The sequence below is a fragment of the Astatotilapia calliptera genome, chromosome 1 (genome assembly GCF_964374335.1).
Source record: "Astatotilapia calliptera chromosome 1, fAstCal68.1, whole genome shotgun sequence".
NCBI lineage: Eukaryota > Metazoa > Chordata > Actinopteri > Cichliformes > Cichlidae > Astatotilapia > Astatotilapia calliptera.
In genome coordinates this window covers 16,800,428-16,944,606 of record NC_137422.1, presented here as the reverse complement: position 1 = coordinate 16,944,606, position 144,179 = coordinate 16,800,428, and the positions used below count along the sequence as shown (strand labels likewise).

General features: G+C 40.1%; 1 protein-coding gene across 1 annotated transcript; it reads left to right on the top strand.

Moving 5' to 3' along the window:
• The first annotated feature begins 34,769 nt into the window (after positions 1-34,769).
• On the top strand, positions 34,770-99,556 carry pcdh17 (protocadherin 17). The gene is made up of 5 exons (XM_026165265.2): positions 34,770-35,610; positions 36,377-39,172; positions 64,220-64,278; positions 64,706-64,878; positions 97,373-99,556. Exons 2-5 carry the CDS (start codon positions 36,677-36,679, stop codon positions 98,068-98,070), a joined length of 3,426 nt encoding a protein of 1,141 aa, XP_026021050.1. The 5' UTR covers positions 34,770-35,610; positions 36,377-36,676; the 3' UTR covers positions 98,071-99,556.
• Positions 99,557-144,179: the final 44,623 nt, after the last annotated feature.

Below are 144,179 nucleotides of genomic sequence, written 5' to 3'. Positions count from 1 at the left end.
TATTTTCACAAGTTTTGGTCTAATGTGGTGACACTATTTAATTTTATTCAGGTGCTACATGGACCTGGAACTGTCCAAGCCTGGAATTGCAAATGACTTCAAGCCTTTTTATCCAGTGCATGGCTGACTGAAAGGAACAGGATTACAGGTTTATAAAAGTGTAGAGAATGTGTTCCTTCTTTTCAGTCTAAAGAGTTTCGGATGTATGCACGTGTCACCAGAAATTGTTGGTGTACAAGGTCTCTTTTCAAACATTTACACTTTTAAACTGAAAAGCAAATAATGGATCATTCAGTTTGTGGAATTTATAAACATAACTTTGGGTGCTGTCTGCTCTTGGGTTTTTCAACAATACAAACATACGAACATATAAAACCAACAATTTCACATTATTTGGTCTGGTTCTTAACTATCCAACATTTTGTTTAGTTTTCTTAAATTATATTATTATGATTATATTGGACAGCACCTTGTAGAGTCTGCAGGTTCTCCCCGTGTCTACGTGGGTTCTATGGGTACTCCACCTTCCTCCCACAGTCCAAAGACATGCAATTAGTGGGGTTAGGCCAATTAATGATTCTAAATTGCCCACAGGTGTGAACCATCTGTCCAGGGTGTCTCGCCCTATGGCATCCTGGATTGGCTCCAGCCCTCCCACAACTCTTGAATTGGGTCAGCAGAAGAGGATGGATGAATAGTATTCCAGGAACTCGTCTTTATCAAAGCGTTGAGAGTAGGGACACACTGCTGGCGCCAGTAGCAGTTTTTGATACGGGCGACACGAGCGGTTGCCCAGGGCATGAGTACAAGCAATAAAAAACACTGCTCGTACTCATGCTGCCCCGACGTCAGCCAGCGCATATTGGGAATGGCATAGGCACCGATCGGTTTTCTATCGCCCATTTGCTGGGAGTAAGGGTGCCCTCCGTTTGCGAGGTGCGCCTGCTGCTTGCAGCACAGGGAGGAGAGGGCGGGGCAGCGGGGGATTCTCTGGCAGGCTGGAGCGGCATCTAATAACCAACTCGCAAAATAAAAAAAAAATAAAAACAAATAAAAACAAACCAACAAACACGAAAACACCAGACATTATGATACAAACTTATAATCTGCACCAATGTTTTTTCGAAATTCTATACGCAAAAAGTGAGCGCCTGCTCGCTGCTTAAGTCAAAGTAAACTTTATTGTCATCTCCGCTACATACAGTCCAGTATATAGAGAGACGAGACAACGAAGCTCAAGTTACAGCAGTGCAAGTAAACAAACAATAAATATAAGAAGAGTAAGAAAATATACACTTTAGGACTAGGGGTAAAGGGATCAATAACAATTTAAAATTTATAATTTACAGTTTGATGATTTAAAGTCTCACACACAACCCGTCGACAGGGGAGGATGGCCGGCTGCTTCCAAGTAGAGCACATTTCATTTATAATGTTGTAAATCCAAGCCCATTATGTATTCATGATCAGAATCCTGGGTTGTTCGAAATCCCAGAAATAAGATAAGATAAGATAAGATAAGATAACCTTTATTAGTCCCACACGTGGGAAATTTGTTTTGTCACAGCAGGAAGTGGACAGTGCAAAAGTTATGACGCAAAAATTAGAATACAATAAGAATAAATACAGTACACAGCTGTACAGAATAGAATAAAATAATATACTATATACAGTAGAATAAAATAGAATAAAAATATACAATAAGATAAAAATAGAATACGAATGCTATATACATCTGAGTAAAAATACAACGATGCCAGAAAAGATTATTGTACTTAGTGTTATTGCACATGTGTGGATGTGTGTGTTTGTTCAGTTAAAGTCTTTGTTGTGGAGTCTGACAGCAGTGGGGAGGAAAGACCTGCGAAATCTCTCCGTCCCACACCGTGGGTGCCGCAGTCTCCCACTGAAGGAGCTGCTCAGTGCTGTCACAGTCTGCTGCATGGGGTGGGAGACGTTGTCCAACAGGGATGACAGCTTAGCCGCCATTCTCCTGTCACTCACCACCTCCACTGGGTCCAGAGGGCATCCTAGAACAGAGCTGGCCCTTCGGATCACCCTGTTCAGTCTCTTCCTGTCCCCAGCAGAGATGCTGCCGTCCCAGCAGACCACACCATAAAAGATAGCAGAAGCCACCACAGAGTCATAGAAGGTCTTCAGGAGTGGGCCCTCCACCCCAAACGACCTGAGTCTCCGCAGCAGGTACAGCCTGCTCTGCCCTTTCCTGTAGAGGGCGTCTGAGTTATGAGTCCAGTCCAGTCTGTTGTTCAGATGAACACCAAGGTACCTGTAGCTGTCCACAGCCTCAATGTCCATACCCTGGATGTTCAGTGGTTGCAGTGGAGAATGCTTGTGCCTGCGGAAGTCTACCACCAGCTCCTTGGTTTTACTGGCGTTGATCTGGAGGTAGTTCAGCTGGCACCAGTCCACAAAGTCTTGAGTCAGTCCTCTGTACTCCTTGTCGTCCCCATCAGTGATGAGGCCGACTATTACAGAGTCATCAGAGAACTTCTGCAGGAAGCACTGGGTGGAATTGTGGGAGAAGTCTGCAGTGTAGATGGTGAAGAGGAACGGAGCCAGAACCGTTCCCTGTGGGGCCCCCGTACTGCAGACGACCCTGTCCGACACGCAGCCCTGAGTCCTCACATACTGTGGTCGGTCGGTGAGGTAGTCCAAAATCCAGGTAGTGAGGTGATGGTCCACTCCAGAGTTCTCCAGCTTGTCCTTCAGAACCGAGGGAAGAATAGTGTTGAAGGCACTGGAGAAATCAAAGAACATGATTCTCACAGTGCTTCCAGCGGTCTCCAGGTGAGCGAGGGAACGATGTAGGAGGTGAATGACGGCATCATCCGCTCCAATGCCAGGCTGGTAGGCAAACTGACGTGGGTCCAGTGATGAGCTTGTTAGGCGCCGAAGCTGAGCCAGGACCAACCGCTCCAGGGTCTTCATCAGGTGGGATGTCAGAGCCACCGGCCTGTAGCTGTTGAGGTCCTTGGGGCGTGAAGTCTTTGGCACTGGTACAACACAGGAGGTTTTCCAGAGCTGTGGGACTCTTCCCAACCTCAGGCTCAGGTTGAAGAGGTGCTCCATCACCCCACACAGTTGGTCCGCGCAGGACCTGACGACCCTCGAGCTGATGCCATCTGGGCCCGCTGCCTTCTTGCCATTAATCCTCCTCAGTTCCCTCCTAACCTGGGTGGTTGAGAGAGACAGGCTGGAGCCTTGTGTTGAGTGTGTATTGGATGCTGTTGTTGGGGGTGGGGGGGAGTGAGCAGGGTGAATAGAGGAGGTGTGAAGTGTCTGAGGTGGAACAGCAGCAGTGGGGGTGGGTGAGTCTGCAGCCGATGTTGTAGACTGTCTCATGGTTGAATCAAATCTGTTGAAGAAATGATTCAGTTCATTTGCCCATCTCACATCCCTCCCAGGCAGAGAGTTCTGCTGTTTGTGGCCTGAGATGGTTCTGAGGCCTCTCCAGACTTCACCAACGTTGTTTTGCTGAAGCTGGTTCTCCATCTTCTGCCTGTAGCTGTCCTTCCCATTCCTTATCAGTCCCCTCAACTCTCTCTGCACCCTTTTCAACTCCTCTTTGTCTTTGGATTTGAAGGCCCTCCTCTTCTGCTTGAGGACAGCTTTAATTTCTGGGGTAATCCAAGGTTTGTTGTTGGAGAAACACCGTACAGTCCTGGTAGGTACGGTGTTATCCACACAGAAATTAATATAGTCAGTAATGCATGTAGTAAGGCTGTCGATGTCCTCTCCATGGTCGTCACAGATCACCTCCCACACAGTCGACTCAAAACAGTCCTTAAGAGCCTCCCCGCTCTCCTCTGACCATCTCTGCACTGTGCGGGTGGCTGGTGGCACCCTGCGCACTAAGGGCTCATACACAGGGACAAGGTGCACCAGGTTGTGGTCAGATTTGCCCAGTGGAGGGAGAGGTGATGAACTGTATGCCTCTTCAGCATTGGCATACAGTAAGTCCAGTGTTTTATTGTCTCTGGTTGAGCAGGTCACATACTGGGTGAAGGTGGGCAGTGTGGAGTCCAAAGAGGCATGATTGAAGTCCCCTGATATTATGAGAAGGGCTCTCGGAGATTGTGTTTGCAGTCTGCTGACCACTGAGTGGAGAGTGTCACAGGCTGCATCCGCGTTGGCCGAGGGGGGGACATACGCTGTTATTGCGATAACATGCGAGAATTCCCGGGGCAGATAGTACGGACGCATGCTAACGGCTAACAGCTCAATGTCTCTGCTGCAGAGTTGTTCTTTCACAGTGATGTGCCCAGGGTTACACCATCTGTCATTCACAAAAACTGCCAGTCCCCCTCCTTTCCTCTTACCGCTCTCTCTCGTCCTGTCCGCTCGCAGCATCTGAAATCCCGGTAGTGTCACGCTTGTGTCCGGAGTTAGCGGTGTTAGCCACGACTCCGTTAGCATCATGATGCTACATTGCCGGTACTCCCTCTGTGACCAGGTTAGCGACGTGAGCTCATCCATCTTATTGGGCAAAGATCTTACGTTTCCAATGATTACAGAAGGAAGAGATGGTCGATAACGTCTCCTTCTCGGGCGACGGCGCTCCTTCCCAGCACGACACCCCCGTCTTTTCCTCCTCAGCTCACTGGGAATGTCGGGTCTGTCCGCCGGCAGTACCGCTGCGGGACGCAGCGCTAACAGCTGATCCTTACTGTAAACAAAGGATCCCTGCTCTGGGTCCCCAGACACGCGTGAAAAAAGTAGAAATAAACTAAGAAAAACGACCAGAACTAGCACAAAACGGTAGAACATGGTTGCAGAGTCTAATTACTGATACGTTAGTTATAAAAAATTACGAGAAGAAAAGATAAGAAAGAAAGAAACTCAGAATGAGCAGAGCTGCTGTAACAGGCTGCCGCACACGGGGGGCGCCAGAAGTCACATTAGGTTATGTTGTGGTGATCCTCGGGGTGGGGGATGGGTGTTCATACTGAAGTGCAAAATCAAAACCAATGGAAGATGGACAAGAAAAGTTCAAAGCCATCAGGTGCTCAGTTTAGAAAAAAATAGAAAAGAAGAGGAGGAGAAACGAGCAAAAGATACAGGTAAGCAGATGTGTCATTGGGGGGGCGCCAGAGGGAGTGTTTGCCCAGGGCACCAAACAGGCTAGGACCGCCACTGGCTGGCGCTCTGACATGATGGAAAATATCTGAGATCCTCAAGACCCATTTGGACATTACAACTGAATGCACAGTGCATAAACGTTCATGCTACTGTTTGAGGTTATGATGTAATGCATAAACAATGGAAACTCCAGAAGAAAATCACTTAAGTTTGGTGTGTGTTGAAGTTGCTATGTCTTCTGCTAACTTACTAGCACACTGTTCCAATAATTTCTTCCCCTTTATTCAGTTGAATCTACAACAAAAAAGCCAACAATAAAACAGTTTGAAATAAAATAGTATTTTTGCACCAAAAAGGTGATCCGAAAAGATCTATTAGCAGAAAACCTGGCATTTTTCAGGAGATGAACAGCATCTGAAAGAAATGAAAAGTCCTTAAAAAATAGGAAAACATCCAGCAAAAACCTGACACGGGACCTGAGAGATCCAATTGGCCCTTCACTTGATCCATCTACTATTCACTAAAGCCTCATCAGAAATGAGCTCAGTGGAAGCGTGGCTGTCATTCTTAAGGAAGGGAAACAGGAAGAAAAGGCTGAGCTATGCCAACAAAAAAAGAAGAGTGGCAACAGGTGATGAATCCAAATCTGAAATTCCTCACAGAGAACCGAGCCAACATCCAAAGAAGAGCTTTGAATTTCCTCCAAGAAGGAGAACTATTGCTGATGCCTACTTAACAGAATTAGAAGAAAGCTTTAAAAACAGAGTTTAGGGTGCGTTGAAAAACAAAGGTGGTCAGACCAAATACAGCTCCTTAGAGCTGTGTTTCTTTTTAGCCTTATATAATGTATTTCTATTCATACTGTTTCAATAAACTGCCGCTCGTTGCTTTTCCTGGCAAATCTAAAGAAATATTTGGAGAGTTGGATGAAGATTTTATGCGCAGCCACTTACCTCAGATGAACTGCTTGGTAGTAAACATGTGAAAAGATGTTCATTTAAGGCAGCTCAGATAAAATTATTACACAATATAGTACAAGTGAAAAGGTGTTGCTTTATTAAAAGCCCTTCTTTCAGATCAGGCCTGCTAACTATAGTGCCAGAATATTACAACATATTAACATTCTCATTTAAGCCGTGTCCAATTTAATTACATCAGAGCAAAGAACCTGAGAAGTGAAGTCCATAAATTAGACTCAAAACTTAAAACCATTTAAAAGCATTTCTTTTCCACCAAAGCAAGAAAAAGGAGTTGGCGAGCTGATCCTGTGCCTTAAACCATTTTACAGCAGCCATGTCACAAAGCTCCCTTGGCACACGGTGATTTGTAATTTGTAATTACAAGAATTGATTAAAATGACCTCACTGGGTTACAATTTTTTTTTTTTTAAATCCAATTATTTAGACCGCTGAGGCCTTCAGTTGACAGATTGCAAATCTGCATTGCATATCTGGGAGAAGGGACACGCATACAGCCATCTCTTTGCAGGGGTCAAATGCTACAGAAATACTGTCTCCCTTGTAGCAAACTGTCTCATCTCCATGCATGTCTGAAACCAGCTTTGACTTCCTCATATTCACTCATGATACCTGCCAAATAAGGTATCGCCGTCCTTCTCCAAAGCCTCTCTTTAATATTCTATTCCTATCAAACAAAAAAGAGACCGGATAAAAAATTGATTCAGGCTGAACATAAAGGCAGAGGTGAGGGAGCTGTATCCATCACTGGCAGCCATTACATTTGTCACCAATTACTAATAGCTCTCAAAATGTCACTCTCCTTTGGTTTTAATCACATCCTGGAGTAACGCTACTCAATTTGTTTCTTAGTTTGTTGCCACAGACTCTCAGTTTGTCGACAGGCTGGCACGCTGTGAGTTATGTGACCCCATTTCAGAGCTGCGATAACTAATAGACTTGCATCAAAATTCATATCTCTTCTAAGGGCCTAAATTATTTGTGTAGCTTTTACCACGCAAATTAAATCTTACAAAGATGTGTGTTTGCTGCGTGGCTCCATCTATCTTAGTCCGCAGCAGTAATTAGATTATCACTCAGTTGATGAGCTTCTATCACACGGCCACCCATTTAGTCAACTACAGTACACACACACACACACACACACACACACACACACACACACACACACACACACACACACACACACACACACACAGTTATAAACACAAACAAAAATCCCACTCAGGCCCGTGTTTAGATGATGAATAGTGAATCATATACATGTATGTGCCCAAGTTTTGTCTCCAAAAAGAAACAATTGAGATGTTGATTTGTAGCTTATGTTCTTTAATTAATTTGATCATTACCCAAAACCTAACTCAGGAAAGCCCTGAGCTGTGCACAATGTGCGACATGCACAGTATAATATGCATGAATTGAACTGTGCCCAGCGGTCGAGAGGGAAAAGAGAAAAGCAGATTGCAAGGGCGAGAGAAAAGTAAATGACAGAAATGAAGAGGAGGTGGCATAGTTAGAGAAGTTATTGATGAATGTGGCTATTGATGAGTCACTCTGTTTCCAACCAGTCCGGCCATCCTTCAGACCGATTTTAATCACACTAAGCTTAATTGATAATCAAAACAGCAGCAAAGAGTAAGAGACCGTTTAAGTCCCGCTGTGTCATATTTTCAGGAACGCGGAATAATTGGGTAAAATTAAAGTTTAGGCAGCTCATTATAACTATTGCAATTCTTCAGCACCATGAAAAAAAAAAGAAAATCCTACTTCTGTGAATTCAAAAGCCTGTTTGGAAGGGAAATCGTGTTCGCAAATGTCAGTTTCCCTTTTATTTGATTGTATCAGAAGATTATCTAAAGCTTCCATAAGCAAAAGGAATATTCAGCAAAGACTTCACATTTGTGCCACATTAATATCTGAAAACACTCTGAAGACACAGTGTAGGTCAACACCGGGGATAATGAATAACAGAAATGTAACAAGGAAAAGAAAAAAAGATCTGCAGTTGAAAGGTTAGCGCTTGCAGATAAAACTTTAAAGTAAGATTTTATTCCGAGCAAAAGAAAGTAAAGAGCACTCAATGCCCCCCACCCCCCAAAAAACCCTCCTCTAATCTAATCTACTTGGAAGCAAAAGAAGACGAAGGCTTGGATCACATCTTTCAGACAAGCACTGGGGTCTGATCTGAGTATGTAACTTATTCACGGCGTCATCCCTGTTTCACAGCTGGCTTACAAAACAATCTATCTTCAAACACTGGACAATCTGCCTCGCCTTTTCATGCTGTTCTGTACACACGAGCGAAGAGAAATGCAGGGGTGGGGATGGAGGGGGTGGAGGGGGTGACACATTAGAGGAAGAGATTAGAATGATGTTATCTATATCTGTGCATAGCCCTATCCAAACTATTAATCAAAGATTCATTTTCCTCCTTCATCATGAGGACTGTTAAATCCTTTAGGAGATGAGAGAATTACTACATCTTTACCTCTGTAAGCTCTTCAATTCTGCAGATTTAAAACAGCATAGTGTCAAAGCTTGCAACCGACCAACAGCCTCACTTGGTTCTAAAAGCATTAGTCTCTTAATCTCTCCCTTCTTTTTGTGTGTGTGGCAACAGGAGTGTTGAAACTAAGCCACGACTACTCGCAAAGTTAAAATCGTGAATAAATCATATCCACTCAAGCAGCTTAGAGCCACTGCAAGATTGCAGCGGGCGCCATATGCGAAAGAGTCCACTTCATCTTGTTTATCAAATGTATGAAAGGATCCGGTTTTATGGATATTTTGCATAATGTTGTGAATAGCCAAAACACCTACTGATCACCAGGTTGTTAGAGTGATGGTAAAGCTTCCTATACACAAGACAAACAAGTGCTGCTGCCTTCCTGATTCCTGTGAGGCTGTTTTTATAGCAATTGTTGAACCAGTCTTAGCTGGAATAAGTCCATAAATGTAGCTGCGCTGTTTCATGCAGCAGTTTGTTAATAATGTTTGCAACAGTCTGTGTAGCCGAACCAATAATTGCCAATTGGAATATGTTGGTTGGGATCACCTTGAAAGTGATTGTTTTAGTCACAAACTGTGATATGACTCTGTTAACATGTCAGCGCTACACACAAGGACAATTATTTCTATTGGCCATGCACATATGGGGTAGTTAGTCAGCCAATTACGAGCGGGCGCCTCTGTCCTAGATCTTGAAGGATAATAGAGGCAGTAATTATGATGTGTTCATTTTAATGTGGTTTTATTGACAAGCATGGTAGCAGCGCTGCCTTCGCCCCCAATTGCAGCTGCTTGTGAAAACAGCTTTGAGTCAAATACAATGTCATATCTAATTGAGTTGCAAACAGACACAGGTGTAAAAAAAGTGCAGAGGTATGCCGAAATGCAATTCAGCTGTATCAAATAAACTGTAATGGAGATGTTAAAAAGGCGCAGTAATACGATAAACAAATCAAATATCACACGCATACATTAGAAAAACACTTTTTTTATGACCCTGGCAGACGCGAAAGAAAGAAGATGAAGGATCAAAGCTCCTTAGAACAGAATTCACCCATTTATTTTTTTAAAAGCTGGTTTTCAAACGGTGTCCGTTATTTTGCCTTTTGATTTATTCACTTGTTTAAAATATTCAGTAGAAAGGGCCTTTAAGGTCAAATGGTCATATTCTGGTCGTGTTCGTTTCAAAACAATGTAAGTAAACCAAAAAAGAAATGAAAGATGTGCTCTCAACTGTCTTTTCAGTCACCGTTTTCCCTCTCCTTCCTTATGCTTCCTATTAACATCTTTATAGACACTATGATCAGTCTGACACTCTCTTTATCACTGCACTTCACTCTGGACAGTACGCCTTTAACATCCTTTTATATCACACGTCTTCATTTCCGTCCTTTTCTTGTCCCTTAAATCTTTTTATATCCATTCCTCCAGCTTCCTGACCCCCCCTCTCCACTTCCTCCTTTTGTTTTTCCCCTCCCTTCCCCCCCCCCCCGAGACATTAAGGTCACGGTCAACCATTTATAACCATGTGCTTTAAATGCTGCTAAGTCTTATCTCTGAATGCTTTATGGACGCTTCATGACTGACGGCATAAAGCCACAGTACTCTACTGCCAGAGCTACAGCTCTTTATATCTCTCCTTCTCTGTCGTCCTTTCTGTCTGTCTGTCTGTCTGTCTGTGCGACTGTGTCTTTCATTCTCTCTCTGAATGGTACTTGTGGTACGCAGTGCATCATGCATCAACCCCACTTCTCAGCACACAGGTAGGCGCGTTACAGCCGAGGCTCTGACAAATAGAGATAGGGATGGCCGATCACATGATTCGGCCAGCCCACATCCCATGTGCTCCCTTTCGAAGGACACTGACGTCATGGGCAGAGTCAGAGCTGGTGCAATGGCTGTGTCAATGTCACCTTATGTTCTGCTTAGCTGTTAGCGTAGTGTGGTGGGAGCCGCCGTTGCTGTCGTTACTGGCCTGGCAGCCTTGAATGTAGCGCGGTGGAAGCAGCAGAGTGAGTGACAAGTCATCCTAAACTGCCACTTTAAAACCTGCTGTGGCTAATGATGTGTATCTACAAGTGATACGTGTGCGTGAGTCTGTGTGTGTGTGTCTGCACATGTTAAGTGCTTGTGCACCATTACATCTACGGGTATCACTTTTAATGTGTTTTCATTTAGTTTAGCAATAAAGACATTGTCCATTAACCTCCTAATATAAATTTAATCTATTTTAACCCTTTGGTAAAGGTCAAACCACAAGAATAATCTAAATAATGACCACATAATGTTGTTTTGCCTGCAATTCTTCTTCCATTTCATGAGGATGCCATCCATTTATAATATATATTATAGTAGAGTACATGGTCATGCTGAACAAATATGTTTTTTAGCCTCAAGGAGTGAGTGTTTAGTTACCCATAAAAACTCGATCGTCTGATTACGAACTGACAAAAGTAGTAAGAAAAAGAAATAGGTGATCTCCATCCTGTGTGTTTTGAATTACAGGTACTGTTTTTTCTTATAAAGTGTAACACTCTTTCTATATAGTATGTATTCATTCATTTTTTTGCGTGCATCTCTTGTATAGTAATGTGGAAGCATATGTGTTTTAAGAACAAAAACAAAGGGTATCGTGTGAAGCCTAATTGCATCATTATCATTAGCAGTAGTACTAGTAGTAGCAGTATTATTACTATTATTAATAATGCTATTGTCAGGGACACACTCAACATCAAAAAGAAAGCAATCGATAGACGAGTACAGCATCTCTTTATGTCTGTGTGCATACGTGCGCCATGTGTTGGTAAGATGCGAAGATATATGGGCAGCACATGCACATTCATATACGCCTGTGCATCTGTGTGGTGGGAATACTAAATAACTGTAGCGAAAAGCCCTCGAGCCACTGTCAAAATTATCTTCTGTAGCAAGTCCCTGTAGCGCTGCTTGGCTCTATCAAGGGCCTGTGGGTTGGACTCACAGTTGTGCCTCTGCTTGAAACTTGGACAATCTCACCCATAAACTTACCGCATCCATTGCAGGCAAAACAAATAAGTAGATCAACAGTCCTGAAGTCAAATTTAACAAATCAGTTATGGCAGCTTGTATGGGCCTGTTTCTCCCTGTCTCTTTCTATTTCTGCTTCGCCATACCCAGTTGCCAGGATACCACTGTGTAATGCACAGTCCTAATTGTTTTGACTGAATAACAAGCTGTTTAATAAAGGCACCTTGTACAATGTTGTGATTCACGTCATGCACAAGCTCAGTGGATTAATTTGAGGAAGGAGTGTAGGTGCTAGTTGGTGGAGTCTCTATATGTTCCTCTAAGTCAGAACAGCTATACGCAAGAGACCATCTTACGATAGGCTTACAGCAGCAGCAATGCCAATGAGCTGTCGGACCACGCTCATCATCAGGCACACACTTGTAAAGTTGTGTGACTGTGTAACCCTTTCCACACACACACACGTACACACTGCAACCTTGAACTTTTCACAATGCTACATGAGAATGCAAATGTCCAAATCAGGGGGGACATCTTATAGATTTTACCCTACGAGTTCCCTTAAACAAAGTCGGCACAATGTCAGATCATTCCCAGGTGAAAGTAGCACAGGTAACTGTCCCATGAATTTACAGTGAGCAGTGGGCATCATGTGGGCTGTCTCATGTAAACTCTTCACACACACGCAGCTCTCTTGTCTAAAGAAAGCACACTATCCTCAGTAGTGAGAATATATCTAAGGTGGAGAATCCTCTGCTGTGTGCTACGTGTGGGAAAGGGCAAATGCTGACAATGTCCTGACTTGATTCTCCTGACATTGTCCCAAGATCGTGTTTGAAGCAGTATTTTCTTTTTGCTGCTGTGTTGCTATTTTCTGTGTGTGTCCATGGACAGACAGACAGACCTATGGCCACCTGCTAAAGTAATATTTCTGGGATATCTCCTTTGTGGTTCTTCCCACAGCAGACACACTGTTTTTTCACTCACAAGGTGAAAATAATGCCAGTCTCACTGCTGTGGCTGTTAATAAAAAGGCACGTCTGTTATGTTAGTCATCTCAAACCCAACATGAGTGCAGAACACTCCTAATGTGCACACATGCACTCTCTCATCTGTTCCACTTTTTGACTCGTCCTTTGTAAAGACATTGTCTCAAGCATTGTCTTATCTCATCTTATCCTATCTTATGCAAAAACAGTCACCTCGAGGCACTTTATGTTGTAAGGTAAAGACTCTAATGATACAGAGAAACAACAATCAAACGACCAACTGGGAGGAAGCACTCGGCGACAGTGGGGAGGAAAAATTCCCTTTTAACAGGAAGAAACCTCCAGGGAATCAGACTCAGGGAGGAGCAGCTATCTGGTCCTTAAAGCATTTTCCAATTAAAAACAACATTACATTTCTAGGAAACAAAAATCTATATGTTTAGTCCATATGTTGATAGTTTACATAGGTTTACTACAAAATTTCTACATTTTTAGACATTGGACTTCATAAGTTATACCTTGCTAGTACCAGGTTAGACCCCTTTTTTCAGATGACAGTATTACCAGGCCCTAAACTAGATAAACTAGCCTAAATATTAAAGTACCACAGGTTGGAAGTAAATAAGGCCAGCCCACTTATAGCCCAGGGAGGAAAGTGGTGAGCTGTCCTATGAAGGACAGGTCCCTTCTATTATTAAGATGTCATTAGCAGATGATAGCAGACCTTGGCTGCCAGTTGAAGTTCCCCAGAGAGACCACCATAACGTCACTGGGTCCAGATCATGTTCTAGTACATGGTCATCATTATGACATATATTTAAAAATGCAAAGATGAGAAACTCTATTCTTGTTTATAATTAAAACCTGCTGTTGCTGTTGTCCTAGAAGATCATGTGTTTCTATTGTTTCTATGCAGTAATAAAAATTCTTATGATTAATTACAATTGCTTTCCTTTTTGTGGTGAATTGGGTCTCAGTGGTCTAAACATGCAAATACAACTTATGTATCATATGAAATCAAAGGGCATGAGGAAAGCCACTACTAGCCTTTCTTATTTTGTTGATGAAGAGCCAGCTAGCACAAGACAATGTGCATCCAGGTGTATTTATAAAACATTAAACGTTTTCACACAAAGGGTTACACAGGCTAATTGTTAAGTTTCTCAATTTTACCAAATTATTGTGGCAGCAGGATAAAAGCATCTATAAAAATGTTCCTTTTTTCTTCAATTTTTGTCAAAATAAATAAATAAAGCACAGATGCTGACACATTTTACTGAATCATTCATTATTTTTACTCTTTCCAATTGCTAATGGAAATAATAGTCTTTGGTGTAATTTTTAATCACTGTCTTCTTAGAGAAAAAGTTTAAACTTTTTTTTAGAAGAGCACCATAAACAATGTGCATATTTATGTCTTTAATAAATAATGTAACCTTGTATTTAGAACACCATATGATTAAATTATAAAATAAGTGTAGTTGATTCACCCACTGGCAATTAACAGTGTGAAGTGACAAGAGCAGAGGCATTAACCGTTGTCACTGCACTTATAATATGTCATCATTTTATAAAAAGCCTAATTAATTTGTCACATGAAAATTAAAACAAGTTTACATGGCAACACTGAAATGTGACATGTTTATATAAGCACATGCTATGTCACAACATTGGGTTGAGCAGGATGCTCCCTCAATAATAAGTAATAACTTAACCCTTCTAACCCTGTAACATTGTTTGTGAAAACAAAAACAATAAACAAATGTGCGACTTAACAGTAACCTAATGAATAAGTCACACTGAAATTTCAGCATAAAGCTACTGAACATAGCACTGGCATTTTGAGCAGCAGCGAGCAGCAGTGTAATCCAGAGCAACAGGATCGAAATCTGCAAACAGTTGATTACATCTACACAAAATGCACAACAATTAATAAGTTCAACAAATCTAAATGATATACCATTATAGACTCACACAGACAAAATTAAGGACATTTGCCCTACAGTAAGTCTTTATATTTCAGAGACCCTATTAAGAATTAAATGGGTGTACAGGATAACCTTACTCGTGAGAAAATACAGAACTGAGGCTGTTGAGAGAATCACCATCCATACGTCCATCCAGCCATTCATTCATTCTTTGTCTTGTGGTTCTTTGAAGTTTATTAATAGTGGCAGCAGGTTAAACAGGGAATTCCAGATGTCCTTCTACCAAGCAGCATTACAAAGTCCTCTTGGAACTTTGTAATGCTGCTTTCTGATGTGTTCCAGTTCCAAATAAGATATAAAATCTCTCCCAAGGTCTCCCCCTTGTTGGGCGTGTCCGGAAAACCTCCAAGTGGGCCTGGAGGCTTTCTGAGATCCAAACCACCTCGTGGCTCTACTCCTAGCTCCCTCTGTATGTCTGGGCACATCCTGTCTCTAAACTCAAATGAAAGGGAATCACCACTGTGATGTGTAAGAACTTTTGTCATGTTCATTCATACAGGAGGGTAGAATTTATTACCAATACCAAGGATTATGATGTCACTATTTTATATGAATCATCCCTAAAAGCACATGTCTGAATAAGCAAGGATCCAAATTTCTGGTACCAGAAATGTCCTGGTTTCTTTTTTGCATAGTTGTTACAATTGACCAATGAGAAGGAGTCATCTGACTGAAGAAAAATGGTGTATATGGAGTGCAAAAAAGGGAGCATGTTTGATAAAATGATATTGTAAAATTATCCCACTTTACTTGAGTAGTTAACCCTTAATTATACTTCATAAATGTGTTTTTATGATGTGGGATTGAGGATACTGTATGAGGCATTACCTTGCTGGGCATTTACACCAATAAAAGTACAATGCTTTAAATATTTAATGCACTACATAAAGTAGTGCATTAAACTGCACTTGCTAATGGTGCTCAGTGTAGTGTGCTACTTAAAGACAGAGCCACTGAAGAGATTGAAGTAAATCTGTATAGTGTTGCGCCAATGGAAAATTACTTCCTGTTTATATATGTCAGTAAGTTTGAGGCTGCAGATGCAAGTGTAAGTGCTGCATGCAAATGACCAGGGTGCCTCTGCCTGGGCTCCATGAGGGATGCTAATGTGAGCATCAAGCTTTCTTTAGAATGCAAGTCAGACTCAATTGACGTGCACGCAAACATGAACTTATACCTGAAGAGGGTAAAGCTGTTATTCAGATGAATCTGAACCAATCAGCATGTGACGGGATTGCAGACTTTGCCCTTGCAGAGTCAGGTGCTTCCTATGGCAGCTTTAGAAAAAACTGCAATTTTCTAACTTGTCACTTTAAATTCAGCTTCTTTGTATTTATTATATTTGCAGAAGAGCAGTTTTTGTTCATTAGAGCCGTGAGCAATAAATTCTTAAACCCTCTTACACTGGCATCAATTTGAAAGTATATACATATATATATATATATATATATAGATAGATAGATAGATAGATAGATAGATAGATAGATAGATAGATAGATAGATAGATAGATAGATAGATAGATAGATAGATAGATAGATAGATAGATAGATAGATAGATAGATAGATAGATAGATAGATAGATAGATATGAGACTCGAGAAGAATTACCAATGTGATTCTCTTGTTAAACAGACTAGAGTCTTCTTTATATATAATGCAATAGTGGCAATGTAAAGTTCATGACAGGTAGTTCTGCAGCCATAGTTAATGTAGCCTTGGTGCTTTGACAGAATGTGTTTCTATTAGATACTCCAGGGATTTTCAGTATCCTCTCTTTCTAATGAAATGTCTCGAAATGTTGAAGTCATAGTTTGTGAATCACTCCTCCACTCACAGTCGCACACTCACATTACATGGACTGTGGGACTGTACTGGAAGTAGCTACTGAGGCACTGCAGCACATTTTCTTCTTCTTTTTTTTGTCTATGCTTTGTCTTTGTCTATGTTTTTTTGTTACGATGCCATAAGGAAAGTGACTGAAATTATTTCACGTTTTGCATTTTGTTGTTGCATTCACATTCACAGCAACAATTCTAGGATCTGAAAACTTAAAACAAAAAAAAAAACACTACTTGTGGAAATTTTATGATTTTTTGCAAGAATGGGAAAAATAGATGCAAGCTTAAATATCTCTCCATCATTGTTCGGAATGCTAAAACGGACTTTCATTCTACCTCAGGTACACACAGACACAGAAACATGCACATCTGTGTAGCCACGCCAGAACTAGAGCCACTGTTTCACTGCTCTACTAAAATAGTTAAAAACTGTTTCTGTAACCTTACTGATGCAGAATTCTTTACATCTTTGGTTTATTAAATTGTAACCAATAAAGGTTTTGCTGAGTGTAATTTTCACACTGCTATATTTTTAAGATATATTTAAAAACTCAGAATATAAATTAATAATTAAATCAGGGATGCATCTGCTTTTACAATGTTAGAAATTCTGTTTTTACTAATAAAAACAATATTTATGATTTAAAGTCTGGGATCAAGGTGTGTTCTTTTGTGCTACAGTCACCAAAGTGAGAGCAGTGGTTGGGAACCAGGTCTGCATTCACTCATGATCAGGAGCTGTGTTTATAGCAACTTGCATCGTGCATCGTGACAGGGATGGAATAGCAATAAGATGGGGTCTGTCTGCCATCAATCTGCTACATTCATTAACTGTGTTTAACTGTAATAAAACTGTAAAAACTGTGAAACTGCTGCTTCACATTTAACAGAAATTCACATGAATTTAAGTCCAACTAGACTCTCATGGATTTGAAACAGAAATGTCTTCATAAAAAGCAAAAAGCTACTATTATAAGTATTTCCAGTTGGTCTGTTGGTCTGACAGCAGAAGGACTGATATGACCAAAGAACCAATTCTGATGTACATGATACATTTTTAAAATGTTTTTATGATCAAAAAGGTTTTGGGTAAGTTGTAGCCTTTTGGGTAAAGTATTGTTTTTTTTCCCTAAACAGTTTTGGCACATTTATTTACCGAGAATAACTAAATATTATCACGTATCACAGTGAATAGTGTTTATCTCAGTTGCTTTGGCATATTTATTTGAACATTTTTGAAGTTCTGAAGATACATTTCCCAAAACAGCTCATTCATGCAGCGAAACACTAGACATAAAAAATACATTTTTGCATCAGCGAATGCTTTTACTAACAAAATAACAAATTCCTTGAACGCTGTGTAAACTATAGTGGTCAAAATGTTTATGCATTCTGACAGAAAGAGTCGACTCTAGAAGTGTCCTCATCTTATTAAAATTTTCCAAATATCTTTTCCTGCATATTCTCTCTGACACTTTTTTCTTCAGCAAAACTATAATTACTGATTTTGCGTATCAAAGTGATTACTTTGAAGGGTAGAAGGTTTTAAATTCTACTTTGATTCTTGCTCATTTCTTTTGTCTTTCTCTTGCTGCACTGCCACACATCCTTACTCCTCTTCCTCTTCGTGGGCAAACGTTTGGCCACATAAAATGTTCATCTCAGCAGGCTGCTCTATGTTCCAATTTGTTAGAACTCTGTTGCACTCAAGTACTATGGCTTATACTTTTTACTTCACTTCATGAGTTTAATGATTACATGGGCTATTGATATGTTGATATTGGCATATGATAACTGATTTGCACATGATAAATATAAATTAATAAACTGAAGGCATAGAAACTAACATTTGATCAAGCTGTAGACGGTTGTTCTTAGTCATTTGCCCAAATGGAACAACATAAAGAATAAACTGAGAAAACTTTTGGGGTTTTTTAATGCAAGTTTGAGCTGTTTGGGGGAATCTGTTTAGAACATTAACCATGTTGCATCAAAGCAAGTGAAAGAAACTTGAGGCTTAATCTCTGACCTTTAAACATTTAACGGAGGAACCACTTCACATCTATATGTGCATTACACAAGAATGATGATGATGCACTGTGCATTATGCATCGCTGTGTGTAACACAGCACTTTGAAAGCAAAAATAGTCTAAGCTGAAGCGCATTCCTCTAATGTGCATATAAAAATATCTCTGCAACACTGCAGGATGGATTTAGTGGCCCATTATAGTGCAGTGGATCCACAAAAGTCAAAATATCAAAACAGTGGGGAAAAAACTCACAAAATACACATGAATCAAGTCTTAACCAAGATCAAACTCTTTTAGGGCTTCAATTCCATAACAGGAAAAAAATATATAACAACTTATTTCCTAGAGATTCTTTTTCCTAGATAACAATAGCCAAACGAGCTGATCTAAGAGCAGCAAAGCCAATATTGTCACAGTCATGGATAACCTATATTGAAGTTCTCAATAAGTCCTCTATTGATTTTTATTCTGTTCTCTGAAGATCTCAGAGTATCATGTGTCAGCCTGCACACTGAAAAGACAGCGAGACAATTTCTGTTCAGTTATTGCAGAGACGAAGGATAAAACCAAAGTTACCACAAGTACAAACAATGAATCACAACCCAACATGTACAAAATACCTGACAATGGCAGTAATTCTGTTTAAAAGCACAGGTAATCCAATAAGGGCCCAGGTGGGCTAAAAGGCATCTTTGCAGGAGTGTGCCTTTGCTTTGACAGAGAGACAAGGATTACAGCAGTCCAAACACCTGGCCTTTCAGTCCTGGAAGAGAAGCTATAAATCAAGTGAGGTCACCATTTACTCTGCTCTCTTGTTTTCATCCCTGTCATATATACCCATTCACTTTAGATTGGTGTACTGAGTTTGCACTTGTACTGAACCTGTTAAGTACGTACTGGGACTAAGGAGGGTATGCTTTTGTGATCTATCTATCTATCTATCTATCTATCTATCTATCTATCTATCTATCTATCTATCTATCTATCTATCTATCTATCTATCTATCTATCTATCTATCTATCTATCTATCTATCTATCTATCTATCTATCAGCCTTCTGCTGCTGTAACGCATCAGCTTCAGGGTTTGAAATATTATGCATCCATAGATGCTCTTAAGTTTGTTGTAACAAATGTGTTTTTGAGTTATTGCTATCTTCCTATCAAGCAGTCTGTCCATTCTATTCTCTTTGTATCAACAAAGCATTTTCACCCAGAGAACTGCTGCTCACAGGATATTTTCTCTTTTTTTGAACCATTCTCTGTAAACCCTAGTGGTGGTTGTGTGGGGAAAACCACAGCAGATCAGCAGTTTCTGAAATATTGAGACTAGTGCATCTGGCACTGACCAGCACACCACGTTCAAAGTCTCTTAAATCATCTTTCGAATTCTTGGTTTGAACTTAAACAGCTGCTTGATGACGTCTGAGATATTTGCATTAAGGAGAAATTGATCAGGTGTATCTAATTAAGTGGTTGGTGAGTGTGTTTGCTTAAATGTTTGTTTGTTTGTTTCTTCCTTTTTCTGTGGGTTGAATCTATTAAAATTTGATACAAGTCGTAATTTAGTTTACAAAGGTGAGCTATTTTTGTTTATCTCAGTCACTTTGCAAATGTACACACTATGATAACAATAATAGCCATCTGTGCAGAGTGCACCTGAATATGTGTTCAAAAGCATCTTTGGTGTCTCTCTTGTAACCAGCAGGAAACCTTTAAACAAATAATTGCATCTTATTTGCTTTTTAAAGTCATTTTTGAATAAATTATTGCTGGATTTTTATAAAGCAGATAAATTCTTCCACATAAATATTTTATGCTTTACCTTACTGTTTAGACAGTAGAAGCTGCTTTTTTAATTTTCTATTTTGTTTGGACTTGTATGTTAGAAATTAGAAATGTTCATTTTGAATAGAAGGATGATTCAAAGAGACTTTGAATCATCCTTCTATTCAATAAAATTACACAAGCTTTGCAGACAGGGATTCTGAAAGACTGACTCACTCTAATGGAAGGCGGCCTTTAATGAGAAGTACTAGTGATTGTAGGTGGTAATATAAGGAAAGACAAAGGAGGATTGAAGAGTCAAGGGTCACACGTGCTCACCTCTTTGGCTTCTATTTTTTATTAATACAGTGGTGTGCTGTGCTCTGGGAGCTATTTGCATTATGCTCCTGCATCAGAGAAGAGACTCATTTTCTGCCTCTTTTACGCAAGACCTGGGGAAACAGATGCTGAAGGGCTGCATCATGCGCATGTATTTTTGAGGACCGAGTTGGGAGTGTAAAGGATGATGCTGTCGAGGGATAATGTGTGTTTTCGGTTGCTAAGGAACTGTCTGGCAGACCGTCAGAATAAGAGAGAAAGATCAATATTTTTAAAAACAAAACATTTTTAGGATTTAAAAAGAGAAAGAAAAAATTCAGTAAAATCGATGATGATGACTCATTAGACTCCTCACAAAAGAATCTCAAATGAAAGACGGAAGTGAGACTGCGCTCTCTGCTTTTGAATTTTCTGGTTTAAATCCCTTTTCATCAGTGTTCTCGTAAAAACAATGCTATTATTTCTAGTTTGAGTAGAGCTGGAGAACTGTACACATCATACATTAGTGATTACAAATTCTACCTGTTACAGACGTCCTGTATTCTCAGTTTCTTTCTTTACACTTATTTGTTTTCTTAAGTTTTTTGTTGTTTTGATGTTGAGGCTTAGTGCTCCAGTGTCCATTTAAAACACTGGACATAATGTATGTACACTACAATAGGATATATTATTAAAGTAAGAAAGAGCTATATGAAGAAAGGGCTCTTCTACTTTAAGTGTTTTGATGACATTTTAAAAAAGCTGTCTGTAATGTAACAGACAAAAGCACATAAACATTGCTCCTACAGATTGTGACAACTGAATGAATAAATGAATGAATGAGCTTTGTTATTATTATTATACATAGATTATACATAGTACAATGAAACTTGGTTTGGCTTCTCCCAGGATAAAAAATAGTAAATAAATAAAATGAATAAATAAAGAGAATAATTAAAAATAGGTAAGTAATTAGAGGTAAAAATAAACTTAAACTTGGCAGCAAATCTAAAAGAAAGAAGAGACTTAAGCAGCAAACTTAACAAGCATCAACAACAGAGGAGAAAAACAGCATCACTGTATATGATTTGGATGATGTAAAGTGGCACATCAAAAGAAAGAAAAGAAAGGCGGCGGGAGAAGAAGGTGCAATTAAAAAATAACACTTCGTTAAATTTGCATTGGGTAAGTTTTTATTATTCTAATCCTTATTAAACAGCACTTAACTGCACAATGTAGGTGCCTATAGAATTATCGCTTAGATGGTTTACCTACAAGAATACAACGCAAACACAACCAAAACAGGAAGATGTGTTTGTTCTCCACATGTAGCTTAGACAGTGACAAGAAAAAGTCCCAGTGTCAAAAGAGGGAAAGAGGGCAAAAAGAGAAAGTGACAGAAACCTTGAGTAAAACAACAGAAAACTGTGGGGGGCATTCACCCAGTAGACAGAGCTCCAAGGTTTGAGATAGCTCAAAGTTCAGCATTATTTCCATGTGATGAATAAATAACAAAATCTGCCCACTTATTAGTCTAATATACAAAAAAAAAAAAAAACTGAAATCAAGCCAATCTTTGCAGTTGCACTGGCAAGGGTGTGCAGGTGAAGCTGTGAGTTGCCAAAATCAGCACACTAAACCATCAATATTTAGGTGGTGAAGTCCTTTTACTTTCACTGTTGTGTATCAAAATGCATATCATGCACCTTTAAGGGTAAAAAAAAAGATCATTTCCTGACAGAATGACAAATCCAGTGCATCTCAATAAGAGAAAGGGAGTTTGACACCCAGTGTTCGGTAATCACATGTAAATTATTTTTTAACAACACATCAGAAATATAACAAAACACTGCCAAAATGTCCTATAGGAGATCTGAATTGTCTCAGTGGTTCTGTTAATGAGTTTCTGTGCCATTCAACATTACTGATCATTTCCACCATCTTTTTAGCTAAATAACAAGGGTATAACTGGCTCAGTTAAGCAAATAAAATATATAAGGTTAGAGTGAATGTGCTAAAAAAAAAAAGTGGCCATGATCAAAAACAAAATCACATGGTCTCATATTTTTACAGTAATTCTGCCCATTGAATTATTCTGACCACCTTTTTATGAGCATGTGGGAGGCTCAAATAAGGAGGTCACTGGTGTCTTTAGTTTAGTTTTTTTTTTTTTTTAAACAAGAGATGTGGTTTGTCACTAAAATGTAAAAGCAGGTAGTTTAAAATGTTTGATTCCTTAGTTTTTAAAAAAGAGAGAGAAAGTTAATAGCGTCATCCTGACATAGACACAAGGACAAGACAGGAGGCGGAATACCTGAATCCTGGCAAACGGAAACCACAACAACTAACGAGGCTGTGCTGAAAACAGCAGAACTGAGAGGGGTAATTTCTGGCAGAGGGAGGCGTGAAAAGTGAACTAAAGACTCAGCAAACAGGAAACACTAACAGCCTGGCAACAAGTGAATTCAGTGATTAGACATGATAAGTTATTGGCTGGAACCTCCAGCTGACTGCAGCCTTCACGCTGGCTTGGGCAAAGGAGAAAGAGAGAGAGAGCGCACAGCAAGAGCCACCTGTGAGCAAGATCAGCACCATGGAGAGAGCTAGAGTGCAGCGTGTTGACATGAGGTCTCTGTCTAAACTGGCTATGAAACTTCAAAGCGAAGACACACAGCAGCATATCACAGTAGCTCTTAAAGTTTCAAAAATAAAAACTGATAAAGACCTATACAGTTTGGTGTTTCATGTTTTGGTGTCATTCAATTTTATGGGAAGTCTCCTTATCAAAAGCATCTGTCCTGATTCATAATATACATATAGGAAAAATAAACTACTCTGCAGTATTCAAAACCTTGTCTGTGAACAGAACCCAGCATCCCCATTAGGTTTGCCATACTTTCCTAAATTAATTTCTCGGAGTTACGGCTGTGTTTTCGACAAATAAGCTACCTAGGCCTCCAAAAATTTGCAAATTCAGTTTTTTTTCAGTCTACATGTTTCCCTGCTTTCTCTCTTTGCCTTTTATCTCCTACCCTCTCCATGTGTGTGTCCATAATAAGACCCCAAAAAATATCACGCTGTGATTTCATGCCTCCTTCTTCCTTTTGTACTAGCAGAAGACTACAATTACATGCAGTGTCCTTAAATTGCCATGTTTACTCATGCTTCTAGCGTGGCCCTCATCAGAGGTCTTAGAGGACTAGAGATGGAAAAAAAAATGGTAGACTGGAAGAGAGAAATGAAAGGGGCACAGAAAAAGTAGTCAGTTCATCCAAATACATGTTGTGAGTTTGAACCACTTATACGTGTTGCTTTCTTATTCATCTTCTATGTTTTACAACACAGTCTTTCATATAGGATCTTTTTTCCAGTTTTTGTAGCCATGTTTGCTTGTTAATAATTTTTAGTAGGAATAATTTCTAATATTATATTATATTTCTTATTCATTTAACTCAACAATATACATACTTTAAAAACTGACTGCACCAACATAGAGCAGTCAGATTCTTATATCAAGGAACTGTAATGCAAAAATCTGAAAAGTATTTGAATAAGAAGTAATTGCTGTTACTCAAATGTCAAATTATTTTTACAGTGTTGAGTTTTTAACATTTGGCAGTGAAAATGGACTTAAACGTGACAGCTATACCAAAGAGAAACGGCAGTGAGGCGCTGGTTTTACAAGATCCCAGAAAGATTCAATATTTAATCTGCTGAAGTTCAGTCTGCTGCTACCAATCCTGCGCTCAAAGAAACACAACCAAATTATAAGTCGGACCTTCCAAAAATGGAATTAGTTTTAAACAAACATCCCCATCTTCATGAGCAACACAAACCAGAAAATGTCTGCTAATCATGGAAGGAGAGTGCCGTGGCATGTGCGCAGAAAAGCTGGTTATGTGCATTGATGTCTTTGATGGTCTGGAGATGGGTTCGTGACTTTTAGAAGAAAGGCTTATTAGCAGTCTCTAAATACCCCGGCAAATGGGTTCATCTATTATATAAACATGGAGTACTGGCAATTTCTAACAGGTAAAGGGGGATTTAAAAAGGACACATTTGAAGATAAATGCCTGAACACACTGGAAGTGAATTCATAATTTACTTGACATTCAGAATTCTTTATTATCTGGCTAATTAGCTCTAGTTTTTTCTTAATCACAGCACTTATCTGCAAGGCATGACGATAGTGTACCAGAATAGACAATTTAATTCATTTTCTGAGATCCTATTTTATCTGCTGATATACATTATGGTAGCGCAGCTCATAATAACATACACTCACTGGTGACCTTGTTCGTAACAAGTGAAATGTAAAGCAAAGTACAGCAACAGTCTTTTCGTGGCAGTTTTGCTTGATGGGTGATATTAAGCCGGGAGTGCTTATGTTTTATTGAGGTCAAATTCTCTGCAGTGTGGGGTGAAATTGTTCCTAATATTTTGACCAAAGGCAAAATAGAGAATGTGGTTGTGTTATTAAAGGTCTTCTAAATAAAGTGGCTGTCAGTGAAGCAGCGCAGCACTCATGTGTATTCATGCAGCGGGACACAAGAGGCTCAGAAAGGCTCTTCGAGGCTTACCACTAGATGGTGTTAATGTGTTTGCCTTTCCGCTCCTCTCAGCAGATGGATGTTCCATCTCTAATACTTGGGCCGTTAATGTTAAAGATGCAAATGAAACAGAATTGTTTAAAATGTCTGTAGTGAATGTGATGAAGGACGGAGAGAAAAGACTTGACGGGGCTGTGTGAGCTGTGTGCATCTTCTGCATCCACAAAAGGAGGTAATGTGCGGTTGCCATAGACAACCAGATATTAAAGTAAAGGTGCAAAGTATAGAGTGCTTTGTTTTGTTTTTTTCAGCTGATGAGGACTGTGTGGATGCTGAAAACACGGGGAATGGATAATGAAAACAACATAAATTGAATCATTGTAAATAAGCTATTATTACTCAGTCCATTCATCTTAGGCGAGTGCGAGCAGCTCTGGTTCAGTAAATCACTAAGATGCTTGTGGGGAATGCACTGAATGTAAGCACCGCAGTTGATGCTAGTTTGTGTGTGAAACATCACATTTAAGTAGCACCTGTAGGCTCTTTATGAAGTCAAAAGGTTGTCTCCTGCTGTTGTTTACAGTTACTGATGATGAACACAACCCATATGCATACTTCAAGGCCTTGAGAGTGTACAAAGACTTGCAGCAGTTCAGAGGGAATCAGGTGGTGCACTTTAACTTGAGCGTGATGCACATCTAAGCGCGAGCGCCGCGCTGCTCCATCAGGGATGGGCAGCAATCTTTGTTTTGCTTTCAGGCCCTTTGATATCTCCTGGTGGGAAGGTGGAGGGGCAGGCGTTTGCAAGTAGAAGACAGAGGGGGGAAAAACACACGCACACACAAGTGAGAGATGGGAAGGGAGACAAGGCGGTGGGGGCTGGTATCACATCTTGCTTAACACAAAGCAAAAAAAAGCCTCCTGTTTTGCCTTTGCTGTCCAGGATCATAGCACAGAGCCACAGTGGAATACTCAGTACAAGTGTTAGCTTGCTGTTATTTATATACTGTGGAGAGTGAGATGATGAATGTAAAAAAGATGCAGTCTTGTAAACTCGGGTACTGTACGTATAAAACATTTGACTCTGATACCAGTGAAGCCACGTTATGAGCCTTAATGCAACTTTGCTTTTCCTCTGTTTATGGAACATTTCAACATATTTCAATCCTAAACTGCATCGAAAACACATGTAACACCACCCATGGGTTTATGTGGTTCCATACTGAAGCCATCATTCTAGGATTATGACATGTTTTGGCCCGGTGCATGGATGACTAAGTTAGCAATCAGCAAGGAGCATCCATAACCTTTACGGTTGAAGCACACTTTGACTCACAGAAACTGGAAAACAGACTCCTTGGGCATTCGATATTGTCAGATATTTGCATTAAAAATGGCATGAAAGCCACCGCTGTCACCAACACGGTCGAGAAGTCACAATCAGTGACTTGCTTTAGAAGACAGACGGCAGCTACACCTTTAATCACTACCTGTGCAGTTGTACCAGGCTGTCAGCTGTTGTTCTGCTGTAACATTGGACCTTTTAACATGGGACTCTATGGAGACTAACTCTCCACTGAAGCCTACCCCAAGTGGCCATTTCAGGAACTGTCTTATCTCTCACTTTATTTACTTTTTCAGGATAATTTTTAACAACTATGACCCTTAAGACAAAATCAAAAAATATTTAAAAATTGAAATGAATGATAACACTGCTTTGGATTTGTGGGGTATCCTATTAAGCAGATGTTTGCTAAACCAGCTGGCCTTTTGTATTTGAAATGGGAGAAAACATAAGTCTTCCTCTTTCTACTGCTGTCCCACATCACCTACAATGCTCCAGGTTATATTTGAAATCAGTAAAACTGCCTCAATGATGTATTAAAAAATCAAATCAAACCACAAAGAAAAAAAAATACCAAAAAAACTTATTTTGTAGCTTCTATTTGATAAACATAAAGCTTTACCTATTTAAATTGTAAAAATGGTGAATACCTTTTCAGAGTGACTTGAGAATTCATTCTTTCAGCTGCTGTATATGCAATGAACTCCCTCCTGATTCCTCTTGAGAGCAAGGCAGCTTGATGTGTTGAAGGAACCAAGCTGAGTCACTCTGCATTAATCTCCATACAAGTTCACTGACAATAAAAAAAAAGAGGTTCCAGAAACATTTCAAAGGTCTGCAGAGCTTATCACTGACTCCACACTGCAGTGTCACCCCATCACCTTTAATAGTTGAGGGGGAGGTTACTCTATATGGGTGTTTGTCTGTGTGTCGAGCCACTGACATGCAAGCTGACCGAAGTGACTGCGGACCAGATGGACCCTGATGTGGATGGCTTGATCAAGTGGAGCATTATCAGACCACCCACTCCGGCTGACATAAGCTGTGAGGGATAAGCGTATTAGGAGGCAGGGGGTCCACGGGGACTATGGAGACACTTCAGAGTAATAAACTCATCAGGAGAGAGACAGATACACCTGTTCACTACAGGGTGACTGAGACAGAGGTCGCAGAGAGGGAAGCAGAAGTAGGAGTGGTCGCTGTAGTGCGCAGACAGGGGGAAAAAAAGGAAGAAGCAAGAAGTAGCAGTTGAGACAGCGATAAAAAGGAAGAGACAGACATTCTTAGCTACAGAGGGTGATACTGTGAACATCCCTAGAGTCAAAATCGCCTTAGACAAGACAAATTGAGCTGGCCCAGTTGAGTCCAAGTCAAGCCAAACACCAAAGAGGAAATCTCAAATCCTGCCTGCAAATCCCCAATGTGTTAAAATCAAAATGACAGCGCTACCCAGAAGTGGTGTTGAGTAAAATAGCACAATTAAGATATCTGGGCTTAATTCTGAGATCAGTCATTTGATATCCAGCATGATTAATAGTCACTGCACCTGAAACTGCTTGGTTGACACCAAAACCGTGAGCCATTAAAATGTGCTTCTTTTTCTTAAATGAAAAGTTACGGCAGTAATGCCGCAGCTCTGCTTTGACAGGCATGGGCAGCTACACATACTGGCAGGCATGTAACAGCGAGAGAGAACAAAGATGATCAAGTCCAGATATGGTGAGATGAAACGTGAAATAGAGGGAGAGACAAATCCTCTCCCTCACGCCAATACAGTAAACCCTATTCACGACAAATATAGACACTCTACTGGGTCACCTATATAAAATTGGTTGGTAATTTTCAACAATCCTACAACACTTGTTCTGTCTGAATTTCCAGAAATAATGCAGTGACCCACATGATTCTATCTCGGCAGTAGAAAATCACTTTGACCTATTTTGATGTAAAGTAGTCCATGTTCTTATTTCTGTCCTTTACAATATAAATTAGATTAAGCGGATGAAACGGAGGAACAAGTCTGGGTATATTCTTGAACAGTATAGACATTATTCAGTGTCACTGAGAAACACGTCTCCCTGCAAGCAAGAATCTAAGGAAACAACACCATCTGAAATTAGTATTATCTTAGACTGAGATAAGATGGTAAGATTGAGCATTAAACATATAAAGCTGTGCTGGCAAGTTTTTTTTTAACACTGGCAGAAGTATCAGCATCAGTATATCAAATGATCTAGTTTATTGTTTCAGCACAGTGTATGAGTCAAGTGATAAAAAACAGTCCATTTGTGCTGTGTGTGTATATATATTCCTGAAATACTTATGGTTCTTGAATGCACTCAAAGTCAGACTGAGAAAGTATAGTAACAGTCATTTTTCAACAGTGCTTGACATGATATGTGATACTAAGCTTGAAGTTTTTAAACTTTTTTTGACTGATAGAGTCCTTTTAATGGCTCTATGGACTAAAATACAAAACTAAAACATGCATATTTTTGACTTTTTTAATGTGTTGCATTTAAGAGCAAGAAAGATAATAGGTTGAAAAAATAGTCAGGAATTTCAGATCTGTATCCAACATCAATTTGTGCCTTTAAACAGCTTTAATTATAGACTACACAGTATCACTTTCTTAAGGCCATTTTATGCATTATTTGCCAGAAGCATCATTAGTGCGAACATTCGAATTGCTATCATTTGAATATCACCATCTTTATTGTGATGTCCTTGCTGTTGTGAAACAAACATGTGCGAATGATGGTTTATTAGAGTGAGCAGTTTGAAATTGTCAGCATTCCAGAAAAGAAAAGGAAAAAAAAAAAACCTCAGTCCTGCTAATAAGTGTTGATGAAACGCTTTTGCCTGTGACTTGTTTCTCATGGGGCTACTCTATCACATCAGTAAGCCCTTTATGCCATCTAATAAACACACGATTGTTGCTTTAATTAATCTCTGCTAATATTAATAAGCAAAACCACAGCTTCCCAAGGTTGGAAGCTGTAAGTGGTTGTATCGGTTGTTTTGTTATGTATTCAACAGATTTTCTTTTCACTTTGAAGTGAATAAAAGTCATTGTGCAGGCGTGTGTATATAGGATCAAAGGTATATGCTGGGAGTAACTAGCTACATGTAGCATATACAAGCAAAATAAACTGTAATTGGTTGAAAACATATTAATTTGGGTTAGTAGTCCAAATACTCTGTTTGAAACTGTTTAATATGAGTGTAACAGGGTCATAAATCACATCTTGTTATAATTACACAAACCATTCCTTTTATTCCCGACTTTTAGGACCTCTAAGCCTGTAGTTATGTTCATTATCAGTTAGAGCCCCTCCTCATTATTTTCTTCTTCTTCTTTGGTGCAACCCTATAAATACAGTGTACCCATTTGGCTTCTCCCCTTTTCTACAATTCCCCTGTGAGAGAGGTGGGTGTCATTTCTTCCCAACACTTTAAAACACACATATAATTCATATTTAGCCACCCTGATGTTTCTGATTGCGATTTTAGTTCAATTATTGTCATTATTAAGCCTGTTTTTTTGTTAGATGTTATAAGTGTGTAGTATGTGTGTATCATAAATGTGTTTTAGGCGCCATAAATGCTAGCATGAATATATACCCCTTGCTAGCTTGGAAGTTGTGGTGGGTTGAGCTAACCCTCTTCCCCACTGCTTGTATTTGGTTGTAGGAGCTGGAGTGGGCAAATTATTTACTTGGAGGCCTTTCTTTCTGTTACCTTTTTTATCAGGTATGTCGGATTTCATGTTGTTTTTGTTTTATCTTATGTCAAATATCTTACGTGTAAATTCATACTTTATGTTTAATGTAAAAATAAATGCCAGCCCTTTTCTACAATTCCCCTGTGGGAGAGGAGCTGGAGTGGGCAAATGATTTACTTGGAGGCCTTTCTTTCTTTTACCTTTTTTAACAGACACAACGCAGAATCACACCGGTTACATGAGCATCCACCACTGTAACAGTATACATGGAGAGAGTCCGTTTGAATGTCTGTGTTGTGCAAATTTTGCCTTTGTGATCTTTAGCTTTTTTGTATGTTTGCCTCTACAGGCATGATATTTGAGCAAGAAAGGAGCTCGGCAAGGAAAACATGTTACGAGAATCATTTCTTCCACACATCTTGCTGCTAACCAGAAGCTTTCTCTGCGTCTAGACAGGCCCCATTCACTGCCGGAGATTGCATCTTTTGTTAAACTTGACTCGACTTTTCTCGGATAGTCAAATCTTTTTTCTTCTGTACAGGACTCCTACATTTCTGCCCGATTAAAGCCCGCCTGGCAAAACAGAAATGCTCAAAATTGAACTTGAGGAAACGTCAACAGGAGGAGGACATTTTGACTTTCTTACCCACATCCAAATACTTGTTAGACAAAATTAGGAAAATGAATCAAATGTACCCAGTTATTTGATGAATTCATTGAAATAGTTGCAATGAAGATTACTCATTAGAGTAACCCTGTTCAAATTCATAATAAGCACACCAAGGTCTAAAACTGTGGCCATTATTTTCATTAAGTCCTGTCCAAACAATGAGCGTTGATTTTAGGAATCTATATTTTTAAAAAATCACATGTTCTGACAAACATTATTCCAATAAAACAATGGTTATAGCTGTAAAATTACAGAGCATCCGTGTTATTTTCCTATCAGAGAAAAACTAACAAAAAACCACCTGAGAACTCGTTGTTTTTCAAGCTGCTTCACAAGTGAGAATCTCAAAACAAACAAAAAAGCTTCTTCACTGATAAGGCAGAATCATTTAAGAGCATTGATCAGGAAATATTTCTCGACCCGTACAAACACTGAACATTTGGTCGACAAACACATTAAACCAAAGAGAAAACAGGCACACAAACAGATTCAGATTGTGCTCAACCACAGTAAAAGAAGCGTTTGTTACACACGGCCCATTTACTGATGAATTAGAAATCAGTAATTAGAAATTCACTATTTTTGTCTATGATCTCGTTTGCATAAATCACTGCTTTGCTTCAGGTTTGATGATACTCCGGGTCGGGGAGCTGCTCTTGCAAGGTGAACACACAGAAACAGTGCTTCCTGTGGCCCAAGCATTACAGAAGTGAGTTAAGCCCACATTGTCCATCTTGCTGAATGGATCAATGGTATCTGACACTGCCGTCCCGCTCTGCTCATGACACGGTTGTAGAACTTGGGTTCTACAGCTTTGATATCTAAAATGAACTTCTTACATCAGGGCTGTGCTTTAAATTACATTTATTAAGACTCAGTGTCTCACTATGAATTTAAAAATGTTATCTCCTTTTCAAAATTCATGGTGTCCTTTTCTTTGACTTTTTCACCCTGCTTTTCAATACGGCCACAATTTACCTTAAAAATAACAACGTGTTTCATTTGAAGCATACACACACTTTACCTTTAGATACTAAGGTATTGAGAAAGAACTGCAAGTAAACAGAGAATAAAAAGACAAAAACAAATGAAGCTGAAAGGGTATTATTTTATGTTGCGCATTTTTTTTATAGTTTTTTTGCTGTTCAATTTGAGGATATGTTGTGCCGTTAAAGTGCAGAGAGCTACCGCTTCAACAGCCTCTTTTAGACACTCAGGGATTAACTTGTAAAATATACAGTATTTGGGGTCAAATGCAGGTTGAACTAACTTTCAGTAAAGCGGATCTCATGCAAGCGACCTGTTGGAAAGAGATTAATATTTATAGAGCAGCAAGACTGGGTGGGTGCTGTAGCTAATGTACAGTGCCGAAGGCTTATCTCTTTGAAAAACAAAGGAGACACATTTCCTTAAAAAACATCATCAGTGTGAAGCTCTAAGCTTTCATACCGTCATGTGAGTAAAAACAAAGCCTTACTGATACATCGTTCACCCAATATGGCCATACAGTGGGCTGATAGATACACAGGAAACCAGCTTTTCTCTCCTGCTGAACCCCAGCAAAGTCATGTAAACACCCCCTCTCCTTATATGTGGCAAACCAGATGAACAGCGTAAAGAAGAAAAAGAAGAAGAGAGACATAGATACAGATGGCAACATGGCAAGAATTTATGTGGGAGACAAACAACAGCCGAGTAAAAAGTAGTGGTGACAGAGGTGACAGTTTGCTGCTGGAAAAAACTCTCCATGTGTAAAAGTCAGCTCTGATTTTTTTTCTCCATTCTTCTTCTGACAGAGGTAGCAGAGAAAAAGAACAAACTCTGGCTTCGTATGGTTTAAATTTCTTTGTACTGGCAGGAATGTTAAACTTTTCATTATTGGGGGGGGGGGGGGGGGGGGGGGGAATCAGACTATAGGAAAAGGAGGAAAAGGGAATTAAAAAAAATGTGTTAAACAGTGTGGCAGGAAGAGGCCTTCTTCCTCTTATTATCACCTGAAGAAAGGCTATTGCCATTAGATTGAAATTTAATTTACAAAATAGGGTTTTAATGCAGCTGTTCACCAGCAGCCCATTCCAAATACGGTTTCTGTCAGTGCATTTCCTGAGGGCCATTTAATTGGGCTAATGAAGAAAGCTGCTAATGGCTGGGTTTATCTCTGGCAGCACTGGCGACATTTCATCAAGGCAGGTGATTTTCCAGACATTGTTCGAGCTCACTACGTAGCATTTCATAGCTGAAAAGCAAAATAAAGCAATCATTTTATTTAGGAAAATTATGAAAAACCCAACGGTGAAGACAATGCGGTCTTGAGGAAAACAACTAATTCGACTTCAGTTCAAGAGCAGGCTGAATTATGTAGAAATTATTTCAGAGAATGCTGCTAATCAATCGACTTTAAAGAAGAAGAAGAAAAAAACTGGCTTGGTACAAGTCCACCACGTCAACTCTTAATTCTGTGAACACCCACATGAGAAAGTTTAAAGAAGGCCACAGTGAGGGAGTGGAAATATGCACCACAGATCCACACAAACACACACAGCGCACAGATAGAGACAATGATGTGACATTTACCTTCATCAGTTATCAACATCTTGACATTAGTACATCAAACCTGCTGTTTAATAATGAGCTTTGGTCGCCATCTGACTGAACGTATCTGACACTTTTGTCATTCCCCCTGTCAGGGAGAAAGGTCAGCGGGAAAGTCAAAGAGGTTGAGACCCATGTATATACATGATTATATTGAGCAAAGCTGACGTGTTGAAATAGCAACACCAAATGAAAGGTTTAGTAAAGCCCTGGCGAAGCAGAAGCTCTGCTGGCGCTGAAGTGATGATGAAGCGATAGTTGAGCCAAAAGTACCACTGAAAATTCTTGACCTGTAATCTGCCGTTTTTGCAGATACACACCAGTTACTAACCGTGGGACGGATGATGACGAGCAACAGTGTGACACAGTGGGTTGATTGGAAAACTTTTTATTACTTTTTTCTAATCAGTTTTTCTGAATGCATGTCCTGACCCAGCTAAGGTGGAAGTGTCTCTGAGTTAGCTTGCAGTTAAAAGCTAATTGTATTATTAATATTGTTGAATCTGAATATTGCCTGAGTTAGTTGTCTGCGATGCTGCTAGGGAGAAAGGCTTTAAAAAATAATAATAATGCACATCACATTTTCCTAAAGTCTGAAATGCTTTATTTAAATTCCTTATTTTGTCTAGCACACATTTAAAAGCACAGATAGTCAACATACTCTTACTTATGACTGAACAGCTTAGCCCTTGTTCCACTGCTTAGGGGACATTTACTGCTAATTGTTCTCGTTTGAAACAGCCATGACAGTTCACTGTCACTATCGAATAGGCTGCCTGCTGCAGTCCTTAATTCAAAATGTATCATAAATTCCCATCATACAGTTGCCTAGACATTTAGCAGCTTTAATTACATAGGAAATGATTAACGCAATCTCTGCTGCTTCTCAGGTGGCACGGCAAATAAAGCCTCTAGCTAGAACTTTAAATAAAAACCGCGAAAGGAGACCGGTAATTGCGAAGTGTAATAAGTAGCTCCTAAAACGTGCACTTCCCAAACACTCACAATCCCTCTTAAGAAAACTAAGACAGTTGTGCACCAAAGAACTAAACTGGCGCTTTTACGTCGGGATCAGGGAGGTCTCTGCTCTCTGTACCAGAGAAATTTACTTCCACTGGATTCAAATCTGTCGTCTTGTTATTTTTTGATGCTCTAACGGACACTTCCAACCACTTCATCCTGGCCCCAGTGCATATGTCGGCGAGCCTGCCCCCCCTCCCCAACGCACCGTTTCCTTTATTGTAAACAACAATGAAGTGCGGTTTGAAAAAAAACTCATCCGCCACCGGTGAACTGCAAGCCACCAATCATTTGTAGTCAGTACCCACAGCGGCTTTTGAATCCCCTCCTTCTCTTCCCACCTCTTCAAATTCATTGGCTGCCAGAGGAGTAGCGACAATGTTTAATGCACCATGCGGTGTCCGGAGTTCAGTCAGTGAGAGGAAGCGCTCCGTGGGCTTAGGGCTGTGCTGCGTGTGCGAAATAGTAAATAACGACTGTGCGTGCGTGCTGAAGGAAATCACACATTTCCTGACAGATATAGGGGAGACTTGTGCCGGAATGCGGCGTTGTTGTTGACCACCTCAGCAGCTGTCTCTCTGTGTATCTGTGTGTATATATATAAATATATGTGTGTGTGTGTGCATGTGTGTGTGCGTGGACTTTGACGGGGACGACGGGCAAGGACAAAAATGCCACTACGGGAATCAGTAACTCTGTGCTGTCTCGAACGGCGGAAAAAACACTGACTGCCTTTCAAATATTCACTTTGGATCTACCTTACCACACATCTGGATTTTTCCCCTCCTTTCTTCGTAGAGTATTTCTCAGTTTTCCTTCCTGAAGAACGGTGACTCACTGCAGGCAGAAGGCGAGCCGCTGCATCCTAATCAGACAGCGGAGAGGACTTCAGCTCATTGACATTACAGTCATACTTTTCTGGAGCACTTTTTTTTTATTTCCACTGCGCTGCACTGTAGCCTGCGTGTGCATTGGAGGCTTGTGGCTTTCCCCCCTCTCTCCCTCTTCACAAAGAGGAGAAGGAGGATACGGGTGGCACCTACCGAAGTGGGCTAAGGAGACGAAACTCTCCCTAAACCCTGCTGGAACTGACTGTTTTTAATTTTTGTCTTTCTCCTTTTGTTGTTATTATCTTTTTTTCTTTTTTTGTACAGTTCTATCCTTGGACTATTTGCGCAGTTTCTTTTGGTAAGTTATATATTTGTAATCATTTGACATCTCTTCTCTTATTTTTCCACTGTCTGTTGCTCGTTTCCAAACCTTATCTCGCAACCATCCCCATGCATGCGGATGCAACAGCTTCTTCGTCTTCTTCCAAGGAGCGATGAATCTCTCTCACAGAAAGAGGGAGAAAGAGAGGCAGAGAGCACGAGTGGAGAGAATTACACGGCTGTGCTGAGATGTTGGCAGCTCATTTCTGAATTTTTATAAGGCTCATTTTAAATATCCGGATTATGCGGATTTGTTAATGCGTGTAAGAGGCTCATTTTATACACACTTATTCAAATAGCCACCACAATAGGCCGTGTTCAGTTGTACGCCTGCAGTGATACCACATTATTGAAGTTGTCCTATTCCAGTTTGAGTTCTCCTAATGTGTGAATGGGCCATTATCGCGCTCGGGTCAGGTAGTCCATTGTACATTAGAGATAGATTGAAAAAACATGCACTGAGGATGTGGTATTTATGGAGTAAATAAGCTACAAGGAGAATCATTATTTGCCCATATATTTTATGCTGCGTGGAGTGTCTTCCCAAGGTTAACTAATTGACAAGCTTCCTCCGTAAATGTGGAGATGAATTACACATGAGCTTTGTTTCATTTTTGGCTCAGAGGTGGATCTGATTTCTTACTGGCAGAATGGCCAGTGCGGCTCAGTGTCTTTTCATTTGAGTGGCTAATTGATTCATGTATATTATAACATCTATATCTTGTTTCTGTTTTCCTTCTTAGGTGGTTTTGAACACTTTGCAGTGACTATTCTGTTTGGAGACTGGATCCCGATTATTGCTCAGATGAGTCTGGATGCTCAGCTGAATATAAATTAGGTGCTCAGCGCCACCGATTGCTCGCAGAGGAAGAGAGCGACAGAGCAAAAACAATCCACAAAGACAAATGTCAAGGCCTCGCATGATGAACAGAACTCTTTATTTTGTCCTGGATAACAGAAATACCACATTTGAGCAAAATATCAACAGTTAAAAGGAGGGGCTAATCTCAACACAGATCATAGCAGCTTTTAACTGAGTGGAGATGTATCTTTCTATTTTCTTTTTCCTGCTCTTGTGGGCTCAAGCCCTGACATTGAAAAACTTGAATTACTCTGTCCCAGAGGAGCAGGGTCCGGGTACAGTGATTGGGAACATTGCCAAAGATGCCAGACTTGGAATTGAACAGACTGGGCAGGGAGGACAGGGTAAGAAAGCCAACTTCAGAGTGCTGGAGAACTCAGCCCCGCATCTCATCGACGTGGACCCACAAAGCGGATTGCTGTATACGAAACAGCGCATCGACAGGGAAACATTGTGTAAGAGAAACCCCAAGTGCCAGCTCTCAATGGAAGTGTTTGCCAACGACAAGGAGATATGCATGATCAAGATAGATATTCAGGACATCAATGACAACTCACCTATGTTTCCTTCGGATCAGATTGATATTGACATTTCTGAAAATGCAGTCCCAGGGACACGCTTTCCCCTGACCAGCGCACATGACCCAGATGCAGGGGAAAACGGCCTGAAAACCTATCAAATAACACGCGATGACTACAATCTCTTTTCTTTGGAGGTAAAATCCCGTGGTGACGGGACTAAATTCCCAGAATTAGTTATTCAACGACCACTGGACCGGGAAGAAAGAAGCCATCACACCCTTATATTGTCAGCCACTGATGGGGGCGAATATCCTAGGTCAGGCACCATGCAGATAAATGTTAAAGTTATTGATTCCAATGATAACAGCCCTGTGTTTGATCAGCCCTCGTATGTTGTGGAAATTCCTGAAAATTCACCTCCTGGAAAAGTCTTGATTGATCTAAATGCCACCGATCCTGATGAGGGGAACAATGGACAAGTAGTCTATTCCTTTAGTGGCTATGCTCCAGAGAGAATCCGAGAGCTTTTCTCCATAGATTCAAGAACAGGAGTCATAAAGATTCAGGGTGAAATTGACTATGAAGAAAGCCCAGTTATTGAGATTGACGTCCAGGCAAAGGATCTAGGTCCCAATCCAATCCCAGGCCATTGTAAAGTGACCGTTAAAGTGCTTGACAGGAATGATAACTGGCCATCTATAGGCTTTGTGTCTGTGAGACAGGGGGCCATCAGTGAGGCAGCTCCTCCAGGCACTGTCATTGCTCTTGTCCGTGTCACAGACAAGGACTCAGGCAGGAATGGGCAGCTTCAATGCAGAGTCCTAGGTAATGTACCTTTTAAACTCGAAGAGAACTATGACAACTTTTACACAGTGGTGACAGACAGGCCCTTGGATAGGGAGATGCAGGACGAGTACAATGTCACCATTGTGGCCAAAGACAACGGCATACCTCCTCTGAACTCCACAAAATCCTTCACAGTAAAGATCCTGGATGAGAATGACAATACCCCTCGCTTTACCAAGTCAGTCTACCTTCTTCAGATTCCTGAGAACAATATACCTGGGGAATACCTGGGGTCAGTTCTGGCACATGACCCAGACCTTGGGCAAAATGGCACCGTGTACTACAGCATAATTAACTCCAATGTTAGTGGGGGTGATGTCAACACCTATGTTAATGTAAATGCTGCTAATGGAGCCATCTATGCTGTTCGATCTTTTAACTATGAGCAAATAAAATATTTTGACTTCAAGGTTCTGGCTAAGGATGCAGGATCTCCGCACTTGGAGAGCAATGCTACAGTGCGCATCAGTGTTCTGGATGTCAATGACAACATCCCTGTCATAGTTTTGCCGCTTCTTCAGAATGATACCGCTGAAATCCACGTGCCACGTAATGTTGGCGTTGGCTACATTGTCACCACAGTGAGGGCGGTAGACAATGACTACGGTGAAAGTGGGCGGCTTACCTATGAGATATCAGATGGCAATGAGGAACATCTCTTTGAGATTGATCCAGTGACCGGCGAGGTACGAACGGCTCACCCATTCTGGGACGACGTGAGCCCCATTGTTGAGCTGATCATTCGAGTATCGGACCACGGCAAGCCGACTCTGACCGCTGCCGCCAGGCTCATCATCAAGGCCTCCAATGGACGACCTCCTGATGGACTGCCGCACATGAAGGACAATCAGAACTGGGACATGTCTTTGCCTCTTATTGTAACTCTTAGCATCATATCTATCATGCTTTTGGCTGCCATGGTGACCATAGCTATCAAGTGCAAGCGGGAAAACAAGGAGATTCGCACTTACAATTGTCGCATTGCAGAGTACTCGCACCCGCAGCTGGGGAAAGGGAAGAAGAAGAAGATTAACAAGAACGACATCATGCTGGTGCAGAGCGAGGTGGAGGAGCGGGATGCCATGAATGTGATGAATGTGGTAAGCAGCCCTTCCTTGGCCACCTCTCCCATGTACTTTGACTACCAGACACGTCTGCCACTCAGCTCACCAAGGTCAGAGGTCATGTACCTCAAACCCACTGCCAATAACCTCAGCGTGCCCCAAGGCCACGTGGGATGCCACACCAGCTTCACAGGCCCAGTCACCAGCACCACAGACACACCTACTAACCGCATGTCCATCATACAGGTAAGAGAAATTGCACTCCTTCACTGTTGTGCCACCATTTTTACGTCACAGGACTCACAAAGGTCCCACTTCCTGTATCGGCCCCCCACCCCTTGTTTTATAAAATGAAAGAAAAAAAAAAAGGACAAGGACAGGCAGAGAGGCCCAGAAGCACTGAGACAAAGACAAGAAAGGAGGGGGTGGGTGGGGGGGGTGAGCATTAGAAGGATTAAACAGTCATTCTGGTGCTCTCATAGAACAGAGCCAGTGACATCAACACAAATCGGTTGTGCTTGGAATATGTCACGGCAGGCTTTTGAAATCAGTTTTCGGTCGCTGTCATCTCATTGCTGTGGAGTCAAGAGCTTAGCGTGTGTTATAAGCAGGTATATATCCTATTTTGGACCATTGTCATAATTCCAAAGAAATGTTCTTGCTTTAATCCAAAAAATTACATCTAGATCAGTTTTGTTTAAATGATTTTTACCTGAATATTTTCTAAATTTAAACATATACAGAGTGACAGCAACAGATGTCTTAGTGATAGTGAAGCTCCTCCAAGTAATGACTGATGCTTTTTCTTTTTTTCTTTTCTCCCTTTTCTTTTGGTGAGACATGAAATTCTATAGCTATATGAGGTTTATTCTAGTGGGTTTTAATTCCTAGAGATTAGGAGATTGTACCTATTTTCACAGCTACTTCATAAGTCTTTGAGCGGAGTACTGGGTGTATAAGCCTCTAATGTGATAACTTCTCTGTGTCTTTGGCCTTAAGCCCATTAAAAGTCTGTCGTGTCAGACAAGGATTAGAGCCTGCTTAAGACATTGGTATGTAATGCTGGGGATAATGGGCAGTCGTGGCACAGTTTACCCTTATTACGATATTTACCCGTTATTCTGGCCAAAGCGGCCGCCCACCCTGATTCTGGTTCTGTAAGTTTCTTCCTGCTAAAAGAACCTCCATCTTCTTCCCCACTCTCTCCAAGTGCTTGTTGGTTTTTCATCTGACAATGCTATGAGAGAACATATACCTTGAGAGAACATATGCTATGATTTGGCACTGAATTTTATATCATAGTCTTATACTGCTTGACACTGTTAGGGCATGACATTTTTGCCAGTTGCACTTTATTAATTTTTAGCTTTTTTCTTTTTTTCTTTTTTACATTTTTTGCTTCCCCACTGCTTTCAGTGGATGAGGACTTGATCGTGACGGTGATCAGATGTGACATATTCCCACCAGGGAGGAAGACCACTGTCTGTTGTTCTCACTCTCAGCCTCATCCCTGCTTCTATTATGAACCAGCTGCACAGGGCAAGGGTCAGCAAAAAGATCGTTAAGGCTTCCTAATCAGAGAGAGAGAATAATTGCTGGGCCTTTCTGCAGGCTGTTTCTCTGTTAATGTAGTGATGATGAATTGGACAACACAAGGCTGTCTCACACACAGACACACACACACACATACAGTTTGAGAGCTTCCTTTTCGCTCTTTATTCAGACTGTCAAAGGGGAAACTAGCAGGAAAGGCAACAACACATTCCTTGGTGTCTTGTTTACAGACGGTCCCCTTCGACGCATCAGGCGTTCAGGGTGCTCTGTTGTATTATTCAACAGAAACCTGTGTAGAGGGAGATGGCCTGAGGCATTAAGTTTCTTCAGAGGCTTTACAGAAGCGTATCTCATTCCTCCCTCCTCCCTACTCCATCCTCGCTTCTCCCTGCGCGTGGACAGTAAGTAACCTGAGTCGGCTAGCGTGGCTATGGGAAAAATGTCAGGAAACAAAGACAGAATTCCCCTTCTATCGATCCCAAGGCCTCTCAGCCCATCTGTCACTACAGTTGTCACAAAGGAGAGGCTATATGGGAAAAAAATAAATAAGGAGATGGATAAACTTGGTGAGCATATCGCATGGTCAATCACTTTCACAAGGGCACCTCAGTGCCGCTGTCTTCATCTGTACATACAGGTTTACCAAACTTGTTCCAAGTAGAGCCGCTGTAGTTGTCTTCAACTTCCAGTCTTTCTCCATACTCCGGCCTCTAATGATGTTTTATAGCAGTGAGCTGGCAGAAAGGCTAGGGTTGGTTTCTAGCTGGGAGAAGGGAATAATACGAATACATCAGCAGAGCTCTGCTGCCCTTATCATTGTCACCACAGTGCCAGATTCATTTGTAGAGAGAATTCCTGGAATAAGAAGATGGATGATAAGTAATGATGCCTAATTTTGCTTAAGGCGTTGAAGGGAATTACTTAGCGTAGAATCAAGGTTAAGACCAGTCTGCAGCAAATTGTCTCAGTGTTCGGGAAGAAGGAATTACTTTTCATCACTTCACACTTAAGTCCAATCTGTCACGAGCATGCTTTAGGCAGCCATGTGCACCTAGTATGCACCTTCCTCTTTTTTTCCATTTCTTTTACTTTTGTGAACAGCTGACATCATCACTGTAACCAAACAGTTAGAGACACCTTGTGTCATGGCGTTCAAACGGCCCATATTTTATCATATTGATTCGTTTTGTTTCTAATTAGATTCACCACAAAACTCTAATTAAGCAGATTCTCGTCTTAGTGGGAGACCGTTCGCGTTAATAAGGTGCAAGTAATACAAAGGCAAAAAAAAAGAAATGAAAAGGGGGTGTGAGGAAGGCTATAAGAGCTGCCTTTAGGTGGCGGCATTCTGCCTTGTGTGGGGTGACGGGGAGGAACGGGGCTCCAGTCTCTGCTGACTTGACACTGTCACTTGTCATTTGCAAAGAAGACTCCCTGCTGCTCTAATGAGAAATGCCAGACATTCATACACATGAAATATAGCATTTTCTTTTTCTTGTGGATTTGCCAGGCGAGCAGCCGCACTTCTTTGAGTGACAATATCTGAATTTATGGAATTTTGGGATTGAGTTCACACACAATAAAAAGATCCAAAATCCTATTCGGTGAATTAAATATTCCTGGAATAAAAACAAACGTCAAGTGTGGTGACTGTGATCATTTGAAAAGCGTACTTACTAAGAAGAAGAAACAAACAAAATAAAAAATCACTGTTTAGACTGAGCACATACCTGCCAGCAATGTAGCCGGAGCAGATGTTGAAAATTGATGCTTCGAGGAATGGTCTTACTCTGCATAATTTAGGGAGATTGTGTGAGTGTGTGTGGATGTGTGTAGGTTTAACGTCATTGTGTATTCCAGGCGTGTGATTTAAGCCTTTAGCTGGCAGGCTCCGTGACAGAGCCCCTACTCTTTTATGAGCGTGACAATCTTGTATTTGTCCGAACGTTGAAACGCCCTTCCTCCAAGAAACGCGCGCGCTCGTGCACCCAAACACACAGATGCACGTGTGAAGACTGTTTTTGAGGATTCCGCTGAAAAGTCTTATCAAAGCCTCCGCTGTGCATTGTATTGAAATTGCTCCCACACCTCAGTGGCCACTGAGGCAGTGAATAGAAAAGCACTCTTTATTTCATTTCTCTCCCTTCATCTTTAGATAACTACTTTCCTCCAGAGCTTTCTGTTGGAACAAGTTTGGTAAACCTGTACACACTGAAACCTTGATCGACAGCATAGCAACTGGATGCGCAGGCAGTCATTTCAGGAATGGGAGACAGTTAAAAAAAAAACAACAATTTTTGGAATTTGTGTGCATTTGTCCCCCAGTTGAGGCTCTGAGTCACTGGGCAAGATTAATTTTATTTGAGCTTGAATGTGACGCTACACACTAAAAATCTGAATTATTAATAAGCGCTTTTATTTTTTTCTTTATCTCCCCAAAGCTCATATGATAGATACCAGTAGAGCGTTGCCTGAGGGAAGTGCTGTAAATTAGGACATCTCTCTTAAGCCAAAACACAGAAACGCTGTTGTTTATTAGTTGCCATTATTGGCATTTTCATCTGTGGTGCTCGCAAAGGTGCGCACTTCAACAGCGTTGCTGTAGCAGCTCTTGTAATGCACAGAACAGCAGCTATGTTTGCATCCTCTTTCATTAATAAATCATTTAACAAATCAGAGGAAAGCGGAAGATGTCACGATAAGCATCGATGGTCTCTGGCTACGTATTTGTGGAAATGGGCGGAAGACGGTGGGCAAGAACGCTGGCCAAGATGGAAACAGAAGACGCAGACTCTCTGACAGAAGCAGAATTTGAGCGTTCGTTCGCTTCGTTCCTGTCCTTAGGGTGCGTTTCGTTTTCCCCTCTGCTTGTGGGGCTGTGACGCTTTTAGATTTTTAGAAAAGTTACCTGAAAGACTTTAGAAAAGTCCGGTGTGGTAGTAACGCACACATCTGTTGTCTTTGTCTTCCTCGCTCACTGTTAATGTTTTCTTTAGACACAGAAAACATCACACAGGCTCACAGGCATAAAACTTCCATTCGTGCAATTAACAGTTCATTGCAAATACAGATGCTACGAGTATCCGGTGAATTTGCTTGAGATTTCACTGCAGCTGTAGAAGTCAATGTTTTATTTATTGCAAGTTTTCAAAAATCCAAGTAACCCTGCAGAATAATTGAAATGTTGGCCCCTGACTATATGCTCACCGCTACACACTCGCACTCCTTCTCTGTAACTTAAACTCAAGTCAAATCAAACTGTGGATCAAACTGAAACGGATATAGAAGAGACAAAAACAACGTGCTGTATGTATAGAGTGCCACGTTTTGGTGTTATTTAGATGTCCTTTTAGCGAGCTGCCGTGCCTGTGCGCTGCGTAATTTCATTATTTTTAACAGACCCACCGGGGTGACAGTGCAAGGCAATGGAAGAATTGTATTCTCTTTTTTTTTTTTGCGAGGGTAGAGAAAGAAACAGGATATGAAAACACAAGTTGAGCTCTGTGATAGCCAAATTGGCCGGACACATTAAACCAATTTGCTTGGTTCAGTAGGAAGCAGCCTATTGGAGATGACATGGGCATGATAATAAGACTGTGGCCTGTCAGTAGACATCCACTCCTTAGTTATTGTGTGTTTGTGTGTGCCTCTATGCGTGTTTGTGTGTAATAGAGGTGGAGTGGATGAGCAGCACTCTTCTGCCTAATTCCCTGACACCAGAGCTTCATCTTATCATGTCATTCCATTGAGCAGCAAGTGCCGTTGATTAGCTTGGTTTACTTTTCATATGCGGGCTGGCGAGTCCTTTGCGACTTATTAATTACTCTGCTGTTCTGTAATTACAAGGCTGCTGAGACCATGAGCTGATGTTGGCTGCCGTTGTGTCTTATTTTCCTGACCACGCTGACACTGGCAGGTGCACGCCTACACCGTCGATGCTGTCACTTTACAACCATTCTACTGTAAGGTGTTCTTTTTTATAGAGAATACCCTCCGACGTGTCATATTTCATAAAAGGAGGAGGAGAAAAAAAAGGAAGACGGATGATTGCGATAAATAAACATTTGTGCATGTCCCTAGTTACGTTGTTGCTGCTGGCATTGTGCTCAAACAAGTCAGGCACAAGGAGCCAACCAGGCATTAACAGAGCTCCCAAACAAACGAGAACACAACATAAAGCATAACCTTCACAGTGGAGGAATCTAGCATTCAGCTACCATGTGTCTACCTGTGTTTGTGGGGGGTTTGTGTGCGTGCACACACATACCCTCAGAGCTACCACCAGCTGTGCTCTGAAGCACCGGTCTTGCTGGTTCCCTCAGATTGGAATGGGCTTCCCTGTAGTGGCCGCCTGCCCCCTGAAGACTCTTAGATCCCTCCTGGGGTCTTTAGACTTAACGTTTTAGGCAGCGGGGAGTCGCAGCCGCAGCAATAGATGGGTATAGATAAAAGTGACCACACAGTAATGCGCGCTAACATACACAAGCACACCGACGGCTGCGTGCTGCACACGGCGTGGCAATGCATTCTTTGAGCTGCCAGCAGCTGGGTCTCCTTGCTGTAAATCAAACACTTTCAAAGTCAAACAAAGTAGAACTCGCTCGCTCCGCTGTGTCTTGGCGCCGGTCCAACCGGAGAGAGCTTTTATTTCTGCCACATCTTCCTTCACCGTGCCCCCTAGGCATGTGCTGCAGAAACAACACGCAGCCGAAAGAATGAGTTATGCGAATCTGTTCTCACCTTCTATCTCATTAGTATTAGAGGAGTGATTTATCCCGCTCGCCTCTCTCCTTCTCTCTCACTCTCTCCCCATGTCCTTGCCTTTTACAGTTCAGCACTTCCACAGCTACATTAGTAATGAGATTAATTGATTGGAGGGATACACAATGAGTACCGTTTTATGTCCTCTAAATTCACCTAACTGCGTGTCAAAAACAGTCTGTTTCCAAACAACTTCTTTCCCTTTACGCAATCACTACCGATTGGGAGAGTACACTCTCTCCTTACACTCTTCCCAATCAGGAAATTACAATTTGCTGCAATATGAGGAGCATCTTTTTTTTTGTTTTTTTGTTTCCTCACTCTGCCAGTCTCTGTTTTTTGCGTGCACGTGCTGTGAATGTCTCTGCGAACGTCTGACGCTCTAATAAGAGCGATCCAGAGATCCCACTGTCTCTTCTGTTCCAGCTTATCTGTAGCGCAGTTTGAAATCTGACTCCCATGTCTAAAGCCCTGCGCGCGTCTGAAGGGAATTGACAGCCGCTGTGTTTTGCAGTGGCTGTTATGTGTTTGTGGCAACAGAGGCGAATGAGTCGGCGCTCTCAGATGTTATTGTCTAAACAAAAGGCCCTTTAAGTGGTGGGCACACAAGATTTGTTGTCAGACGTCGCCTCTGCCTGCTCTTCGGGGTAGCGACGGCGATGCAGAGTGCTAATGGTGTATTGAAAATGGGATATTTGGCCGGTCTCATCTTTTTCTATTGTACTACACAGATGTACTCAATTGGCCCCCCTCTCTGGGTTTATGTCTTAGAAAGAAATCTTTTTGGGGCCTTTAGCATACAGATCAATTGCTGGTTTGCTCCATTTCTTATTGATTTTTGCTCTGTTTGGTACTGAAATACTGTTTTTCATTATCTATCGCTCTGAGCATTGTTTAGTAAAAGAAGAACTCGCGCTCGCTCGCTCTTCCCTGGCTTTCCCGTGCTTTCTTTCTCTCCCCATTTTAGGGTTCCCTTTCTTTCTGCTCTTGTCATCTCTGATAAGCGTCGCGATTGCTCATGTTACTGACGACCCAAGCCAAATTCATAATGATGAGATTATCTTGTCAACAGTACAGGGTGTATATGTCTGGCGTATTGATCTGCGCACTGTCCTAATAAATGAAGTACCACGATGGAAGCGTTGGCTCAGTGATGACTCTGAATGCGTCTTGCTTTTTATACACTCTCAACGCTGCTGAGATGATGAATGGAACTTTGTCTCCTTTTCTCCTGTTTCCTCTCTTCTCCCTCTCCCCTCGTCTCTACTCCCTGGATTGATGGGGTAAAATGTCTCTCTTCACACACACACACACACACACACACACACATGCACATACACACTGTCTAAAAATGCGTCCTCTTCTGAGGTCACGTTGACATGCTGAGTCGATGTACTCCCAGGTGGAGAGACATGGGTGCAGCCGTGGGAGAAACCAATCAGGTAGTCTGCAAGGGAGGGTGAGAGTGGGGAGGAAACAAATTACCAGCGCTGGTGCCAGGGCCTGTGAGAGTGTGTGTGCGTGTGTGTGTGCGCTTGCCTCTGCGTGTGTCTTTAAATGACTGTGGTTTGAAGGGGAGTTCATCTATGCATTTGAAGAGAAGGTCACCGGGGTTTAGAGCGCGAGATTATGTGCGATTGTTTCTTCTGTGGGCTCGTTGATTAATACTAAAGCTGCTCTGACAGATTCTTAATGCACCATAGACACACTTAAAAGAGAGCGAGAGAAACCAGCGTCCGGAACTTTGACAACGGAGCATTATCCTAAAGCCTTTCCTGTCAGCCTTTACCCAGGTGCACGGACAGTATCCTTTCTGTCTTCCATTCCTTCCTTGGCTAAGCTGCCTCACCCCCGCTGACCCGATACATGTACAGTAGATAGGTCACCTTGAAGTGAAACATAGTCCATCTGCAGCAGACGGGGAGAACCCAGGTGTGTGTATGTGCACTTGTGCATGTATTGATATTAGACATATGCACGCATTCTGTGCCTTTTTTTCTGTGTGTGTGTATTTATGTATCTGCGTCTGGCCTTGGTTTGGTGCTTTGGGGAAATATCTAAAATCCTTTCATCCACAGAATGGCTCTTCCTCCATCAATTCAAACGGAATAATTTGCTCTTTAATGATTTTGTTCACAAGCGCTCAGCTTCTGTCTTGTTAACCCACAAACAAGACCACAATTTGTGATGGCTTGTTTTAGCACTAAATTACAAAAAAAGCTTTTTCTTTCTTTCTTTTTTTTCCTAAATAAAAATAGAATACATGTTGGATAAGTACACGATGAGAGGGTTTAATAATTAGTTGGAAAATGTGAACATAAGCTGAAGTCAAATACTAGCTTATTACAAATGACTCCAAAAGCTGAAGGATACAGACTTGGTGAGTTTATTTTATGAATGTCTTTTATGTATTCTTGAGTGTTTGCCCTACTCTGCAGATATTTCTAGTTACTTGTGTAAATCCCCATTATTTAATTAGATATTAAAGAAGAATTATTTTCTTCCCCATTTAGAATGAACTTTGCATAATAATTGCAGCAGTTCCTGACAATATTACCAAAATATTAGCTTGAGCCTCATTTTGACTGTGTGCCATATACAAGTATTTTAACTAGGTGTAGGTGATATGCCTAAAAGAAACTGCTTTTGTCATTGTCGTATGAAACATGCAGGTGAGGGTGGGGCTATCCTGGGGCAGTTTACAGTTTCAATGTAGTCACTTTAAACATAAACACATGGAGATGGTAACTTACATAGCCTTTGTCTCTGGCTGTTGCTATTTGCTAACTATTTCTTGCTATAGCAAACAGACTGTTTGCTTAACTTAGCTTAACAACTGTGCTTGGCTGGACTGGCTCTGTGCATCCCTTTCAATGTTATCACCCCTTTAATAGTTATTATCAGTAATCATACACTCACCAGCAAACTTTTTAGGCACACTTTGGTAGTACCGGGTTGGGGACAATTTTGCCTTCAGGCCTGCCTTAAATTCGTTATGGCACAGATTCAAAAAAGTGCTAGAAGCACACCTCAGAGAGATTTCTGTTCATATTGACGTGCTGCAGATTTGTCAGCTGCACATCCATGATATCAATCTCCTGTTCCACCACATCCCAAAGGCGCTCTATTGGATTGGGATCTGATGACTATGGAGGCAATTTGAGTGCAGTGAACTCATTGTCATGTTCAGGAAACCAGTTTGAGATGATTTGAGCTTTGTGATATTTTGTGTTATGCTGTTTGAAGCATCCATCTGAAGACTGGTCCACTGTGGTTATAGTGGGATGGACTAAACCACCAACAATGCTCATTTGGTACTAAGGGACCCAAAGTGTAGCAAAAAAACCAAAACCAAAACAATCCCTGCAAACATTGCACAACCAACACCAATCTGAACGGCTGCAGGTTAGATCCATGCTTTCATGCTCTTTACACCAAATCCACACGTCTGTTGTCTAATTCTGGTGAGCTGGTGTGGTCTTTTGCTGCCGAGACTCATTTGCTTCAAGTTTTAACATGTTGTGTTTTCAGAGATGCTTTTCTGCACATCTTGGTTATATCAAGTGGATTTTGGAGTTAATGTTGCCTTCCTATCACCTCCAAGCAGCCTGGCTATTCTCCTCTGATCTCTGGCATCAACAAGGCGTTTTCACCCAGAGAACAGTTGCTCACAGGATATTTTCTCTTTTCACTACCTTTTTCTTCAAAGCCAAGAGATGGTGGTGTGGAGAAAGTCTCAGTAGATCAGCAGTTTCTCAGATACTCAGACCAGCCATATCCAGAATTGCTTAAATCACCTTTCTTCCCCATTCTGATGCTCAAGACCAGAGTGCAGGCCTAAATGCACTGAATTGCCGTGATTGGTTGATTCGATAGCTGAACATTCAAGTCTTGTTGTCACCATAAAGTTCATATTTAGTGAACAGACATTAGGGGGCTGTCAGTCTTCTGAACCAAAACAAACAAGCATATTTATCAAGCTGTCAGACTTTTTACTTCAAATTGAAAAGTGCTTAGTGCTCAAATACTATATTCCTGCTCCTTCCTACACTTAGATATGAACAGTGTGTTAGCTCTGCTTTAGATTTTCGGGCTGACTTGGCATTGGAATAATGAGTTAAGGAAGGTCAAAGCTGACTCATGACTTCAGTTAACTGCAGAGCTTTTGTAACTATTGATGAGCAAGTACTGAATGATTAGTATCTAGTGCATCAAGATCATCATACACTACACACCTTTTCTTTTTTTCATGCTTTCCCCTCAGTTTCAAAGGTGTATAAATAATGTAGCTTTAGCTAAAGTCCTCTATCTCCCAATCCTCATTCACTTTTCTTTTACCCCAAGTTCACATATTTTCTTTTATCAATAATACTAAGACTGGTCCCAGCTGTAAGCTTCCCAGACCAGCTGGTTAGTCTACATAAAATGTCTCAAGCATTGAGGGAAAACAACACTGCTATTTTAGAAAGCTGGCAAACTGCTGCGTTAAGGGTTTTTGTGTGTTGGAATAAATATGTATGCCAAAAGCCACATTTATCATTTACTCCTGAGGCTAAACTGCCACAGATGTGGATTGTGTTGATAGAAGAACAAACATGCCGTGTTGTGATGCCCCTCCTCTTCAGAAAAGTTTTCTGCGAGCTGGCTGCAGAGATGGCAGCTAAGACTGGGCCGTATCATACCGTTCACGGTAATACTGGTATAATGTTGGGCAACGATAAGAACATGAAATATCGCGATAGAATATGGGTAAAACACACATGCGCAGTGTCTTTGTTTTCATACGCACATGGCGAAAAAGGCACGGTGGCGACGGAGAATGACAAGGGCGAAAGCGGATCGTTGAATGAAACGGATGAACCAGAATTGGTTTGTAAAAATGCTGCAACTTCAGTGGTGTGAAACTGGTTTAGCTTTCGTCCATCAGATACACAACAGAGCACTATTTTTGGTAGAGCATGCCAGCGGGCCGTCGTTATTACCGTGTTTTTTTGGAAAATACGGCACACTTAAAATCAATCATTTGATTTTTCTGAAAATCGACAGTGCCCCTTATAGTCCCGTGTGCCTTATGCATGAATTCTGGTTGTGTTTACTGACCTCAAAATGATTTTATGTCGTACACGGCGCTCAAAAATCTGTCAAATGTTTTAGTACGACTTTGCTTAGCTACGAACCCGCGCCGCTTGATGGATTGACGGAGCATTACGGCTATCGTAGGCAGGAGCCTCGCGGAGTGATACGTACTGTGCTTCAACATAATATTACCGTATTGTGTGTATAAACTCTTTTTAAGTTTTGTGGATATTATACTTGGGTATGCTGAGGATATGTCGGCCAATTTCCACTGGAAATGCCTTTTGGTTAAACTGTCAGCAAGAAGGAATTTGCATTTGTAGTGTTACATTTTTATATAAATTTAATGCAAAAAAACAGCTGCTTGTTTAAGTGAAAATACATTGATGGGTTTTTTTGCACTAATAAAATTGTGGAGTTGTGGAGTATTTTGTCTAGTGTCAATTATCGTCAGTTATATCGTTATTGCAAATTTTCAAATCTATATCGTGATGAATATTTTTGTCATATCGCCCTGCTCTAAACGGCAGTGCTGGTAGGAACTCCATCCATACAGTAATACTGCAGAAGATGACTGCAAATTTAACAAGGCCTTTAATTTTTGAGTAAGATTAGAACAAGGCGTACTTTTTGGAAAATAGAGATATGGTCACAACATGTTCCAGTCTGCCTCTTTTTTTTTTAGGAGGCTGTAATTTAGGGCAATTTTATTTAATTTGCAGGTCCTATATAATTATTTTTGGCTTGGTATTTGAGTGCCAACTACCGAACAGGCTGCCTCATTATACTGCTCTGCACATAACTGCTACTGCACTTCATTATTCTGGCTCCAGAACAGTATATGAATATATACTCGTCTCAGTCACCACTTCATTCACATACGTTCACTGCACACTTTATTAGGGGAACCTGTTGAGCTCCTCGTTAATGCAAATATCTAATCAGCCAATCACATTATAGCCACTGAGCATCAGAATGGGGAAGAAAGGTGATTTAAGAGACTCTGAACCTGCCTGGTATTAACAGGTGTGCTGGTCTGAGTATTTCACAAACTGCTGATCTACTGGGATTTTCCTGCACAGCCATCTCTAGGTTTTACAGAGGATGGTCTAAAAAACGATAAAATATTACAGAGCTGATACAAATGCAGCATTAACTCAAATAACCACTCAATACAACCACGGTGTGCAGAAGAGCATCTCGATACAGAAGACCGCACTTAGTGCCACTCATGTCAGCTAAGGCCGGGAAAACTGAGGCTACAGGTCATAGTGGCTCGCCAAAAACGTCCTATTATTTTATCTTTTCCACGGCAAAATACAGTAAAGACTATAAAAACTGAGATGAGAAAACAATTTAATCTCAAACCTCCTCCCGCCTACCCTTAGAACACCAGAACAAGGATATAAACATACTTAGAAATGACTGATATGTTTTCTCAGTAATATATAAAAATAAGCAGTCATTTTATCTAACACATCGAGTACACTAATAACTTTGGGGTTATGTGTTAATAAGCTGCCATACTTTTAACAAAAGATATGAAGGGTTGCTAGGTAGCATAGCATAGAATTTCCCAACAGATCCTCTAATGGTGTATCTGATCTTTTGAAAGAGCTTTTGAAATGACACATTATTTATCTGATCAGATGAATGAACTATTGTCGGTGCTGAGTCTCAGTTTCTGCAGTTTTCTTCATTTGGATGGCACGTTTTAGAATTTGGTGTCAGCTTAATCACTCTGTGCACCCATCTTCTTATGGGCTCACATCAGGCAATGACGGCAACTAAATCAGGAGGAATCGTGGCAGTTCAGAAGAAAAAATTGGGTTTATCCCAGTATGAGCAAGATGTGCCTAATTCCTAACTGTTTATGATATGATATGATAAAGCAATTAAATAAACATGTTGAAAATTGGTGAGTTTGGTTTTGGAATGACATCACTAAAGGCACACTTACTGGCTAATAAATATATTCCTTCACTGGATCCACACACACACACACACACACACATTTACTCCATTTACACACATTTTCCCACGGTGGGACATTTATACTGACTTAGATTCTTTTTTGGCAGACCTACCCTACTCGCCTAATCACAACTTCTGTGGCCCTTTGAGACACAGTGTGCCAGCAACACCACTGAGCTCTGAAACCAATAATTTTAAATGGCTTAAGCGACACCTCAACAGTTTGTTGCTGTGTTGACCAAAGCACACCTGCAGTAAGCGCTGTCATGAGTTTGTGGACTCACAATGGTCAAAGCTCACATTGCTTGAACTTTGACCTCTGTTCATGGTGTCCAATACTTCAGGGCCATTTAAAACAATAGCAAAAATGGAGTAAAGGCTGATATGAAATCCTTCAGTCATGAGTTTGTGTTTATATCAAAACACTGGCAGGAAAATCCAAGTTTCAGTCCATGTGGGCATATCAAGCAAACACAGTCTATTGGCTAGTAACAGCTTGGATTTATTATATAGTTTATAATACAATGATCTACCTATATAGGTCTGAGTTTCTCAACTTGAGTTAAATATATGCAGTTTTCATGGACTATGCTATTGAATTTGTTACTTAGGTGCCCTAGAACTTGTAAAGTACAGCCTTAAACTGAGTTTTGCCCTTTAAACATGAATTCATTTAAGTTAAGTTTATGCTAACCTGCTTTTGTCCCCAAAAGATCTGTAGGTACTCATAATGTGGCTGTGTAAACAGTGTTATTTCCTCACAACATGGATAATACAATGACACACACATGCACAGATGAACACATACACTGATACCCTGACACATGTAGAGACCAATTCCCCGGTCTGGTAGAAGAGGATTATGGCAGACTTCTCACTCAATTCCAAAACCCCACGGTCAGTCATAGGAATTCACTCAATTTGAATTTAGTTTGCAGCTTGTTAGGATGTGAATTGTGCCAATGCCACCCTTATGAAACTGGAATTAATTTTACTGCTTGAATATCCCACTTGCATGGCATTTCAGCAATCCCACATTTGGTTTGCCTAAAGACAAATGTACAGCAGCTGGTGAGCAGGCAGTGCAATTTTACAATATTGCATTCTTAGGGTTTCTTTTTTGTTTCTTATGTTTGAAAAATATGTCTAGAATGATTCTATTTTTGGGGGATGTTATAGGTAAACGAAAAAAAAAAAAGATTAAAAAAATGACAAAACTGTCATACCTCTGATTGGCAGTATTCGCTAATGCCTAATGGAGTAACTACCCCACATGGTATTATAGTACTACTAGTATCGCACTACTGGCTTTTAAGGTATGCACCTGTATACACAAAACCTCCAGTGTCTGGATTTCAAGATTTCTAACATGTATAGGAAGAGGATGCTTTTATTAACATTAAATATTTATTAAGAGTCATTTGCATTTCCCTCATTGATGGTCTGATCAGATCAATCTTCTTTATGAATGGAGCATTTTCATACCACAGATGCATCATAAAGTGGGTCACATTCATTTTGTTTACTTTCATTTAGGAAAAGGAATGAAAAAAAAAAGAGACACTGACAGTTTGCCATAGCATGTGTTGTGTGTTGCCAGTGTGGCAGATAATTGTAATCTTTCCCCAAGGGGATGTTGGTCAGCATTATTGTTGTTTATGAAATGTTGTTCGTTTTAGTTAGATAAGGATGATTCGCTCAGTACGGGCTTAATCAGCCAATTAATAAAACAATTACTTGCAAAGGAGTTAAAAACTGGTAATTATATTTATATATATGTATTATAATTTTGCGGTAAACAGATTGTTCTCTATCACTGCGTATTAAGACACAAGCCGTCTGTGGCGTTTTGTTTATGCAGGATGTAGTTTACCCCATCGTTTGATTTTTCATGCATTATAAAACAGGCTAGGTTGTCAGATCTCCTGTACCTGTGAGAGTGTGTGTGTGAAGTTTGTGTGTAAGTGCAAGCCAGGGAAACAAGTTCAAGGATATGCACTCTCTCCAGAGGTTTGCATTTTCTTATTGTGCGTGAGTTGATTCTCAAGATGATAATGACAGGCTTAAGAATAAGATTTTAACAATGCTTTGTTGACCATCTCTTAGACTCAGGCTGCGTTTATCCCCCAGAGTGTTCTTTTCATGCTCTCCAAGTAATTTAGTCTGGAAAATTAAACGACAAACATTATTACAAATAGATGAATGTGCTTTACAAAAGCAGCTCTTAGAACTGATAGACTCTTTCATAGCTGTTACTCTTAAAGGCAGATGCAGCAATCCCAGTTGCACATAAAGATCCTACCTTAGAAATGCTACCAAAGTAGTCATTTGTAGACAGAAGAGAAAATTATATATATTATGCACTTGCTGAGGCTCTTCTTCAAATGGAATGATATATCATCAGTAATCACACAGGCTGTCTTTCTATTTTTCTTCTCACCTATCGTTGATTTTAGTCTTTTATACTATGGTGTGGTTTGAATAACAATTCATCTCTTTCTTTTCTGTTTTCTGATTTCTTTTCAGTGCAGCGTTTCTTAAATAAAGACTAAGAATAATAATTTTAAAAAAGCCCTTGTGCCAGTTGGGCGACTCCGTGCACTCTGCTGGGCCCCTAATAGTTTCTCTAATGCTGCTGTATGGTCAACCAAAAATAATAGACAATCAATCAGAGTGGTTGCATACAAATTATGAATATTGTGTGTTTGCTGGCGAGGAATGAATATGCAATGGAGAGGTCACGCTGTTTATGCGACTATACATAAAAGCCTCTAAAGTGCTACTTAGCCCTATCTAATGAAGAAAAGCCCCCACTCCCACTAAATGAATATGAACAATAAATATAAAAATTTATAAATGATAAGAATAAAAAGAAATGCATTTGTTATGAATAATGAATTGCGGCAAACCATGATTAACAAGATGAGACTATTGAGTTGGATTAGAGCTGTCTGAGTCACCAGCTACATAATAAACCAGCAATTTTACAAAAAGCCCTGTAGTAGTTTTAATAAAACACAGTATTTCAAGGCAGTGGCACCTTTAACACAGTGGCCAAGTTTATTCAGCCCGAGTTTATTAGATTCATGGTACCGAAGTGGAGTTCAGTACAAGAGATTGGAAGGCTGTCGGTAAAGATGCTTTAAATGACAAATCACTACAAGTGGGACAAATAATCAATATATTCTGAGATAAGCCCCACTGATATGTTTTTGTTGTGCTGCCACTGATTTCACAAGATGTACTCTGCTTTCTTCTCTTCCTTTAGAATTTCTGAAAAAACAAATCAAATAAAGTGAACCCTCTTTCATAATGCATGGACAAAAGGATGCAGCATTGTGAATGCAGGAAATACATATAGTAATGTTCAAAATTCTTCAGTCAACCTTCATTTCCTTATGATTTGATAGAAAAATGGGAAATAGCTGCTGTGATTTATTGAAATACACGCAAACATAGATGTTAATACAGCATATAAGACAAAAACAGAGCTTGTACAATTGTAACGAGCTTGACAGTCAATATTTGGTGTGACCACATTTATTCTTCAACACAGCCTGAACTCTCTTAGGTATGCTTTCTTGTAATTTCTATAAGTAGTCTTCAGGAATAGTTAGTAGTAGTAGTACTTTTTTGCATTCATATTTGTCAATCCAGCCATCCAGTGGTCCAACACCACTGGTTGAAATGCAGCCCCAAACCAGTCTCCACCATGTTTTACAGATACCCGTAGATGCTTACTGTTGATCTCTTCTGTGCATATTGTTTAAACTGAAAACTTTAAATTTGGATTCGGCCTCCATAAGACTTGTTGCCACTGATTCTCAGACCAGTTCTTGTGTAATTTGTGTACCTCAGCCTTCTATCAGTTGCTTCTTGACACTCCCCTCCCAATGAGACAATTTCTGATGAGACTTTTTTGAAAGAGTAGGTGGATAAACTGAAGGGCCAGATGCATTTCTCAGGTCCCGAGTCAGGTCTAGGGCTGTGCGATATGACTAAAATCTCATATCCCAATATAAGACGTTTCTCATCCCGATAACGATACATCTCAAAATAGTGCATTTTTGTTCCTTCTCATCTGTAAACTCTCTCCATACGCTTTCACGTGATTCTTGTTTAGGTGGTTGAAGAGGTTTGTCGTGTTTGAACTTGTGGTGGGGATCAGTTTGTGGCATAATTTGCATAGTACAGTTTTCTGTCCATGTCAGACTTTTCAAAACCAAACCATGTCCATGCTGCAGAGGTAGCCGCTCATGTAGGAATAAGGTCCTCGATTTTTTGTGACTGGTCCTTCTGTTTGGAGCTACCTGGTTCTGCCTCATCTTCACTGTCCATGCTGGTTTTCTCTGTGCCTGCATCCACGTGGTGACCATCTAAACGATGAAAAAATATTGCGATACCATGAAATAGGGCTGTGCGATATGACCCAAAATTCATATCTCGATATTTTTTAGCTGCATGGCGATATAAGATATATATCTCGATTTTTTTTTTTAAAGCCATAAGTTAAGAACAAAAAGAGAGTTCTTAGTCACACTGTGTCCCAGATGTCACACGGGCACTTTTATTTACATACAGCGTAGATGTACATGAAGAAATTACTCAAAAATAAATTATCAGCATTTATTAAATAATCATGGTCCATAAATAAAAGAAAACAATGTTGTTTTTGTGCATAACAAAAAGCTCACAATTGTGCAGTCAAAATGTAAACTAGAAGACGCTGAGCATAATAACAAAGACAGATTTCACAGCTGCACCACGTCTCTGAACAGGTGCCATTTGTGGTCCTTATACACACACAGTACGGTAATATTACGTTGAAGCACAGTACGTATCACTCCGCGAGGCTCCTCCCCGGTAGCCGTAATCCTCCGACATCAAGCGGTGCAGCTCCGTAGCTTAGCAAAGTCATATTAAAACATTTTTTGACAGATTGCTGAGCGCTGTGTACCACATAAAATCGGTTCGCGGTCAGTAAGCACAACCAGAATTCATACATATTGCGCACTGTCGATTTTTGAGAAAATGAAAGGATTTTAGGCCGTGCAGCCCTTCCGGGCTGCATGTCGTTAGCGCGGTTAGCTCGCTAACACGTTGACGCCGTCCAGCCCCACACATGGTAACTCGCTAACGGAGATTTTCCGCTTTCATCTTGTCATTGCCTGCAGGTGAAGCTATGGGGGAGGGGGAGTTGTGTTCAGTGAAGGAGAGGTGAGGCCGAGTAACGTTGCGTAGAGACAAAAGTGGACGAAAGAGAGGCAAACCTGCGGCTCCACAAGTATAATTATAACGTAACATAGACTATATCGATATAAACGATATTGTCACATCTTATATCTCGTATGAAAATATATCGATATTTTTAAAAAACTCGATATATCGCCCAGCCCTACCATGAAACAAACAATAGTGTATAATACGAAACGATAGATATTTTCATTTTGTCATCCGATATATTTCGTCATATCGCACAGCCCTAGTCAGGTCTAGTCAGGCTCCGATTTTCAGATACTATTCATCTGCTGTGCGTAGTTTTCAGGGTCACCACTTCTTCTTTTGTCTTTCACTGCTCCACTTTTCTCAAATGCACACCATAATGAGACATTATGATGTGCATATGGTTTTTAGCTAATAGCTTTTTGAGAATTACCTTGTTGGAGCAGAAATAGTCTTTTATGTCTGTGACACTGTGTTATCTTTGGCTTTTTTTAAAATAGATTTTTATCAAGTCAACTAAACAAATTGCCTTTTCGCAACATTTCTACTGGTAACAAAGTGGCTAAAGATACATTTAAAACTGTTTTTTTGCTAATGTGTCTGCTTTATGTAGACAAAACACTGATTCTTTTCTCCACTTAGGTGCCCTTTTTTGTACTTGAATGATTCATAGGTCAGTGTTGTGGCTCAAACAAAACGGTCAGTTACAAGGACTGAGCTGAAGTTAGTGAAAAAGCAGCCAGTGTCAAAAGAAATAACTTTGAAAAGACCTTCAGAAAGTCTTTAAAATTTTGGCTCATTGGAAGCAAAATATCAAACCTGCTTCCCAATATGTTCTTATAATCGATGTGTTTTTGTTTTCATAAGAAAAGACAACCACAGGGTTTCTTTTCATGTGTACACATAATCAGCATATCTGTAAAATTAAAGTAGCTGAATTCAAAGGTTGCTGTACTAGAGGTGTGGCAAAATAAACAACAACAGGCCAGGTGTGAATGCCCCTTCCTGATGATTCACAGCACTGCATAAAGAAACCTTTTTTTAGCCTTTTCTCTGCTTTATACAGAGGGCTGCTGAGCACGCATGCTTGATTTTAGCTGTGCCTCGTGTCATTTATACAGCTGCACTCGCTCACACATGGGAGACACCAGTTTAACTACTGCTTTGAACTTCTGTCAACAGCACGGCTCACCCGGGCACCTTAGAATTATGCTAGAGGTTGTATTTAAGTGTTTGAGTGCCGCTGACGTGTGGTAGAAATGCAACCAGCGGAGAAATTTACAGAGTTTTTTCCTTTTTGCTTGTCATTCTGAGTAGAGCGACTTCAAAATAATTGCAAAGGATTTTTCTTTTGTCCCTGCATACATGAGATGATTTGAGACCTCCATATAAGTGTGATTTCCCCCCCACAAAAGAACTAAATCAATGGCACATATTTTTAATTTGATACAATTTAATTAATAATTACATTATTACAGTTACGTTTTTTAGGTCAGAAGGTTCAATAAAATCTCAGGTTTCCCCCCAAAATGTGAACTTTCTAGCAATTATTTCATGGTTGAGGCTTTACAGGGCTAAATCAAAGCCAAACTAAAAGCACTTACATTTAAAAAAAGATATAGAGTTGAAGAGTGGAGTCAGATAGGTCCGTGTGCAACATACCATAAAACGTTGCAAAAAGATGTTTTCCCTTAGAGAAAGCCTTCATAGTCCTATCGAAAGGCATATTTTCAGCCTGCGTATCGTGCCTGCGCCACATATGCCTAAAGAATGCCATGTCACCTTGAAATCCAAAATTGTCTTAATGTGAAAAATTCTTCTTTCAAAGACTATTTTATGATGATGTTTATACATTAGAGCAGCCCATTACCAAGGGGGAGGGAGGGTATGGCATTTTGCGTAGTAATGTGTAAAACTATAAGAAGCTTCTCTGTATAACTGAAGGAGTGCTATTAGTAAAGATTTAATCGTTCTGACTATATTAATGAGGGCGGTTTTGTAGATGACTGTATCTGCATACAAAATGCATCTCGTTTCATCTGAAATTGTAATTTTTTACTGAAATTTTTTTTGAATGCAGTGCCTCATTTCTTCAGACATAATGCTGTAAATGACTTTAAAGCACCAAACTCTGGAGACAAAGCCCCTCTGTGCCTCTGGCTGAGGGACTGTCATTATTGCTTCCTTATTCAGGAGTGAAGCTATTTCCTCCTCCACTGCCAGTCTCTGTGGTGTCGAGGGAAGAGCGGCACGTGGAATGCTGTCGAAAAAGGTGGAAGCTTTGTGGCAGAGTTGTAATGCGTAGCACTCGCACAACGTGCTCGTGGAAGGGGGATGCTGCAGATACGCACCCCTCTCTGATGCTGCGAGCGCTGCTTCTTCTGTCTGTGGTGGAGAAACCTGAAACCTGAACTCTAGTGTAAAATAACCTGAGTCTGATATGGTGAAAGGCTCTGCCATCGTTGGTGTATTATGATTGTTTTTATTCTCTCTTGTTCCTTGTTCATTAGACTATGTACACACAGAGCCTGCAGGTCACTCACCATTACCTGTGTGCTTGGTAGTTAAAAAACAAATAAAAAAAATGTATCAAAAAACCTTTAAATTTGCAGTGTTATATCGGACGACCTTCTCTTTGAGATTAGTCACAGAAAGTAACAGTCCAGTGGGGGTTTTTTTTTGTATCACATAGCAAAAAGAGGCCTTTCTTTACACTAAACATCCATTTGCACAAATCACCAGTTTGTTGCTGAAACAATGTTAAAGTAGTATCTAGACTCACACGGGCTAACTGTGGTTGTTGAGTTGTCATTGGTTTACTTGTTTGGACTGGACCCCTTTTAGGTTATTTAGAAGTTAAGTAAGAGCCTTACTTAACTGACGACTGATTGATTGATTGATTGATTGATTGGTTGATTGTCTCTAGGAAGATATTTGGATGTTAAGTTGATCTGATCCCTTGTGCATCTGAGCCAGTTGATTATCATTGCAGTGTAATTATTGTCTCCACCCCTTTCTTAAGATGTTTTTCCCTTTGCTTTTATGCCTTTCGTTTTCAGTTTTTATGGGCGAGGCGTCCACCGTCTGCCTGTTCCTGTCACTTTACCTCCTGGGTAAAGTTAAGATGTTGGTGAAACTTGCACACAATGATCAACTAATTAGCCTTTATTAATCAAGGTTGCATTTGTTGCTTCACAGGAATCACTGCTCCCCTACAGGATTGGTCAGATTTTAGTGAAACGAGATAAGTTTGTTGTGGACATTGCTGTTTGCCAGCCTCCTTGACTTCTCGCTGGATTTTAGTTCTTATTGGTGGGCGCAATAGAGCCAAAAGACAACAAAACCTGTAACTCTGTGTTTGCACTTTGCACATTACAATAACCTCTAAATTGTGATGAGGCATGAACAGAAAGAGCTACTATGTTACTGACGTTCTGTTTTTTTTTTTTTTGTGTGTGTTTTGTTTTCATGTATTTCCAGCTTCCACTGCACAAAAATGATCGGTTCCTTTAATTTTCTCTGTTTTACATGTTTTTTTTTTTCTGTATAGCTTTAGCTAATCCGCTCTAAGTTTTCCAGTAGGAATGATGTCACTCAGATACATAGCAACGCATAATAACAGAGGGTTTATCTTTTAGCTTACAGAGAAGGGGTTGAGTAGGAGCCACTCGCACTGCCTGATGTGAAGAAACGCATGTGCTCACAAGCATACACTGAATGAGAATAATGTGTGTTTGTGTGTGCGTGTGTGTTTTCCTGGCAGACAGTAAAGGACAAATGCATGTATCATACCTAACAGGGTAGGTGGAGGGAGGGGGTGTACTCTTGTTCCTGTGAATAAAAGAGAGCAATCCATTGATGTGTGAAAGAGAATCTGCAATTTGTCCTCGTTCACCATTCCTACCTAAGATATCAAATACACACGCAAACACACACAGGCTGATATGCACAAATATAGCCCCATAGAAATGAAGAGTGCCCCAAAATGCACCAGCATGCCCTGAGAATAGAATAGCACTCCAATATGCTCGTCCCATTTGTCTCAATCGGCCGGCTGTCTGAGCGGTCAGTCTTGGGACCTGAATGGGAATACAGAATAGAGTGCAGCTTTTTACACTTACTCAGCCTCGCTGTACTCAGTATCTTTCTGACCTCTGTGGCCTTGCTACATGGAGCAGATACAACGCATCATTCACTTCAAATCGACAACATGCTTTTGCAATTTTCATCCACGCTACCAAACAACCTAACCTCTGATCATATCTGCACAAAGTAGATCGACCCAGAACTACGGAATTCATCTCGCGTTAAATGGGTTCAGTGCTTCTCTGAGCCTTTAAGGTCTAAAACTCATATTTTAGGCCAGTAAATGAGTCAGATTTTTAACCATCATAGGCCAAATATACAGATACTGCAGTTTTGGTCAGTTTAGTTCCACTCAATTTACTTAGATTTTTTTTTTCTTTTTATTCAGATCACTTTCATGAGGTTTCACATTTGGGAAACACGCAGTATGAAACAGTCAGCTGCACTTGTAATGTTAAACTAATTAATTAACTCTTTGATACAGCGTTTAATAATACTACTAGAAATCATAACAGTAAGATAACAGACATGATCCACTTTTTATCACCTTCCCTCAGATTATCCTGTATTCATTGCGGGCGCTGACCGGCTCAGTACAAAGCATCTCGTGCCGGCTATTATCGACCCATTAATTGGAAAGGGGCCCATTGTAGTGAAAGGGTTGGGCAGTACAGACAGGCAGGAAGAGATGGAGCCTTAAGATCAGCCTGGAATAGTTGGCAGGAAACAGGGTCCTATGAAGTGGCTTAATGTGCTTTTTATTGGCTCGTGCGAGGTGGAGCATGTAATTTAGGTGTGAAATGTCTCTTTTCCCTTTTTGATAACAAACCAAACAAAATACCATCGTATTTACCGTGCAATGGGGATGTGCATTTCCATTCATCGTGCCAATCAAAGCAAATTTAATGCTAATGTACAACAGACCGTTGACATTTCAAGGTTTTTTGGTCCATGTGGATGACAAAAAATAACTTTTTGAGTCTGTTGTAATAATGAAAAAGTAAAAGTTCTGTTCACAAGGATATTATTTGTTTTGTGTGCACAGGTGTGGAAAATAAATTAAACCATATAACCGGCAGGAAAACTATTTTCTGTTAATGTCCTTTCCTCCTGCTCAGTGCTAACAGAGCTGAGTTGATTGAAAAATATGCCCAAGGTTGATACCCTGGTCATAAAAGTACAGAAGGGGCACATCAATATAAAAACTCCCAACTCTCTTTTCCAAAAAGAAGAAAAAAAAAAAACGCAGGCTGTTATCATTTCAATGCCAAACGATTTCATTCATTCTTCTCCTTACTTCGTGGTCAGATTCCAGTCTTTGACATAATCTGTGGGTGTTTTCTTTTAGTATTGGTTGAAGGCTGAGGCAGAATAAAGTGTTTAGGTAGAGATAAAGGTGCTGGTGAAAGCATGGAAGGTCAAAGAACTGAGGTGGCCCGCCTGACCTTCACACACCCTTTTTCATACCGAGCCACCGCTGCGCACGGATGACATTGAAATACTCTATCGACTGTGAGTCAAGCTGTGCATGTGAAAAACTCTGGCACAAGTAGACATTACTCACTAAACATGACATTTAACCGCCACGAATTCAAGACACAGAGAGTTGTGCACAACACAGGGTAATTATTTGTGTTGCTGTGATGAATACTGCTACAACACTATGAAAGCTATATCTCTCAAAGACATTTGTTTCCGCCATTCCTCCCTACCTGAGCATGACTTGGTTTATATCCTCGCAATAATTTCGCCTAAATATAAGCATATAACTTTCCCTCTCCCTGTGTTTTTGCTGAGAAGTCTATATATCTTGCAAGTTTTTTTCATTTTTTGTAACTTTAGCTATTTCTGGAAATTCTGAAGATTTTCCTTTAACATGATCAAAACCACGACACTGATCTACCCTGTAAAACTTCAAGTCATACAGTGCTTTATCCTGTTTATGCAGTAGGGCTTCTACCAGTATTTCATTATACTGCTATGCTTTATCACAGACGTCATTCTGTTTCTTTGCATCCATGTGCATGTGTTTTAGTTTCCTATCGATTCACGTTAGTAGAAGGCCCCTGTGTGCGATCGGGTTACCCATATGAAATAAAGCACCACAGGGTCCAGCACATGCAAGATGCGCTTCCTCACAAACAATTTATTTTTGTGCACAAAAATAGAAAGGACAAAAAAAAGTGCAGGATATTCTTAGAGTGTCAGCAGATTCCCGTGGAGATGTTGTTAAAGGAACAAGGAGCAAATAGCATTTTAAATTCTGCACAAACAGTCCGACTAGGACTCCAGAACCGTATCGGCAATGTTCTCTATTTTCATCGAGACTGTTGTCCTAGCGCTCATTGATTATATGATGTCTGCCAGATTTGATGTTCAGCTCTGTGGTTTACTCTCAAATGGCTAATTAGCCTGCCTTATGTGGTTAATGAAATGCTCAAATCTTGGCCATGTAGGGCTCCCTTTTTTTAATTTTATAGCTTTTATCACCCCTAATCTGTCCTCTGCCTTATTTTTTTATGCATAATTAATCATATGTCACTAGGAATTCTTGTTTCGCAGCAGGACTCATTTCTTTCGTGCTTACAACATACTTTTGTCTCTCTCTCTTCTCAACAGACGGACAATTTCCCCACGGAGCCTAATTATATGGGTAGCAGACAACAGTTTGTTCAAAGGTAAGGGTTGAGATCTGTGGCCTTGACTAGACATCAGACCCTTGTTTGTTCGTTTTTTTCAGCTTTATTTTATTCCCCACAAACTACTTTAACATTAACTGCGCTGACAATGAACTGTAGTGAGTAATAAAAGGAAGAAGACGGTCGTGTACATTAAATTAGCTTGAAAGTCGGTAAAAATATTCTGTGTTACTAGAACATTATCACACACAGGATTGGACTCAAAGCAGACAGCAAAGCTTGTGCAGTATTTTTAGAAGCATTTTATTACATCCTAAATCCTTAAATCATTATAATAATGTTCCTTGCTTGGCATTCAAGAATGGTGTCTCTAAACTTCCTTGGAGCGTTAAAAAACACCCACTAAGAAATCCTCCACCACACTCAGCACTCACAGTCCTTTTTTTTTATTTGTTTGTTTGTGTAGTAGTTCAACATTCAAAGACCCTGAGCGAGCAAGCCTCAGAGACAGCGGTCATGGTGACAGCGACCAGGCTGACAGTGACCAGGACACCAACAAAGGCTCCTGCTGTGATATGTCTGCAAAAGAAGCCCTCAAGCTGAAGGCTGCAGGCGTGAAACCACCACCCCTGGAGCAAGGTGAGCCCTTACCGGAAAAAAATGTGATTACACGAGAAATAAAGGAGCGTCGTGCAGGCCAACACACTTGAATAAGGGAAAAAGAAAAAAAGGACTCAATTCGTTTTCTGTGCTCAGCTCAAGTTATTTGTATTAATGGTTGAGCTTTTGACTTGCCTGAGCGCTCCCAATCTGAACTTATACTTGGCTACTTTATTTCCCCTACTTTGTTCTCTGCACTTTTCACATTTAAAGTGCATGGGGGTGTGCGGTTGTATCGGAGGGTGTGAGCGAGTGTGCATTCTATACACGTCCTCAGTTTATCAAAGCAGACAAGCCCATTATGTTTTTATAAGCCCAACTACTTCAGCTTCTCCATTTAGTCCCCTTCCTCGAGCACCCATCTCTGAAACTTTGATAATGTAACATGGAAAATGACTTAGTGAGCGGCAGGCGATGTAGCTTTGTACTGCGGTGATTAAATATGAATAATTATTCTAAGCGCTGCGGGTCGGGCAGATTACACATGACATGTGTAGAACAATAACTTCCCAGATATGAGTTGTTGGGGTCCCTCGCACCCCAGCGACCTCACATGATTCGTGCAGGGTCAGGGGAAGGAAGCAGGAAGTCAAGATCACACACGGGTGTGGTGTAAGGTGATAGGGCGGGAAGGTGAAATTCTCCCTGCGGTTTCAGCCAGTCGTGTACATCGGCGTGCATCATTACCTGCTAGGAAAAACACAGATTCCCACAGAGATACAGATTTCCCAAGTCTGGCTGACAGGATGCGGCAGTACAGTCCTGTATCCTGAACATGGATTCTCAATAATGACGCTATTAATCCAGGGAACAGACGGGCTGTTTTTACTTCTTGCGGAAGGACAATGACAATTTGTGCAACACTCTGTGCTGCAATATGCATGTCTCACTGGATAGCGTTTTTTTTTTTTTCCTTTTCACTGGTTTTTAGAATGGGAAAAAAAGCCCACACATGTTGGCAAGAGAAATTGGACAATTAAAAAGCTCCATATGTTTCTCATTTTGAAAATGTTCTCATTTAATTGTCCAAGAGGGAGTAAATGGATCGCATTTCTACACACAAGACACATGACAAAGGGAGACGAGAGAGTTTGGGGCATTAGTCGGCGTGCAAAAGCTGTTGCTGGTGGTGTCGGACGAATGCGTGCTGACCCCGTCGGCCTTTGCGCCAGCTGCGACCCGTCCTTCCGCCCTTCCTGCGTGTTGCTTCGATCAGGAATGTCTTGTTCTCGTACAAAAGATCGCATCAATACGCACATATACGCGCGAAGGCCAGCGGTGCTGGAAGCTCAGTGAAGGGCTATAAACTGCCTGTTCTCGCTCACTTTATTCTCACCCTCTGCTCTGTTTTCAGCCCCGCTCCATGACTTTCGTTACACTTCTCTACCGCTCCTTGTTTGGGGAAATCGATTGATGTGAGATTAGACAGTTAACTGGCTGCAGCTGGCTGTGTTTTGCCAATAACATGCAGGCTTAGCTAGGCCTGTGGGGGAGGGCTGGAGCAGGAGGCCAAACCCTGGTGCTGGAGTGGTAGTGAGAAGTGAGGTGTGGTACACATCGCTCTGGCGGTGTTCCAGCTTGTCTTTATTAACTTGCAAAAATACCAGTTGAATGCTGAAAGGCCTCGCTGTGAGTTAAACCACACCTAAATATTACACGATGCAGTCATGGTCAGTCACTCTTAGTGCTACTGTTGTCTTTATTGGTACTGAATCATTTTATGCCTAATTGATGAGACTTTCTTTTAAAAAAATAACCAAAAATCAAAGAATAAATGCAATAGAGGAAACTCAAACGTGAACTATTAAAAGGGAATATGATGTGGCCACAGTCAGGTTCTGCCTAATATTTAAATAAAACTCTGTGTGTGTGTGTGTGTGTGTGTGTGTGTGTGTGTGTGTGTGTGTGTGTGTGTGTGTGTGTGTGTGTGTGTGTGTGTGTGTGCGCGCGCGCACTCTCGTGCTCCACATGGAAGGACGCAGGTCTGTCTATTATCAGATGGGAGAAAAAAAGGAGAAAGAAAAGGGAGATTGTCATTGGTCACTGTCTCTGGGGTCGTATTCCTGCAGGCTTATTTTCTTCAGATCTCAGCACTTAGCATCTCCTTCATAGGTCTCTCTCTCTCCCTCTCTGCCCCCCTCCTCTCCTTCCCTCGTTCATCCCATCTTAAGTCCTCTGTTTCCCTCTAAGCGTAGCCCTCCCAATTACTCTCTGTAGCTCTCTCTGCTTTCCTGCCAGAACACTGCGGCCTCATTCACTGGCTCCGTATAAACAGAACTACAAGTGCACAAAGCATGTAGTTCAAGTCCCAATCAATTCCCAACCCTGTTTTAGTCATAGCCCCTATACTTGCTAGGTTGTAGCCTACAGCGTATCTACAACTGTGTCTTTGTTTTTTATTTTAATTTCTATTTTTAACATTCTCGTTGGCTTTTTTCCTCCTTTCTCCTCTTTTTCAGTAACTGCCACGAGTAACATACATTAACCTCGTACCGTCCGTGCAATCCATCGCCTCCTCTGATGCCCAGTGTTCAGCAGTATCCTGCTAGACAACATCATCTGGACATCTTCGCACCACAGATCACTCTCAAATTGATTAATTAGCTCCGCAAAAGTGGTAGCAATGTATTAATTAAGCTTATATTGAGCTTATAATTAAGCGTATATCAAATGCATTTTTTTGCCAGTTTTAAACGCCGATTAATTGATGCTCCAGCGTGCCTGCTGCAGCAGACATTAATGCGGGCTTGTCTGGCTCTAGCGGAGTGGCTGGCAGCACATCGCTCGCCTCTGTGGAGATGACTGCCACAGTCGCTATCACGAACAGACAGGCGGCAGTGGTGTTGGGAGATGTTACCCACTGATATAGCTGTCCGAGCAAATGGAGAAAGAGAGAGAGAGAGAGCTGATGATTGAGGAAGAGCAGAAAGAATAGAAGGGGCCGGATGCTGTTTAACTGTACCAGCTGACCTATCCTAATTAGCTGCGACTGGATTATGATAATCAAAACGCCTCTTGCCTTGTTTTAAAGAGAGATACTCGAGTGTGACAGAAGAGGAGGGGGTGGGGGGCAGGGGGAGGATATGATACTACAAGGACAGTGTGGGTACAGTGAGGGAAGACAGCGAGAGACGTGTTTCTGTGACGGCATGGTAGAAAGTGATGAAATGTACTTTCCTCTGTTATTTGTTGAGGGGTGATAAAAAATCCCCACCCCCACAGCATCCCACAGCTCGTGAATGTCTCAGAATAAGGGGAAATGTCAGACTTTTGTCAATTTTTCGCACGCACACAAACTCCTGGCACAAATATGACTAAACAGTGATGTAAGTGCACGCACAGATCTGCTACATAAATAAATGATGATGCCGTATTTAGCTCTTTGTTTCCAAGATGGTTGTCTTCTCTGTAGGTGTTCAGCAATTTATGGTGATGAGAAGAGAGTGAGTCCTGGGAGCTGGGAGGCGAACAGTTTATATGTATAAATATATATATAATGGGTACATTTTATGAAATTGGATTGCCTCCCTGGTGGATTTTAAACATTTTCCTTGCCTAAAAAGTTGGTAAGGGATCAAGAACGTTACAATTAGAACCCAAGAAATTTGAAGTTGGTCAGCATTGGCTTCAGATTGACTTCATCTTTATTGTCAGTACTCATACTATGCCTTGGTCAAGGTATTTGCTGCTACAGTGGCTTAGTAGGTGGCTAAATGAATGAATGAATGAATGAATGCTTTATTGGCCATATGCAGGTTGCCCCACAGAGGAATAGGACACCCCCCCCCCCCCGACTTACACACACAACAACAAGACAACACAAGGGAATACATCTATTCAAATAGACAGTTGAATAGCTAAAAACATACTCTGTTATGTTATGTGAACATAATGTGGGGAATATCTGCAATTTCAGTATAAAAGTATATAATGAATTCCTTACTTTTATACGTATAGGATATCATAGAGTCCTCACTATGGCCTTGCAACACTTTGGAGATAAAAAATAAAAGAGGGCATGACTTTACATTTTTACATCCGAAACAATCAGGAGGAAATTAAGTCTTTTAAAAGTTATGTTGTTGAATAATAAGCTTTCTCTTCCATTGCACACTGGAAACAAACTAGCTATTCAGACTTCAATCCATCTTAAATATTCACCCATCTTCCCCCCGTGGCAGCCTTAATCTTAAGACTCCTGCGTTACTGTATTTTTTCAAAGGGTCTTGATTCCCCACAATTTCCTTCTTTTTTTTTCCTTTTTATTCGGAGCAATTAATTTTGAATCGCGAGTGAACCTTTTGATAAAAGAAAATGCAATTCCAAGATTAATTGACTGGTCAGAAGTCTGATCAGATGCCCTTTTCACACTTGTAGCCATGGCAACCTCTATCCTTCTCACTCTGGCCTTCAATAAACCTTTATCTGACTTGTGGAAAAGGCCGTTCCATTCAGCATCATTCATATTTCATGGACAGATAAATGCAGACACGTTTTTCATAGGGTGGGTAGATGTGTATTACATCTCTAATTTGAATCCTTCTGAAATTGTATTCAGAATGCAGCTCAGTAAGTACACTGTCTGTTCGCTATGTGCACGTACATTATTGATACAAATAGTGAATTTTGGCCAGTAAACGGTGCCTATTGTGCTTAATCATGATCACAGTGTTTATGTCATTTGAAGATATTCATATTTAGCCTTTTTTGTGGCCAACTAATTCTACAAGGAACAAAAACACTGCACACACATATTACTGAGATATCATTGTTTTCTTGGTTGTATTTGTTAGCGCAAAGTTTTATTATAAATAGTTATGGTGAATTACAGTTTGTCACAGTCTGATGGATGAGTTCATGCCACTCTTTTTTTAAATAATAATTCTTTTGTGGGTTTCCTTTTAGGGATGAATTGTTGCTTAGAATAAAAGTAAAGTTTTCAGTCAAAGTGAGTGAAAGACGGAGCAATCAGAAAGAAAAAAAAAAGTCATAAAAAAAAAGTCAAACTGCTGAAAGACAAGCTGCTTGAAGATGCATCCTTCTCCTTGAAACATTTCTGCCGGGCATTGAATCCAAATTGGAGTCTTGATGAAATTACGGCACAGCCAGAACGTGACTCCGATTTATCGGATGAAACTAAAAAGCAACAGCGACGAAGGAGCTGAAAAATGATGACTCAGTATCAGAAAACGTGGTTAATGGTTCACATTCCTATTACTAGATCCTCCATACCTGTGATAGTTCTACACAGTGTAGCCTGCACCTAACTTAACCCCTGCCCAGTACTCTGTTTGTCCTGCATGAGCTGCTCATTAAAAGGTTTAACAGGCAAAGGCAAAAATGAATATTACAATTGGATATACTCACAAAGGGCAGCTGCAATCCTTCTGGCCTGTCAAATAGTGGGCTGCTTAGGTGTGAAGGGTTTGAGCTTTAGAACTCGCTGGTTTTCAAATCTGCTCTTAATATCACAGCTTAATGTGCATCAAATTTTTCTGCAGATTCATCTTCATACCTCTTATAAATCTTAACGTGCAGTTAGAACATTTGTACATAATCAGCTACGACAAATGCAGCATAATAGTTTCAGTACTGTGCAGAAGCACTGAACTTTCTGCACAGTACTGCTACTACTGAGCCTTTCATGTATGTTTCATTTTTTCTGCCTTTTAACTCATTTTCCGTCCAGTTCTTGTATCTGACCTTTCTTTAAAGCAATTACCACCGAGCTATAAATCATTTTGAAAAAAAAAAGCACCTAATTCAATGAATGAACTAGTGTTGTGTCTATATAAAATAGACAACTTAGATGGAACCAATTTTAAATTGTATCTTTAGGCACATTGTTACCATCAGCATGTCACAAAAGCACATATTTTCCTCCCATGTCTTTAGCTGAATGAAAAATGCCAGTTTGACAGGCACAAAATAGCATTTGTGAACCAACAAGGTGATTCCCAAAGAGCTATTAGCTGGAAACTTGGCATATCTCAGCGTGGTGTCCAGTGTGTCATAAGAAATTGAGAAAACTGGACCAGTGGAGGATGAAAAAAAAAGTAGTGGAAGGCCTAAAAAATATCTTCCACATTCGATCAGTACCTAAAAACCAGAAGAAACAGGGAAAAAAGTCACCAAGGACCTGACATAGGACCTCAGAGATGCAAATGGCCTTTCACTCGATCCATTTAGTACTGTTTAGTGAAGCCTCATCAGATTGTCTCAGTACAAGTTTGGTAGTCAACAAACCATTCTTAGGAAAACAGAGAGAAAAGGCTGAGGTGTGACAAGTTACACAAGAACTGGACTAAAGTGATGAATCTAAATTAGAAGCCTTTGATTCAAATCATCATATGTTTGTACGATGGAGGTCAGGAGAGATACAGCAGTGACTGTTGGGAGCTGCATTATAGCCAGTGGTGCTGGAGATCTTGTCAAAATTGATGAAATTGCAGATGCAGAAAAGTACCATCAGATTTTGATCCACCATGCAATACCATCTGGAAAGCATCTGATCAGCAACGGCTTCATTTTTAAGCATGGCAGTGATCCCAAACACACTGCAAGTGCAGTAAAAAACATATGTGACTAGAAAAATACACAATTGAACACCATCAGTGATGGACTGGCCTCCCCACAACCAACATTATAGAAACAGTTTGGCTTTTGTAGGCTTTAAGAAGCATGAAGAATACTCCTGAAGACTGATTTTGCATCATATTCTGTATTTCAATGTATGTTTGCACATATATGTGTTTCAGTAAATGAAAATGGAAACGCATATATATATATATATATATATATATATATAGATATATATATATATATATATATAGATAGATAGATAGATAGATAGATAGATAGATAGATAGATAGATAGATAGATAGATAGATAGATAGATAGATAGATAGATAGATAGATAGATAGATAGATAGATAGATAGATAGATAAAGCTAAACTTTAGTGTGCACCCTGAGAGAAGGGGCATTGTTAATATGTTATTCTTCACACGATGTTAAAGTCTTTTTTTCCTGCAGGTTAATGGACAAACATCTGCTGAGAGAGAGGCTTCGTCAGAGACTGTTGTAATTAGTCAGTTTGCAAACATTACTCCAAACAGGTAGCATATGGAGGAGTCATAGTTTCGTGTGATGCCGTCACATCTGTCTTTTTAAACATGATTAATTGAGGCCATCGAGGTATGTTTACACCCAGTGCTTTGTGTCTACACCAGCAGAGACATGCATGTGCATGGTTCTGATGAACTCTTGCAGCGTGAGCGTCTTTTTTATGCCTGTTGGCTCTTTTCGTGAGTAATCAGTAATTTAAAAAATAACAACAACAAAAAAACAAGCAGAGTTTTAGTTTCTCCTTATTAAGTATCTGTCCTGTCTTAGTATCAGACCACTAGAGAATCCATTTATAAGTGTGTAGCATGGCCTTGGGTAGTAGATTAGAAAATCGACCGTCATCTGAAAACAGCAGATGCTCGTGTTTCTTCTTACTGTTTGTGCAAGCCATTGAGAAGCGAGGATTTGTCTTTCATCTTCTCGTGCTCCTCGTCTTCTCAGCTTTCTGTGTCCTGTCCCTGACTGGGCTGATAGTCTGATTCATGGCAGCATCACCAACCACTTCCCTTGTGGGGAAAATGAGAACCATCAGCAATCTGGACTTCTCACTCAAAGTCAAATAAGATTTGTGAGTGTTTGTGTGCTCATACACATGTGCCAGATCCTGTGTTCACCCCGTTCTTAGAGGATGTGGCGGTATCGCACACAGTGAGGCGATTTGCAGCTAAGCTAGTGGAATCCTGTTGAAAGCCTAAAATCTTGTGGGGTGAAGGGAGGGGAAATATCACAGTCTTAGGATTTCTTCTCTCTCATTACGGGAGATTGAAAGGGATTATTCTATTTTCCTCAATACACAAAGTTTTATTAAATTCCACTGTTATGATTGCAGTTCACGAAGGGTAATGTCCGTTCTTGTGTCCTTCCTCTCGAGCTGCAGCTGATGAGCTTGGCTGCAGGAGTGCGAGTTCCACCTCTAAACCTGGGCCCGACTGCATGGCGCATCACCCCCTGATCCTCATTCAGCTAGTGAAGCCTCTCTCAAGCACTGTGGCACCACAGTGTTGGAGAGGATTGATGAATATCTCAGACTCTTACCACTCGGGCCGTAAATCTCTGACATTATCCCTTTCCCCTGGTAGCCGCAATGAATAATTACGGCATGTTTATGGAAGCAGTGAGTAAAAATATGTCTTATTTCATTCTAAGCACCATTATAACCTCTCGACATAGCATGATTGGACTTCTGATCTTAAAAACTCTGCAGGAAAAAAAGAAAAGAAAAGAAAAACAACACAGGGAATGCGTTTCTCCCGCTGAACCTGAATGCTTACAGGTGCCCCGGCCCCTCTCTCCTCGCACCGCTGTGTAATGAGAACATGACAGGGCATTAATCCAAGTGTGTGCCCGCTCATAATACATCGAGAGGACACACAAAGCCGTTAAACACTGTGAGAATGTTACTGGAAGCTTGATGAAAAAAATGTAGGTGCCCTAAGTATAGGGATTAGAGTCATGGAGATTTAAACATAATCACACTTCAACCATATTGTTAGGGCTTCATCCACTGTCAGGCCAACTGCAAAACCTCAGGGACGATACCGAGTATTAAAACACTCTGTAACATTCAACTGTTAACCCAGAACTGCTTCTATCTTCTTTGTTTTGTATCAGACGCCACACCTGGCAGATGAATTTGTATGCGTTTGTTTTACTGCCTCATTTGAGCGTAATAGAGCTCAGAAAGCTGGGCTGGGCGGTTTGAATAGTTTGCATGTTTCATATTTACAGTTTATACACGCACACAGTCTTGCTTGCTGTAAACACACTAGTAGCTCATATCATCATCGTCGTGTTCATCATCCAGGGAGCGTAGGCTTTCATTCTGCAAACGTAACAAAAAAATAACTGCCACACGTGTTTGCGCTCTACACACCATCACTCACCCTGCGTGCGTGCACGAGAGAGAGAGACACAATCCAGTTATTTATCAGTTCCATCATCGTGACAGACGTGTCTCCTCTCCTAGTTGTTCTCGTTGTAATCACATGAACAACAACCTTGTAGATGTAGTGTCTGTACTGTAAATTAAATTAACATTGTGTGCCTGAGCCCCATGGCTGTGCAGCTCTTTTCTTTTTTCTTTTTTTTTTCCAGGCGATAACCTCTCCCTGGAAATTAAATTTGCGATTACAACAAACACAATTAGGGTATTATCTTTTCTAACTTTTGATTCAAAGATATTTTAAGATAGAAGATCTCGCACGCTAAATTCCCGGGGTTCTGGGGTTTTTTCAGCTCCTGGGTGGCACGTGGAGTATTCGTTTAGCGAAAAACATCCGACAGGCTTAAACGGTTATTCGGAAGTGGTGTGTGTCTGTTAGATGCACAGACTGAAGGGCAGCAATAACTCCTGTCACCCTGGTTTGCAAAAGGCTGATTTAGTGGGTTTTAGAGCGGGCAGTGTATTACAGTCAGACCGTCCTTGTGGCTTTCTTTTTCTGCATTAAAAACAAAATCATCGATCATTGTGTGACACTGAATTGTGGGCTGCAAAATGATCATTTTTTCCCTCCACACCCCCAACTATCCAAAAGTTAAACAAAAGAACAGTTACGAGGCAAGTTTGTTGTCACAGCGCCACTCTTGGAGTATGTGCTGCAGAGCAGCAGCAGAATTGTTCCAGTATCTGCTCTCAGTGGGTGAAACATGTTGTCCAGCACAGCAGTAGGGAGGATACTACGGAGCAGATTATAATGATACAGAACATCGTCACTCCCTGGACCAGAGCCACTCCGCGGCCATCTGTCCTCTTTTCATGGACAGCCGGGCATTTGTGCTTTTGTGTGTGTGTGCGTGTGTGTGTGTTAGAGAGTTTCCGATGTAATTCTAGACATTAACCAAGCTCTTTTACATATGCTTTGATAGCCTCTGCTTCCCCCCTATCATTTTTCAGCCGTATACATGACCATTCTCATCTCTCTCTCTCTCTCGGCGCTCTCTCGCGTACACCTCTGGGTTTCCAGTTTTGAGGCACGCTAGGGTTTTACAAAGTAAAAATATCTAACTTGTACTGTTAATGAGCAAGGCGCTGCTTGTTTTGCTGCTCTTCAAATCATTATACATTAGATTCAAATGGAAATTAATTAACTGACTAATTGACGGTTGTCATTCTTTGCAGTGCTTACAGGCAAAAGATGAGTTTGTTAGTGGGGGAAAAACAGTCCTTGAAGGTTTACTGCTGTTGCAGATATCTGTTGCTATCTTGGCACTCAGAGCAGTGCTGGCCTCGGGAGTTTTTGCCTTTTTGTTTTTGTGGTAATTTATGACCTACTTCCACTTTGGAAACATTTTTACACCGGTGAAATATCCAGATTTGATTTGATTTATTTTTTATTTTTTGAGGCCAAAGTTAAATCTTTTATATGCCATCTTACAATAGCTTCCTTTAACTCTTTCCAAGTCAGCAAGCACCTGCAAAGAAGAAAAAAACAAACAAACAGTTATTTATGAAAGTAAATCTGACCTTACCTGTCATTAAAGAAAGCTCCTAGACTTCAGGAACATCCTCTATAACTAGTATTAACCCTACATGCTGTTACCTGCCAGCCGTTATGCTCTTAAATGCACTGCACACGAACTTAATGATAGGGCTTAATATAATTTCTACTGTGCTGTTCCTTTGCTATGGACAACACGAGGTGAAAGTAAAAACTCGCTCTCTGCAGCTGCGGCATGGCCAGGCAGTGAGTCGCAAACACCAAATGAAAAGCAGTTGTTTGCACGGAGATAATGATAATGTCCAGAGCTGTTATAAAAAAATACAGTTGAAGGCCTCAGCGGAGTACAGTGGAACCCCGACTTAAAAAAGTAATTTGTTCCCGAGGGTCTTTCGTAAGTCGAAAATTTTCGCAAGTCAAAGCACCCATCGCGCCTTTTGAGTGAACGATAGGCTATAAGCTAATTGCTGACTGCAACAACAGCGAAGCGCAAGTCACATGATTCGAAAGGTATTGTGGGCATTCTGGGCTCAGCCAATCAGAGCCAGCGGATTTCGTTACGCGGGCATTTTGCCGTAACACGTAGGGCTGTGCGATATGACCAAAATCTCATATCCCGATATAAGAATTCTATCGTCCCGATAACGATATAAATCACAAAAATTGAACATTTTCTGTAAATTCTGTGAATCTCGGGCAGCTCGACTTGAGTGAAGTGTTTCCAGCTGTGCGTTGTGTACCTGGAGTCGAGTTTTTTAACAGATGCATGAAACTATACATTTTTAGACATAAGTTGTAACGGCCGCCGTTTTCTTTGTATTTATTACACGGCGTGCTGCGGGGAAAAGCCTGTTCTAACGTTTGAGTCTAAGGTTTATTTTTTTAGCACCTGACGGCTTTTTTACTTCTCATCCGTAAACAATCTGCTCTTTCACGTGATTCAGTTTATTTTGAAAAGTCTCAACAGGATTTTGAGCTTTATTGTGAAAGGTTTATGTGGAATATAAACAAGCGGACACGCAAAGGTGTTACCGTTGCTGTTGCTAACGACAACGCATAAAAACAGGCGCTTGTCCGTCCGTAGTGTGGTTATATTACATATAAGAGAAAGAGAGAACTTTAAGAAATGAATATAGCCACTACAGTGACCATCAGAACGATGAAAAAATATTGCCGTAAACAGTTTATTTTGCGACACCACGAAACAAACGCTAAACGTAAAATAAAACGATAGTTGTTTTTATATCGTCATCCGATATATATTGTTTTATCAAACAGCCCTAGTAACACGGGCAGAAATATTGCCGTTAAGTGCCTTCGTAACTTTAATTTTTTGTTAAATGGGGTATTTGTAAGTCGGGGTTCCACTGTATATGTGAGTAGAATATGATAGTGAGTGACAAAGTGAAGGTTATGTTTTTACTTTAAGTTAACACCTATCAGACTGCTTAAAAAGAATACTGATTTGATTAAACTCCCACCTCCAGCGAGCGTGATCGCTTTCAAATCACGAGAAGCTAAAGAGCCGAGAGGATAAAGGCTATAAAATGAAGGTCACAGGAAGTGACATGTGACAGTTCATGTTTTAGTTTTTACGATCATATAATTGTATTTACATGCTGTGTTTTTGCACTTTTTTTTTGTCTTCAGTAAAATACTAGAAATTGGAAGTTGTGCCTTTGACAGCAAGAGTTGCCTGTTCTGGGTACAGTTTGTATTTTTAATGGGCTGAGGATTATTCTATGCTTTACTTTAGCCCAACTTTATGCTATGGCTTTAAATGAAGCACATATAACATCTGCCTTCGTTACAGAGTGACTGACGGAAAGACACAGCTTTTACCTTTAAGCGGGGCCGTGTTACATATGTCAGATTCACACCTCTAGACAGTTCACACAATTAGAGATGCCCGTTCTCTTGTCAGCTTTAACAATATCGTGGGAGGTAAAGCTATGGGTTGCAGAGATCTTTCTTTTTTTCCACATGACTTTGTTTCTGATCTCACCATCCTACTATCTCTTAATGAATTCTTGTCTCATTTAAGGCAGAAGCTCCGGTGCTGGATTCGGAGACTGCAGATATTGGTGCATTTTTTTTCTTCTGCAGTGATATCTGCTTTTACTGACAATAATAGTCTGAACACTGAATCCCTCGTTTCTAACAGGTGCATAGTTTATTTGAGGTTCCAGGTCTGAGTTGGTGTATGTTTTGCATGTTTCATGTCCTCTGAAACGTAAACATTACACCGGATATCTTTTCTTCTGAAAGTATTTAACTTAAAAACACAGACCCGGCTTAAAGAGGGCATCTCAACATGATGTTATAATACCAGTGGTTTTGTGCGTGTGCGATTTAATTGGGTGGTCACAATCAGTTGACTAAAATGTTTTGTGAGATTTGGATGCCACAATGCTGTATAGTTGGACTTGTATTGTGCTCAGTTATACAATATTGAGTGAAGTACCAATATAAATTATAAAAACAACAAACGACAGATTGTTTGATCAATTCTGTGCAGTCGGCTACAAAGTGGGCGAATTACTCCGCTTTGATTATGTGAAAATTCCTGCAGTGAATTCTGCACATCTTCCTCTGAATCACTGAGATGCGAGTGCGAGTGCCCCTCTGTCTGGGCTATTTTCTTGGCTGATGTAAATGAATATCTGTGGTGCCCTGGGGCATTGTTTCCCCATGTTACACAGCATCAGGAACCAGGGAGATAAATGGGCTTGGCCTGTCCAAGGCATCGGGACTTCTTCTCTGCTCAACCATAACTAGTAATGTCCTTTCATCCTCTGCCTGCAGTGCTATAGATAATGGAGTATTTGAAGAAGAGGAAATGCTAAAACAAAGAGACGAGATGTGGTTTATGTGATGGCAGTGGATGGGATAATCAAAAATGTCAGAGGAGAAGCAAATGTGATATAATATAGAGAAATAGCAGTGGGGTTTGAATGCATGAAATATATATATAGACAAATATAAATGGATTAAAATATAGGAAATCTAAGAAACAGTTGCCGAAAAGGAAGGAAGAATATCTCAGGCAGTTGTAAATAATCAGAGGATGAGAAAATCTCATGGGTGGTTGGATGGAAAGATGGATGAAGAGGGGCGGGACAGCAGGCAGGCTCCATGGGAGATTGGCTTAAGTAGCATGGTGCCTGGCTCCCCTGCAGTCACTGAGCCTCAAGTTCAAATTCAAAAGAAAGAAAACCTGTCAAAGCAAACACATGCCCTTCTAACACACGCCTAAACCCAATCACATGCACACAAAATCAGGAAGTTCTTTGGTGTCACTGCAGCAGCATAAAAAGAAAGAGCCCTGATAAATGTGGGATGAACCATTTGTAACATAAATGTAACTTTGTGCTGTTTGCCCTAGTAGCCGCAAGAATTTCATCAAACATCTTTTTCACATGCTTGATGGCGCACTATAGCTTTCCCTTACCGAAGGAGATCGAGAGCATGTGTATATGTGTCTCTTTGCGAGCATGTGAGGATGGCGACTGGGAGTGTTTTTCTCCGATAACCTCAGTTTGTTACTTTTTGATCCTGCTAAATTAAGATAAGGGGCTTGGTTAATTAAACTGTCACATGGCAATACCTTGAGGAATTGCCAGGCCAACACAGATTTAATTGGGTGGCTGCAAATGTCCCCGCGTTGCCTCTCTTTTTCGCGAAGCAGCCCCACAGATGGGGAGAAACACCCTCATGGCTACTGGCAAAAGACTCACGAATGACAGACATGAACATTTTAATAAAGAGGGGTGGAGCCAACGAAAGGTTGATCTGATTACTAATGTGCTACTGTAAATGCTGTTCCCATAGCTTCCTGCTTTACAGGGTTAACGCTAGGTTAGACTTAACGGGACAGATTTTAATTGCTACTTGAGTATGCGCGAGTGAGATTTGTGTAATTCTTCTGTACATTGCAGGCGTCTCCTAAGTGCATTAGCTGCAAGGGTCTCCAAAGCCCGGTGGACAATGTCAGCAAGCTTAAGATGCATCTGTAATCACCAGCAGCCAATTAACAAGCTGACCTCACCTTCCCACCTCAAACCACAACAAAGATCTATTATGGAGATTTGGAAGGCTTGCAGTGTAAACAACTAAGTGCGATGGATCTTCCTACAGTGCTTATGGGTGTTTGCATACATGTGCTTCATTGAAATTCAGAGCCACAGTGAGGTAGACGGATTGATGTTTTGCTGATGTGTAGGTTTTTCTGTAACAGGTTTAAAGAAAGCATTTGATCAAAGCACATATCCCCCAGATCCATTCAAGTTTTGCTTTTACTTTAGGAAGCTAAAAGTATTTACCAGAGTGTCCTATCACGCATAAACACTCAATGTTACTCATTTTAAAGGGAAGTGGCAGCAATTTGCGGACACACAATGAATGACGTTAATTGAAATGTTTTAATCTGATGCCGTTTTTAGAAAATCAGCACCGCTGAGATTAGTGTAGGCTCTTTAGCGGCGTTGTGGGGTTAGTGTTGCTGGAGGACATTTCCTTGATAGCGTAGCGCCCATTCAGTGGCGATGTTTTGAAAACAGTTGTCCATCTGCCCCTAGAGGTGATCAAAATCTGCCTTGATTAACAAGTGGGAAATCTCGGTAATGGTCCCTTGTGCTGACTCTCATCCCCTCCCAAGTGGGGATCAAAGAGGATGAAGTTTTGAGCCCAGGGATAATCTAGTTCCCTAGATTGTGATAATGCTGCTCGGGATGATCGTGTGGATCAGAGCGGGTTGGGGCGTGCTCGTGCCTGTGGGTTTTATGCTTGCATGTACTTGTGCGCCAATGTGTTGGTGCTTAAAAGAGAAGAGGCAGACAATAGCAGAGTGAGCCACTGGAATAGTACACATAGCCTGATGGAAAATAGGATGTTGCTGTATCTAGGCAACCACATCAGAATTCAAGACATATCAAACAACAGGTGATCGCCACCATCTTCCTTTTTAATTTTAGGCGGATTAATTGTGATCAGATATTAATTGATGGTTTGCAACAATGCAGCTGTTTACAAACAAATTGCAGTTTGACATATTTAGACAGGCAGACATACGTGGGTACTGCTCTTTGATACAGCACCTACAGATGAAGGTGAAGGACGTGTACTCATGAGACTACAAGGACGGTTATCATTTTTTCATTTATTCCACAAAGTTTCAATAGATTATGTGTTACTATGTGGATAGAATTAATAGATCCTTTTCGAAGAAATTACCCCTTTAAAACATTTTTCACAAGTCTCTACAAGTCTCTGACATTGACTGTGCTTCACTTGTGAGATGTTAGCAGGTGCTGCCTCTTCAAAAGCATTTAATTAGAATTGATAACTTGGCCATTCATAGCCAGCTTACGATTCAACAAAGGATGACCCCGGGTTAAATTTAGCACTCATAACATAATTTCTAGTTGAATCAAATGACTGCAAGTTTTAAAAGTCTGTGACACTGCCTGTGCAAAGATTCAGAGTTGGTTTAAAGCGGCTCAATTTTGACAAAAAACTATTGTGATCAGTATCTTCATCTTGATTTTTTCACATGATTATTCATTTACCTAACAAGCAATATGGGGTTACTAAACTTTAAAGTATGCATTTTCATGTGCTTCATTTCCTCCTAACTTTTAACTTAACTGAAGTGCACGAATGAAAATAAAAAGGTTCACGTTATATCGAGTTTAACACCTGCCAAGCACTCATTGCCCCCTGCAACTATCTTTGATTCATCTTTCCAGAACACATTATTGTAAAAACGCCTGGTTTGCATTATTCCAATCTGTAATTTAGCTCTAATGGGTTTTTTTGGCCAACAAAGGCCATTTTTGTGGCACATGTCCCAAATACATCAGATTTGCCAAATTTTGTTCTGACTTTAGACTTGTGTGCCTTGACATCATCGACTAAAAGAGTTAGCAGCAGATCCAATCGTTTGAATTTTGAGGGATTCTTATGAGCTTCTTGGATCGTCACATGGTCTTGGAGTTTCAGCGTCTCTCCAGTAGAGCTGAATAACAAAGTCTTAGCTGTGCTTTGGCTGGTTGGTTGGTTTGTTGGTCTTGTTGAATTTGGAGAGGGGACCAATACCGGATCAGATTGGCAGATATTTGAAATCTTAAGGATCACAAACTTTTGAAGATCTTAGTGATTATTTGAAGTGTTTGGGATTAGACTGGATGACTGAATCGTCATCAGGTTCTCTGGCTATTCTAGTTACGACTGCAGCAAGTTCAGTATTTAAACCGATTTAGCAAAAAACATAGATTTTAATTTGAAATGATGGAAAGCTGCTAGTGCTAGCAAACACTCACTTTGCAAACCAATCTGTTGTTGTGTGAAGCTTTAAATTGTGCTCAATTTTATTTTGAGTTTTCGGAGTGTTTTCTCAGTTTTACATTCGATTTTTTTTTCTTTTCCTTTCTTAGGAAATAAGTTGGCAGGAAAATCACTAAAACAGAGAGCTCTTCTTCTTCTGCCACGATGGCACCACATGCTTTAAACCAAAAGAGATTTAAAGCACCGAGGCTGTATCTGTCAGATCCTAAGGAGCTATTTATTAGTTGCCCTAATATGAAACACATAATTGTAATCTTTATGGCTTTAAAGGTATCCAAAATTTATATCAATTAATTTTTAACAATTTATTTAAATAATGAAGATGGTGCCATTTGCTCAGGAGCATCACTGTTATTTCTTGCCATTGTTTTAAAAAAGTTGCAGTGTTTGGTTGTTCAAGTCTGTTGAAAAATTCAACAGTTTATGAGATGTTATGTTCATCCAGTGCACCTCTTTTGGTAGAAAAAACCCCCAACATTTGCAGTGTGAAACAGCAACAAACTGGGACTTTGTTTATGAGTTTGTTTGGTTTTTTTGCATTTCTTTGCGACTTACAGTTTGCAAAATGACAGTAAGCTTAAGCTCTGCTGAATCTCATTTAGGTCTTAACTTCCCTGTTGTTCTGCATGGTCTCCTCCCACCCTGATCTGTGTCTGGTGTTGGCGTCCAGCTGTTCCATCAGCACGACAAGTGGTTCAGGAAACTCCCTCATTGTTCACTGACCAATCGCAAACACACCAGAATGCTGTCAACGAGCATTTTCCACCCAGTGGTTTGCATTTGCCTGCACCTGTGGTTTCGGCCCAGAGGGCATGGGATGCATGAAGGGGGTGGGGGGCAAAAAAGGAAGAGGCTGGGCACTGGCGTGGAAAGGAAGTCAGATTTCGGATTAGACTGTCTTTCTGTCTGTCGAGATTAAACGTAATAGATTCATTCTGAGTTTCCCTCTTTTTGTTATGTTTTCCTCAAAATGGATCAGAGGCCAGCTAAGCCTTACTACCCACCCGTATTTGCATTTTCGCAATTTGCATGAACTCATTGGAGCTCGGAGGCAACTTACGGTTGTGTGTGCACATGTGCAGGCATGCGTGCGTTCCTGGCATGTGCTTTGTACTTTGACAAGCAAAATAAAGAACTAGTCCAAACAATCTAATAAACGTGGCCGCATTCCCTGGGTTCTTGGCCCCAAATCACCTGGAAATACAAAGCGTTTATTTTCCAACATTTACTGGAATGTTAAGAAATTACATTCACCGCCCCTCGCTGACTTATCACATGTTGTTACACTGTATCACACTGCAGCTGAGAGCCTACTGAGGAGAGTTACTAGGATAGATGCTCAGTCTGCACTGCAGTGCTTTGCTAGCCTGGGTTGTGAATCTTATCAGGCAGAGTTGTGGTAGTGGATTGTGTGTGTGTGTGTGTGTGTGTGTGTGTGTGTGTGTGTGTGTGTGTGTGTGTGTGTGTGTGTGTGTGTGTGTGTGTGTTTGTGAGTTTGTGTGCCTGCGTGTGTGTGTCCAGGCCCCTCTGGAGTCCATTAATCCCAAATCTAACAGACTTACTGCAGAGGCAGCCTTTGATGTGTGCTGAATCCCTCTCTGGAATATTGGATGCTGCTTCCATAATACCCACTTCCCTCTCTCTTGTCAGGAATACATTGTTTTGTTTTTCCCCCCACGACGCTGATATTGTCCGGCAGGACAGGTGGCTGCTGTGTTATGAGTTTGTTTACAATTCAGGTGTGTTTTTAGTGGTTCTGTGATCTGTAATTTTACATCTCTGAGCTCCTTTAATCCCATTCTTATCTTGTGTAAGCCTTCTAATCTTTGACCCTAATCTTAAAGCGTCACATAGAATGGGGCAGTGCAGATTGACAAGAGTTGTTTTTCTCACCTTCAAATTCAATGCATACATTTGTCAGCGAGAGCTGGGGTCCTCCAGCCTTGGGGTTTTCTGTCTTATGAGTTGAGTCTGAAAGGTATTTATTGTTATATATTTCTATTTATTTGTGTTTTATTGCAGTGGCCTGGACTTGAACCCAGCCTATTTTAAAGCCTCGCGCTTATAACCCTCTAGTCTCAGGAGTGAAACAGATGGAGAGGCAAAGAAAGTATAAATTAGATAGTGAGATGGAAAACACATTTCTATTTGAAATGATTATCCTCCCCGACGGCTATACTAATAGACTGTTATTGCATTTCCGTCAGTTTCTTTTAATCTAATCATGCTTATAAACAGATGAGTGAGAGTGTTAGTGTTTGCGTATATTCATCCATACAGAGACATAAGCAACCAGTGTCTAGACGGCAAACACCAATTTGGCTGGCGCATGGAGGAACATCAATGCTAAAGCAATGCTGCTGAAACACTAGGCATGTTCTTCTGCATGGAGAGGAGATTGCAGTGACAGACAGAGAGCGATAGGAGGAGGAGGAGGTGGCGCAGCAGAAATAGAGAGGCTGGCAGAGCTCGCTGTTGCTAATACATCCAAAGTGTGTCAGTTAGCTCTCTAAATGTGTTAGGCCCCGGGGCTGAGAAAGCCAACACCATCGACTCAACCTACCGCACTTCACCTTTCCACTTAGCCTCTGTTCAACACCCGCCAATATCCTTGGAGGGGGTGGGTGGGGTGGGATGGTTGGGGGTGTGGGGGTTTTTCCAGTGCTGCTCATTGGCACGACTGATCAGATGACTCGGTGCTAAAGTGTACAGTTTTCCTATTATACATATTAGTCTCATGAGTACACGTCCTGAAGTGCTGAATTTAGAGAAGGTAGGTGGTATGCAGCGTGGCAGGTAGCTTTACAGTTGGTGTGCTTTCACACTTACTTCCCTCCTTTGGCAGCTTCGCTCCAGTGTTCAGCAGGCAGTCGGGGTGTGGGTGATCCCATTTTATGACAGTAAGTCATCATACTATTTTTTATATGACAGATCATGCACACAGAAGAAGTCATTTTAACTTGAATATATGCCATTTATTGTGTAGCTAGTATTAACTTGTGCCATAATATTTAAAAATACATGTAAATGGTGTACATTCCTGTAAAGAAATTGCATATATATATATATATATATATATATATATATATATATATATATATATATATGTAGTGCATATATATATATGTAGTGCATATATATTGTGCATGATCTCATATTCTCGTGTTGCTGTTCTTCCTACGCCATCATAGTAATGTTAGTTAAGCATCAACATCGCAAATGACCAATGATGTTGTTAACCAGGAAGTTATCAAAAGCAAACCCAGCATTTACTGCATTTTATTAATGAATAAAGCAAAAGCTTAAAGTGTGCATCATTTCTTCTAAAAGATTTCTTATATAAATGAGGGCCTTTTTCTCTATGACATCAGAACAACATGACTAATGTTGGTCCTGAACCAACATTATTATGATGATGCAGGAACAACAACGACAACACGGCGATATCAGATACTCCGTATGATGTAACAGCTGATCCATCCCTTATTTATTTCATCATTTACTCCAACATTTTTGCACTCTGGACCTTTGCGCATATAAATAGACAATAACAATATGTAGAGCATATGTCACGCTGATACTGTCCGTATCCGGAGGCAAGTTCCCTGTATGTGTGCGCGTACTTTGCCAGTAAAGCCGATTCTGATTAAAGGAATTGTGATTACACTCGATTAATGTAGACAGACTGACTTTCTGTGCTCCAGTGAGTCAAAGTGGAAGAAAAATGAAAATATTATGCACACTCTAACAAGCAGGCTTGGTCTGTCAGATTAGTCTGTTTGAAAACATCTGAGTGGTGTCATGTCAGGTACGTGATTAAATTCACAATTTTTTTTTTTTTTTTTTTTTTGTGGGGGGATTTTCACCCAGGGGATGCTTTTAGTTCAGCCGAAGTAATGTAAGAGAAATACACATTTTTAAAAGTGTCACTAAGAAATGCGAAATGCTCTGGTTGGTTGGTTTTTCAATTCTGTAGAATTTAGTCTGAGAAAAACGAATGTCATAGCAAATCACAAGGGTTTGTCCTCCATCGTCATCTAGTAATATTTAAGGCTTCTTGCAAAAATTACGATTAAAAAAATTGTGATTTGCAACACCGATACTGATACTTGGTAATTGAAAAATCTGATAGATTGCACAAGATTTTCTTCTTTCACACACATTAAACAAATTTCCAAAATATTTATCAAGTATAATTATTTATGAGTTCTTGCTATGACAACATAACAATGCGGTTCAGCTAATATATAATATGTATTGCTGATATTATTGATCAGGCTCTGCTGTTTTACTTGCTAAGGAAACAGTATTGCTAGTAGCAACAACCTGTCGAATATCCACAAGGCTTGCAGAATTTTCCATTTGCCCTTCTTTTGTATGATAATGCATTTTATCTCAGACTTCGGTTGCAAAGCAGAATAGTGCTATCATTTGATATGAGGGAGAACCATGTCCTAATGCAATAGTAAGGTTAGTACTATTCTGCTTTATGCTGTGTGTGTAAGTGTTGTATTACAGTGATGGTTCTGTGGAGACAGAGCGTCAGAAGCACTTTCCCTAATCCTGCTAAAGCAGCACACATGGGAATGATTACTTGCACAAAGCCATGACACTCTGAGTTGTTCAAATCCTTTTGTTCAAAAGAGAGCGACAAACAGAGGGGCAGACAGAGAGCGGGAGACAATAAAAGAAAGTGATTTAATTCAGTAAATGTGACATCATTTTATGTCTAGTTGATCTTCTTGTTGTATGGGTTGCCCGAATGAAGCCTCCACAGTTCTTCGTGTTGTTTTGGGTCGGCTATCAGGACAGGGCCGCGGCGCTTTATTTTTAGGCAACAAATCGAGTCAGTTTAAGAAAAGATCCCCCAATTCTAGAGCAATGGAAGTGGATCATTAACGCAGCATGGCTAAAATGTAAAAATTTGTCGGAGGGAAGCACTTCAAAAGACGACCCTATGTGAATTAGAAACAAAAGGTTTCCTTTCATTCTTTCTTTAATAGGGTGTTTTAAACCTGTTTTCTCCTTGGATAGAAACAGGATTTCTGTAATGAGCTGGTGAGTCACTGATTCTCTCGGCTTAATTTTTTTTTTTAATTCCCTGCCTCCTCCCTCTTTTTTTTCTCTTTCTCGCTCTCACTTTATTTCTTGTGCTCACTGTCTCTCTAAATGGGCCAAGGCAACTTTCTTTGCCGTCTACTGGGGGAAGGAAGTAGATTAAGGCTGTTAACAGGCAGAAGGATGCTGATCAGCCTTTCTGGTCTCTGCTCTAATGCTCGGTCCATACTGTGCTCTCCTCCTCCAGAGGATCCTGGGCTATAGGCTCCCTTTGAACACATTGCGTTTGTTTTGAACTGGCATGCGGTGGAAGAAGTGCTGTTTAACTGAAAAGCCCATTTGATTCGCACAAATATACCCCAAAACGATTTAAAAGTGTCATGCAGAGACGAAGACAAAAGAAGAGAAAAAATAGAGTGCACTGTCTTCACATCTGCAAACAGTAAGTAGTAGTGAGTAGAAATAAAGCATTGTGCAGGCCTGCTGTGTCTATTTGTGTTGCTTATGAGTGAACATGCTGTGATGCGCACACTCTAAAGACAAGGCACACACAAGTACGCTATATTTAGATGACAAACTGCCATAAACCCAGGCTAAAGGGGGAAGAAATAAACAAAAGAGAGAGGGGGGGAGAGAAGCAAGGCGGTCCAGAAGCATCCCCTGTCACGGTGCAATCCCCCATGTCCTAATTACACAGGCTTAGAGGAAACGGAGGATTAGCCACTGATTCACCACGCTTCTCGCCTCATCTTCTAATAAGTTCCTTTCTTGTCTCCTTGCCACCCTTTGTGCCACCCTCCATGTCTTTCTCTCCAGGTAAAGGTAGCAAGATACTATTGACTTGCGGCTTTCTCTCTTTCTTTGTTACATCTTGTCGGCATGCCAGGCTCAGAGAGCATGAGCATGTTTTACTTTCAAACACGTCGCCATAAAGAGTCTTAAAGAGGTGTTTGAAAATATTACTCACCTGTGGATCTGTTTTTGAACATTTATGTAGTTCTACATGCTTTCAATATAAGAAAAAACATTTAAAGATTATTTATAGTACAATTTCTATATTTATTTTTACAGATATTTAAAATATTTTTTGTAATCCTGTATTTATATGACTTTATATGGCTTATGCCAAATGCATATTGATAACCCATTGCAGGATGTTTGTGAGGAATTGTCTTTAAAGTCCTCTGGACTCTGGCAACATTAAGATTTTGTTAAATTAACTTATGATAAACACATTGCATTGGAGCTGATTAGTGCAGAGTTGTTGTAGAGTTAGCTTGTATAAACAATGGCTAATGTTCTTCAATGCTATAGATTTTTCAGATTTATTGTTTGCTAGGTATAAATAGCTTAATGACAGTAGGATAGATGTCTGAGGGCTGTTCCTCTCAGACATCTATATCTAATAGCTTCCCTGTGGCTACTCTCCTGAAATTGCTCCACCATTAAAACACTTACAGGGTGAAAGAAAGAGGAGCGATCTATTGCCAGAGGAAATGTGAATTATACAAGGTCTTAAGTCACAGGTTGGAAAGGAAGACTTTTTTTTCGGGGGGTTGGGAGGATTGTCCGTGGAAAGAATCTGTCTTGACTGACCATACAATATTTAGTGAGCGTCTCTGACTGCCGTGAACACAGAATACTCAGAGCTGCTGCATGCTCGATAATATATATTTTTTCTTTGTTTATTCTGCGGTTAGCCTTCTTTTCCTTTGTTTCTGTGTCTCCAGCATTGAAAATCTCTTATTGAAGAACACGCAGAACTTGGCTGAGCGGGTTTCTCAAACACAACAGTGGGAACTTTGTCACATGTCGAAGATGTGGTTACAGATAAACAACAGTTTGTCTGTTCTCAGCTCTTTTTTGGCTTTGAATAGGTTCCCGTGGCCGTTTATTACTGTGGAACCTGTTCTTCTAGTCTGAGATTTGCCTGTCAACAAACAGAGAAATGCTGACATTCACCTCTTTTTTATCGCACTTGTGCGTAGGCTGACCTTTGCTAACAATTAAGCGGGTGGAAATCTTCTGTAATTGATATTTTTGTCAGGGAGCTCATGGATTGTGTGTGAATTGCAAGTCTAAAACATGTTCTCAAAATGCACTAAATTCAGGGAAGTCTATTCATGTTCGAACTGGGTATATTAATCGAGGTTCATTAAAAACCAATCGATATGTCCTCAAGTTGCCTGCACACTGGCACGGGAAAACTGTAAGTGGTCACTCCGCAAGGACGTCAACAGGCACACACATGTGCGCTCACAAGCAGCAGCGGTTATAAAACCACGTAAATCATTTGCAAACACATTTGTATTTATAAGGACTGCATCCCACATTTTACTGCCCTCATTTCTGCTTTGTGTTAAAGGAAAAGTGCTGTTTGAGCACACCGTGTCATTTAAGCTAAGGAGCATCCGCCTGCCCTCATCTACACAACCCACAGACCCTTCTTGCCACCCACTGCACACAGCAGTGCTTGCTCATCATTGATTGGGCTTTGTGTGTTTGTTTTTGTTTGAATATGAGCTTATGCTCCTCTTCCTCTTCCTCTTGAGTTTTTATCCCTCTCTCTCCTATGCACAAAGACTCTTTCCCCAAGGTGTTCTTTGAACAACTTAGCCAGGCATTAGCTGACGGAGGGACTTGTAGCTCATGAGGGAACGCCTGAAGAGAGGACGTGTTTGATCCTAAGATATCTGCCCTTGATTCTGTCTCTTCTGTGCCAGCCACCCAGTGCTCCCCACCGCCGCTGCCAAGCATTTCTGCCTATAAGTCGGCATTCTTATGCCTCCAACTGAGATAAAATCTATCACGCTGGAGAGGACTACCCTTCTCATTGTGCAAAGTCACCCACTGCACATGAAAAATAAAATCTACTCACTCAACATCTCTAAGGTATGCTTTACATCGACTCCACAATTTAGCAGGAACATAAGTTAAAGAGGAGCAAAAAAGTCTATTTAAACATTCAGCTTGCTCCAAATTACCAATTTATATCACATCACAGGCAAAATTTAGTGTTGTTTTTGGTTTCAAGCGGAGCAGTAGACCGGCGTAAAATGCTGGTCCCCTAGCAAACTGTGATGAGTACACCAAAGCAGCAGTTTCATGGAAATACTATTGTTTTCCAGCCTCTTGAAATTAAGTTGGCAAAATATACTGGCCAACTGTAGAGAACAGCCAACGTTCCCAGCACAGCTTTGTTTTAGATTCATAACAGTATCGGATGCAGTAATTCACTTGAGTAATGTCCTCATTTTCAACACAGCAAAACTGTGCTGCTAAAAAGAAATATAGACTGACTTTAATCTGGAAGAAACTAAAGCATAACAGGTCTGTCAACAACTTAAATGACAGAGGCAGCATAAAACCACTTCCATAGATTTTAAATGCATTTACATTAAAATCTATTTCATTAATAATCATTAATTAATACTGCTTTCTTTTATATATAATTTATTTTCTTGTGTAGCCCCTCCAGTCTACCTTGACAACTGAATTCTTGACAAGATAATGTAGCACAGTCGGCTCACTAAGGCCCAAAGTCTGAAATACTCTATTTAAGTACTGTTTTTGGTCGACCGGCGACCTGAGAAGTCAGATATTTAGCAAACATTAGGCTCAGTCAGAGTGGAGACTCTCTCATCTGTGCAGTCCAAATATTTAGTTACCCTGATTGGCTGAGAATGTGGGAATGTGTGTGCGTGTGGGGTGGGTGGGTGTATACGGATGGATCAGCTGGGCTAGATAGAACTAGGTGAGGAGATTAAAAGGAAAATGACACACACACATGCACACCTAAACCCACACTGCGAGCTCCCCCAGGTGAACAGGTGCAGTCATGGTCTGTCACAGATGCTCTGCGCGATTCGTCAGCTGCCATTCCTCCTGTCCACCTTGGGTGGTATGGGAGAAATTCACCACAACACAACCGCAAATATACACAAATGCACTGACTGATTTTTTTTTTTTTAGCCTCATAGCCTTCTGTAGCTTATAGAGCTGTCTAAAGACTCCCCAGGTGTGACTGTGAGGAAAACGACTGATGAAATTTATGATTTGTAACTTTTTAACAAGTTCTTGAACTTAGGGAGCACTCTAACATGCTATGGATTTTCCCAGTGTTATGTTTTTGCTAGCCGCAGCCTTTGAGTACACCTCCCTCTTGGTTCACCCCTCCCTTCTCAGGAACCACAGTGTGTGACAGTGGGACATTAATCACAGGGCTGGGTAATAAAGCGAGGAGGGATGGGCATGTAGGGCCAGGGGGGCAGGCGTCTGGAGGGAGAAAAGGCTGTTTAGGGAAATCACACCATGCTTTATGACACACACTGATACACAGGCACACTTTTACACTCACAGGTTTCGTTGCACACCCTGTGCACATCATATTGAAAGCGTCCAGCCTAAAACTTTGAAAAATTAGTTGAAGAGGAGAGAAAAAAAACAACTCATTATTTAGAGAGATGTGACCATTACCTCTCTATTAGTCACTGCTTTGCCTGCTTGTGTCATGTCATGTGGTCCGGTCCTTGTTAATGAAGTGTTAATTTAGAAAGACTTTCTTTTTGTCAGCAAATGAGAGGGAGGTTTTTGGTTTTTTTGCAATTTAGAAAGACTCAATAGGTGTTTGCGGCTCATTAAAGAATAACACCTTAACTGCTGCTGTGCTGCTGAGGTGAATGGAAATTTCTGTTAAGCTGAAAATGTGAAACAGTAAAAGAGTGTGAATGCATGTGATCACTTACTAAACGATAGCACGACACAGTTCTTTAATCTACTGGTTGTGTAACTTTTCAGCCTCTTTTTTTTTTTGGTAACATCATCTTCATTCTTTCTTGGCTTTTCACTCTGGAAACTCGATTGTTATTCATGTAGTAGGTTTATGAAAGGTTCCCGATTATAGATCCTACACTTCTGTGAAACACAGCTTCAGCCCGGTAGATCCTTAAGATCGACCTATTGAACTGACTGAAAGCAGAAAAAAATGTAAACCAAACTTTTGGACTATGTAAAGACTCTAATTCAACCATTACTAATAAATCAGCTTTAAATCTTCCTCAAAAGACGTGTTTTTTGCGATAATTCTTAAATTCTTAAAACTTATTTACAGTACATGGATTTCCTTGGAAAACAAGGCCAAGGACAACATCACAGAGGAATTCAAATTGGTGTTAATAAGTATTAATCATATACAAAATGTTCTGTTCTAAATTTGATCAAATGTAGCATAACAAAAAAGGGTAATGGCTAGCTTTCAGTTTAGCTAGCTCTCAGAGAGATTTAGGCTACGTTCACACTGCAGGCGAAAGCGCATCAAATCCGATTTTTTTGACCCTATGCGACCCATATCCGATCATGCTATGACAGTGTGAACGGCACAAATCCGATATTTTCAAATCCGATCTGGGTCACTTTCGTATGTGGTACTGAATCCGATACATATCCGATGTTTTAGAAAGCGACTGCTGTTTGAACGGTCATGTCGCATTAAATCCGTCTTCTATGTCACCGACACAAGACAGACGCCAATTATCAGCGCCAGAGAAGACATCGAAACTGACAGTGAAACTGTTGGGAAGACAACGTTGGAGAAACGTGAACATTTTATTTGTACTGTATAATCTGCAGATTCTGACAGAAATCTGCAACTATCCTTTGAAGCACCGCTCCTCTCTAAAACAGCAATAAGGATCATTATTAGGTTATTTGCATTATTATGTAAATTTACATTATTATGTAAATAACAAAATAACTTAAAGCAAAAATTGGGAAACGGAAAGTCCAAAGTCTTTATATCAACGGCCATCAGTCAAACAATATTGTTTGCTCTTGGTCTAAACAGAGCGCGTTGTGTGTGATGTCTTCTTTTGCGCATGCGGACCGCTTTGAGCGTTCACACTAGAGTGTGTTTGCTGTCGCATTTTATTTGTAGTGTGAACGAGCAGACAAAAAAATCGGATTTGATCAAAAAATCAGAATTGAGCAATAAGACCTGCAGTATGAACGTAGCCTTAATGCTCAATTCCGATTTTTTGATCAAATCCGATTTTTTTTGTCTGCTCGTTCACACTACAAATAAAATGCGACAGCAAACACGCTCTAGTGTGAACGCTCAAAGCGGCCCGCATGCGCAAAAGAAGACATCACACACAACGCGCTCTGTTTAGACCAAGAGCAAACAATATTGTTTGACTGATGGCCGTTGATATAAAGACTTTGGACTTCATGTTTCCCAATTTTTGCTTTGTTATTTTGTTATTTACATAATAATGTAGATAACCTAATAATGATCTTTATTGCTGTTTTAGAGGAGCTGTGCTTCAAAGGATAGTTGCAGATTTCTGTCAGAATCTGCAGGTTATGCAGTACAAATAAAATGTTAACGTTTCTCCAACGTTGTCTTCCCAGCAGTTTCACCGGATGGCCAGGAAGCGTTCGCGATGTCTTGTCGGGTGCTTCTCTGGCGCTGATAATTGCCGTCTGTCTTGTGTCAGTGACGTAAAAGACGGATTTAATGCGACTTGACCGTTCAAACAGCAGTCGCTTTCTAAAACATCGGATATGTATCGGATTCAGTACCACATACGAAAGTGACCCAGATCGGATTTGAAAATATCGGATTTGTGCCGTTCACACTGTCATAGCATGATCGGATATGGGTCGCATAGGGTCAAAAAAATCGGATTTGATGCGCTTTCGCCTGCAGTGTGAACATAGCCTTAATGATGTTGTGGGTTACATGGTGTTACTACTGATCATTAGGTCATTTTAAAGACAATAAAGTTCCTTCATTCAGCGTTTTTTTTTTCTTTTCACCAAACGTATTATCTTATTCTGGCTCATCTCACAAAACTGATGTTGACAAATAAAACAGTGAACACGAATCATGTACTTATTTGCTTTCTTTTGAAACATTGTGTCCTTTTGCTATTGCTGAAATATTTCTTAGAGCAGCTTTCTGACTTTTATATCCATTTTAATGTGCTTTTAGCATTGAAGATAACTGGCAGCTACAGAGATGTCCTATCAAAGTCACTGTCGCGCATTCTTGAAATTTTGCCCGTAAGTAAGGCAATTAACCCTGCTAAACGTAGCAGCTCTGTTTCTCTTTAAGAAAGTATTCAGAAGTTTAAAAAAAAAGGTGTGTGTGGAATTAAACCTTTTTGCTGGCAATAGAGGTATAATACATATCTGATTTCAATAAAGGATTCAGGTCAAGAGTCTACGATATGGCTACAAAGATACAAAAATCAACCCTGCCTGACTTTGACTTGGAATTTTGATAAGTGTTACAGTCCCACTTTCCCTTGAAGCTGCAGCTGAATCTTACCTCTTCTTTCTAACGATAAGATGTTCTAGTCATCAATCGCACATTTTTTGCTAAATATGAGTGGATCACCCTCCTGCCTTTCATGGATTCCCATTTATTTCACAGACACTGTACTGGCCTTTTTGAGACTTGAATGTAAGATGAAGTCTAAAAAAAAATATATATCTCTTTATAATGTCAGTGCCTGGTGTTTAGGCCAGTTTTGTAAATGAGTGAACAAAGAAAGATAAAAAAAAATCTCTGTGCATGGTGAAAGTATATATTAATATCTTCATTTTCATCTCAAGGTTTTGATTTTACAACAAATATCTAGAATACCGACTTCAAATTGAAGATGCCAAACGAGTGCAGGTATAAAGCGGTGGAGATATAATGCAGGTAATGTGCTTCCTCGATGATTGGCTAATATAAATAGGAAATATTTATACTGCTGTATCAGTTCAGATGAGCAGATTTTCAGTCAATCGGTGTAGCTTATATTGGACCACATAATCGCAAGAGAGAACCTGCTGAGCATGCCCCTGGTGGCCATATCAACACAGGCAAATGTGTCCTTGATCCAGACATCTACTGCCCATCCCAGAGAGCTGGTGAAGCCTAGGTGAAGAAAGTGAGAGAAGGAGGGAGAGTGCGAGATGAATGTCACCTCTGCTCTCATATGTCATATTGGTAGTCATAGATATGAGGAGAACGCCTCAAGGTTGAACGTGCAGCTGAGACATGAATAATCTATCAGAGGATTCCTCCAACTAAACAGAGGGAAATATGTCAAAATGGATTATTTATAATTTAATTTACACGTGTTGAATGGACAATCACGAGACATTGCTGAGGCCAGATGAATTGTTTGTGTCTGGAATTCACACACTGGTTTGTTAACCAAGCGTGGTTACATGTATTCCCTGTACGCTGTAGCTTGGTGATGGATCACAATAACAGCGCGTTGTCATTAGAAAGTGCATTCAGGTTTGCTTTTTTGTTTTTCATGCACAAGCTTTGGACCGAATCGCTTTGACATGTTGTTTATACTTTCTTACCCAAATCACTTTTTGCACAAAACACAGGCACACACTCTCCCATTTCTCAGTGCGTGCAGACGCATGCACTCACCCCCACACTATTTAAATGTAGTCCGTCTCGTACTGGTCTGGCCTCTGCTTTCCAGCTCACCTTATTTCTTCTTCAGATGACTGCTTCAGCATGGGAAATGTCAAGCTCTCTTTGCCAGCACTGTTTGGCTTCTTCAAACATTTGTGAAGTGTTAAGCTCATCTCTACAGCTTAGGAGGGCAGTCTCTTAGGAATCTAGACTGCTGACCCGCAACACAGCAAAGACAGCCTAGCCAAGTGCACTCAAGCACATCCACTCTGCCTGCTCATTCGCATCAACCAAAGATTGTATTAGTCCCAAGTTTGTGGTCTCTAAAGCAGCACTCTCACCGTGCTGCAGAGGTTCATGCATTGCATAATGGAATTGATGGGGGTAGCGTCGCAGCTCTTAACAGCAATGTTGTCTTTTCACATTTAGTTGGAAACAATAGTGGAATGCTGCACTTAGTAGCCTCATTTTAACTGCAATTAATGTTGCCTTTAAAACAAAGCCAAAGCAAACACTCTCCTTGGTAACAAATTCATCTAAATTCCACCTACCGATTTGCATTTCAAGAGCTGAAACCACAACAGGCTTGTTAGACGAAGATAAATTACGCTGATTTTTAAAATGTGCTTTGGTTCCAAACTTAGTGTGCAACAATGAAGAAATCAAGGTTTAAATCATTAACAGTCAGCCAGAGAGGTGAAAGAGGTGACAAGCTGTAATGAAAATGAGCAAGAGAGATGGCTATGTTCAATTATTTCTGTCTGCCACCTGTTCTGCTCTCACTTTTACTGGGCTACATAAACAGATATGAAAATCCTGTGACTAGAACTGCCTTGCTTCTCTCCCTGGAGACAGCTGCCTTAGTGTTGCATTTCTGCAAGAAATTGGAAATATGGTGTTTACCATATATGGTTCCACAAACAGAAAGAGGCGCATGGCGTATCTCAAAAGTAATATGCAATTAGCTTGAGCTCTTTAGACGTCTGTGCAAATAACCTTTTCTATTATACCGGAGATGGCTGTTAAATTTTCCTGTGTGTTATAACATTTGTGAGATTGCCCCAACCTGTCCCTTTTTAAGTTTATGCGTCTTTAACTAATGGCGTGATAATGTTTTTCTGTCACATTTACAGTATATTTCACGGTCACATCTCATGATGATGGGAAACAAGGACCTATTTGTGTTCATTTTATTTGTGCTCTTGGAACTGTTCAGATATTGTCTTTCTGTGTGTCCTCTTGATTTCGTCCCACCCAGCCAATGTAGAAATTCCATTTAGTATGGGACAACAGATGCTTTTTTTTGGTTGTTTGTTTTGTTTCATTTTTCACATTTTTTTTTCACTTATGCCCAAAAGGAGGGGAAAAAAGTGCTTCTTCTTTTATTATTATTCTTTTTAAAACCAAGTTCTGGATCCGTTTGACACAGGCATGAACACTCCCATAATCAGCCAGAGTGTGCATCCTTCTGCATAGAGATGAAAGCGGGGAACACACACACACACTTATACACACATGCGTGCACACGCCAGCAACAAGAGCACACAAATAAACAGGCACAAACACACAGGGAAGAAGCACAAGCCATTTGGCACAGCCTCTCTGTCTAGGGAGGGCTTCAAAGCCCACTGACATGAATTTATGATAACGGCACTATGCCTTTGCCAAACCTCAACTGTTGTTGTTTTTCCTCTTGCTCCCTCCCCATCCTTTCTGTATGCTTTGCCATCCCCTTGATCAGGGCTTTGGAAATTGCTAGCAGGTGTCCCCCAGTCCCCTTGAAAAGCTATGTGCACGTACTATATGTGCATGTGTTCATGAATATAAGTGTGTGTGCATGCGTGTTTTGATAGGGGGAGCCTGATCGGGCACTTCCTTTTTTGCATCATTTCATTAGGACTGGCTCTAGTTCTAAGACTTAAGGCTCCAACTTCCTGTGCAGCTCAGTTCCATGATACTTCTATGAATCTTCTACCCTCTCCCTGTGTGGTTGTACTCAATTCTGTGCTCACTACTGAAATAAAGATCACTTTCTTCTCCGTCCACTCACTCCTTCTCCCTTTTTTTCTCTCTGCAGATGAGGATTGTCTGAACTGTACAGAGGAGTGCCGGGTACTCGGTCATTCTGACCGCTGCTGGATGCCCCAGTTCCCCACTGGAGGAAACCAGGCAGAGGGTATCGACTACCGCAACAATATGTTTGTGCCAGCAGGGATGGAGACTGTGCCAGAGACAGAGACCTACGAGACTGTCAACCCCAATGGCAAGAAAACATTCTGTACTTTTGGCAAGGAGAGACGTGACCACACCGTCCTGGTTGCCAACGTCAAGCCCTACTTGAAGGCGAAACGTGCTCTCAGCCCACTGCTCCAAGAGGTACCCTCAGCCTCCAGCAGTCCTACCAAGGGCTGCTTCACCATGTCTCCTTGCTCCTCAGTCAAAAGCCCCGCCGACGGGGCCGAAGGCAAACCACCTCCGGCCACCTGCTCTGGTCACTATGGTCCTCCTGATGGTCAGTACCTGTCACCCACCAAACAAACCAGAGAACAGGGGGTCTACCCTTCCTTGCCTCCTTCAGACCCAGTGGCCAAGGTGCTCGCAGAGGCTCGCTCTAGGATCAGCCAAGAGGCAGCAGGTGAAATGGAGTGTGTCCTGGAGCAGGTGGAGCCAGATGCAAGCCGTGACGGAATGGACGCTGACCAGGTGGTGAGAGACATCGACAAACTATTGCAGGACTGCAGGGGAAGTGAAGCCACTGGCACACTCAGGAAGTGACACAAAGAACTGCAGCAAAAAGAAGTCAAGACGGTAGAGAGAGGAGTAGGGTGCTATTCCACAAACTCTCATACCAAAACTCTCACCAAAACAAACTGAAAAAAGCTTAAATGGCTCTTATGACAGGAGCTCTTTTCACTGTATTTGTCGTAAGAAAACACTGAACATTTAATATATCAGTCATTCAGCACCAGTTTCGGTGCTGAGATCCCTACCAACAGAAAGGAACTTGGTAACAAACATCTGAATTCTTCTGAATTTATAAACTCTTATGTTTTGGATTCCTAAGCAAATTGCAGAGGTTCTCGCCTCAGGCACCTCGCAAGCTTATTATCTAAGTGCCCACCAGCTCATAAGTGTGTTGTTCATGGTCTTGTGAAATCCTACATATTTAAGTGTGTAGGTGGATTTCTGTTATGTGTGATGGACATGAAAAACGATCGAAAAAGGACTATTTATGGTCAGATGCGACAATCGACGCGGACGCAGAAACAAATTCTAATCGTTTTGGGGCAGTCAAAAGACCGAAATCCACAAGCCGACCTTATCCTTTTTGAATTTAATCTAAGTGTTTGGATCCTGTGTCTGAAAAGATTGGTTAATCAGGGGTGTGTTCGCAGGGGTTTGTTATGAACTGGGGGGTCGGAGTGGCTTCAGTGTCCCGCTGAAGGTGAATTATTACCAGTGTAACCATGCTTCACCTGTCATCTGTAGCTACATGTGTAAGCCGTGTCTGTCTCACACCTCTATTTAAATGTTCACGTTGCTGACCGGTGTAGCTGCACGCACACAAGTTTACACACGTGCACTACACTTTGCGCAAACATACGCTGACACACGCACTGATGCCTCACCACACTCAAACAAACACACACACGCACACATAGACACAAATGCTTAAACACAACTGTCCATCTGTGGAATTGTCCTATACATGTACGTCATCAGCTTTCAGTCCCTTGTGTACGGTGAATTATCATGTGTGTGGCTCTGCCTTAAGGCAAGTTGTAAAAAAAAAAAAGGGACATTTTTCCTCAACTGTGAAAAGATGATATCTATATGATTATATAGATGACTGTATGTATGAATCCATGTATAGTGTCCAAATATTAACAAAAATATTTATACATTTTGTAAGAAAACGAAAAAAAAAAGAAGACGAAATGAGGAAACTAAACGAAATGTGTCCTGGCGTTAAGGTCGAGAGCGGCGTATTAACTGAAAGAACTACAGAGGACACTGCCATTGTTTCGAAGACAAATATCCAAAAATATAAGCGAAGAAGAAAATGTCCCTTCACATTCTCACTATACATAATATCATTATATGTGTAAATGTATCCAATTTAGATGTGTTTACATCAAAAAAATTGACATATTTTTTATTGATTTTACTGCAATTTCTGTGCATTTGAGCCAAATTGTTATGTGTACAAAAGCTATATTGTGTATTTTATTAAATTAATATATAGTTGTGTTGCAATATACTTGGGCTTATATTGTATTTGGCAAAAGTTGCCTTAGTAGCTGTCGAACTCTGTGAGTTTGCTTTAGTTTGGGTTTTATGTTGGTGTTTTCTCTTTTGTTTCGTTTTTTTCCATCTCTATTCTGCATCTTTGCAGGCTGGCTTCAGTGCTTTTGAGATGTCGCCTCTTTTTACCCTGAGATCCAGCTGGATCAGATACAATAACTGTTGAAAGCTTCATGAGCCAGCTGATCTAGAATACGGTTCGAACCAACGACAAAAAGCAACAACCACAAGAAAAAAAACAGTTCAAATATTTTTGCTGAGCAGATTTTTACAGGGCAGCTATTTTCTTTAACTAGTATACGTATTTTCTGTTCATTATGTTTTTACTTTATCTCCAAAAAAAGAAACCTGCCATATGGAAAGTGGAGTGGTTTCCTTGGTGATCATAAAACTGCCTTACTGTCTCTGCAGAGAGCTTGTTGTATCTGTGGAGCTTGTGACTGCTTATAAAGCCCTGGTCCACCAGAATGTGCATTTTCTATAAAGGACCAAACGAGGTTCTTTTTTCAGCAGTCTGTGTTGTTTATGTATGTACTCAATACCTGTTAGAATTATCATAGTTTGCAGAGAAACTTGACATCTAAAATTCTATCTGAAGTTCTCTTTTTTTTCCTTTTTTTTGATGTCTTTGCTGTTTAGGTACATGGTTTTATAGAGCCATGTGACTTCGCATTCAGGCTTTCTTAAGAGGAATAAAAAAGATACAGACATTTATTTTTGAAACAATTTTGGCACATTTCGGCCACTCTCTGAAATAATAGCGGGAGGTGCTTTTTCTAATATTCTCTGGTGGTAAAATACGCAGAACAGTAGGCTACTAGATTAGATGTGTTTTGGAAAAATGTGACCACAATCACCAAATGTATGTGGAGATGCAGCCATGAGAGGGAACAGTGACTTCAGATCCATACGACTCCTGGTACGTTTAACACCGGGAAGAGCTGAATGGGAATCTCAACAGCAGATATAACACCCTCAGTCCTGTGAACACATCACATCCGAGTTCTTTTGCTTCCTTTTTCTTAATTGAGATGCATGTTTGGACATTCTCTTGTCAGTCTGCCATTTTGTTGTACCTACTTGCCATGTTTTTTTACATTTTGTGCATTCTACCCTTCATTTGCTTACTTTTCTCCTCCTAAGCCACTGGCTTTCTCGCCTCTGTGGAGCAAAGTATGCGTTGCCTTTTTCTCCTCTCTTTCATCTGCAGAGTATTTGGTTTCGTCTTACCCTTGCTCTTTTTCCTGGGAGATGGCAGAGGCTGTTTTTAGAGAGGACTTGGAGGATTTTGACAGAGGAAGAAAATATTTATGGCTCTTTTTAAATGAGTTTTTTTCCTCTCTCCTTGTTGTTATCTCTTTCAAATATCTGGATAAATCAAGCAAACCTGACATTCACAACATACAAACAGTTAAAATGTGCTGTTCTACGAGCACGCTACAACTGTGATCCATAAAAAAAGCCTTGTCACACACACATACACAAAAATAACACCAAGGCACTTCAGCTACACACTGCCTTTTATTTAAATGCTAGCCCCTTGGAGGTAAAGGCTCAAAGAGAGGGCAAAACACTACCCAGACAAATGTGACACTTCCACACTTTTCTTCATGCTTTATTTTTCTTTTTATCTCTTTGTGCTCAGTCTTCATGCTCGAACAAGCTTTCTGTGCGTGTGTGTGCGCGTGCAGAATTCACTTTCATGCCTTCATATTTTGACTAAACACTCCTTGATTTCTGTTCCTTCTTTTCGAGAGGTTTAATTCGCCCTTAAATTAAACCGCTTTTGTTGCACTGTCTCTTTCTTTTTTTCTTTTTCTTTTTTTTTTTTACTTTGACATTCACTGAACAACAAAGGTCAGAGGTCATCCCAGGATTCTTGAGCCCTGCTGCTGAAAGTGCTGTCCCCTCTAATGGCGTTCCACAGGCCCAGCCACTGTCTGTACGCTCCCAAACGTGAGGGCAAATGGGGAAATGAGCTGGGTTCAGTGGACAGAAGGTATTCTTTAAAGCCATGGCCCCTCTCTCAGGCTTTTTGCTGTTTAATAAAGCAGAGGCTGCTGCTGAGGTCAACACATAGTGGGAGGTGGAGCACAATGTAAGGCCTTTCATTGTTGTCTAATTACACACTGTTGGCATCATACACTGTTAGCAGTGCATTACTGAACTCTAGAGTGGGTTATTTTTGCCCACTTGAGACTGTTGGTTTTATCAAGTGATTAGGACAGGGCCTTGTTGAATGTGGCTAACCACCTCTGGTCTCTGACTCACACCGACGCAGGTGCACATGGACTCAGACAGCCACTGCTTCACACACACAGACAACATGCCTTTTTTTTTTTTGGTAGTTACAGCAAGCACCCAATGTTTGTCAGTGTTGTCCCCTCACCCTCCAGGCCCGCACTGATAGCATAGGACTCCACGCTACAATGGGCAGCTGGTGAAAAGACCAGAGACATTCATTTGTATGGATTATTTCAACTGCTATTGTCTAAAGGCTGTGTTCATTGTGATCTATCTGAAAAAAAAAATGAAAAAAAAAAGATGAAAAGTTCAAATAAAAAAAGCAATTACTAATAACGTTTGCTCTTGTCCTTTTATGAGCCGGTTGAGGATTGGTTAGTCGCAGCTTTGTTTTGATTTCCCCTTCGTCTCCCGAGCGATAACCTCGCATGTGCGTCCACGGAGCCAATCTTTTTCTTGTCAAATAGAAATGCATTGTTTACTCAGCGAGTGCCAGATTAGTTTGGAACAGATAAAAGACTTCAGAAATATTTCCAATTGTGTTCTTCAATGTTAAATTCACATGCGCAGAGCAAATCCTACCAAAGTACACACACATAGAAACTTGCTGTGGGCAAATGATCCTCGATTCATTACATTAGTTCACATTTTCACCACATAAAGATTACTGCTCATGCCTCATTTTCTTTTTTTTTTTGAATTGCTTAGAGGCAAACAAATTGGCGGTTGAAATTATGTCTACTACTGCTTCTCAAATAAGATTTTGTATTCTACCCTTCAGCTAGATTTTCATTCAGCGGCCAATTTGATGCCTTTTCAATGCTGGTCTGGTTAGATATACCACATTGCTCCCAAATCTGGTTTGCTTAATTCCTAATTTGTTTGTGTGTTACGTTAGAGATGCTCCGAGTGGCAGGTTTGACCTTCTTTTTAGTGTTTAGTGTAGACAAACTTTTTTCTTTCTTTTGAACTGCTGACTGGTGCTTAAAGTATTATTGCTTTGAAATGGGTTTTTAATGTCTTATTTCAGTGTTTCCCAATACAAAATGACAGACCATGGGAGCTAATGATACACCATTACATTTATCTAAGGAAACTATTCCATCATTACTGTTTAATTGCAGAAGTACATATGGCTCTTTGTGTTTGCGACTCCACGGATCCATCAGCGTACTGCTGTCTAAGGATTCGAGTCAGTAATTTTCCAGACTGCGGTCCTTCTAAGCATTCACACGGAGATGTCCTACAACCTGAAAGTGGATCATTTCTCAATGCTGATGTGATAAAATATCACGATTTTTTTTCCCCACATACTTGCGTTTTTTATTCTAAATACGCTAAAATGAATTGTATCAGTAATATCGATCTGTGCAACATTTCAATAACAAAAAGAACAAAAAAAACTTTTTTGAATTGGACTCAAACAAACTCTTTTTATTTTGGCCACAGAGAGAGTGTTTTACTCCAGCCTGGATTTACAGACCATTGGTATGCACCAAAGCTTTTTCTATGTTTTTCATCTAACTAGTTGCCTCGAGGCAGATATTAATTAAAAAGATAGTCGAGGCGCTCACACACAGCTTGTAGGACTGCAGTGGCTGTACACGCATCGCATGGTTGTCTCATTTGGCCCAGTGATAAGAGTTTCCTTTCAACCTAAATTGTACCTTCCTACCTATATTATATGTGCCAATCGTTTCTAATCAGAATTTCTCCGAACTCACACAAGTTGTTATTGAAACTGCAGTAAAGTGCGAAACAGTAATGACGTGATGTAATACGCGATAAGTAGAAGCCACAAGTGCGCAATGTGACTGTAACTGAGGTAAAAGACACCTCTCAGTGTCTGTTAGTACATTGTGTACACTGTATTTCACAGAATGCATGAGTAAAAAAACAAACTGATGTCAAAGAGAGGACAGAATCATAAATTCTATTTATAGCTTCAGTAATAAGAACAGGAACATGGTGTTTCTATTTGTTTGATTGTTTGCTCGTTTTGTTATATATATTGACCGCAGTCACTAAAATGAGTTTGTGATTTAAGCCTAACACAAGATAGCAAACTCATATTTCAGCATTTTAATCAAGGTCCTTGATCCAAATAACTGTGCTGATGGGATTTAATCAAGTGCTGTTCTGTATTGAGCTGGCTAAAAGGGCAAATGGAGAGAAGATCTTTTCAACATGAAGACAAGAAAGTATTCATCATATTCTATTGTTAAAGGACAAGGATCCTCCTTTCATTTGTGGTCAGGAAGGTACTGCAAATTGAAAATATGTGCGTTATGTGTATGGCTGTAACTGTGTGTGTGTGGTTTCATAAAAGAGACGTGAGGGACCCTGGTAATATAAATGTATGCCTCACAACACAACCCTGTCACCTAAAAATGATGTTCCTATACAGTTAAACTGCTTTCCTTTCTTGTGCTTTCCCAGCTTCAGCTTTACTGGAGTCAGCCAGAGAAGGTTGTGTTGGATGGCAGGTTTACAAAGTGCAACACCTTTACGCCTTAAATAACAGTAATTGTGGATTTATTTATTTTTTAAAACCAGATGACCTTTTTCTAACTTTCCTTATTTCCATTATATAACCTAGCGAAAACCAGCGCTACGGGCTGTTTCTGCCCGGCATGCATTAAACTCAGTTACAGCTGAGAAAAAGAAAATGTTTATTTACTAACAATTTGGAAACGTTAGAAATGCAGTAGGAAAGTATAACTCAGGAGAAAAGAAGGAGTGGCAATGGCCCCATTCTGTACGTGTATATCATCGTTAGCTATTTACGCTGATTGTTATACATTTCTTCTCTGTTATTCGGAAGCATCAATGCACCTATAAATCATTAGCCTTAATAGCTTCATTGCCACCAAATTACTACTAAACATGATTTAAACATGACTTCATTTGAATACTTTTGGAACTGCTCACGATTCTTTGACCGTAGCATGCAAATGTCCGGAAAGATTCCCGTCTCTCTGCCGTCTGTTGTGACCGTTTTTCACCCTCAGTTAATGTTAAAAGTTTGGCAGATGAGAAAAATTAAAACTTGCCAATTGTTAAAACTCAACTTTTAAATGAAGTGCAGACTTTCAGTTTTAATTCAAGGGGTTTAACAGAAGTATTGCATTTACATTTTAATTTATTTTGTTCCACTTTCAGAGGCTGAAAAATAATTGGACAAACTAACATCATTTTAAATGTGAACGTTTGTTTTTACCACTTGGATAAAAATCCAATGACTGCCTGACGTCTAGAATCCACAGGTATCACCAAAATCTGCTTTTTCTCCAATTGCTGCCTGCTTGTGTGTCTCGCTGCCTTCGTTTTTGTCTTCAGTAACTGAAAAGCATGCTCTATTGGGTTGAGATTAGTTGGTTGCCTGGGTCACTGAAGAATATTCCATGTCTTTGCCTTGAGAAATTTTTGGGTTGGTTTTTGCAGTATGCTTTGGCTCATTATCCATTTAAGTGCTATTCCACTTTTGTACACTTTAGGAGTCAACCTGTTACTTTTGTTATCAATAAACATTAGTGAGCCGGTTTCCCTGGCAACCATACATGCCTATACCATAACGCTGCCTCCACCATGTTTGACGGTAATGTGGTATGGTTCACATCATGAGCAGAATCTCTCCTTCTTATCAGTCCCAATCATTCTGGTACAAATTATATCAAGTTGATTATTTCCAAATGTTTTTCCAGAACTGAGCAGCCTCTTATTGATCCTTTCTGGCAAAGTCTAATATGGCCTTCCTAATCTTGAGTATAACCAGTTGGTAAACCCTCTTTATCAGCATTCATGGTGAAGTATTCTGATTGGAGAATGATACACCTACCTCCTTGAAAATGCTCTTTCCTTAACCAAAGAAAGATTTCTGTGATTCTCTGCTTTTATTGTTTTCCTTGGTCTTAAAGGCCTCTCAGGCTTGCTGAACTTGTGAATGCATTCCTTCTTTTTAAGATGTATTTGGTTATTTGTTTGTTTGATTGTTTGTTTGTTTGTTCGTTTTGCGGCGGGGGGGGGGGGGGGGGGGGGGGGGGGTGTAGCCTTGTGGTGGCCTCCTTAATTTTCTTCAACATCTCTTTGGACCTCATTCCAATGAACAGCTCCCAAAATGCAAGTTCACCAACTGGAATCTTTTATCTGCTTAGTTTGTCATGAAATAATGAGGGAACAGGCCTCAACTGGCTGTGAGACTGCTGTCAGTCAAATGAACAATTACTTTTGAGCCTCTGAAAATGGGAATATGCATGAAAATAACTGTAATCCGTTCACATTTTGCAAAACCCCTGCAATTAAAGGTAACAGTCTGCACTTCAATCAGAGCTTGATTGTTTGATTTAAAATCCACCGCGGTGGCGTCCAGAGACAAAATTACAAAGACTGCATCATTGTGTAAATACTTATGGACCTGACTGTACTTATTACTGCACCCAGTACCTTAGACTCCTTTCAAGTGTGTAAGTGTCCACGTGTTTCTTACCCGGAGCAGAATCGAAAGCAGCAAAATAATGGCTCTAGACAGCTTCCGTGAAGGGGCCAGCTCACATCAGTGAGGGAAAATGCTAGATGAAAAGGTCAATAAGCAACACGGGAAACTTAATATGAAGTAGACATATGAATTCCATCACATGGATTAGCGCCCCTGGCAAAGTGCAGGACTGACTGACACTGCTGAATCAATTCATAAATATCCAATGTCTCATGTGTAAGACACTCAAGTGTTAAGAGGACCTTTCACTAAATGCCACCTAGACTTTTAAAGCAATGCTGTTCACCTATTTTGTTTCCCATTATGGGTATTATGATTACTTCATTTTATCTCATTTATTTATTTATTTTACTTTTTGATGTTTCAGCTCAAGTTTGAGAACTCTGAAGTTGTTGGAGTCTCTGAATTTCTTGCAGTTTCACTACCTACTACTGTACATATGGATGTTTGAACATGTGGTCTTTCATGTTTGTTCACATTTATAGCAGATAGAAAGTGGTGCGTTCCACTAAACATCTGCAGTACACTGCTGCCTGTAATCTGTAAATCTGTGGACATGATGACAATTTCCTTTCACTTCCTTATTGCATTATGCTCGCACCGTTATTTTAACAGTGAACAAGCAAGCGATTTGGTTGTTAGGCTTTGCGGCTTTGTTGATAGCTTGCCACAGAGGCCATCACAGAAAGGATGTATTGGATGAAAGAGAAGACAGATACCTAAATGGCTGGACGATAACAACAGGATGTGATTTGGACAGAATGTCAGGAGGGAACAGGAAGGTCAATATTACAGTAACAGAATATGACCTTCGGGATATTCTTCTTACTACTGAAGCTTTTCTCCTTTGGCACAGCTGCACCATTGATCCTATGCTCTAATATCAATTAGCCATGCCATCATTAACTGAGCCTTACCACAATGTCATTTTGACAATGTTCCTTGGAATATATCCTGAGCTACCCACTCAGTGAACTCTATATTTAAACTTTCTTTGTCCAAGAGTCATCTTTGTGAAATAAGTTCCCGGGTAGGACTAAAGACAAGGTTAGAAAACTTTAAAAAGAACAAGCATCATCCAATCTGAGGTCAGCGCAACACAAAAAACAAACCGTGCACGACGCTGAGTTAAATTTCACTCAAATATGTATGCAGGCAGAAAAGCAAACACACACACGCATACTGAAGTGATTCCATACAAACTCCAATTATGTTTCGTTGCACAATAAATCTCATGATAAGGAAAATAAATTAGTGGGGCAGATAATTAATTTTAACTAGCTTGTGCTCTTTATCTGCCATATTGACTCTCTTTGTTAAAAGTAAGAACATGAATGACATTTCCAAGCAATTATACAAATCAGTGCTACGAGTTCTGTCTGGTCTGTGGGCTTTTTCCTCGCCGGCACTGCCGCTATCCTGAAGTGGCCTACGCAGGGTAGTTGGTAGAGGGTGTGGCAGAGAAATACATGGCAAACCATTAAACAGAGATCCACTGATCCAGTGAAAATATGCTTTGCAGTTTTAAACAAAATGTTACACATTTCCTGTCATCTATAGAGTGGAGAATTTATGGCAGCTCATTGAAAGTCTGCATGAACTGCATGATGAATGGTTTTACCAGGAAAATTCTTCACTGTGTTGGCTTAAGGCTTTGGCCTTGAAACCCAACTGTCCGCTGAAAATCTGTGAGACATTTGTCTGTTGGCACATTTTCAATTGTTCTATTTCAGTGAAACTACTGGCTTTGGTATGCTATAGCGTATACAACAATGGCAACGGGCAACTTTTAGTCGGATGAAACCCCTATTCTTCTGCCTTGCACCATTGTTTTCAAAGTTTATGTATATCCAGTATGAGCACAGCAGTGGGTATCATGCAGGGATGTCGGCCCCTCTCTGAACTCAGAGGCATGGCTGACAAAGGCGATTAAAGCCTCTGACAGCATGCCTGCATATGATTAGACCATCCTTTAGAGCTTTGAACCCCCCCAACTCCACCGTCAACTATTCCCCAAACTTATACAATGAAACACAATGAATACGCAGTCCACATCTAGGAGTGAGAAACTGAACGATCAAATAAGAATCAGCAAGGGAAAAACAAACAAAGAGTTGCTAAATAAGCAGCGCGACAGACAGAGGCCTTTTCCTCAGCTAATGGCTATTGCAAATAGAATGGGCCTTGTGGGATTTAAAGGGCTGCGGCTGACAGTTAAAGCAGTCTAAAGCTGATCTCCAACAAAGTGAGAATGTGATGAATCCGCACAGCACCAACCTCGACAGGATGAGAGGGTGTAAATAACAGGCACTCCCCAGAGATGTGTGCCACATAGCACAAAGGCTCCCTGGTTTGGGTGTTTGATTTGTTTGACTGCTATCTGACATTTACTTAACCAGTTGCACGGAAATTATCTTAAAAGATTCTCAGTTTGGCTCAACAATAGTAAAATCATTTTACCATTTGCCTGTCTGTGTTTGAGGTTCCACTGCACAAATGTCTGCACTGCATATATTGGATTAAAATATCTTGCACATACAGTATTTTGCCTGTATTTGGGCGGGGTAGTAATTCAACTTTATATGAAAGCGCAATTTAACACTGAAGCACTGCTGCAAGCTGTGCATTAGGAGTCACAGTTAAGTCATGTTACCCTTAGGTTATCTGTGAAAAAAACATTGGTGCATCTCCATTTATGTCTCTTTCTGTGCTTATCTGGTCAAACATCCTTGCCATCACATCTCCGTTACCTTAATGGAAAACATTAGAGATGCCCTTCTAATGTTTCACCCTTCAGATATACTGCTCTTTTCCTGCCTCTCTTTGCCTCCCTCCTCCTCCAGACCACCCAGCGAACGAGTTACGTGAGTGTGTAACTGTGCGTGTGTTGTGCATCTGGGCTAGTGTTACAGCTCAGATCACAGCCCAGTGCACATCTGAACACCCTGTTTTCGAGTGTCAGTTGAGTGGCAGGGGGATAGTGACAGTGCTGTCTCAGATCCTCTGCCTGTGTGACACAATGTGCCTGACACCCGTTTACAATAAGGTGACACACTGTGCGTCAAAGCCTGCGAACGGGGATAAATTAATCAAGCCAAATGGCTCATTTTGAGTCTAGAACTCATGTGTAGTTCTAAGTTGATTAATGTATCAATTTATTGACCAGATGACTGCTCAACAGATGGCACTATTGATAAAACTATTGATTGTTTTCACACTAGATTCACATACCCAAGCTGCCTAGCCCATATTTGCTAATGAGACACATCAATATACCAGTGTTTTGCACATAAACATATTTCTACAGAAAAGGAAATAAAATCCTTCTAAAGGAGAAACTAGAAGCAAAGAAGCATTGGAAAACATTATCATGACCTTGTTTTTCTGCCTCTACACTTTGTATAGCAAGTCTTATATGCATATACTGTATTATGTAAATGCATATAACATGTGTTTCTTCTAACCATAGAGTGATCAATCTTACTTGTCAGTAATTACCATAACGAAGTAGCTTTATATCTTAATCATAGAGGTGGCAGATTAGACCACACAAAATGACCACTTCATTTGTATTCATACGACAACTAATCATAATCATAAGTCATTTCAGTGCAGTTTACCTACAAAGGTCAACAATACAGTACGAGACAATATTATAGGAGAAATACGATTATTCCCCTTTGAGCATGCACTTGGAAACAGTGGGGAGGAAAATATCCTTTTAACAGGAAGCAATCCCCAGCAGAACCAGCCACAGGGAGGGTAACCATCTGCCTTCACCGGTTGGGGTGAGAGAGACGCAGAGTGAGAAAAGATGAAAACTTGAGAAACAACAAACAATGAACACTTGGCAGGGTGGTGGAGCCAGTAACCACATATCAGAAACATGCAGTTCTGGAGGCAGAGATACCTGCAGAAAGAGACAGGGAGAGGGCGAGCGGAGAAGCAAGAACTACTTCAGAGAGAGGAAACAAAGGTGCAATAGAGGATCACTGGGTTATTGAACTGACAGCAAATCTTATTTGATTTATACATATGTGAACTGAAACTCAAATATGATGTTTTAGAGATGAAAGAAATAAAAAATTGTAAAAATATGTTAAGATGAACTTGGAAAAACAAACAGCCTTAAAAGGTGACAAGTTGGCTCTGTGTAACATGTCCAGTGACAGGGATTCAGATTTCGTGAAGCACAGAAGGACAGATATGACATATAATTATATTTAAAAATAAAAGTGTGGCAAACATTTAAACGACAACACCCTTTTTAATTTTAGTGTGACAAACTGAACTATGTGATCAAGAAGCATAAATTATAAAATAAAAAAGGGGAATTTTGCGCTGATCATGTTGTCCATTCATCACCTCCAAGGTCATTTTGACATGCAAACACTCTTTAGAGGGCCAGATGGTTCAGACCTGATGTACATGAACCGTTAAATTTTCAAAGGTTGAGATGGTGCCACGAGTGGCAAAGCTGCATCTGGCATGGTAGTGAGAGGCCTGTGTGGTATCTAGACCACATCCATTCCTGATGGCACCAACCACAGGGGTACAGACTGATGCCCAGTGATGACTAACAGGGTCATTTAAAGCATTTCCCAATGCCTGCATGCCTGTGATGTATGTACATATGTATGTATGGTTGTATATATGTCCAGTGCTTATCTGTCATAAAAACAAAATACAAATATTTTAGAAATCTATCAAAAACTTCTTTGAAACTATAAATTGTAGGTTTTTTGTTTTGTTTGCTTTTTAAAGAAAATAACTAATCAAATTCAAAACTTTACACCCAAATTTGCGCCGGCATAATGGACTTCTTTAAAAAAAAAGTCATAAATTAATCAAGCATAACATTCAACCACTAAAAATATTTTTTTTGTTCTGAAATGCAAGTAAACAACCAATTTAGCATATTAATTAAAAGAATAATCATGTGTTTTACTATTTTGTCAGCTTTTCTTTGGGTGAAACAGTTAATATGAAAATTAATGGATAACAACAACAATAATTAGATTTTAGCATTATAAAAATCATTTTTATCAAAGAGTTTGAACATGCTGGTAGATTAATGATTATAGAAACAATAAATATAATTTTGGTAATTACCAGCACTGTTAATTTAGGGCAGCTGTGACATAAAGTTTACATGAGGTGGTAGTTTGTAGCGTTGTATGCATGTATTTGTAGGAATAATGTATGTAACACTACCAGTCCAAAGTTTAGACTACCTTCCTTATTTTTAGCAAGATATATGGACTTATATAGCAAAGGAAAAATTGATAAATAACTATGTCTTATATTTTCCTCAAATTACTCAAAGTAGCCGCTCTTTGCTGTCAACAAAGGTGTTGACAGCTCTTTGCTGTCAACACCTTTGTGTTGACAGGTGCCTGAATTTCTTGCCTTCTTAATTGGGTTGGGACCATCAGTTATGTTGTGCAGAAGCCAGGTTGGCAGCTGACAGCCCTATTTGACAAATGTTAGAATTCATATTATGGCAAGAACCAGTCCAGTCAGCTAAGTACATGATGACCACCCCAGGAAAGGAAGACTGAGAGTCACCTCTGCTGCTGACGAGTCACCAGCCTCAGAAATGGCAAGTTAACAGCACGTCAGATTAGAGCCCAAATAAATGCTACACAGAGTTCCAGTAGTAGACACAGTAGTAGTAGAGACATCTCTACATGAACTGTTCAGAGGAGACTGCATGAATCATGCCTTTATGGTCAAATAACTGCTACGAAACCACTACTAAGGAAAACCAGCAAACACAAGAGATTTGTTTGGGCCAAAAAACAAGGAATTGACATTAGACCAGTGAAAAACTGTGCTTTGGTCTAATGATTCCAAATTTGAGATCTTTGGTTCCATCCGCCATATCTTTGTGCGATACAGAAAAGGTGAACGGATGGTCTCTACATGCGTCGTTCCACACCGTGAAGCATGGAGGTGAAGGAGTGATGGTTTGGGGGTGTTTTGCTGGTGACACAGAACCCTTCAGTGAAATGCCATCCCATTAGGTTTGCATTTATTTGGACCATCATTTATTTTTTGATATGACAATGACCCCAAACACACCTCCAGGCTGTGTAAGGGCTATTTGACCAAGAAGGAGAGTGATGGAGTTGTGCACCAGATAACCTACAGTTTCCTAAATCCAGTCAAGATGGTTTGGGATGAGACGGACCGCAGAGTGAAGGCAAAAGGGCCAACAAATGCTCATCATGCACATCTCTGGGAAATCCTTCAAGACTGTTGGAAAACCATTTCAGGTGACTGAAGCTCATGGAGAGAATGTCAAGAGTGTGCACAGCAGTAATCAAAGCAAAAAAAAAAAAAAGGCTATTTTGAAGAATCTAAAATATAAAAAATGTTTTGAGTTATTTCACACGTTTTTGTTTACTACATAATTCCTGTGTTTTCATCCATAGTTTTGATGCCTTCAGTGAGAATCTACAATGTAAATAGTCATGAAAATAAAGAAGAACCATCAAAAGAAAGTGTGTGTCCAAACTTTTGACTTTTTTTGACAAACTTTTTGGTAGTGTATGTGTGTAGCTTTGTTTTAAGCTATATTCATACTGGGATGATCATATTGATTAAAAACAAATAATTTCATAATACCTTGTAATAGTGAAAGTAATAACCAGATACAATTAACTAAGGCAAGGTAAAAAGGTTATAATAGCCAATGGAAATATCTGGATAATAATAGAAAGCGAGGTAAAATCAATACCAATAGTATTACAAGAAGTTAATAACATTGTGGGGATGTTTCTAATAATTAAAATGCTTTATTTGTACAAAATTTGGATTCCAAAATGGTATCATGATCACATATTACAGTGATTTTTTTTAATTGAATTTATATTTTATTCTTTTATTTTTTTTACATTATAAAGTCTTAATCTGAATAATACTGCAACTTCTTACCTGGAAATACTTGTGGTAGCCTTTCATAAATCACGCCTGTAAATTGGTAAATATTAAATTACATTACCAAAAATCAAAAGTCCTAAGGCAAATTGCTTCTTTAATTAGCACAGCCCTTTTTGGTTATGCTGGCATAATTGGATTTTTTTTTTTTTAAATCAATCAGCCTTTTAACACGATATACTTGCATTAACAACACACTATGGTACTTGAAATCTTTATTGTATTTTTGTAGGGTCTTTACCTTACAATATAAAGCGCCTTGAAGCCACTGCTTTTGTGATTTGGTGCGATGTGCATAAAACTGAATTGAATAACTACCAATTTCACATTTCTGGTCATTCTAACTTTAAATGCACAATTACATTCCACTGACCTCAATTAAAAGTAACTCTTATCATCACACTTTCAAAACCTTGGCATTTTACACCCAAAACTGTCTGCGTAGATCTTCCTTAGAGAAGCTAAATATTATGATCGCTGTGAAGTGGCATTTCACTGTGTACCTATAGCTCAATGAATAGGTATTTTGCACATTAAATTGCATGAGCTGCCAGTGTGTATGGAACACAAAACTTTCCCTTGGATAGCAGACAGCACTCAACAGACGACTGCTTGTTGTCACATATAGGTTATGTAGGCCAGGATATGTAGACTGGAGAGTACACAGAGTGAGAGAGCACTCAGTACCTCCCCCTAAAAACTGTTCATAAATACTGCAGCGTGACGCTTTGTCTTGCTGCTGCACTAAACCTACCCTCACTTACAAGACAGCTGTGCTTTGGCAATGTTCTTCCCAGCCAAACACAGCATACAGCCTGACAGCCACCATATATTCAGTTGTATAGTTGTTAAAGTTTAAACGCTTTTACTGTCACGCCAATACAAAAACACAGTAATGTACTTCCCCACAAGCATGAGATGTAGAAATGGAAAAAATAGGGTGTGTGAAGCCCTTGGAGATGAGAGTTTGAATATGACTGATGAGACTGCACAGACCCACAAATCTGACATCTTTACTTGTGGAATTGCAGCATTTCGCCGGCATTATTTATCTAGTTTGCACAGGTGACAGCATAAAGCTTTACATGCAGAGTACAGCTCCGTGGCGGAAGCAGAGATGTTTTGCTAAGCTCTTTAAGGTCACAGCAGTTTCAAATAGCAAAGAAGGTGAATCACACAGCAGACACACCTGATTAAAAACTTAAAGCTCTCTGCCTGCAGGAGATGTTTCTTCGTTAGAAAAGGTGTAATTTAGAGAGGTGGGAGAAAAAAAAAAGTCTGCTTTTGACAGGCGAATGTTGGCGAGGTTTGCTTTTCAGCACGAAGCCTGACACTTGTTTACGCAGTAAATTCAAAACTGTCCAGCTTACAACGTGATACAGCTGCTTATTTGGATGGAAAGTACCCCATAAAAACATTCATTTGCATAAAACCTTTGATTTAACACAGATGAATGCGCAGAAGAAAGCAACAGCCGCTTTGTTGAGATTAGAAGACTTTATTTGTCACATTAGTCAGAATTACCTGTGTTGGTGTCAGCTGTGTGGAGAAGGAGCAGCACAGGAGGTATGGGGAGAGGAAAGGTGAGAGAGAAGCACTGTAGGGGAAGGTACACAAGAGGGGGTGAAAGGAAGAAAGAAAAGGAAGAAAAAGGTGCAATCATTCAGCGCCTCATTGCCTTATAAGGTGCTCCCTCACCTTCTCCTACTGATAATAACTATCTTTGCACACTGAGAGCCACAGGAAAGAGGAAAAGCTCCCTTTGCTCCTGCTTCCTACGTCCTAGGAGGGCTTGATGTGTTGGAGAGCATCTCTGCTGGACTCAACCTCTTCTCTCCTCAGTGTGGTGGCTGGAAAGATGTCTACTACAGCAGCTGGAAGTCTGTTGTGATGAGGGAGGGCTGTGGAGTTAGATAAACTACCCACTGATGTCTGCTTTAGAAGGCAGCGGGCTCTGTGATACAGCCACTCACACTAGCAGACTGAACTCGACTGAGAGATAGACAAAAAGATTAAAGAAGCGGCATGTGCGTGGAAAGGAGCGTGTTGACTATAATATCTGTTTGTCATCTGGTGCATCTTCTAACTTCACTTTTTGACTGAGGCGCTCGTGAGGTTCTGTGCCAGAATCGTAGAGGTCACTGTAAACGCTGCATGTAAACAAAATGGAGAAGAGAGGGCAGATCATCAAACAGTCTCCACTCACATGTCCTGATTCTTGTTTCTGTCTTGGCTGTTTTTTCCAAGAACAGATGCTAGAACAGATGAACACCATGACACTGAAAAGGTCAAGCCATCTTAGCCCCGCTGTAAAATTTGCAGTAACATTTGGCTGACCAGGCTAACTTTGTTATTATTATTGATATTGTAATAATGATTATTATTATCATTACAACTGGATTTCTACCTTGACTAACTCAGGTTTACCTTTAAACCAAAAATTTTGGTTGCCAGTCATCACTTTTGATACCTTTCAAACGAATCCATTGCCTGCACCTGGATTTGGTTTAGCGGATAGAAATACCGATAGTATTGATACCTACACTGGTATTGGTATCAGATCGATAATAGCACAATAGGATTGATACTTTAAGTACTAAGTTCAGTACACAGCAGCCCACTGAAATGTGTTAAATAATTATGTATTTATTTTTGGAAATATACCTCAAACAAATCAGTTTTATTTATATGCTGTAGCACATTTAAACAGAAGCTGACTCCAAGTGCTTTAGAGACAGGAAGGTTTACATTTCAGGTCTACACGAAAAAAAAGATTTCAAAATGAATTAAAAGCTAAACGTTTTGTTTTGTTGTATTAACTAATTAATGTAGCAAGTAATCACAGTAATCATAGTAAATTACACTGATTTAGTAGTCATTAAAATATGTTCACATTTTGTCAATTAATGAGGATTCATTTCATAAATGATAACTCACTGCTTTTCCCTGTATAAGCTTTATATTGTAAAAGTATCAGTATCAGTATGAGTACTGGTATAATAATGACCCTGCATTTACTTGGTATCAGATTAAAACCTAAATTTGCAGTATGGCACAACACTAGCTTGTTTCACCTCTTCTTTTATATCAGTTGCGTATCCAAACCCTGGTGGGATAGTTTGATAGACTTCCATGAGCAGTTTCTGCCCTTGCCTATGTCTAGACCTCTGCTTATTCTAGCACAAAATAAAGCAGGCTATACACTAGTTAGCTGGTGTTATGCATCACTCTGCTGATGCTGCAATCTCATTTGAGTTTCTTTCCTCCCTGTTATTTCATGATATTTTTTTTGTTTCTGCTTCTCTTGGCTTTAAAGTCTTTTTGCCAACTTTTCACTCTCATCCCCCACCCACCCTGCCACCCTCCTCTCTTCCATTATATCTCTCCTTGTCATACAACTCTATAACGATGTCTTGCTATGCTTCATGAATTGAAGTGTTTCCCTGAAATTAGAGTCCCATGCTACCTCTTATCCAAATATAAGTATGTGGCAGGCCTCCATATTTAGGTGTCAGTCAAAGCTACAAGCCTCCACTCATCACAGTGTCATAGGTGCTGATGAGAAAAAGACTGTAACCTGTATTCTCATACGAGCATTCGGCAACAGCTCAGCGGCCCCATCAATTCTGCCTCCATCAGCTTGACAGAGCCGTAATAACACAAATCGCTGCAACTTTCAAATGCAAAATGAAGGCATATCAGTAGTCTGCTCACATCTTCTGCCACTTTCACAATGATACAAAAAAAGAAATTAGGCAAGGTGATGTTATGAATTATAAAATGTACTTTGATGGTTACAGTATAGTATCTTAAGACAGCTCTTAAAAAACAAAAAACAACCTGATTTTCTAATGTCGACTTAACAAAACGAGGCAAGGTAAGAGTCACAGCAGGCAGCCAAAAGCTTGCGAGCCTGACACCCACTCAGGGTTTTGCTCTCACACTTGGCCAGTACCATTACAGGTTTTTCTATGTTGGCAACTATGTAATACCCCCAGAACAACTGATGCTTCAGTGCCTTGCTCAACTGCATTTTGATGGCTGCTATTGAGGGTAAGAGTGGTATTCACTCAGCTTTTGTAATCAGCTCAGATCTGGCAATTTTTCAGTCAGACTGCTGTTTCTCTAACCTTCAAACCTCTAAAAAAAAGTTAAGTGTGTGCAGTGCTAGAAACTCTGGTTGGAGGATGTTTATCTTTGTTTAGTCAGGAAGTCAGAAAGCTGAAAAAATAATAATAATATTATTTTAATAGGACAATTTTTTTTACAACAAATAATTATGAAATAACCAAAGCAATAACCGATTAACTAAGGTAAGGTAAGGTGAAACAAACTGTGCATGTTTTTGTTTTTTTTATTTTAGGTTGCTATCTGCCAAATATTAAAAAGTCTTAGAACTGAAAACTGATGATGATGTATTAAACTTCAACGACTATCTGTTTTATTGTTTTCTTTTCTTTTAATGATTAGTTTAGAGAATGGATGGATGGATGGAAAACCTGTTTTGAAAATGTCTATCTTAATGCTGATTCAGGAAGCTGGAATAATAATGGCAGATTAGGTCACGAGTTACTAGTGTAGAAAACCTGTCTAACACGGGTTTGTAAATTGCACTTCTTAATACCATACTGCAACTTACTTTACAATTATCCTATCCTGTTTAAATCACTGAACTTTGATCTAAACAAAAATCACCTATCAACAGGTTTAAGCATATACTAGAAAGGCAGTAGACTTCCAGGCAGCCAGTAGTAGCAATCATGAATCCATTGCTATTGCTGTACTGCAGTGTCTCATCACCTTTTTGACCTGCTATCAAAAAACCAAGAGGGGATTCATACCAATTTAAATAAGGTGTAGTTTTTGATTTTTGTTGGGCAGTTGAAATAGTAAATCCATTTTTTAACACTTATCAACAGAGAGACAAATGTCCAGAGAGTTATCTTTTACGATTTTCTTACAGTACTTTCAAATTTTGTCGATGTGCACTCTGGGTTTATTGCTTGTCTTCCATCCAAACATGTTCAAATCAATTTTCTCCTAAAAAACAAACATACCCAGAGTAGATAACAGGAAATGGAGTCATCGCGCAAAACATCTTACAGTATTTGGCATTTTTTGTAATACACAGTGAAAAAAGGAATATGTAAAATTGTAACCAAGCTTTTGATTATACTTTAAGACTTTTTGATTTGATTATACTTTGAAATTTGACAGCTAAATTACTTAACTTTTATTTAATTCAAAATACATTTTACTGGAAAAAAAACCTCATCTGATTTCCTATATTTTTATTTGTATGTTTTTTATAAAGGAAAAGCATGGAAATCTCCAAGTGATCCTATGTTTCCAAGCTAATGATGAGCCATGGCTCACCGAAATAACCGCACACAATCTACTGCAATCACTGCCATGTAGGTGCATCCTTTAACTGCAGTAATGAAGCCATCTCTCATTTTTATTGCATGATAATGTCACATACCACAAGGCTAAGTCTGGCCAGAAATGGGTACACAAACATGACAAACTCAGCACACTGCTGCCTTCCCTGTCAGTAGATGCTATCGCATAAGCAGCAGGCTGATTTAAGTAGGGAGACCACCCTTCAACTGGAGTGCCTGGTTTCAGTACCCTGTGACTGGAGGCCACACAAAGACTGTCTTTAAGCTTGTGCAGCGTCACAGACTGTATGGGCTCATCAGCAGAATAATTTCCCTTTTCCACTGTTGTTAGTGAAATGTGACCAAAAAAACTGGGTCAATATTAAATGAAGATTAAATGCACTTCCAGTCTTCACATCGTATTTAGTCAATTTAACACCACTGTAAATATAGGAGTCACCATGAGCCTGTGTGTGTGTGTTTTCATACCATTCGCCATCTGCACTGCAGTTAACTAAGGCCATTTTGAGGGCAAACCTCAGTGTAAAAAGATTATCTTCTATATTTGTATCTTTTGAATATATTACACATGTTGCATCATAAAACATCTGCCAGTAGTACTCAGATAATCACTGATGCTAAATATAGATAACCCTGTGCTGCCAGTTTCAACCAGCAGAGAGCTATCAGGGGAAAGAGGTGTTTAAGGGAAGCTTGCCAAAAGTGATTTCAGACAGAAATACACTAAGCCAACTATTTGGGTTTAAAGTGCACAAAGGGCTGCTGCAGATGAATCAAGCTGGAACGGTTAAGTGGAAGCACCGAGCTGCCCTCCGCTTTGCAGTATTTTTCTTCATTTGACATCTTGTGTTTTTAAATCTATTATTAATGTACTGTAAATCATGTGTGCTACATTGCTTCTGTTTGGATGGTAACAGAATAATAGAATGAATGGATTGTCTCCTGTTCTCCATGCATGAAATAAGGAAAGCGAAACAAACAGACCATGTCATCCGTGGACAGCTGTATTGAAAAATTACTGAAGAGGATGCAGATTTTGAAAATGTCTGCATTGCAGTTAATGTACACCCAGCTTAGAGAGGCTACATGATGGCAAATCAGAGCTTTTTCAGCAATTTAATTCTTTATTAACAGAAATGGATGTGAAGCAATGACAAATTTCACCTCTAAATATTTGCCCTTTGTTGTTGAAGCTTATTCCCAGTGTACTTTGAAAAAAAAGTTACTGCACAGCTCTGATAGTGACATTATGTTCAAATAGTAAGAGGAGGACAGTGCTCACATCTATTAAAGTAAAAACATATTTAAAATGTGCTGAAATAGAAGACAACTTCATTAAGTTTGCAGACACAGACAGTTGGAGACATCACAGATGAGGAGTCATTCCTGTTATATTGCTTTGACGTCAGCTTGAAGTCTGCCTGATGAGTGCATGCGCAGTTGGTGCATTGTAATGTAAAGTCTAAACGGATAATTCTGCACACTCACAGAAAATTGGGACAGCGACATCTGCTCAAGCGCTCTGTCTGAAGACAAAATTGGCATCACCCGGGCCTAAGTGGAGCCTAACAATCTCACAGATGCGGACACTATAATATACCTCTCATGCTGGGAGGAAGAAATTTATGTATGATGTTACAAAACATTGTACTAAGATTATCTTATCCGGATTCAACTTCCAGACCAGCAGTTACTACAAACAAAAACTCCTTCAAACTCAGTTGCCCAGTTAACGTCAGCTCAGGGGAATTTTTTTTGCTAACAACAACAGATTTCCAACTCGGAAAGTTCCGATTTCATAATTCAAAATGGCAGCAGTTTTGGCAAAAAACAAGAAAAAAAGCAGGCATTGTGTTAAATTACTGCTGATACATACATGGCTCTTCTTTGCTTTGGAGCAAAGCAAATCCTATCCTGCAGAAATTCACTATGGTGGATGTAAAACTTAAGCAGAACATGAAAGAAAACTAACCTTCAAAGAAAAAAAAACAAGAAATAAAAGAATAGACAACTAACATTATAGACAATAAATATGAAATCAGAGGTTACAAGTCCACAGATGAAACAGAAGGAAAACAGACAGGAAATGCTAAGGAAACTACACACATGAGAAGGAAAAATAAAGTCTGCACAGGAACACCCTCAATAAAATCGGAAATTCATAAAAATTAAATATAAAACCATTAAAGTGATCCAAAAAGGATCTCAAAATGTCATAAAAAGCCCCATCAGAACTCAAATAATACCACAAAGCTCAGCATTGGTAAAGACAGGAATGAAAAGAGGAATCCAGACCGAAATCCAACACAAAAGCCTGTGTCTCCTATTATTAATTTTGGTCTTATTTTGTTATTTGGATATGCAATGATGATCACCTTGGAGTTCTCTCATATAAAGAGATCTCCCTTTATTGCCTGTGTCCTTACTATGATGCTCAAATTTGGAAAGTCATTCTTTGGCTTCGCTCTTTGCTCTGGCTTTAGACGGTGTGTTGATGTTGACGGGATGCATTTGCCAAACTCCTGAGCAAGAACAGCTGTAAGCAGTTTCAAAGTAATAGGTTTTTGGCTTTAGAAGCGTAAAGGGACATATGGTGAAGGTACATTTTCAAATGAATTCCTCTCATATTTATGGACAAATGCTACAGCGAGACAATGCCAAATTATGGCTGTCAAAATCCCAAAGCAGATTTATGCTTTGACTTACAAAGAGCGGATAACAAAACAGCAGATTGTCACAAAAGCAAAGTGTTTATTTTTATTCATTGTGCTATCACTTCAGATTGGATTTATTAAATAAGAAGAGATAGGAAGAATACTGTGTTTCACATGCACTTTACGTGTGCACTTAATTAATCCTGATCATCAGAAGCTGTTGTGCATATTGGTTAACTTTATGCAATGTTAAATAAACAGAAAAACAAATAGGAAAACAAATTGATGGATTTCTAAATGTTTCTAATGTCCTTGATTGCATATGCACTTATTCACATGCCTGTAAACAAGATCTTTCAATTAACCTAAGCAAGTAGTTTTGGTGTGTAAAATTAACCAAACCACATCTGCAGACAAAGTCCTGGGAATAAATCATGTGTACAGCGAGTGCAGAATTATTAGGCAAGTTGTATTTTTGAGGAATAATTTTATTATTGAACAACAACCATGTTCTCAATGAACCCAAAAAACTCATTAATATCAAAGCTGAATGTTTTTGGAAGTAGTTTTTAGTTTGTTTTTAGTTTTAGCTATTTTAGGGGGATATCTGTGTGTGCAGGTGACTATTACTGTGCATAATTATTAGGCAACTTAACAAAAAACAAATATATACCCATTTCAATTATTTATTTTTACCAGTGAAACCAAATATAACATCTCCACATTCACAAATATACATTTCTGACATTCAAAAACAAAACAAAAACAAATCAGTGACCAATATAGCCACCTTTCTTTGCAAGGACACTCAAAAGCCTGCCATCCATGGATCCTGTCAGTGTTTTGATCTGTTCACCATCAACATTGCGTGCAGCAGCAACCACAGCCTCCCAGACACTGTTCAGAGAGGTGTACTGTTTTCCCTCCTTGTAAATCTCATATTTGATGATGGACCACAGGTTCTCAATGGGGTTCAGATCAGGTGAACAAGGAGGCCATGTCATTAGTTTTTCTTCTTTTATACCCTTTCTTGCCAGCCACGCTGTGGAGTACTTGGACGCGTGTGATGGAGCATTGTCCTGCATGAAAATCATGTTTTTCTTGAAGGATGCAGACTTCTTCCTGTACCACTGCTTGAAGAAGGTGTCTTCCAGAAACTGGCAGTAGGACTGGGAGTTGAGCTTGACTTCATCCTCAACCCGAAAAGGCCCCACAAGCTCATCTTTGATGATACCAGCCCAAACCAGTACTCCACCTCCACCTTGCTGGCGTCTGAGTCGGACTGGAGCTCTCTGCCCTTTACCAATCCAGCCACGGGCCCATCCATCTGGCCCATCAAGACTCACTCTCATGTCATCAGTCCATAAAACCTTAGAAAAACCAGTCTTGAGATATTTCTTGGCCCAGTCTTGACGTTTCAGCTTGTGTGTCTTGTTCAGTGGTGGTCGTCTTTCAGCCTTTCTTACCTTGGCCATGTCTCTGAGTATTGCACACCTTGTGCTTTTGGGCACTCCAGTGATGTTGCAGCTCTGAAATATGGCCAAACTGGTGGCAAGTGGCATCTTGGCAGCTGCACGCTTGACTTTTCTCAGTTCATGGGCAGTTATTTTGCACCTTGGTTTTTCCACACGCTTCTTGCGACCCTGTTGACTATTTTGAATGAAACGCTTGATTGTTCGATGATCACGCTTCAGAAGCTTTGCAATTTTGAGACTGCTGCATCCCTCTGCAAGATATCTCACTATTTTTGACTTTTCTGAGCCCGTCAAGTCCTTCTTTTGACCCATTTTGCCAAAGGAAAGGACGTTGCCTAATGATTATGCACACCTGATATAGGGTGTTGATGTCATTAGACCACACCCCTTCTCATGACAGAGATGCACATCACCTAATATGCTTAATTGGTAGTAGGCTTTCGAGCCTATACAGCTTGGAGTAAGACAACATATATGAAGGGGATGATGTGGACAAAATACTCATTTGCCTAATAATTCTGCACTCCCTGTATAATATATTATTCATTATTATTGAACTTCCGGACAGTTGTTTGGTTTTTGCCTCTTTGATTGCCTTGCGTCTGCTTTCCTTCATGTTCTAATCTGTGCATTGGTGCATTTGAAGCCTGCCTTGGGCATAGATTTAAGTGCTGCCACTGCTGCACATTCCACTTCTTTCTAGCATGTCGTTTGGTTATTTTAATCATTTCATAATTTATTATCTTATCTGGTATTTTATCGATTTTCACGACCAGCTCAGTGAATTAAAGACGAAAATTTTGAAATTGACAATGTTTGCTAATCGTGTATTTTGTGCGCTGATTGGTTTGGGAGGTTTGGGAAGTTTTTCCTCTGCTCATGCATCAGACCAACAACATACCCATCAAATATACATTAGAGGGTTTCCTTTCTGGTGGGCAGGATATTCCAGTTCTCCTCCAGCCTAACCCAGATTGCCCTTTCCTGTCTTATCTGCCCTTCGGGTGTTACTATTGAAACATTTTGCTTCCAAAAGGTTTCAGAATGTTCAACAACAGAGATGTTGGTTTTTTCCAACTCTTACTTTACAACCAATTGTTTAATATATCTAGTATTTCTGTGAGCTCAGATTGTTGTAATTAGTCATTGGAATTCCAGGTTATGTGATTGAAAACAAAAATGAAAGTCAGTATTTTTTATGACAACTTTTACTTTTCAATGCATCCTGAGCTCTCTTAGCAAGCTTTCTTGCATTTTCTTTCAGTAGTCTTCAGGAGTAGTTCTCCAGTCTTTTTGAAAGACTTTCAAAGCTCTTCTCTGGATGATGGCTGCACCTTGTTCTGATCTCTGTCAAGATGATCCCACACTGCTTCAGTAATGTTGAGGTCAAGCTCTGGGGAGGCCAATTCATAACTGATGGTGTGTATCATTGGCATGCTGTAAAATAAAGCCTCTGCCAATCAAATGCTTTCCAGATGGTATTGCATCATGGCTTAACCTTCCTGCCTTCTTGGGACCTTTTTGTGCCACTGCTATGTGTTAAATGGCTGCCATTTCCACTGTGTTCAGTGGAATATAACCAAACTTGCCACAGGATAGTTTTTACCTGTCAATGTTAATATTCCAGTGTGAATTCCTTAAATCAGCCTAAAATGGCTGAGCAGCAGAAATCCCCACACCCATCACCCTGGGGACCATTTTCTGCCCATTGACTTCCATTATAAAGGCTATTTTTCAACCCCAAATTATCATCATATGATTTTATTTTTTCTTCTTTTCTTGGATGTCAATGAAGACTCAGGGCCTTGAAGTTTTAATTTTTAAATTGTAAAAAAAATGCAAAAAAAATAATGGCAGGTCAAAATGTATGTTGGTGCCAATCTTTGGTCCATCTAAAGGCCTACTTATAATGACAATCACATATTACTTCAACTGGTTTTTTGTGGAAATATTTAGTTTCGTTTTTTGGTTTTTGGGGTTTATAACACAGGGCGCTCATGTAATAACACTGGGATTTGAAGGGTGTGTGCAGACAATTACAAGTCTGGATCCTTGGGTGGGGAAATAAGGAAATGTGGAAACACGTGGCTCAAGAGTTTTCCACAGTAATGTACCTGAAGCTTTTGTTGTCTGATCAAATACCACATGAGTGTAAATGCCATCACCTTCCTCAGCTGAATGCCTTCAGCTGCTCTTTATAGATTCCTGTGCACATAATGGGCTGTAATAAAGCACTAGGATATCTTAACAATACTGCAAAAGTAATAGAAATCATTACTGAAATCATGGTTTTCTCAGTTATCTAATATCTCAGTGTGTTACTATTTGGCCTTACTGAGCCACAGCCCAGTTCCCATGGTCATCTAAGCAGATCATTACTTTGGTTTAAATTATAAGTGTGAAATGTTTAGCACTAATCCTTGCATCTGTTTTCCAAAAAACAGTTTCAACATCACTGCCCTCAACAGGCTTCCCCCAATATTAACCATTCTCTCACATGCCAACACCCTGCACTCACTGTACAGTCGAGAACTTAAAATCAACAGGCCATCTGTGAATAGATAGCAGGGAGGGCTGGGACGGGGCAGCAGTAATTCTCCATTCCAGATGTGACCCTGCGCCAAGCTTGGCAGGATCAGGGCGTTGATTCGAGGGGAGGGTTGGAGGGAAGGTTATGGAGGTAGGATAGTGATGGGGCCTGTACTGAGTGGAGAAGGGCAAAATGGTTATGTGCACATGGCAGTCAAGAAGAGGGCACTGAAAAATATAACGACTAGCTTTGGGGCCGATGTGGCACCACAATAAGCACTTAGAGGCAGCCAATCAGTGGTTGGAAAAACAAACTATGGTAACTGAGGTGGGAAGGCAGATGGGGCAAGAGCCAGGGCCAGCCGAGGACAGCCATATGTGAGAGGCAGCTGATGTGTGAAGTATTATGCCCAGCAGTCGCTCTCTCTACACACTGCTGTGTATGAGGGCACCTTGGCCCCCTCAGAGTCACATAGATAAACACTATCCAAACCTCCTCATTTACAGCTTCTCATTAGTTAGAGTAGGGAGGAGGAGGGGGAGGAGTGTGTGTGTGTGTCTGCCCGTAACCCTGGCACTCCCACTGGAATGAATTAGTATGTTTCATATTGTGTTGTGTTTTAAGGTAATATTTTATTTCAGAGCTTGCTTGACCTCTAGATTTTCATGGACAGCTAACGAAGGTTTTTAGGCTGACTCTTTAAACGTCCATCAGTCCACCTCATTGTTATTCATACAGAACATTACTGAGGAACATTCATTTGCTGTCCTTTGGAAAATGTCCTTCTGACTTGTCTTTTCTTAAAACTGCAACTTTGAGGCCAGCTGGGCAAATGTTCAGCCGCTTGCTGTCCATTTTTCTTCTGCATTTATAAGCCTTTAAAAAAAACACTTTGGGAAATTGTTTAGCTGTATTTATCTGTAGGACCGCACAGGACAGGCACTCAACATTTAAAGACGGACATATTATGGCAAATACTCTCTTTATCATGATTTGTTAAAGACCTGCGCAAAAAACCTGTAAAAAAAAAAAACCCCAACTCTCTGTGGTTTTAGTCCAAGAGACCCACTCCAAATGAAAGAGTTTAAGGGTACTTTCTCAGAAGCTTCCTGTCAAGGAGATGTATAGCCTGCAAGAGTAATAAAATTTGCAAGCTATTGGGTTGTGTAACTATCAGTTTTACATTTTATTACATAGAAGAACTATAGACTATATATAAGCATGTAAGTTATGGCAGTTCCCTCAGAAAGTGATGCTACTATTTAGAAGTTCAGGATAGGCCACTTGGAAGATTGGGAATTCTCATACTGGAGCGATTGTCAGTACTGGAGCACTGCTGCAGATGTAACTGTTTTCCTTAACTAAGCTGAGCACAAAGCAATTAAGACAGTTTTTAAAAAGGGTAATCATCTTTAAGTGTGAATATGAAAAATTAAAAAAGAATGTACATTTGTTAATTTTCTTCTTGACTACTAATCAGATCCTTTTCACGTTTTAGCCTGTGAGGCATATAATATTTAACAGCCAGTCGTGCAACATGAATTATTTATTTAATACTTACTCTGCAATCTAAATGAACAGGTGAACATGGCCCTAAAAAAGACAGGGAAATGCTGGAGCAGAAACCATCACGACCAATTAGAGGTGGAGTGTTAATTGCAGGCCATAGTCCATTCATAACATCATCATGAACTACTTCATTCAATTTAGTTAATATCATATTACAAGAAATAGAATTAAGTGCATGTATGTTGCATAATGCACCACATTAGTTACAACATTAAAACCACTGACCAGTGAAGTAAATAACACTAGTACACGTTCCTGTGCCTTTGTTGCTTACAGTCCCTATTCTCATTCACTGTATGTTTGATGGGAGAAATGAGTGAGCTAGTGCCAATGATGATGATAATATCACTTCAAAGCAATCTATAGGGAACCAAACTTTTCACATGACCAAACTCATTATTTAGTTGCAGTATATTCACTCGAGGCATGTCTATATTTATTGAGAAAATATCGGTAATGGAACCACTCGGCTGAGCGTACTGCTTTTATTGTTAATGAAAACAGGTGAATTAACGGGTCAAGGCTGGTGTCAATCCCTGCCATGCCCACCTCTAATGTATTCCCACTAATCTCAGCCAGTGTCAAACTCCCTCTCTGGCTGTGGAACTGGTTGTGGAACAGTGCACATACTTGTTTTTATTTTTGCACATCCCACTCAGAGTAACAAAGCCCTGATGTTGAATTTTCAGTACAGGTGCCTTTTCAAACAAGCCAGTTCTTCATTTCACAAAGTCCCTTTTTGACCTTGTCTGAGTGCAGTTCTGAAATGTTTCTGATCCTTTGAAAGATGCACTGTTCCAAAGCACTTGCATCCTACACTAAAATTAATGAGACTACCTGTTATCTTGATTTTTTTTTTCAACCTAAAGCCTTGCATGTGTGGGAGTAGATGTCAGCTTTTGGTGTCCAGGCTTTCAGACCTTCAGATTTGAAAACTAGAAAGACTCTCTTGTTGTGAATAAAGACTCGACTAGTCTTGTTAAAGCATTTAGGATAATTTTGTAACTACAGACACGGCCTATAAATATATATTTGTATATCTCATTAAGATATCATTAAGAACTGCAGCTTTATCACCACTTTTATAAACAAATTGAAATGCTAAAAGATTCACAGACTGGTTGACATTGATGTGTTTTGTGTGTATGTGTGTGTGTGTGTGTGTGGGTGTGTGTGTGGATGTGTGGATGTGTGGTTGTGTCATGTGTGTTGTGTTGTGCTTATCATGTGATACTGTTATGATCTTCTGCACATGACCAGCCAAGGCACTACAGATAAAAATGAGCTTAAGCTAACTTTGGTACAACACGTTGAATGGCAATTACTGATAATAATAGCAATAATAGCAATTATACACACAATTACACGCAGGTCAAATATAATCAAAGAATTCATTCTTATGCTTTAGTATTATTCATTTTATTAATTCCAAACTATTTCATTTATACTGACTTTGTCTGGACTTTGTTAGAGGTAGTCTCAACATACTTATGCATGCAACCACAAGCCACTGTTTTTCTGAAATCCATGAGCTCTGAGAGCAAATTTTGTCAGCATACATGAATCTCACATGAAATCTTGTTATCCTTGTGTGCAGGTCTGCTTTTAAATTGAATTATCAGTAGATTTGAACAAGTCATTCAATTCAGTGTCATTGTTGGGAATAAAACATGAGGTGTAATATCATCCGTGATGGAAATTCATGTATCACTGTTATATTCACTTATCATCATCTCCAGCACTTCCAAAATACCAACATGTACAGTTACTGTTGCTGCATGCCTGTACAGTTACACTGAATGCGGCCTGACTCACTTTGCCATTCATCAACACGCTCCTCAGTCAGAAGTCACGTACCAACAGCTAGTGACTCTGAAAAAAAACATCTTATTGGTTCAACTTTATAATCTCGCTTTTATCAATCCATTATACTGTATGTCAGATGTATAAGACATAAACCACTCTGTGGGAGGTCACTTAATTGATTTAAGTTAGATTCCTGCTGTGTGCTTTTAGTCCAGTGAAAGGCCACTGGTAGAAAAATGTTCTGATCGTGATTAAATGATTGCCTTATGAAAATGTCCCTGGTGAAAAATCATTAAGAAACAAGAATTAAATTGTTAAAACAGAATCTGCAAGACTTGTTGTTCCTATACATCTCATATTTGATGTAATCACATTTTGCAATATTTTTTTTAATAGCAGCATTTTATGTTTTTAAGGTTTTTGTGTTACAGAAAATTTAAAATAATGTCTTCTTCTACAAATTAGTGGGTGTGTATGCATGTGTCAGGCTAAGTAAACAGTTGATTTGCAACTTTCCTTCTATTATTGCTGTTTATATGCAGATGGTTGTTTGTATTTCTATACTGAAACCCAGTAGCATGCATTATCAATTCTTATGACTAAATGTACTGTCCTTGGTCCATTTGTAATTAAGCAATGTGAACACAAACTGGACCTGAGTGGGCAATTTATCTTTTTTGCTTTCCTTGCTGCAGACAACACAGAGCTGACTTGACTTCTGAGGACAGATTTAAGCCCAAGAGCCACTACTTTTCAAATGCATCCTCATTCTGAGTGTTTAAGCCCCAACTTGATTTCTGTCATAGACAGTGTATGCACACTCACACATATAGATATATGTATATTAATGTACAGCTTGCAATATCAGAGTCTTTCCTTCTGGAACTCTACCCACACTTTCTCCTTTTCCAACGGTATTCCCAGAACTAAGCCTCTGATTGCGCCACACAGACAGCTGGGGTAGACGTACGTGCAGACGCATTTTAAGCAGAGCAAATAAATCTATATCAGCTGCTTTCTGGAGCTCTCAAGTGTGTCTTAAAAACATGTATGTATGTCTTCTTGTCAGAGCCTTGGGTAATGTGCTTTGGTCCGGTCAGGCAACTGAGCACAACATGCTTGACATGCCCCTGAGAGGACAGTGTGTAAATATACCCAGCGTGTGTACATCTCTGGCAAACCATCTTCAAGGTATTCTGTGAAAGCTCTGGATTCACTAGATGAAAAAAAAAATCAATGAACTAAGATTTAAATATAAACCGTCACTGATTTGATTATCTGTGACATCACAGTGTTACACAGATTTGTTTTTGTTGCTTTCTGTGCAACTAATCAGACATTTTTCTATTGTGTCTCTGGGGAGAGTATCCCCCATTCAAAGTATCGCATCACTGACAGAATGCCCTGACCATTAAAACAAAGGAAAGCATAAGTATTGATTGTCACTTGAATCGCCACCTTATCGTGCTGGAGTAGACCACTCTATTTAGAATAGACTACACATTTCATTGCGTGTCTATCTGTCTATCTACTCTTAGACACCAAACACTTTTGGGTTGATTACTGAAAAAGTAATGTATTGCACATTACTCGTCCCTTTTGTTAAAAGTAATACTGTACATCTTATACTGTGCTTAATTATTTCTGAAATAAAGTCATTTGTTACACTGCTTTTGCATTACTCAGCCACATGATCTGAAATAAGCTGTTTCACTAGCTGGGCCCACGTCCTCATTTTAGGTTTGACAGCATTTTAGTAGGTAAAGGTGAATGAACTGAGCTGCGGTTTGGGGAAGGCCTCGAAGGGGCCTGGCGACGGCTCCCAGGCCTGGCAGATCCCCATGTACTAAATAGGAGTAAAGAAGTTAAAGAATCGAGAACAAGGTGGGAGGGTGGGGCACGTAAACGAGAATGAACAGCTTGCAGAACCTATATACACTCAACAAAAATATAAACGCAACACCTTTGTTACTGCTCCCATTCCCCATGGGATGGACGTAGAGACCTAAAATTCATTCCAGATACACAATATAACCATCCCTCCCAAACAGTGGTCACAAATCAGTCCAAATGTGTGGTAGTGGGCACATCTGCTATATTGAGATAATCCATCCCACCTCACAGGTGTGCCACATCAGGATGCTGATCTGACATCATGAGTAGTGCACAGGTGTACCTCAGACTGCCCACAACAAAAGGCCACCCTGGAATGTGCAGTTTTGTCTCACAGCAAAATGCCACAGATGCCACAAGCAATGAGGGAGCGTGCAATTGGCATGCTGACAGCAGGAATGTCAACCAGATCTGTCGCCCGTGCATTGAATGTTCATTTCTCAACCATAAGCCGTCTCCACAGGCGTTTCAGAGAATATGGCAGCACATCCAACCGGCCTCACAACCGCAGACCTCGTGTAACCACACCAGCCCAGGACCTCCACATCCAGCAGGTTCACCTCCAAGATCGTCTGAGACCAGCCACCCAGACAGCTGCTGGAACAATTGGTTTGCACAACCAAACAATTTCTGCACAAACTGTCAGAAACCGTCTCAGGGACGCTCAACTGCATGCCCGTCGTCCTCATCGGGGTCTTGACCTGACTCCAGCTCGTCGCCGTAACAGACTTGTGTGGGCAAATGCTCACATTCGATGGCGTCTGGCACGTTGGAGAGGTGTGCGCTTCACGGATGAATCATGGTTCACATTGTTCAGGGCAGATGGCAGCTGAGAATGTCCCAGTTCTTGCATGGCCAGCATACTCACCGGACATGTCACCCATTGAGCATGTTCGGGATGTGCTTGACCGGCGTATACGACAGCGTGTACCAGTTCCCACGAATATCCAACAACCTCGCACAGCCATTGAAGTGGAGTGGACCAACATTCCACAGGCCACAATTGACAATCTGATAGACTCCATGCGACGATGTGTTGCACTGCATGAGGCAAATGGTGGTCACACCAGATACTGACCGGTTCTGGGTCCCCAGACCCCCAATAGCGCAAAAAACTGCACATTCCAGGGTGGCCTTTTGTTGTGGGCAGTCTGAGGTACACCTGTGCACTACTCATGATGTCAGATCAGCATCCTGATGTGGCACACCTGTGAGGTGGGATGGATTATCTCAATATAGCAGATGTGCCCACTACCACACATTTGGACTGATTTGTGACCACTGTTTGGGAGGGATGGTTATATTGTGTATCTGGAATGAATTTTAGGTCTCTACGTCCATCCCATGGGGAATGGGAGCAGTAACAAAGGTGTTGCGTTTATATTTTTGTTGAGTGTAGATGACAACCGGAAGGAGCTTGTTTGGAGGCGTGGCGTTCCTGAAATTCCGATACATAATCTCCAATAGTTCCAGATGCAATCGCTATTTTATATGATCTTTCTTTTAGTCTTTACATGTAACAACAAAAATGACGACACAAAACAAAACTGAAAACCGGTCCAAAGAGACAACACTGCAGTGATCTTACTGTAGGAACATGCACAGGCTACAAGAATGACATCTTCGTTACCTGTTAAAGTCTAGTTTCAAGCTTTGCGGCTGGGTTCTTTGGCAGCTATCTGCTAGCATGGTCTCTGCGCAGATGCTTGAAAAGAGCCAATGTTGTGTTCTTTCGCTTAAAAGGGAGTTTTTCCCTCCTACTGTCACCTAGTACTTTCTCATAGAGGGCCATGTGATTGATGATTGGGGTTTCATTCTAATATTGTGGTGTCTTTAACTTACAGTTTTAGCAGTTGGAATCAATTGTTGTTGTGAATTGTTGCCATATATAAATAAAATCAATTTAATTGGATTGAATACACCTAACATTGATGAGGATCTACAAAATACTCGACATTATTTCTGATAAATTTCAGGACATATTGTCAGTTTTATTTCACAGTGATAATGACAGACCTAAGTGCATGAAAATCAATGAGCATCCTGGAAAACACTGTGCAAAGTGGAGTGCAGCAATATTTACCCTTGCCTCGTGTTGTTGTTTCATGTTCGTGAAGGTGGTGCAGAGCTCATGAGCGTTTCCAGTTTGATCACTGCCATTTCTCATGTCCTGTCATTCAAGCTTTGCCCCTAAATGATTAATCTCAGATCATTCGCACCTGCAAATAATCACGGCCAACACCATTAACCTGGTTGACCCCCTGTTCCCTGTCCAGCTCATTTTTCTCGACTGCTGAGCCTGTTATTCTGTCATTCATCACTCCACTCTGACATCATCTCCAAACACCATGAGAGGAGAACAGCATGTCTTATTGATCTACCGTCATTGCCTAGAATTGACCAAGACGAAAGTGATATAATACTCAGACTTTGGTATTACGGTAAGTGTATAAAAGAGGAAAAGAGAGACAGCCCTTTGTTACTGAGTATAAAATCCTTGCCTAGAGAAATTATGGTGCTAATAAAAACGTATATGATGCTTTCTTAATTTTTTAGGAAACCGTTTCTACTTTTTGCATATTTGTGACACTTTCACACTTTCAGATCATCAAACAAAGTTTAATGTTAGAAAAAGATAAATACAAAATATAGCTTTTGAATGGTTAAACCTACCTGGTCCTATGTGAAAAAGTGTTACGCCCTCATACAAATTTCCATCAATTCATACAGTTCCTGAAGCAGCGACACAGCCCCCGATGTCACACTACCACCATCACATTTGTCTGTTGGTATGATGCTCTTTTTATGAATCTTATGCCAGATGTAAGCAGAACCAAACATTTCTGACTTTGTTTCTCGGCTGTTTCTTCAAATTGTGGCAGGATGTGTTACTTTTTGAGATCTTTTAGCCCACTTTACTTTGTCAGACATGTTCTGTCTAACTGATTTCTTGATTTAACAGCTCTGGCAGTAATCAGGCCTGGCTGTGGCTAAAGACATTTAATTCAGTTTTCCCAAAAATGTGGTTCATCACAATTCTTAACTATGGGGCCAATTCGTTTTTCACATCTGGCCAGGTAGATTTGGATAGATTTTTTTCCCCTTAATAAATGATCAAATAAATTGACTTTATTTTTGGATTATCTTTGTCTAATATTAAAATTTGTTGGATGATCTGAAATATAAAAGTTTGTCAAATGCAAAGAACTCAGAGTTCTTAATTATATACAAATCATAGATGGTAAGAGTGTTCGCTTAAACGAGGACCTCAATAGAATTTTGGAGATGTGTGTTTTAATGTAGTGTTCCATTCATCTTTTTTTCCCACAAGAAACAGCTATGAACTATTTTTCTTGCCTGTTACATTTTTCCCCACTTTTAACACGAACAAACAGAGATGATGTGATACTGAGCTTCTTCAACTGACAATGTGCTGATAATGTATTCACAACTTCACAAAAAGCTTTATTTCTTCTGTTTCTGCCAGCCTTCTGCTTCTGGTGTCCTAAAGCTCCATTCACACAGGAAGCAATTAGCAACAATGTGGTGACCAGAGACATAGAAAATGAGCGATACTCACCGACTTCAAGTGATGACAGGCAGTTCTTTTCCACAAGCGGCGGAAATACCTAATCCATAATGATGCTGTGCATTTTCACTGAGAAATATCAGGTTATATACAGGTTGGCACTGGCACATTACTGCAAAATGACGTAAGTTGGAACCTCTGCTTTATGATGGAAAAGAAGTAAAAACAAGATAAGAGTGCAAACAGTAACATCGAGAAGTCATGGTAAAAGTCGAGCTGAACCTTCAATATTTAATATTCAATTATGAAAGCGATTTAAATGCAGGACAAATCTCAAAGGCAAAACAATTAATGAAAAACAGTCTGTAATGACCCTCTAGTCAACCTTCTCCCTGCTGGGGCCCAGTGAGCAGAGCTGTACTGTTAGGGAAATTCAAATTACTCAGTCTAAATCCACAATGTGAAGAGGTGTCAGCCAGCTGTCTGTAACCCAGTGCTTACTTTGTCTTTAGGTTAATATTCCTTTTGGTTTTCTAAAATTCTTTGTAATAATCACCTCTAACATATTTGTCTAGCCTTGAAGTTGTGAAGACACAATAGCACACTGGTATTGCTTTCTCTATTTTTGTTAAAGACTCTGGCTATGGACTTTAAATCTATTGCTTTCTAAATATTTATTCAGCTCACCGTATAATACACAAATGCTTCCCTCCTTGAAAAATAAACTTCAAACAGGACTTACTCATCTTCATGCTCTAAGGCAATGTTTTAATTTCCTCTGTCTGCACCAAAAACTGTGTGCACAAAATACTACTTTTAAAAGACATCTGTTGTAGAGAAGCACAGAAAATGAGCATTATAACATATTTTTTTCAAGGTTTGTGTTGAAGGAAGAGTTCAGGTGAAATTTCAGCTGTTGTGAGACTAAGGTCATGCCTTTGTAGAACAGTTCTTCAAGATATACGGTCCCTTCCTTTCAAAACTTTACTAAAAGAAATACTTGTCAAAACATGTTTCCCATTTGTTAGTCTCTTTTTAAAAATTGAAAAGCATTGAGCAAGCCCAGGTGTGATGACAAAATACATCTTAGGATAGTCAGAGAACTGAGCTTTTGTTTCTCTGTCGTATACCAGTCAGCAGGCATGTCATATTTGTCACAGTTTATATGGTACTTTCTCTTTCAGTCATGAAGCCTTGTCTCAAGTCTCCAGAGCTTGTGTGGGAGTAATTGTCCCAAACAGGGAACTGAAGTTTCTGTCATCAAGACATCAGACCGGATAGCAGAGGCTTCTGCCAGACATCAGTATCTTGGGCTTAATCAAAATGGGTTTGATGGCAGAGCTATTGAGTTTCACAGTTATATCAGTTACCACATACTTGTCGAAACCATTTGGGCATTGCAAATACTGCACCTACTGAATTCTATATGATCTGTGTTAGTTATAACTACTGCATGCATGCTGCACTTGCTCTGCTTGACACCAATGGCAAACTTGAGGGGCACAAAAGCTAATGTCATATTTTGCATGTTTTTCATCTCTCGGCCACATTTCATGGTATTTTCATGGTGTTTGTGATGAAAGCTGTACATATCAAAAATCACATCTAGAAATGCACAACTGTGGCAAGGTTAACATGTAGGCAGACAAACGTCATCACATGTCTTACCCCAACCTACACGTGAATGTTTTTCCCTTACGTGATCAGATAATTTGGTATTCTTGCTGATTTTTAAATAAATTGGTAAATCTAATGGAGTAAGATTGTCATTGTTTCAAGCTGGAAAGATGATTTCTATGCATGTCAAAATATGACAGAAGCCACAACATTTTTATCATAATGCCTAAGAATAACCTAAAGCGCTGACCATAAAACTGACCTCTGGAAACTGGCCTGATCAAAATAACTTATACTTACTTACCTGTAGTTTCCTATTAAACCAGCACAGATTTGTGAAGATATTAAGATAGAAAGAAGCTTAATCATTAAACTATTTTAATCATTAAATTTAATCATTAATTACTTAGATACAGATACAGGAAAATGAAGAATGACAAAAAGGTTTTCTCACTATTTTAGGTCACGTGTTATATGATTCTTTTTCCCCACACAAAATGATCCATATGAGTTCCACCTACTCTAGTCAGATGATCTAGGAAGACCTATAAAGAACAAAAAAACTGTAACAGTAAAATGCAGCATTGCTAAAATAAGAATAATAAAGTATAAAAGAATAATAGAGAGGTGTGATCTGTGGCTTGGCTGTAGGTCAGGGTGGTGCAGTAGGTTCAAGGGATCTTGACCGGCGAGGCCAGCAGCTATCATCTAATCATGCCTCCCCTATTTCTGTGGCACACCAGGACCTGGAGGAAAGAACTGAATCTGGGACTGTAAATAACTAAAAGGACTGTTAAGCACTGAATATATTTATTTTATATTTTTTTCCAATGTAATGGCGGCACTTTCAGAGTCTGACAATTCCGCATAGCCTAATAAAGAGGATGTGGAAATTACATTAGTTTGAAATTAATTTTATTTATTCTTGGTGATAAACGGTTTCAATCTTCTAATCTGCGTGATAGTATCTGCAATTCCAGGAATGTAAAACAGATGTAACAGCAGATTAGATTGAACTACGAAAATATTTATTCATTTTTTTTGCATTACCAACTGAATGCATACGAATTCCAGTGAAAAGGTAATGCACAGTTTGTGATGCTGTAACTTTACAGCTGGGGTTCATTTGGTTGTTTTAGTGAGGCCCAGCATAAGTTGCACATATAAATCATATTTGCCAAGCAGAGAACCACTGAACCCATGCAGTAAATAAAAGAATTTGCACTTGTAGCTGATTCTAAACCAAAACTCGAGCATAACCTGTTCCCATAGTGACGTAGAAAAAAAGCCACTGTCGTGACACTGAAACTCTGGCTTTAAGCTCAACGTAGCTCTCTAACTCTTTAATCTCACTTTGTAGTGTGCACCTCATGGCTTCCTCAGCCCTCTTAGACTCTTCCTTTTTTAGTGTGTAGCTTCTTCGCCCTCGTAGCTCTTGACCTCTTACCTTTAATGCTCTCGCGTTTTTGCCTTGCTTTTTTCACTTGTCCCCATGTTGGTCTCTTTAATTTCATTTTTTCTTATCTTTCAAAGATTTTTCAGTATTTGTTTTGCAGAAATTAATTTTGATGTGCGCTCTCCATGTGGATGTTTTTCTTTATTTTTTAATAAGTTAAAGCCAAAAACCATGCCACAGATTCTATTGCTCCATATAGATAAGGAATGTAAAAACACAGAGATTAAATCACAATCAAGGAATCAAGAACTAACAGCTTCTTCCTGCCAACCACTTTTTCCTTGACAAGTCAAAATCAAGTGGCTGTGCCCTGGCTGAACCTGCTCCATCTACTCTGGCCAGACTGTCAGAGTGTCTGAAAGGCAACTATAAATGAAGGCCTCCAGAGCTGAATTAGGAGAAGACGTTCGTGTCATTGTCGGTCATCTTCAGCACAGAAGGATGTGTTTATCTCCCAAGCCAGCTTGTGATTTCAGCAGTAGGCAAACCAGTTTAACTTCATCTGCCTCGTGGTAAAAGTAATGTCACTGGTACACTGAAAATAATCATCTGAAAATAATAATAAAAATATATATATATTGAAATTGCTTTAAATTACTCTGAATAATTTATTCAGTCTCAGAAAAATGTGATTAACTTCAATGGCTCTTTATTTTATTCATTTGCAACATGAGATTCAAATCTATAACTTTCTTTTTTTTATTGCCTCATGAGTTTATGGCACTTTGCTCATGTTTCTTTCTAAGCTCGAGCATTCATCTGCTCATCGCTTCTCCTTGAAAATATCTGGTAACATCAATTATTGCATTCTTGTTCCTTTTTTAGATAGATCCTTGTAAATACACATATTTTACACATTTATTTTTAATTCTTGTGTTTTTTTCCTTCATGCAGAGGTTTAGAAGAAATCTATGAACTGGCCAAAGATACCTTCTCTGGGAGATACAAGTGTGTGTACAGTATGACATGCACTAAATAAAATGGCTTGAAAAAATGTAAAAAAACAAAATTTCAACTTGCTGAGCAAGAATTAAGCAACAAAGTTGAGTTTTACACAAACCTTCTTAAGAGTTGTCATCAAAATAGCTTACAGGACTTAATCATTCAGGATTTCAACCAAATAAAGATAATATACCAAGTTCTGACTGAAAGATTTCTAAAAACAAACAAAAAAAAATATCATACATTTGGATGGAAATGGAGATAGACAACTAAGTAACTAAAGAGCTATGACTAGGATAATATGTATATATTAGCACAGGTAAGATGAGGGTTAAATTGTTTTCAATTAAAGTTCATGTTGAGGGTCCCCAGAGGACAGAGATCATGTGGCAGAAAGAAAACAGTGAAAATGGACCAAACGTCAACTAATAAATTACTCACTATCAATAAGATTATTCACTATGAAAAAGTTTGGATTCTGAGCTTATTGTTCAAACTGAAATCTTAGTCCGCCTGAGAGTAATAAAGTGTTTAAATATTTGGTGTCTGGGACACTGAGTTATTAAACATTTAGCTTTAAGACGTGCTGCACATGAACAGTGCTAAGCTAGAGAGGCCATCAATGACCACATATCTTTTCTTTTTTTAATTTAATGGCTTGTTTCTATTAAATAAAACACAAAGCAAGTGCAGGAGTGCAGGAGATGCTCGGGTGTGGAAACACAGTCATCATTTCATCAGCACAACAAGTGGATAAAAACCTGTTTTTTCTTTAGCTTTTCTAAATGTGGGAACTAAAAACCTCTTAATCAGAGTGTGAACTGGAAGCAGTGTTGTAACACTTTTGCTGCCTACTTTACCCTACCAGTAGAAGAAAAACAATGAAATGTAAGTCACATGGACACCTTCTTATAGGTCTTTGGCTGTCACTGGACTCCCCCCACTCAGTCAGACTGCTAGAAACTGTTTATCTTTATGTGAATTGTGACACCAAATACTTTAAAGGAAATGTATTTAGAATTTTACATTTAAAAAGTCATACTGTCAATCTTTCACAATCATTATCAGCTGAGGACTAAAGCAAGAGGAGACTCCAAGAACAATCATATTATTGTGTATCTTATGAAAAGGTCTTGTATCAAATGGCGTGCACGTTCTCATGTGGCAGACATGGTGATGTTAAAAATGACACTGTGGAAACAAGGACTTCTCTATTGGAAGTTTCAGGCCTTTTGTCCTTGTATTGCTTTCTTATTTTTAATGAGCTCCTGTGTGTATAACCTGCATGACAAAAATGTTATAGTAAAGCAAAAAATTAATTGTGATTTGGAAACTTAAAGCCACTAGTACATTTGAACATTTATATAAATGTAGAGAGACATGTCTGAACCTGCATTTCACCTTTATGAAACAGTCCGTGCTTCATGGTAGTGTTAGCACACTCCACCATACAATCACTTTCAGGCCCCATCTTATCTTAATGACCTTGTAGTACCATATCACCCTATTAGAGCACTTCGCTCTCGCTCTGCAGGCCTACTTGTTGTTCCTAGAGTATTTAAAAGTAGAACTGGAGGCAGAGCCTTCAGTTTTCAGGCCCCTCTTCTGTGGAACCAGCTTCCAGTTTGGATTCGGGAGACAGACACTATCTCTACTTTCAAGATTAGGCTTAAAACTTTCCTTTTTGCTAAAGCATATAGTTGGGGCTGGACCAGGTGATCCTGAATCCTCCCTTAGTTATGCTGCAATAGACGTAGGCTGCCGGGGGATTCCCATGATGCATTGAGTTTTTCCTTTCCAGTCACCTTTCTCACTCACTATGTATTAATAGACCTCTCTGCATTGAATCATATCTGTTATTAACCTCTGTCTCTCTTCCACAGCATGTCTTTTATCCTGTCTTCCTTCTCTCACCCCAACCGGTCGCAGCAGATGGCCGCCCCTCCCTGAGCCTGGTTCTGCCGGAGGTTTCTTCCTGTTAAAAGGGAGTTTTTCCTTCCCACTGTCGCCAAAGTGCTTGCTCATAGGGGGTCATATGATTGTTGGGTTTTTCTCTGTATCTATGAAGCGCCTTGAGGCGACTTATGTTGTGATTTGGCGCTATATAAATAAAATTGAATTGAATTTAATTGAATAGCTAAAAAAAGACGCTCAAGAACACAGAATGCCCACTTAATCAGTGATTGCTCCAGAGAAATGGACTTGCTGACCACATTTACAATATTGTTTGACCACAGGAATTAAAATTAATATCCTCTATTTGTTTCCATTTAAAAAAATAATTTGCAAAGATTTAAAGAAATTTTTAAAATGCTGTATTCATAGCAAAATGTAAATGAAACGTTTCTGTGCACAAAAAGACAAAATCAGATGTGCCATGCAGAAGAGACAAGCAGAAGAGTAAGAGTTCAGTCATCACTTTTAGCTTCCTTTCTGGTGCCATTTATCTAGCGAAATTAAACTTTTCTGGCCTTCAGGTTAAAAGCTTCAGTCTCTGCAAGGTTCCCATATGGATTACTATCAGTCTCCACGGAAACTGTTACAATAACTTTAAGTTTTATTACTAACCTCAGCCACCTCATATTGGACTGCATCTTTGCACATTGTCCCCCTGGCACACTTACGGCAATTACATCAAGTTCAGTGGTAGAATTATATATCCAACCTACCCAGCAGATGTAACCCATCCCATGCCATTAAGGCCAAAAAACTTTTTTTTTTCTTTTAATACTTGACGATAATCTATAGTATTTTTTGGCATGTGAGTAGCTCTAATAATGCAAATCAGTTCAAATAATTCAAACAGTGAATGAATTTGCATGAAAGTGATGGAAATGTTCTCGTGCCCTGCCTTTGCATACCCCAATAATTAGGTAAAACTTTTTCATTCACATTTCTACATACTAACATGAAGTAATAACAATGGCAAACACTGTAACAGTCTAAAGATTTTTGTGTTAATGTTCTCACTGTGAGCATCTGGCATAAAGTACTGCTTTGAATAAACAGACACATTATCAGAGCTGTAGAGTTTTACCAGGTGATGACTGAATCTTTGCAGCTTGCGTGACTGAAAATATCAAGTGTCAAAAAGAACCCACCTTACACACGTTAAGTGCCCTCAAATGGATGTGGTTTTGCTCAAGTGCTTTGCTTAAAAGACTTTATTCAAACAAACATGTCTTTGGACTGTGGGACGAAATCAGAGAACCTGAAGGAAAACCACACGTGGAGAACATGCAGACTGTGCACAGGAAGGCTCAAGCCAACAAGAGAAAACTTTTAGCTGTCAGGCAACAGTAACCACTACATTATTGTTCGGTCCCATATGAGATTAATTAGTTTTCAGGGCCTCAAATGGAAATGTGTGTTGTGATGTTTCACTGTCGTTGTAACTGCACTGTGATTTTGCTTTGCTTGCACGTCCCCAAAGTCTGAGGTTAGAAGGATTATGTCTTGGCAGGATTGTGTTCATCCTGTAATGCACAAAAGGTCCCACTATTTATTGAATCAAGGTTCAATTTTCCAATTCGAACAATGTATGAGACTTACAGAATTCAACATGCAAAATCAATCTGTCTCTGTGTGGGACTGGAATCATGCCTTTATCACAGCTGAAGGGCACAAAGTGTGTTCTAAGTGTTCATTCTATTTGTTCAGCTCTTTGAATAAATTTTCTGTTATTCCAAGAACAGCTCAGGTCTGTGGCATGCTGGCAGAGGTTATTGTTGGAAGCAGCTGCAGAGTCCAGGAGTGACAGGCGCAAATACAGGGAACATAAAGAGGCCTTTAAGGTGCACAAATAGTTGGGCTAAGGGTCAATGACCTCTGCTATTGAGCAACCATGCCTGGTGACTGCACAGCCTTTTGCATGGGACAGAAATGCTATTACATATTGTATATGCATGTTTTCTGCACTTTCAGCATCTGAATCTGTTTCCCCTTTGTGGTGGGAATTGTCTGGTTTGTCAGCTTGTTAATTATTCTTTAGAAAATCTGTATTTATCTACATGTCACACTGACATCATTCACTTTGAGCTTGCAGTAAGGAGCATAGTTTCTAAAATGTTGAGCTCGTTTAGGAGATGTGTGAATTTTAGCGCTGAAATTTATAGGGGCAGATTTTCATACTGAGATTTTTATACATTATAAAAATGAAGGGGATCCCGTGGGAGTGCAGTCAGATTTCTTCATACCTAGTCAGCTTTAAAAGCCTACTGCTTTGACATATGCGCAGCTACAGCCTCAGAATTCACAGAACTTGGGCCCTTCGATGCCATGTGTTTGTGTAGAGGTGTAAAAGTAAAGTAAAAAAAGTAAAAGAATTTTAGAGCTTTGTGGAGATTTCACTAGTGTGCCATTTATAGAAACCAGTTTACAGTTTGCTGCTGGAAACTGAAGAAAACGTCTCAGAATCCTGCAGCTATATGTCAATAAGCCCATAATATGCATTAAAATGTAGCCACAACACCCTTTTCTCACACAATCCCATCAATGAACACAACTGAAGTTTGACATTTTAGATACGAACTGATAGATAACCCAGCTCTTATTGACTGTAATGGGAAATGCAGGCAGCATTTCATCTGTGGTGCATAATACTTCATTTTTTTCTCAAGGTCAGCTAGCCAAGCTTTAACTACAAAGAGAAGATATTTGTGATGCTTTATAGTACCACTGTGAGTAGCTCAGAGGATAAGTTCTAGAGGATCCATCATAGTTTTTGAGTTTTTCATGTATGCACCCATACACAGTAACAATGAGAGCTAGGCAGTTCGCTGATTTCATGTAAAACACAAAATTTTAAATAATTTCAGACAACTTTCATTAGTGAAACATCTGCACAAATAATTTCTTCAGCTTTCTTTTTTTTGTCACTCTTGGAAAGTTTGATAAATGCCCTCTCACTCGTCAGTTCTCCAGATCAAAATGAATAAAACTAAGAGATTCAGATGGTGATGCTCAGTGATGTTAAACTAGCAAATTATACAGATAGCTCTGTGAAGATCTGCATGTAGAGGCAGCAGCCAAGGAGCAATTTCGCAGCATGATTAATCATGCCGATTCCATGGTGGGCTTCATTTTGAGGAAATAAAATATGTTCCTTCTGTTCAGTTTAAAATGATATTAGGGTTAATTTAGTGTTAACTAACATGAATATAAGGATACGGGGGTGTCCAACTTTCACTATACAAAAGTCTACGTATATACCAAGCACACACAACAGATATTTAATAAGATCCCCATGTCTACTGTATGTGTGTGTACTAGCTCTAATTGGGATTTAGAGAAAGTACTTTTAAATCTATTACTAAAACTACTAATATTGAGTGCACGGGGGTCAGGCCAAAATGATAATTGGATGATAAAATTGATTCTCACTTCTGTTTTATTTGCTTCAGGCCAAGGTTGTCCTATTTCTATTTCTTTTTCTATCCATCCAATTTCCCTCCATCTGTAGTAGAAGCTGGCCACCATCGGAGTGTGGAGGAGGTTATTCAGCAATCGTGCACCCACTCAGACGTGAGGGAATAAGCGGGGCGGAACACAGAGCTATTTTAGTTTAGCTCCTCTGTATCTAGGTCTAAGTGATTAAAACAGAGGCTTCCGCCAATATTCTTCTCAATGAAGGTGTTTTTAAATCGTCACTTCTCTCAAAGTCTCCAACAAAACTTTGAAAACTATTTTCTTTTATTGAGGATGGCTCCTTTTTGTTTGTTTGCTTTTTCCCCCTTGTACTGTCAGTAACACTGACAAATTATTATTTCCTCTACAGTATTTCTTGTCTTTTTTTCAGCTGGTACCCAATGCATAGTGCAAATGCCACATTGACTCTCATGGGCCTCACATCTAACCCAGATCCTTCTTTTAACTTGAAAAATTGCTCCTTGCACTACCCACAAGGGACTGCAAAGAGGAATGTCTGGTATGCCCACCCTGCTCTATTAGGTTACTTATTGACTTTAGCATCTCTCTTCATTCTGCCTTACTTCATTTTCCATGTCTTACTCCCAGAGTCCTTCCT

Excerpts from the sequence above, each read along its gene's own strand:
- pcdh17 (XM_026165265.2), top strand. The coding sequence starts at position 36,677 with ATGTATCTTTCTATTTTCTTTTTCCTGCTCTTGTGGGCTCAAGCCCTG. Across the intron at positions 64,279-64,705 it reads AGACAACAGTTTGTTCAAAG|TAGTTCAACATTCAAAGACC; the intron begins GTAAGGGTTGAG and ends TTGTTTGTGTAG. Across the intron at positions 64,879-97,372 it reads ACCACCACCCCTGGAGCAAG|ATGAGGATTGTCTGAACTGT; the intron begins GTGAGCCCTTAC and ends TTCTCTCTGCAG.